At 48.4% G+C, this 144,179-nt stretch overlaps 1 protein-coding gene and 1 non-coding gene across 2 annotated transcripts; one reads left to right on the forward strand and one right to left on the reverse strand.

Annotated features, from left to right (window-relative positions):
* Positions 1 to 219: 219 nt before the first annotated feature.
* On the reverse strand, positions 220 to 100,834 carry Ark2c (arkadia (RNF111) C-terminal like ring finger ubiquitin ligase 2C). The gene is made up of 8 exons (XM_076837212.1): positions 100,774 to 100,834; positions 14,517 to 14,832; positions 12,808 to 12,918; positions 5,548 to 5,677; positions 4,036 to 4,140; positions 3,677 to 3,772; positions 828 to 934; positions 220 to 337 (listed from the first exon to the last, which is right to left on the reverse strand). The coding sequence occupies exons 1-8, from the start codon at positions 100,832 to 100,834 to the stop codon at positions 220 to 222; spliced, it is 1,044 nt and encodes a 347-aa protein (XP_076693327.1).
* Positions 100,835 to 110,696: 9,862 nt separating this feature from the next.
* Positions 110,697 to 110,769, forward strand: Trnav-cac (transfer RNA valine (anticodon CAC)). Its single transcript has one exon. It is a non-coding gene; the product is annotated as a tRNA-Val (tRNA).
* The last annotated feature ends 33,410 nt before the right edge of the window (positions 110,770 to 144,179 follow it).

A 144,179-nucleotide genomic window follows, 5' to 3' on the forward strand; every position in this document is an offset into this window, starting at 1 on the left:
CAAGGCGGATGGGGGCAGTGGCCACTCTGGATGGGTGGGTCCTCCCCCACCCCCTCCTCTCCCTCGGACTCGGATACCACCAACTCCTCTTTCCACGAAATGTGCTTGCAGGCTTCTCCTCTACGTCAAATGGCTCAGAAGGCAAAGTTTGGCTGCAAGGGCTATGGCCGTGGGGGGACCTGGTGAAGGAAATGGGGCGTCCACTGGCTAACTCCTCCCTCAGCTGTCAGCTCCCAGTTGTGTCTCAATGTCCACTCGGCAGATGGGGCATTTCTTGCTCATGGCGAGCCACTGGTCCACGCAGAGTTGGTGGAAGAGATGCATACAGGGTAGGCGTCTGGAAGAGAGGAGGAAAGCCAGGTGACCAGCGTGGGGGTGAGGGGAACGGCTGCAGCAGGAGGTGATGTGAGGGATGTTGAGGGGACCAGGAGACACGCCCAGGACCACTAGGTAATTGCCAAAGGGGGAGCCTTGCAGGAGCCCTGCCCGAGAGTGGGGCTGTGGCTAAGTTAGGAAGCCGTGACAGGAAGGGAGCCTCAGGCCCTCCTCCATGAAGCCCAAAGTAAAGCCATGATGTGGCCTCAGACCATCCCCAGGCCAAACGTGGCACCGTTCTCCTACACTTTCCCTCCATGAATCCTCACCCCCTGTCAACACATCTAGAACATTCCATGCCCCACCCTCCCAGTGCAATTCCGAAGCACACTAAAGCACACCTGGCACACTCACACGCACCTGCAAAGAAGCACCCTCACCCCAGATACAGTGTGGTGGCCGCTCACCAATGCCTGTGACAGAAGGGAGAGAGAATCAAAGGGGCTTCCTACCTCACGTCTTCTCCATCTTCCAGCATAGACAGACAAATTGTGCATTTCTCATCTGTGTCAGACTCTTCGCCCTCATCCTTCTTGCCCTTGCCATCCTGGGGTCTTCTCTATGACAAGCAAAGAGAGGAGCATCTGTTACCTGGGGCCGACTCACCTGATAGCCGTTGGCCTTTACCCACAGCCTCCTCCCCCTTGCAGCCTCCTCTTCCTGGGGGTCAGTCTCTTTTTAAGTTTCCTTCCCTATCTCCTCCCACGTGCTGCAATAGAGAGAGAGGGTGCGAGCCACGTGAGGAAGAGGCCAAGTGGACTTTACTGTCCCAGGCACTATCAAGGAGCCCAGGTTGGGAAAGGGATCAGGTTCCTAATGAATTGACCCTTTGCAAAGGTACAGCTCCTGCCTAGCAGCTTCCTGACTCTGTTCTGCTCTCACAGTCCACTTCTCACACCTTGTCCAGTGTGGACTCTTGCCTCCAGGCTTGCCCTCTACCTTCAGGTTTAGTGTGATTCATTCCTGCGCTCATTCATTCATTCACTCATCCAGTCATTCTTTACCAAGTCCCTTCAGGTCTGCTCTCATTACAGACGAGGATAAAATTCCCAACCCCAGGATTAACTCCTATAATTAGTACCACACTGTTACCAGCTATTTTGTGTTATTGATTTCTCTTCCCATCCAGAATGTTCCCTTAGAGAAGGCACTAGCTTTAAGACAAGGTTTGATATCATGCAGATATGCTATGCATACTTATTGACTTTAATATTTCTATTTTCAATTATTCACTAATTATTTGAAAATTGTTTTTCACTCTTTAGAAAGTTCCAAGTTCTCAGATGGCGTGGACAATGGCTTACCCTTTTTTTATATACCAACCTACATTTAACCAAGTTCAAGGCATTGCATTGCTCTTAATCAATATTTGGGGGAAGAGGGAATCTAGTGAATGGAATCAGCCCACCTTCCACGTTTTTATCTCTTTGCTCTAATGTGAAATAATCTGATAATAACCATAGAAAGAAAGCGATAAGCACACTTAAAGGTCATTTTGTAAAAAGAAAAATCTGGAGTCACAAGACAAAGACCATCCAGAGAATGACCTTGGGCCAAGCCTAAATGTCAGGTCCTCCTACTCCAGTCCATGGTCCTAAGCTCTGGAGCTCCTCATTTTAATTTAGTCTGGGGAATCCTGTGCCCTTGCTGGGATACATGAGAAACTCTATTCCTTCTGCTTTCAGCCTCTGTCTTCTATACGACCCCTGCAAACCAGGCTGGGCTTCTAAGGTAGGTTTCTTCTTGTCAGAATTATAGCCATTGTAGCATACATTTGTGTGGATCTTGAATATGAACAGAATCATGATGATCTGCTTATGGGTCCAGCTGTTTGCAGGACCCATGTCTTTTGGACATCTAGAGATTCCAAAAACCATGCTTTATTGTTGTTGTTGTTGTTGTTATTGTTATTGTTATTATTACTGCATGCTTATTTTCTGCTGTTCTCCATGGATTTTCATGATTCCCTTTTTATAGTTTAATAGATTATTAAATTAAGTATTAATTTTACCTTAAATATTACCCTGTTTTGCTGTGGTTAATCTTTACTTCTTTAGACTAGTGTTCCCATTCAAATCTTATTTCCTATTCTTAATCTTTTTTTTTTTTTTTTTTGGTCTTCTGATTTTTGTTTCCTCTTTATTACTTACATAACTTTTCACGGGGAGGGGGGAAAGAGTGAACCCAGGGTGTCTCACCACTGTTTTATTTTGAGACAGGATCTCCCTAAGTTGTTGAGGCTGGCCTCCTTGAGATCCTCTTGCTGCAGCCTCCTGAGTTGCTGGGATCGCAGGCATGTGTCACTGTGCCAGACTCTCTACCTAATTTTCACCTTTAACTTTTTTCAGCATTTATTTATTTCAGTGTTTATTTAATCCTTTTCACCCTTACCCTCTCCTTTTATTAACATTTCCTTTTAATTCTGATGTTCTTAATTTTAATTTTACACATTGTTTTTATGTTTTTTTCTAGTTCTCATTCCTTCCATATTTTTCTATTGTGATTGTTTATGTTTTCTATATTTTTTGTTCTTACATTATTGCTATTTTAAAATATACTGTTTTATATTATTTTACTCTGAATCTGCGTTTTTAAAAGTGTTTTTTGTTTGTTTGTTTTGGCATTTTATTTGGATCCTAAACTTTGTTATTTCTCACTTTTACTTATTCTTACTTTTTTAAATAATATTTTTATTCTTTTGATTCTCCTTTAATTGTCCTGAATAATTTTACTGTCTCCCATAATTTTACCTGAACCTCTGTTTCACTGATTTAATCCCTTTTCTCTTTTCATTCTCTGTTATTCTTTCACTATTTTCTTGTGCTCTGTTAAAATGATAGCAGGTGAGGTATGTCACCCTGGCAAAAATGAACACCCCGTGCCAGAAACACATACTGCTCCGGGCTCCCCAAATGCCACTCATTCTCCTCCACTTTCTCCAGTAATTCAAAGTCCTCTCTCCAGAGAAGGACCACTTTCCCCACAGAGATGAGACCCTTAGTCACTGAAATACTGTCACATTCCTTATTAATACACCTTCCAGTGTCTGACACATAGTAGGCACTCAATAAATATGGTTGAATTTGTTCATGAACAAACCCGATGCTACTGTGAGAAGATGCTCATGCCAACATCCAGCATCTTCAGCACTGACACTTAAACTCCAGAGCGCCTAACGAAAGCAAGGGCTTCTGGATTTTGAACTGCACCCCCACTGGACAACCAGGCCAGCAGTGAGTGGACGCACTGACAAACCCCTCCCAGCCCCTGGCCATGCAGGCTGGCCTGCTGGCAGCCCCACCTTCTTGTACTTGTGGGGGAAGGTGAACCTCTCAATGGTGTTCTGCACAGCTCCCCGGGTCACGTTTCCCAACCTGTCCTCCAGCTGCAGCAGCTCCTGTAAAGAGGAAAGCACAACAGGTGTACTCAGCACCTAGAAGCCCATACAGACCCACGCGGGATGAGGAAGGGGCACCGGAAGACATTAGTGGGAAGTGTTCACAGAGCCATCGAGAAGTACTTGTCTGGTGCTGAAGGCTGCAGTATCTCTCCTTGCTCTCTCCTGGGGCCTCCTCCACCCGTGACCTACCTACCAGCATGACAGGGAACGATGGATGGTAAGGGCATCAATGGTAGTTGGCACCAGACGCAGCGACTAACCTCATAGCTCTCCCGCACGGCAGAAGTGTGTCTGCTGGGATTTAGCCCCTGGAGAGCGAGGAAGTGAAGCTGGGGGTAAGGATAGTTGCGGATTTCATGGACAACCTGTAGGGGGACAAAATGGCTTAGACAGAGCAAAGGATTCCAGCTTCTCCATGAGCCCATCCCAATCCTGATGCCCAGCACAATCCTGAGATGCTGTGAGCTGGTGGCAGGGCTGTCCCTCCTGCTTTTGTGTGTCTCTCAGCTCATCAAGTTGGAAATCTGGGACCAGACGAGCTCAATCAATAAAATGACAACTCACCCTGACTGGCCACCCATTTCATGGCTCTCAATTCTCCAAGTCCTTCACAAGACACACCAATGTAATGATCTCCCTTGATCTAAAGTGTGGGTGCAATTGCAACCCCCACTTTACTGATGGGTTAAGTGAGGCACAGATAGATTAAGGAATTGGCTCAAATTATGCACCAAGTGTCAAAGCCAGGACTCAAACTCAGGTATTTGTGTGGCATAGTTTAATCCCCCACCACCCGCTCTGAGAACACCAGGTGGGTTAAAGGCTCAGGCCAGGCCCAGGAGCAGGGTGAGGCACAAAGAAGTCAGTCATCAGGGAAACGCATTGTTTTTTATGTTAAAATGAACACAAAAAAGTCTATGCTGAGCAAAATAACAATATTTTAAATAAAAACAGACTCTGGTCCTGTCATTGCTCAGCCTGACTTACTCTCCCTTCCTTAACCCAGGCTAGCAGTCAGTTTCCACCCAGGGAACTCTAGGCCTCATTTTGCCAATCTGTCAAATAGGGATATATCCACTGTGTGATTGACAGAATAGAAAATGAGTTATATAAATGCTCAGGAAAGTGCCTGATATGTAGGAAGTGCTCCATAAGTGTTCCCTTCTTTTATTCTCAAGAGTTGGTATTTCACATACAAGCCGTGGAATCCCAGAGTTGCCACAGACTTTAGAGACTATTCATCTTGGTTCAGCTAGATGGTTCAGTGACAGAGGCAAGGGTGGGAAGAAGCCACGTGGAGCTGTCTGGAAAAGGGGTTCCATCAATCTTGCTGCCTCGGTGGGGTGTCTTTACTTTCATTCCCCGCAATCTGCAACCCCAGACCCAACCTGACCCTCTGCAGCGTTTAGTACTCTGCAGTCACAAGAAGGCTGACCCTGAGGAGGAAGGCAGAGCTGGACCAGCAAGCCAGGCTGAGGGCTTCCTCCGGGATCTGTCTTGAGCCACAGGCCAGCCCTGGGAGACAGGGCAGGGCAGGTACCCACATTCCCATTTCACAGACAGGTAAAACCAAACCCATGGAGATAGGGCCACAAGAAATTAAATGAGGTCCTATGAGGGTCAGAATCCGCCCTTGCTTGTGGCCCCAGGTGTTCCCCTGCAGACCATCAGGGCACCAGGAAGCAGGGACATGGGGGAGCTGCGGGCCTCAGCCCAGCAGCAGCACCCAGCAGGCAGCCAGGGAGTTCATTTCCACAGGACCTTGCACTCACCATCTGCGTGGAGGAGGAGTTCCTGGGAAAGTGGTGCATTCGCGGAGTGGCTAGGTAATGCTGATAGTGCTGCGGGAGGGGCCGCACCTGGAACTGAGCAGGACTCAAGCCAGCGTCCACACTGAGATCCCTGCAGGGACACAGCCTCGGTCAGCACGGGGTGGGTGAGGCACCATCAGGTTCCATGAGGGTCATGGAACCAAGTAGCACTCAGCCACGGTGGCTCAGAGCTCCCCATCACCCAGCTCTCCTCCCCTCTTTGGAAGGAGAAACTAGGTCCAGGGGATCTGCCAGTTCTGAGGGGGCTGGAGCAGCCCAGGCCCTGTAAACCTTGAAATGTGGGCCCAATCCTCCTACCCCTAACTAAACTCTTCCCTGAGAAAAATATTAAAAGAATAATCCAAATGCAGAGAGTGTCAGGAATACACAGCAAAGAAAGGACAAGGTCCAGGGGAGGAGAGGACAGCGGCCAGCCGTATTTTTACCACTTTGAGAAAACAACGAAAGAGGAATCTCTACAGCTGGCTCTGCAGTCAGAAAAGCTATCCTAGCCCATTGCCTTCTGCTCCCTAAAAGTATAGGAAACTCATTTCACTTAAACATGGTTAATTACTTACACTCAAGAGGAACTAATGTCTAATTTGAATTATGTTTTATTTCAAGTCTATAGAGAAAATATGTAGACAAAAACATTTTTGTCATAACTGAAGACAAGAAAGCTATCAAAAGGCACCAGGGTCATGGCAAAGGGATTCATGAATCACCCAGAAGAAGCTCCCATGGGCCAGGATAATTTGCATATCAATAACTATAGCTGAGCCAGTAGCACATGCCTGTAAGGTGAGACTGACGCAGGAGGAGGATCGCAGGTTCAAAGCCAGCCTTAGCAAAAGTGAGTCAATAAGCAATTCAGTGAGACCCTGACTTGAAACAAAATACAAAACAGGGCAGGGGATTGTGACTCAGTGGTCAAGTGCCCTGAGTTCACTCCCTGGTACCCCAAAAGAAAAACAACAACAACAGCAACAAAAAAACTATAATTGTAAAAGATATGGAAGACCCCAAAACAGATCTGAATCCATAAGACTAAATGATGCTGAAGAAAACTGATTCTCTTTGAAGGATGCTAAGGAACCAACTTGTCACTTAGGAAACTAGTAAATAAAAGGAAGAACCAAACATTTATCTTGTTTTCCCCTTAATAAGTGTACTTCAGGGTAATCGAATAGTTGAGGAGGGAAAATTTCCCTTAATAAAAGTTTCCCACCAAATAAATGAATAAGGAATGATTGAATTATTTGCCACCATTTTCCACCCCTGAAGAAACAAAAGATCCAGGCAAAGATCTTCAATTACTGCTAACATCACAGAAGAAGAGACAACCAGACATTAGGTGCCTTCTGGTGGAAAGACACACTACCTCTCTGCAAAGTATCGCTAAGAAATAAGAGTCAAACATCTGCTGAAGCCTTAACCTAGGTTCCTATGTATAGGGGCTACACGAAACTAGGGGACATCTTAAGTGACATCTCTAGAGAGTACCAGCAAAATCCAGAGAAGGGGAAACTCTCCAATGAAAGCATTAAATATCTATCTATCTATCTAGACAGAGAAAGACAGTCATTAAAGAAATTTCGGTTTCCAGCCATATGTGAGGGTAACAGGAATCCGATGCACCCTCCTATTGTACACCACTAGAAAACCAGACAGGATATATGCAATCTGTTTTCAGACACTTGCAACAAACAGTGCAGAACAGTGATCCCTGGAAGAAGGAAAACATGGTGAGCCCTGTCACCTCCCTACCTTTTCACATGAAGGTGCCTCTAGACTGTGAGAAGGGAAGGGAATCCTAAGCAGAGCATGGTGGTCTCCATGAGTTGAGGATCAGAGATCCTATTTCAGGGAGGCTGAGCTCCCAGAAGTTGTGGTAGAGTGTTTTGGAGAGGAGGAGCTCCAGAAAGCTACAGAGAGTCTTAACTTGAGTCCTTGTTGAATACTAAGATAATGTACATGTGGCACAGACCCCCATCAGGTTGAACAAAGAGCGCACATGGAATAGGAAGAAATAGGGAATACTTTTTTCCCAGGAATTAGACAGGGTTGGGATGCATTCAAGTCCTAACACATCAGCACGGAGTCCTTTGAATCACTCAGGGCATCCAATGGAGACCCAGATGGCCTTTGAAGCTTGTGGATAAGCTTTTTTAGGGAAAGTCTTAAGAACTCTCTGATCTAGGCATACTGTAATAAGACTTACCAAGCCTCCAAATGATCAAAATGAACTGCAAGTATTGCTCACCAGAACAAAGTCCAACAGTCTCCAAATGAAGAAAACAAATCCAGTAACTCACCAATGTATAATTCATCATGTCCATCATTCAATAGAAAATTATTGGACATGCTGAAAATGAGTAACATGTCTCATAATCAGATGAAAAAATGAAGCCACAGAAACACCCCAAGACACAGAAATGACAAAGATGGTGACATAGCAAACAAAGATGCTCAAATAGCTATTCTAATCATATTTAAATTGTAAATGAAGACATACACAGGGAAGAGAAAAATGAAATATGGAAGGAAATGACCTAAATAGAACGTCCAAAGACAAAAAATGCAACATTTGAAATAGAAAATTCCCTGGGTTGCATTAACAGCAGGTTAGATACCTTAGAACAAAAGATTAGTGACTTAGAGACAGTGATAAAAATATTACCAAACAAAGCACACAGGCAAAAAAAAAAAAAAGACTGAAACATTAACACTCTCAGTGACAATACTCAGTGGTTGGTAAAATTCAAAGGGAGAAGATGGAAGGTAAAGGATTTTTAAAAATGTATTTTAGAGAAAAACTGACTGAAAAATTCCAAATCTGATGAATTCATAGATTCAAAGAGTTCAATAGACTTTGAGCAGAATAACACAAAGAAAATCACCTTAAGGCACATAATAATCAAATTCCTAGAAAACATTAGTGAAGATAAAAAATTTAAACCAGAGCCAGACCAAGTGGTGAGCCACTTGGGAGGCTTGAGCCAAGGAATGCAAAACCATCCTGGGCAACAGAATAAGGCTCTATCTCAAATATATAAATAAATAAACCAACCCAAGGAAAGAAGACCTATTAGACACAGAAGAAAGTGGATAAGAATTATCATAAACTTTTCATTATCATAAACTAGAAACAAAGAAAGCCAGAAGGCAATGAAGTAACATCTTTAATCTCCTGAAAGAAAACAAACAAACAAACAAACCTAGAAAACCCAGCAAAAAATCCTTCAAAATGAAGATGAAATAAGACATTTTCAGACAAACAGAATTTGAGAGAACGCACTACCAGTAGACCAGCAATAGAAATATTCAAGAAGGATCTCTGGACAGAAGAAAACAATACCAGATAGAAACGTAAATCTATACAAAGGAATAAAGAATGTCAGAGATGACAATTGTGTGGGGGATTGTTCTCCATTTAAAAACTTTTCTTTGAAGAGCAAAAATTGGCAATTTTTTTTGTAAAGGATTAGAGACAGTATTTTAGAGTTCAAGGAGTATACTTTCTCTGCCACAACTACTCCAAATGTGTATTGTAGTTCAAAAGCAACCACAAAATGCATGTAAACAAATAGGTGTAACTGTGTTCCAATAAAACTTTATTTACAAAACAAAACAAGGTATGGGCCAGACTGGACCTTCAAGTCATAGTTTGCTGAACTCCTGGTTTAAAGCAAAAATCCTAGCAATGTATTATAGGGGTTATGACATATGTATGGATAAAATCTACAAAAGGAATAACACGGATGGGAAAGGGATAATGAAAGTATACTGTTGTAAGAGTTTTATATTAGACACAAAACAGTATAACTCTATTTTATATAAAGTAAAAAACTAAATATGCATATTGTAAGCCAAGTATGTTCACAAAATATATAACAAAATAAAATGGTATGACTATGAGGCTAATATTTAACCCTAAAAATACTCAATCAATGAAAAAGAAGGCATGAAATAGGAAATAATAATTTTAAAATGGGCAAATAGAAAACAAAGAGTAAGATGGTGTATTTAATCCCAACCACATAGATAATTTTATTAAATGTAAACATTGCCCTTAACAAACAGAGATTGTTAACTGGAAAACAGTAGCCAACTATAAGCTGTCTATAAAGATTTGTCAAAAAAAAATAAATCATCCTAGATATTAGGAAATTCCTAGTCCTTAAAGAAAAATTCATAGCTTTATATGCTTATATTACAATAGAAGAAAGATCCAAATCATTACTTCAGATTCCACCTTAAGAAGCTACAAATAAGAAGAAAAGAACAATAGAACCATTAGAAAAGTCCTTCCTGGACAAGGGCTTGGTCAGCTGGGCACAGTTTCCCCAGCCCTTAAGCAGTCTAGATGGGAACTTGTCCTAGGAGGTATCAGCTCCCAAAGAAGCAGGGTTTCTCATTTTCTGCTGTTGCCACAGCCAAAAAGAAACAGTTAACTGACGTTTTTGACTTTTATTTAGTTGGTTGGCTGGTTGGTTGGTTTTTGGTTGGGAATGTCCTAGGAATATCCCATGTGCCTAAAGTCACAGAGTTAACCCAGAACCATGTTGTAGAGATTTTTGTGTGTATGTGGACTTTGTCTCCATGCATTTGTTTTTCATTTGTGCCTAAACAAACAGATCAATCTTATTTTTCTCCATCAATTTTCTTGAAACATGGCATGCCCTGGTTGCTATGCAGACCCTCAGGTTGTCTTCAGGAAGCTGGCCTTGAAAATGTCAGCACCATCTGTGGGTGACTTCAGGCTATAAGAGCTCTGGAGATTTGGCTAAGTCAGGGCTGCCTATGGGCAAGGGAGGCTCTCATGCTTCTCCCACCCTCTGTTCACAGGTCCCATGTCCCTGGAGACCTCTGCCTAGACAGGGCTAGGACCATGAGGAGCAGGCTTTGGTCTATGAGTTGCAAGATCAGAGTTGGGATTGAGAAGCCAGGACTGAGAGAAGGAGAGTGACTAGGATGGGGACACTGGGGATACGGGGCTGTGGTTCAAGGTCAGGGTCAGGTTATTGGACAAGGCAAAGAGATGGAGAATTTTTGAGATTCATCTCCGAAGAGCTGCTGCTCCCACCAGAGCTCAGGCCAAGATACCCAGCTGAAGAAGCTGCTCCAGGAAAGCAAAGATATTCCAAATAAGGGCAAAAGTCTGGGGCAGCCTTAAACCTGGGGCTAGACAAGGCCTGCTGCAGAATTTCCAAATGACCTAGGGCAGAATTCAATGTTTTTGATAGTTCTGTAAAGAAAAGGGGGAGGAGGCTGCTGCAGACATACTACCCCGTCCCCCAGAGGCTCCTTGCAGAGGGTGAGAGTGGCCCCTCCTACAATGCATTTCCTGTAATCCAATTACCAGGTTCCCATCTCCTGGCAGAAGAGGCCTCTCTGGGAAAGAGGGTTGGGATGCAGTTAGCATGATCACAATTACAAAACATCCCTGAGCACCGCTAGGCCAGCCCTTGCTGGAGCAGAGCTCATTATAAGGGAGGAGAAACTGCCCCTGCTGCACTGGAAACAGCTTTCTACCTGGGAAGTGAGAGCTGGATAGGCAGACGGGGCTCAGGGATAGACCCAGGTAGAACTCTGAGACAGCAGGGGCCAAGAAGGCAGAATGGTTGAAATGAGAAGGAAGAGAAAATTTGGCTCAAGAAAGTAAGCCAGGGGACAAGCTAACACCTGCACTGTTCTTCCTGACATTTGACCAGGACAATCCCTTCCTATCACCTGTCCAATCTCACATGCTTCATTGGATCCTGGGTGTGTGTATTCAAATTACTGAGCCGTATGCAATGGAGCTCCATTTGTGCTGAATGGAATCAAATTGAATTGACTTCACTGCTGAGGGACGGAATTTAATTCAAACCGCAATTAAATCTTCCTAATTTGAATCTGCTAATTAGAAAAAGGCTGGGTTAAGGTTGGCAGCAATATAATCTATCTTTTAAGGGATTGTTCAATTTAGCAGAGAGTGTACCTGAGAATAAGCAGAGGACTGGGGATGACGGAACGTGCTGAACCAACTCTTCACTGCACTCAGAAGTGCCCCTGGCATTCAACCAATCAGAACTGCCCTTTTGAATCATTCCTAGGTGTCATGGAAGGGACTCCCAAAGTCACCCTTAACTAAGCCAGTTGCCTGACCAGATGGCTAGAAAATGACACAATGGCACATCCATTTTAAAAATAGTCCATTCTTTCCATTAAGGGATTATTTTTATTTTTACTGTTTTTAAAATACATTTTTCACCTAACAGTTGCAAGAAAAACAAAGAATTCCTGAATACCCTCAACCCAGATTCCTCAAATGTTACCATCTTACTACTTTACTGTATTTTTATTTCTCTCTCTCTCTCTCTCTCTCTCATGTGTGTGTGTGTGTGTGTGTGTGTGTGTGTAATATATATACATATAATATATGTCCATATACATACAGAATTACGTATATATATACACATATATAACACATTAATATACATATACACCCACACACCTCTGTGGAGAGACAATTTTTTAAACTGAACTCTTTAGAAATACATTGCAGACATGATGCTCAAAATCCTCAGCAAACTGCACATCTTTTAAAAGTATTTGAAGGTTCTAATCAGACCCTAGTTAAGATGAGCCCTCTTTTGAGCTAGAAACAGAGAGCTGGGTGGGGCCCAGGATCTCAAACCAAACAACCCTACATCCCAGGACAACAAAGACCTCTGTACCAAGTGCAGGAAATGATGGGAAGACTTCACAGGCGCCCTCTGCCTTGAGACTCAACAAAACCAAAACTCTCAGCTTTCTCCCCACCTTTACCTCCAAGGTGGCCAGCTATCTCCATCCCTCAACACCACCCCCTCCAGGAAGCCTTCCCTGACTCCCTTACCTCCTTGGAATTGTTCTTCCTGTCTTTCTCCCAGGGATCACTGGTTCATAGCTCCACTGAACTTGGGAAATGTTTTGCATCCCTGTCTCCCTGTCCCCTGCAGGACCATGAACACTGGGTCCCAGGCTGGACACATGGTGGTGCCCAGTTACATCTGAGCTAATTGCTGGAACAAGGCCCAGGTGAAGCCATCTGGCCATGAGAGTGGCTGGGAACAGGCGCAAAGGCTGGGGACTAAGGACAAGGCTTCCTACATCATTCAAAGTGAAGGAAAACAAAAAATCCCTGGATCTGGCAAGACCCACCTTCTTCCCTCCCCTGGAACCCCAGAGACTCACCAGTCAGTGCCCTCAGCCAAATACCTGGGCTGAGGCGTCTGCAGTTGGTGGCCGAAGTCGAAGCTGGGGTGGAGGCGGTGGGGATGGACGGACACACGCTCCTGACTCCGCCTACACAGGAAAAGAAAGGGGTCCCAAGGTGTCCAGGGCTGCCTCAGCCAGCCCAGCTCCCAGGAGCCCTAAGTGACTCCTCCACCACTACAGGGCAGTGGGCAGTGGGCAGTGGGCAGTGGGTTAGGGTTAGGGTTAGGGTTAGGGAGCTTCCCAGAGGCTCAGGAGTTGGTGACTCTGACATTCCAGCTGTCTCCAGGCTGCCCAGTAAATTGACATCTCTCTCTAGGTTGTGTCTGCAATAGACCACCTGGCCCCCCCTCAACCTGTCTCCTCCTCAGCCCTTTCTGTTGCTCCTGCTCTGTCCCTAATGGACCATCTTCAAACATACAGAACCCTCTCCTGTTAGCCCTCTCCTCCTCTCCTCTGTTCCCACCCTGTTCTTCTTCTCTTCTTCCTTCTCCATACTCTTCCAGTGTTCACGGCCCAGGTCAAAGTCTGCCTCCACCAGGAAGGCTTTCCAGAACACCCCAGATCATGGTGACCTCTCCTTCCGGACCCCTTCAACACACACCTGTTGTCCCAGGCACCCCAAACCCTCCAGCCATGGAAGCTTAGGGCTTTAGCGATCATGCAGTCCTGTGGCTCTCAAAGTGCCCCAGCACCCTTGGGGGTCCCCGAACCCCTTCCAGTGGTTCGAGAGCTCAAACAATGTTCCTAACAAGACTATGATGTTATTTGCCTTTTCATCCTTATTTTCTCACAGGTGAACACTGGGGTTTCCCAGAAACGTTGTGCATGTGTTTCTGCAGGATTTAGTGCAGAAATAAACGCAAAGACACAACTGTTTTCTATTAAGCTGAACATTAAAGAGATTTTCAAATACATTTAAAAAAAAAGTCACTCTTCTCACTATATTTATATATAGTCATTTTTAATAAAAATACTTTATTGGTTTAACATAAGTTTGTTGTTAAATAATTTTTACATTTTAAATTATTTCCTAAATAATTTTTAAATTTCTAATATGGGAAGCATCAACATTCTAACCTACATAAACACAAGTTCTTTAAAGTCATTAATTTTTAAGAATGTAAAAACATTTTGGAGAACCAAAAATTTGAGAACCATTATGGTAATCCGATTCTTTTTCTTAGCAATTTGAGGGTCAGAGAGGTGAGGTGACTTGCCCAGGTCCCCACAGCTACTTCAGACCCGTTTGATTGGTGTTGACTAAATTTCCTCTCCAGCTGTTTCATGGTATATAACTGGACTTTTTGACTAGACCATCGCTTTTGAAGGCAGAGCTGGAACCAACATCCTTTGGTATTCTTTATAGTTCTTGGGTGTTAGAATCGGTTGATCAGGAGACTTAGGGGACCTCCCACGTGAGTCAAAGGTCCACTGTGAGCATCATGGACTGCTGGTTACCCAACCCCCAACCCTGTACCTGGATGATGTGACAGGGACACATACTAGGGTCACAGTAGTGCCCACTGCCTGAAATGAATGTCACCAACTGAGGCAAAAGCTATCTCCTGCACAGTCTCCCGGTGACTATGGGCCCAGTTTGGCGGGAAGAAGCCAGTGTCCTTGCCTTTGGCCCCACCCTCTCCCCACCCTTTTCACTGGCCCCGCCCCCTCTCCAGGTAGCCCACCTGGGGTGCGAGACGAGCCTGCGGTGCTGGGCTTCCAGGAGCTGCTGCTGCAGGAGGTATTGCTGGTGCAGGGCCTGAGGTAGGAAGGAGGGACCTGTGACGTCCTGGAACTGCAGGGTGGGCAGCGGGGTCAGCGACTGGTGGAGGGCGCCGCTGTGCTGGTGGGCCGGGGCCATGTGGGCGCTGAGGCCCGGCTGCGACTGCACGGGGTGGGCCAGCGGGAAGTCTGGGGCGAGCTGCTGCGGCTGCGGAGGGCCGAGATGGAAGTGGCGGCAGGAGGTAGCGTGAGGATGCTGAGACCTTTGAAAGGGGGCACCTGGGGAGGCAAAGACAGAGAAGTCAGAGGGTCAGAGAGGTGAGGTGACTTGCCCAACTCTAGGCGGTGGACGGACACATGCTCCTGACTCCACCTACATAGGAAAAGAAAGGGGTCCCAAGGATCAACCCTGGGACTCTCCAGTCGGGACCAGCCTGGAGCTGGTGAAACTCAAGACCCTTAGAACAAGCAATCCCATCGCCTTTATACAAAAATGGTCATCTTTAATGCCACCAAGTAAAGGCTCTGCATGTTGTGCTGGAGGGAGGGAAGAATGTGTATTTAAATAAATAGGTGAGCATCCTACTTATAAATAACACACTTGTTAAAGGGTTTTTAAGATCCCTAGCTGCGGTTTGGCTTTCTGGAATTAGACTTTTCCCATGCAATCTCATTGGCTGAAGCTTTTTAAAATAGATATCACATACAAAAAAAATGTAGGGCAGCCTAGCCAAGCTCTGAACTTCACCAAGGCCTTGGCTAGCCAAGACCCAACCAAAAGGAAGTCCTAATTTCCACAGAGGAAACCAGAAGCTGCTTTGCATGCAGTTTTAAAGAGGGAGGGGAACTCACAGAAAATAATTGCTTTATTTAAATAATTATCAATTTATTACAGCAATGTAATTTCCTTAAAGACAAACATACCCAGGTATAAGCTGGGCTCAAGTGACATTTAATTTATTAGACTCTGGTACTTTTCTAAAGAAAATTGCATTTGATGACAGGAAAGCCTTACCTCTCTACCTCCATGAGCAGAAGTCTAGATCTGGGTATTGGAGGAGACCTTTAAATGAGGTAAAGATGTAGACCTGGTACTGAAGGAAGGTCAGCAGATTCAGTACATCCCTGCTCTTTCCCAAACCCCGCCAAGATAAGAGCCAAAAAATAAAGGAGAAGATAAACATACAAGGACAGAGATGCCAGGAGGGGTGGCATCAAGCAAGCAAGAGATGTCAACAGGTTTTTAAAAGATGGAAATCAGATGGAGGAATTAGCAGAACTGAGAAATCAGAAACCAAGCACCTACCAAGCACCTACCAGGTAATCAACAAGAAGGGGACAAGGCTTGCCACATGAAGCTGGAGGGGTCAGGAATTGGAGGCAGTGACTACTTTGCAAGTCACGAAAGAGGGTCAAGCTAAGAAGAGGAAGACTAATGATAAGTCTATCTAAAGGGGCAGTTATGCATGGAGCTCATACCCTTTCCCATGCAGGGCAGTGACTACCCCTCCCAGAAAGTTCCCAGTACCACACCTTGCAAAACAGGATTAAGTGAAAATCTATCCATGAGAGTCTCAAAGTTTTTGAGACTCTCTACCTTCTTCTGCCCCTTGGTTCCAAAAACCCTGTCATGAGATGTGTGTACCCACACATCCTGGACTGGACACTGGAGAATGCTTCTGTAAAGAAAACCAGTGGTCCCAGAATGCTCGACAGATAGTTCCAGTTGGAGGCACCTCAATAAAATGGTTGGATTTAAGCTGGGATTGTGGCTCAGAGGTGGAGCGTTCACTTAGCATGCATGAGGCACTGGGTTCGATCCTCAGCACCACATAAAGGAAAATAAAGATATTGTGTCCACCTGTAACTAAAAAAATAAGTATTAAAAAAAAAAAAAAGACTGGGTTCCCAACTGGCCACTCTTTAATGAAGCCCATTAGTCAAAAAGTCCTTTGTCACACACAGGGCTTCTGGAGAGCTTTTAGGAAGCTCTTTGACATGATCAGACAGCCCAAGGTGACCAGTCTCAGGAAGATTACAAAGTATAAGGAGTGATCATACCAAATTTAAAAAGAAGAAAAAGAACTCAGAGGAGCAGGAAAAAAAATGCAAGAACTAGAAGGAAAATAAATTTCAAAACATTGTAATTAATATCCTCTGAGAAATAAGTTGTTGGATCCAGGAAGCTCTTTTAAAGGGAGCAATGAGAACACAAGAAAGAGAGCTCTTAGAAATTATAAATACACGAAGTGAAATGTGAAGTTTAACAGCAGGGATGGAGATGAAGTCGGGGACATTTCCCAGGAAGCAGAATGAGAAAAGTTTGGGCAGAAGACTCCCTGCACATTTCACTAGTAAGAGAGAAAGAACCTAAGAAACACTGAAGAGGAAATTATGAAAAGAATTACAAAAACTACTTCCCAGAACTGAAGGTCTGTGTTTCTAGATAGGAAAGACCCTCTGAGAGCCCAGCAAAAGAGATGAGGACCAGAATCTCAGACTGAGGCACCACATTGTGAAATGTTCAAACAGAACAAAGAGACAATCTCTAGCACCTTCCAGAGAGAAATCAGATAGATCCCATGCAAAAGATCAGAAATCAGAATAGCATGGGATTTTTCAAACAATATTAAAAGCTTAAAAACTACAGAGGAACTGCCTCCTGAGGGGGGGAAAAATGATCTTCAATCTAGAATTCTCTGTTCAGCCAAACCATTAATCAAAGTGGGAATAGAATAAAGCCATTAAAAAAAATAATAACCTTCTTATTATCCTTTCTCAAAGATGTACTGACTCAAGCCAAGAAATAAGAGCAATTAAATAGGGGGTTGCACCCCAAAGGTGGGGTAGTCCCAAGCTGTGCAGGGGCTCCTCATCAGGGTGAGTATCCCAAAATAGTATTCAGAGGGGAGGGGAATGAAAACAATAAGATTGCTAATAAATATGGCTACAATAAAATAATATTTGAAGGAATTTTACATATTGATTGAGAATTTGGAAAGAATGTGTAAAAATAACAAAGCAACGGGTAATGATTACTTCCAGGAAAAGAAAGTTGCATGTGAAAGTGCAATTATTCTGTACCACTTGGCTCAGCAGTAAACAATATTTATATATTAACAAATAAAACTGCTAGAACAGAAAAGGACACTTGTTCCATAATATGAAGAACATAGACAGTGTCAAACTGAAAAAAATCAACAAATTGCATCTAATCATTTATTTTGAAATTTATTTAGTAATTCATATATATCAGGAAGTAAATGCCTGAAGAAGGGTTGGAAGTGCTGAGCTGGAGGGAGTTTGACTGACAAACTCGGTCAGACAGTTTGACCAAGGGGAGGACAGAGGTCAACAATAGTTGTTTTACTAAATGTGTCTTATATCGCATAGTCAAGTTTGGAAATTATGTGTATGTCATTGATAGATGTAAAAAAAAAAAAAAGACCACCAGGTGTGTGGCACACACTGAATTCCCAGCAGCTCAGGAGGCTGAGGCAGGATGATTGTGAATTTAAAATCAGCCTCAGCATCTTAGTGAGGCCCTAAGCAACTTAGCAAGAGAACTTGTCTCTAAATAAAATATAAAAAAGGGCTGGGGGGTGTGGCTCACATCCTGGATTCAATCCCTGGGTTAAAAAACAAACAAATAAACAACAAACAAAAAAACCCTATTTATTTCCTAAAAGAAATGAAAAGAAGAACTTTCTGCTTGACTCCAAGTGAGCCACAAGTGTCTAGAACCTTAATTTCCATAAGTATTCCAGATAAAGCCAGGACCCTTCTGCCTTTCAAATTGTGACTTTGATGAGTCCGGGCACTGGGTCCCCTGCCCCTCACTTCACCACCCAGCCCTGCTAATAGATTTATAGCTTGAGCCATGATGGTCATAAAATTTTTGAGTAGTCACCTTTAAAAAATAAAAACAGAAAGGCAAAGTTAATTTTTGTTACATTAACTCAATATATCCAAAATGTTATTTTAACATGTATTTGATATAAAAAAAGTATTGAGATATTCTACGTTCTTTTTTTTTCCCAATAAGCCTTTGAAGTCTGGTGTTATTTGATCTTACAGCACATCTGTTGGGCCTAGCCACATTCCAATTGCCCAATAGCCACTAGTGGTTAGTGGCTTCCATATGAGACAGTGTGGCTCTAAAGGACAAAAGCCAATCCCATATGTGGAGCAAAGGACTTTAACCAAGTTTCTCCGCTGGCTTGCCCTCAGGTGGAGAGCCCCCAGTGCTCACTGGTGAGGTCCAGACCTGCCTAGCCTGTATTAAAGTTCCATCCTGCCGCAGACTCCACCAAGCCCTCCCAGCCCCCTGTGTTGGTCAACTCAGGATTCTAGGCACTTGGGCACATTCCCACTGAGGACCTTTGCTGGCATCTCACCAGTGCCTTCCCCAAATCTTTAAAGGTCTTGCACCACCTCTGCGCTCTTCCCCAAATACCTCCCTACCCACCAGCCCCCAGAGACACCCTCCTCCTCCCAGCTCTGTAGAAATCCCTGCCTCTCCCACCCATTGGGCACCTGGCAGTTGCAACCTTGAGCTGTCCCTCACAGTGACTGCCCCCACCAGCTGAGCTCAGAGCCCTCACTGTTTCTGGATCAATGCACCTGCTTGGTGCTGGTGCTCAGGAAATACCCGGGTGTATGCCTGATTATTGGAAGGAGTGAGGGGACAATAGTGTCTCAAAGGGACTGAGGTGCTGAAGCTGGATGAAGACAAATTTGAAATTGAATGGGAAAGACAGGGGCACGTAGGCCCCAGGCGAGTCTGGGTTTTAACTGTGCATGGCAAGGATGGATCAAGTGGGACCCTCAGCATCCCCACTCTGGGGCCCTGGAGGAGCTTCTCCTGCTGCGAGGAATGGCAGCGGCTTCCTGCTCTCCCACAACCCTCCTGCAGGGGGAGCCTCCTTTGCCCCAGGGAGCCTGCAGGTTGCTGTGGAGGCCCACAGAGCAGAGGATCGATGGCCCAGCTTGAGGAGGTTTCTGCCTCCTGCAGCCTGGGCCCTCCAGTTGACACACAGGAAAGTGAGAGCAGATGCCCCTCAAAGTGGGCTGCAAAGGAAAAGTGAATAAATGTTGCTGTGTTCCATAATATTTCAGGCAATCTCTGCCTGCCAAGGTCCTTTGACTTCCTTTCTGGGACTCTGCATCCCTTGCCTGTCATCTCCACCCCCACCTCATCTCCATCGCTCAGCCTCATCGTCCTGCTCAGAAGCAAATCGAAGCCAGGAAACCCCTCCCCCTCCCCATTCTGAGCCTCTGGACCCATGCTCAGCCCTATGTCACATAGACTGTGACAGTACTAGGTAACAGCTGCTCTGTTTGGTCTTGAAGACCCAGGGAATGAAACTCGGGAATACACAGGTCTGTGACAAACCAATGACCAGTGAGATCTAAACAGCAGCGACATCCCCACATGCCTCCCCCATTAGTAGACAACCTGCAGTTCTTCCCATTAGAGTCGCTCTTTCAGGTTAAAAAAAATAATCTCCAGATGTCCCTGATTACATGATGCATTTATCATATTTCCCCAAGGCCAAAATGCCACCAATTGAAAGATCCATCATGAGCTAAATAATGCCTTCAGGGAGTGGGGAGAAAGAAGGGTTTCCCAGAAACAAGAAAAGAAAAAATAATAAAATAAATAAAAGCCCAACATTAAATAAACACATCAATTGTAAGACACGAAATTAGTTTCAGAAGAAAAAAAAATGTGTCTTAGGATTCTGGAAATTGATGCCAATGATTAGTGCCTCCTGAGACATGGCTTGAGCTGTAGCTTCCGGCAGGGGGCTGGGCTTGAGCAAGGCAGGTGCAGACCTGAAAGGAGAGGGCCTGGGGCTGGCCCTGCACAGCTGTGACCAGGGAAGCCCACAGGTGTGCAGCTCACCTGATGCCCACTGGTCCACCTGGGACACGAAACAGGTGCTTCACAAATGCTGGGAACCAGTGGCTGCTTCATGCCTTGTAGGCAAGGAGTCTAAACAGGCTGACAGCTCTAGAAAGGGTGGCTCTGGGTTTTAACTGCGCATGGCAGGGATAGGTCAGGTGGGATGGGTTAGCATCGTGCACCCAATGGGGAAGGAAAGGAAAAGGAAAGGCAGGGGACACAGGGCTCAGGGCTGGGGGAAAAGGTGTAGAGAAAATAGTGAGGAGGTGCCGAGTCTAGAATGTTCTTTGACTGCCTGGGACACCCAAGAGATCTGAATGCAGGTGTTGCCTGATGGCCGTGTTGAGGAGGTACCGGCAGAGCCCTGGGAGCTAGGAGGCTTGACAAGGCAGAGGTGGCAGAGTAGGGGGCTATGGTCTGAAAACCCCAACTGCCATGTTGTCATGTTGTGGGGGGGACATTAGGAGATGATGAGCTCTCATGAAAGAGATTAGTGTTCTTACCAAAGAGCCCAGAGAGCCAGCTAACCCCTTCCACCCTGTGGGGAAAGAGCTGGAAGGTGCTATCAGTGAAGAAGGTGGGTCCCACCAGACTTTGGACGTGTGAGTGATAAACGTCTCCTGTTCAGTAGTTCTCTAATCTGTGCCTTTTGTTATAGCAGCCTGAAAAGACTAGGACCTGGCCTGCTTGTGAGTACACACACACACACACACACACACTCACACACACACACACCAGTATTCATCCTACTCTGTTCAAAAGTGACTCTTCATCCCCAAGACTCTATGACTGAAAGGTACCACTTTGATTCCCTCAGAAGACGGAGATGAAGACACGGCTGAAGGAGAGAACAGGTGGTATTAGAAGCACCACAAGGGCCCCTGATGCAGCCCTGCCTGCTGCCCACCCAGGCCACCTACCCAGGCCTCCTGGAGACAATGGCCTTCTGCCTGCAGGTGTCCAAAGCACAGAAAGAGTCCTATCAGGCTGGCCACCCGACCAGGACCAGACCCACCCCCTCCTCCGGACACAGAAGACCCTGGGAGGGGAGGATGGAAACCAGACCCTCCAGGGCCTCCAGGGAAGCCTCTGGCTTCCTCCCCAGGCTAGTTCTCAGGGTGTCCGGTTTCCTGATGTGCCTCAGCTCATTGACCCAGTGTCCCATCTCAGCAGTGGGGCAGAACAGGGCCTTGGCAGAGTCGAGGGAGGGGAAGGGGCTCTCGGGTTGTGTGGGAGCATAGGTCAGGGGTCTGGCCCCTGGGATGGCAGGGCTGAGCCTCATCTCTGGGACTCAGCGTTTAACCCTTTTTGAAAAAGCCATGCGCGCAGCCAAGGAAACCATTTTTGCAAATAGCTGTCTGCCCTCAAGAGGCCATGAGGAAGCTGTCGCCACAGAGAAGCTGTCCCAGCAGGAGAGGTGTCTGTGTCAAGGCTCCATCTGAGAGGCCAGGGCACCTCCCCTCGCAGTCACAAGAGACCTCTCCAGGCCTTAGTTTTTTCAGCTTGTGACCCGGGGTGATGCCTGGTTGGGTCCACCTGCTGGAGCCTGGCAGCCGGCAGGGCCTCATGCTCTCCTCCTGTTCATGGGAAGCCAAGCAGAAGCACAGGAAGACACCCACAGACTGACTGTTGTGGCCACCCCACCGTCCCACAGCTGGACTGAGATGACTGTGAGAAGTGGGCAAAAAGCGGAGAGAGGCAGGGATGCTGTCAGCATTGGTGTCCCAGATGTTTCTGAGCATTTCATTTCCCACCCGAGCTTCGCCCCTGCTCCCCCACTTCCCTGCGGGTTCTTCCCTCTCATCTGTCCCAGAACCCCAGACTCCTTGCCTGCCTCTGGGCTCTTGATGGTAATTCTCTGCCCCAGCACCGCCACCATTCCTCACAGACTGTCACATCCTGCTCATCCTCCACTCCCCAGGGTGGATGGCAAGGCCCCTCAGAACCCTCAAGCTCTTCCCAAATGACAAAGCTCCCCTCTCCCGTTGACTTGTGGCATTTAGCTTATGATACTTGGCATCTTGGCTGTGTGCAAATTTTATCTCCAGTAATACGCTGGGAAGTGAGTGGTTTCAGAGTAAATACCATGAGGCAAATGTCCTTGTTCTTAGAAGGAGCTTGGGGATAAGAGAGTGGCGGGAGGTGGGGGGGGGAGTAATTGTAAAAGGGAGGAGGAGGGAGGCCCATTATCTTAGAGAATTTGAGGATTGAATTACCAGCTGGGAGGAAATATGGTTCTTCATGACATCATCAGATACGCAAGGCAAATGTGACTCAGATCATGTGACCGTCATCCTACAGATGGAGACCTCGAGGCTTGGAACTGAGAGCTGTTTTGTCGCCGGGCTGTCCTGTAGTCCAGGCCTCCTGAGTCCCAGGACAATGTGACCCGGTGCCTTTCTTGTCACAGTCCCTCCTCTCTGTACATGATCCTCAAATATTCATACATGTCTACACAAGGTCATCCCAGAAAGGAATCCACATGCCCAAGTGACCTCAGAATGGGAATGGCGTAGTAGCCCTGGTGGTCCCGTGTCCCCTCCCCTTCTGCCTTCTCTCTAGGAAGCTCCCTAGGAATTAGCCTACTCCTGCCCGAGGGAGTAACCTGTAACTGGCAAAGCCCCAGCTGCTGGCTTCCATGGGGAACAGTCTGGAATCTCTCTGTGAAGGGGCTGAGCAGTGGCCATGGTGGTGAGGTTGCTTAGACACAGGCCAGTCCACCTTGGCCAAAATCCTCAGGTCCCCTCTGTGGCCTAAGATGAAGGACAAGACCAAGAACAGGCAGGGGTGGGGGTGATGGGGGGAGGCTTTAGCAAGACGAATCCTATAGCACCTCTAACTGACCCAAATCCTTTGCACAGGGTCTAACTGATCAAAAGGATGGTGGAAACTTCTGGGACACTTAAACCAATTCAGGTCACCTGGTGTTGAGAGGGACATTGATGAACCGAACTCTGATGATGAAGAGTGTTCTAAGGAGATTCAAGTGGTCTGGCAGGGGCAAGAGTTGGAGATTTGAGTGTAAGCAGGGGAGGGGCACTCAGCCAGGTCACAGCTGCGGTCAAAGGTGTAAGATTAATATTCTCTTTTCTATCAAATTTAAACCTGTAATGCAACACACAAACATGTTTACTGTAACTTAAACTTCACAATGTATAATGGAGCCATTTTAAGTTAGGAAAACATTTTTAAATTCCCTAGCAGGTATCCAATCACAACTATAGCCTTTTTCCCATGCCCTCTGTAATTCTGAATTACTAATCACATAGATTGCAACCATGAACTTCTCCTATCAGAGCAAGGGGCTCTGATAGGGTTAAAAACAGGTAAACTGCCCTCCCAGGGGTGCTTGCTTGCACGCTTCTTTTTGGGGGGCACACCCTTCTGCAGAAGTACAGTTTTGCCTTGCTGACCCACTTCAAAGCACATGTTTGATTTCTTGCTGCCACCTTGGTCATTCTAACAAAGGGACAAAGCTCTTTCTAATTGGCGGATTTGAGTCCATAAAAGGAAGACATTTTTCAGAAGGCGTCTGTCCTCCAGAGTTCCTCGTCCTTGAAAATGCCCACACAGAGGCCAACTAACTGTCCCACAGAGGAGCATGAACACAAGCAGGTTAAAGGCCCTTCTAGACCCTCCATGAGACAAAGCAAACTCCCTGAAACATCTGCTCTCATTCTCTTCCCTTCATACAGGGTGGACTGATCATAGTTGAAGTTGCCAACTAGTCAGCACCCATCTGTGATGTCTGGGAGAAGGGAGGGAGGAGCTGGTGGCCAGGAAAGCAAGCCTGGAGTCCTTGGGGACCTGGCACCTGAGCCAGGGTGCAGGAAGGAGATGCAAACCAGAGGCTGGTGTCCTAAGACAGGCTTCGAATTCTCCTCCACGGACCCACTGAGGAGTCTTCTCTTCCCTTCCAGTAAGCAGCTCAGAATTTTGTTTCTTAATCTCCAGAGCCCACACTGATTTCTGCAGCCTGGGAGACATTCAAACTGTGGCACTAGGGAATACATCCTTTGTGATTCATTCAGATGCAGAATGTTTGGGAATGTGCCACAGGGAAGAGGGGGAAGGGCAAATTGCAAGGAATCTGAATGGCAGACTAGGAATCTGGGGTACATTTCATAAACTAATATTTGGTTATAAATCAGTCAAATCAGCAATGAAAATGAAAGTGGGCAGCTGCCCAGAATCCAAATTCCTAGGTCATTCTTCCTGGTTTCCTTGCATCTTCCAGTTAACTCAGTTTAACCTCTTCTGTTCTGGTCTGATCAGCCCTAGAGGCCTATTCCCTGTCTCATCCCCTCAGGCTGCCAGATGTCTGCTTTTCTTACTATTCAAATGTGTTCCCTGTCCAATGGAGGACACCTGGGGCCTAGATAGGAAGTGATAGCCCAAAGGGGTCCTTAACACCCCACAGCAACTTGGAGATGCTTCCCCAGGGCCAGTCTTTGATCTCTGATGAAAAGCTCAGCTTTTTCCAAGGAACCCAATTCTGGTTTTGAAAACACTAAAGGGAGGATATTTTGCATCCTTCAGAAGCCTACTTATCCATGGCTTTGAGACAATTAAATAGCAAACTCCCAGTCAGAAGCAAGGCCTGGTATATGGGTCAGTGGCCCCAAGGTCCAGGAATAAGGGGAGGAAGCGTAGGAGGAGTAATTGTTCAGAGACAGAGTGCAACCAGAAGAGAAGCCCTGTGGGTAATGGAACAAGTCTTCAGGGCTGCCCATCTGAGAAGATGCCTTTCTCCATCTAAGCCAACAAGGCCTCTGCAAAACTTCTTACCGCAGATGTCACAGGGCATTTTGTGGACGGCATCTACAGTCAGAAGATGGTGCACTGTGTGAGGGCAGGACTTTGGATGCTGATACTGGATACTGGATGTTGATATGGATGTAGGACTTAATGAATGGATGGATGTCAATGAATGCCTGAACACACCACTGGAAGCAGCATCTTGCTAAAATGCTTGGTAGGATGCAAGCAGCTGCCTCCCCGTCCTGGAGGCCCTCATGGATTTGCACAGCGGGAGAGGAGCAAAGGCAGTTTCAAGCAGTCATGAAAAACTGCAGACAGAAATATCAAGAACTCTGTGCTGAGTACAGGGGGCCTGTTGCAAATCCAGTGTGGAGTGCATGAGCCGTCAGTGTGGATCACACAAAACTAACCCGAGACACAATTTCAGACCCAGAACAGCAGCCCTCCTGCTGCCACTCATGGCCAAGAGCAGAAGGCCTGCACTGGGCCACTGGGCAGCTTTGTAAACCATGTGCCCACCCTCTTGGATCAAGAATTCAGATATTCCTCTATCATTGCATTCTTGATAGAAACCCAAGTAAATTTTTAAAACCCTCAAACCTCAACAATTTTCAGGAAGTCCCGGGTGGCTCCTGGGCCCACCTCACAAGATCATTGCCTGGCGTCCAGAATGGTGGAGAAAGTTCAGATTGCAATTTCCACTGGGCCCTTCCCGTGGAGGCTGTGGGGCACACGTTACAGGCACACTGGCCCAGTGCTGGGGACACTATGGAGAGAACAGGAGGCCACCTCTTTCCTGGACTTCCACTGCTCCCAAGAGAATTCTGATGACATGCTCCCTGCACTCCTCTGCTCTGGCCCCGGGACCCTGCACTCATAAGTGCAGTGACGCAGAAGAGTGGAGGAGGGGAATTGGGACGGTGGATTTTCTCAGGAGCAGATACATTTTAAGGTGTTAGGAAGTTCTAATGGCAGGATTTCAGACTGTACCCTGCGCTGAGCAGCTTGGGAGCGCTTGACCTCTCCGTGCCCCTGAAGCCAGACCTCATCAGCAGCTGGGTCTCTGCTTGCTTTCAGAGGGAGCCGGATTCACAGCCAGGACAGCTCCTGGGCACCTGCCCCGTCCAGCCCGTGAGTGTGTGTGTGTGTGTGTGTGTGTGTACAGAGAAGGATGTGAGGGAGGATGTGGGTGGAGAGAGAGAAGGTTATAAAAGAGAACAGGTAGAAGACAGAAAAGAAAGAGGAGAGAGGGAGAGGATGCCTGGGAGAAGCAGGGCCCATCTCAGATCACCTCAAAAGACCCCATCAACCCCTTGGCTGCCCTGGTGTGGCCCGTGATTGTCCCTGTCCAGGCAGGCATGGTCCCGTGGTGCCCTTTCTCCCTCTGCTCATCACTTGGAATCCTATGTAGTTATTCCAGGCCAGCGTCCCCTCCACCAGGTCACGCCAACAGGACCAAGAGGCCTCTCAGGCCAAGACTGTGCCCACTCCTGTGGAGGAGAGTCCTAGGCAAGCCCTCAGGGGAGCGAATGGGTCACATGGCCCCCTGTCTCTGCATTTCTACTTTCTGATCTGCAAAATGAGCAAGTGGCATCTCATCCACCCAGGTGGCAGGGTGAACAGAATGAAGTGTCACCTGTGAAAGTGACTCCCAAAGTGAGACCCATCTCTCCTCCACTAGGCAGCCCAGTTTGGCTCCAGACAAGCCGCTCAGGGCCTTCCCGGACTGGAGACACTCCAGAATGCTGAGACCACCTGCTCCTCCTCAATCCTTGCTCTTCCTCTTCCAAGCCCCAGCACGATTTGGTGTGAAACAGCAGGCAGGGGAGAGGAGCCAGGCCACCCGGCATCAGGCCACCCAAGGGAACCTGCCAACAGAAGCACCTGGCTGGCACCCTACTTCTAGGACCAACCCTGAAACACTGGGGAGAGGAGTATGCAGTAACAGCATTCCCACCAGAGCCAACCGCCTGCAGGAGAGAGTCGCGCTCCTCCCCCTTCTTCACAGCACACATGTGCAGAAGAGGGTGACAGATCAAATCCCTGCTGTCGGAGAGGATGAGCTTGCAAGACTTTCTGTCTGTTCAGAGAGAACGGAAAACATGGAGAAGCCAAAGAAAGTGGCAAGGCGGGACGAGATAAACCACACCTAACCCCACCCCGGTTCTGCCCCAGCAGCCCGAGGAGCACAGCCAGACACCTGCTCTTTCTGGGTCTCAGACTCTCCTGCCACATCATTGCATTTAATTCAGAACCTGACGTATTCATTCACCAAAGATTGATGGTTTGCCTACTGTGTGCCAGCTATTGTCCCAGGGGCATGGAGGTAGCCTTGAATAAAAGAGTCAAAACCCCTGGCCCCTGTGGAGCTGTGGTCCAGTTCTGCACTGCACAGGGTGCAAAATGAGCAAGTGTGAAATGTATCGGGTCCAAACTGATGAGCATCAGACTTCAAAGACTTAGTACAAAATATGTTAAATCAAAAACTTAAAATTAATTGCATGTTGAAATTAAAATATTTGTAATAATATATATTGTAAAATAAATTTCACCTGTTTCTTTTTGCTTTTTAAAATGTAGGCTGCTAGAAAATTTTTAATTACATATGTCTTACATAGTACTTCTATTGGATTATGCTAACATAGACAATAAGTAGATATATAAGAACACATGTCATTTATTGATGATGGTGAGAGAAAATGGAAGTGGAGAAGGATGAGGTGGGGAGGTGATTCCATTTTAAATAATATGGCCAGGAGAACTTTCACTGAGATGGTGACTTTTGCATAAAAAGCTAAAGGAGGTAGCTTTTATGAACTGCAAATGCAAAAGCCCTGTGGTGAGAGCAAGCCTGGCATTTTGAGAAACCCTAATGGGTTTGTGTGATAGGAGGTTAGTGAGATGGATCTTGGTGAGGGGGGGACAGATCATGCAAGATCTTGCTGGTCATCATAGGTGTTGACTCTTACTCTGAGTAAGAAAAGGAGCAGAAAACTGATAGGTTTGACTCTCTTTTGTTCTTGTGTTTAGATAGGCTGCAGAGGACAAAGGAAAGAAAGTACAACCAGGAAAGGGAGGACGGTTTCTTAGGGCGATAAGGCAGAGGGAAGGGAAAGGAATGGTTACATGCAAAATATATTTCATTTCAAGGATCACGGTGACCAAATTTGTTCGTGGTTTGGATAGGGAACATGAGAGAGGACAAGACCTGGATCATTTATCCTGAGCAACTACAAGAAGGGTGTAGTTGATAGTTTGCAAAATTGAGCACCCCCAAAGCGCTCATCCACCGCAGCTCCTCCCACCAAGAGGCGGAGTCTAGGTCCCCACCTCTGGAATCTGGGCTTGGCCATGTGACTGACTTTGGCCAATTAAATGTAACAGAAGTGACATCATGCCGGTTCTGAGCCTAGGCCTCCAGAGACCTCACAGTTCCCATTCTCTTCCCCCAGTCCCCATTCTCTCTCCCAGTCCCCTGTCGCCATAAGCACAAGCCCGGGCTAACCTGCTGGAGGATGAGAGGCCGTGAGAAGCAGAGAGGGACTATCTCAGCTACCGGTGCAGCTGACCACAGAAATACAGTGAACCTAGATGAGACCAAAAGGGCATCCCAGCTAAACCTAACCCAACTGACTAACCACAGAACTGCGAGCTGGGGTAAATGGTGGTGGTTTCGGGGCCAGGTTTTGGAGTAGTAGTTGAATAAAAAAATCTAGCTGTTACAGATGACTCTGTTTGCTGTTCAGTGCGGTGGAGACTCAATTTTGAGTTATGCTCTGATTGATTTGCATGTGAGTGTAAATGCTTAGAGAAAGAACCTCTTTTCTCTCCCAGTGACACCCAGTGCACCCTCAGGATGTGGCTGGATAGAATCTGGGTGCTCAGTAACCGCTAGATGGACAGATAGTGGGTGGATGGATAGATTAAGTGGATGGTTTATTAATTGCCACCCAATTCACCAGCCAGGTCCCTGTGTCGCCCTCTCCTGACAAAGCCAGAGAGCTTTAACCGCCCCCTCCCCCCCTACCCACTGTCCCTTAAGAGTTCACAGGTACGTGAACCTTGATTTCCAAGATCTTTCACCAGCAGTAGCAACAGAGAATGGTAACCCACAGACCTGCTTATTTCCTTGAAAATGTGAAGCCGTGATTTTTAGCTTGGATTTTGACCTCCCACACCCAGCCTTTTCCCAGATGTGCTGGCAGACAGACAAATCAATTGTTTTGAGTTGTTCTTCCTCTCCACCCCCATGACATGTTAATGAGCAGTGAAGACGCCAGCCGCAGAGTCAGCAAGGCTGAGGACCGGCCCCAGCCCAGGCAGCCAGCTGGTGCAGCGCTGGCTGTCCTAACTCTGCCATCCTGAGCTGGCTTCCGTTTCCCCTGTTTCCGGCTTCCCTGCCCAGCTGTCCCCTGATCCTGGTGCGCTGGCTTCCTTGTGAGCTCTGCCTTGGTCCTTGTCATGGCCCCAGTAATGGCAGTGGATCACTTCACCTCTCATAGAGCTTTCCCCAAGGTCTGCCCTAAGACCAGTCTGTGCAGTGAATTGTGAAGAATATCCCCAAGTTAGAGATGGAGAAACTAAGGCCCTGAAGGTTAGAAAGACCTGCCCAGTATCACATGGTTCAGGTTGGGGATTTGAAGCCTGTGTTTCTGGTTCCTGGCCTTCCTGTTGGCAGTGCCTACAGGATGCCTGGTTTGCCAGTCCCTTCACTGTCAGCATCATCAAAACATGTTCTCAATAAAGGGACAAGTACATTGGGAAGGGGCCCCGAGCCAGTCACCAGTGAGGCCATGGTCTGGGGTCTCACGTGGTGCTTGTTTCAAGGGTGTCTGTCAATCTCCAGCCAAGGTTATTGGGCACCGGGAGAGATCTCCCCCAGGCCCTGGTGGCTGCTACCCACAAGGCGGATTTGGTTTCTATTCCCTCACCTGCCCCATCTTCTGGGCTTTGGCTCCAGATGTCACCTAAAGCTAATGAGATGCCCATGAGTTGAGAACAAAGGACTTGGGGTGTAGATGAAGCCTGGTCTCACACGTCCTCCTGCAGCCCTAGGTGTGGATCCACACTTCCCCTCCTATGAAGATGCCTCTCAAGCCTGTCATGGTCTCTCATTCAGCATTTCCCAGTGACAGTCCCCTATGGGGGCCTAGGGAGACTCTGAAGACCAGGATTCCACTTGCTATGTTTGCCCAGCTGGGGTCTGAGAGCTGGATGTGTGTGTGCGCATGTGTGTGAGCTGTGTGAGTGTGCTTTGTGTGCACATTTGTATGTGCATATTATGTAGTATATGTACATGCATGTGTGTTAATTAGTATAGTGCATGTGTGCAGGTGTGAATGTATACGTTTGCCTGTGTGTGTGTGTGTGTGTGTGTGTGTGTGTGAACATCAGGGGCAGCTGTGGTCTTGAGTATCCACCTGCCCCATGGCCTGCTGGGATTAGTCAGGCCTTCCTGTTGGCAGTGCCTATAGGATACTGGTTTGCCAGGCCAATTATTATTTTTTTTTTATTAAATAACTGTTGTCTGCCAACATAATAGAGCAGGAGGAAAGGATTTTTCCTGAAAGTCACCATGGAAGGTATCTGCTTGGAAAGTCAGGCAAGTGACATTTTCAGGTCCAGCCTTACATACTGTGTGACTTTAGGCAAATATATCTTAGCCTCTCTAACCTCAGCTTCCAGATGTGCAAAGTACACATAAGAATGTTGCCTCCCGGACTGACATGGATTGGATGAGATGTGGTGGGGAGACAGTAAAGTGCTTTGACTATCATAGAGACTCACACCAATGAGGCCTGGTGTCACGGATACTGCCACAAATAAACACAGGAACCAGAGAATGCTGCACTAGCTTGGATTAAGTTGTAGTTTAGGTCACAGTGTGTATACAGCAAAATTAATATGCAGATGATTCTAGAAGAACCCATGAGGCATGACCACAGAGCTTCCTCATGAGGAGAGAAGCTGGGCATCGGGGCTGCCTATCCTTTCTCTCATCTGTCCATCCATCATCCACCTGCCCTTCTGTCCATCCCTATCTATCATCATCTATTTATAAATCCTTTTGTGCTATCTGAATTTTGTATCACGTGTCTAGGATGTTTTTAAAATACACCAAGTATTTTTAAAGTAAAATGATTTTCAAAGAGAAAGCTCAGCAGAATGGGGAACGTGGTCTCCTCCACCACCCCCACCAGCCCTGGGTGCCCAGGGCTCCCACAGCCCTCTCCACGTCTCTCCTGATCTGCTGCTCTCCTCCCCCAGGTAAGAGAAAAGTGAACTGAGACTAAAGGAAAGCACGCCACACTGTCACATGTCCCAGGTCACAGGTCCAACAATATAGAGTGAGTGGCTCTGGGATCTGCAGTAAAGGTCTCAGGACAGCAGTGCCAGGTAGTGTCCGACCCCACTAGGAACTGATGGGAAACTGAAGGAAGGCCAACACTGCCCGTGAGTGTGGGCTTAGCATATATGATAGCATAGAGGAGGCTGGGGAGGGTCTTCCCAGGGCCCCAGAGAGGTCACCACATGGTTCAGATAGGGCTGGACTTATGTGACACTCTTTATAAAACTTGAGACTTAGTCCCCTTGCCATGGGTCAGGGCAGCCTGGCTTACTCTAATTCTCCTTGAGAGAAAGAAGGGGTCCTGGCACGGTCCCCATCTTGCAATGTTTTAATTCTGAAAACTGAGTTCAAGTTCTGTCACACAAAGTAACAAACTTGAACAGGGTCCAGTCCCCGCACTGAGCAGGAGCTTGGAACACCTGCCATTTCTGAGATGGGCTGAGTCATGTGAGGTCAAAGCACCCCTCATTCTCTACGTCCAAAAGCCTCAGACCTCTGGAGGGTCTTGCTCAGGGAGTGGGGGACCTGCCAGTGAGCTTGGCCAAGGGCTCCCTGTGGGACCTCTGTGTCCTCTGTAGCAGACTGCAGTGGCACCTGGCTGCAGGTGCACTGTCTGGATCATGGAGTGCTGTCACTCTATGCTGGCTCTGAATGGCACCTCCACATTCTTGACAGCTCCTGTGTGAGGTGGCTGGTCTTTCTCCAAGAGTGGGAAGAGGTGGGCGAGTCAGGACCACTCAGAATGGCACTTCCTGTCTGCCCTGCATCCCCTGGGAGGGAGCATCTCTGAGCTAGCTACTGGGATGGGAGCTTGGGGAGAGGAAGAACTAATGAGGAGATGCAGACAAACGGAGCAGCTCATCAGCAGCCTGACAGAACGTCAGCCTCTCTGGAGCCCTCTGTACCTCCCTGGGCAGCGTGCAAGATGGGTCTCAGCTCCCAGCAGGAAGTGTGACAGGAAGGTGGCTGCTCTCTGCTCTGTCTTCAGAGCTTGACAGGCAGCTGTGAGCTGCTACCAAGAGTCAAAGACAGCAGCAGGCAGGCAGAACCACATTTGCCTGCAGGCTTAGGGGTGAGCCTCTGGGGCTGCCAGGCGACCAAGAGACCAGGGCTGTGGGCTCGCCTCCAGCCAGTCGGGCAGCAAGCCCAAATCAGAATATGTCGCCTGACCCTGTGGCCCGGGGAGTCCACACTTCCCCAAACCAGGGCATGTGGTCTTGACAGGATTCATGGGCAGCTGCCCAATTTGAGATCTGATTTTGAAAGATGGAGATGGGAGAACTTCCTCTTGGGCGGCGGGGGCTGTGTTTGATTCCCAGGACTCAGAGATGAGCCGGCCTCTCCCGCTGAGCGGAGCTCTGCACTTGGAGAGAGAGGGCGTTTAAAAATAGCCCCGCTTGACTTGAATACCTCTGCTCCCTGCCTGCTGCAAGTCAGATCCAATTACTCTGCTGACAAGAGGCTTTTAGCCCGGGAGCCTGGATCATGGATGCCACACCAGGGAGCCCAGCCCCTAGTGCCCCAACCCCTCCTTCCCCTGCTAGGCTTCCAAGGGTCCAGAAGAAAGGGACCAAGGGTATGTAAAGATCTCCTGCCCATGGCCCAGCTCCGGGCTGTAATTCCGACAGGTCCAATGCCTTGATCCAATCTGATTTCCTTCATCTGTCCCCTTGTGTTGGCCTTAGGCAAACAGCCCCATGTAATGACCCAGGCCTGAGATGCCACCACAAGAGCCTCACTCCTTTACAATGTGAAGCCTTTCTCAAGGTCCCCGCTAAGGTCAAGTGCCCCTCCTTTGGATGGGTTCCTGATCATAGAAAGGGACACAAAGCCAGCACAATAGAATGTCATCTCCATGAGGTAGGATCTCAGCTGTCCAGCTCCCTGCTAGCACGTAGTAGGAGCTTACCAAATGTGTATTGAAAGGACACTACCCATGGTAAAGAGGATGTGGCAGGAAAATACAAAAGGCTTCATGCAACACCCCCCTCGACTGTAAGGGTTAAAGACAAGCTGACTAGGAAGCCACCATGGTGACTTGCCATGTCTCATCAACAGAGGCCAAGTACAAGGCCCCTAGGAAATCAGCCTCTTTCCTCTCTGCAGCCAACGCCTCTGGACAGTAGCTATCATTCAGCAAACTCACCCAACCAAAGCCACTTGCTGGTGACCCTGTGAAACCAGCAAATGGCTAGAGCTGAAGCTCCCTCCTCCCAGGACTCACCCCGCTTCTCCATGGATCGGTCTTCTCCTTTCTACCTGGGCTCTCTCCCTTCATTAAACCCTCAACATTATCAGATGCTCAGAGAACAGGAACTGTGAGAACTGTCATGGGGTGCCAGAGCCATCAGGCATGGATAACCCGCCCTGTTGTGACACTTACCACTTTCTGCTCTATGCTTTGTCACAAGAAGCCTTGTCTCAGCAGTGCCCTGGGGTGGAGGCAGGGTCTTGGTCACCTGTCATCCACGCACAGCCAGTGTTTGGCACATGCTAGTGCCCAGGAGACGTTAAATTCATGAAGGGGTGGGCTTCAAGTGCTACACCAGCAGGGCAGGGAGCCTGGGGTTACTTGTTGGCCACTTTCATGAGCCTGGGAAACTTGGGGACTGATGCACCAACCATGTCAATGACAAGAGCAGGAGGGACAAGGTGCTCCCCCATTTGCGGATCTCTTTACACTTTCTTGTAACAAATGTCCACTTGTTTACTGGTCATCGTAGTTTATGCTCCACTTTCTCTACATCCAGGAATGATCATTAGTGTCAGATTTGAGTGTTTGAGGGCATGGCCTCAGGTCACAACCAAGATCTAGGCCCTGCCAGTGCCTTCCTGGGTGAAATTACCACCAGGTCTCAGGAGCCTCACGTCAGGTCAAACCAGGTATCCTTTAGCTGAAGTCCCTAGAAGAACCCTGCATGGCCAGTCTGCTCCTCGGTCTCACTGTTGAGGAGTCCTGTCCTTTACCATAGCACACATAGGTGGATGGCCTCCTCCAGTGTCTCCTCCTCCTCCCCTGCCTGTGGGAAGCCATGTGTGTGTGCACAGAAGCTAGATGACAGTTGCAGGCACTAGTAAGACACCGATCACCTGGACCTGGATCTCCCTCTCCCTCCCTCCCTCCATCTCTCCCTGGGAGCAGCTGGAGAGCAGAATTGCAAGGTTAGAGGCACAACAGAAGCCTGGTACAAGCAGAGGAACAGGCAGCCAGGTCAGGCTAAGTTTTTGTACCCAGAAATAGGGGCCAAAGCAGGGCCCTAAAGTCATGTAACCTCAGAGGTAAGATGCACTAGAGCCGCTCGTCTCCACGATGCACCACCCACCGCTCCTCACCACAAAGAAGAGCAGTGGGGCCCGCAGCTTCACGGGAGGATCATAACTTGGTGTAAACTCTACAGAGGGTGATTTGGCAATGGCACAGAAATCACCCAAGCACCGCCCTTGCTGACCAGCGACTTCACCGTGTATCCTAAAAACAAATTCATACAACACCATGAAGATACGTGTAAAGAATGTGCACCAAGGCTGCAGAAGTGCAAAAAACAACTGGAAACAATCAAATGTTCGCTGACGTGAGAATGTGCATTCAGGGGCTACTCTGTAGTCACGAGAAGTAATGGCCATGACCTCCAGGATGCTTTGAAGTGAAGAAAGCAAGGGGCTTGGAGGGCCCTTCCAGAGCCTCTTACTCTGAATGCCCAGGTTATAAAGACTGCTTCAGACAGAATGAAGAAGAGCAGCAGAAAACCAACCCTCAGCTGCCCAGAGCAAGTTCAGCCCTAGGCCAGGGCTGCCTGATTCCTGGTACAGAGGTCCCTCTGTGGAACCAGTGTCCACCTTGCTCAGAAGTGGCCAGAGGTCCACAGCCTCTTAGCCTCCACCTCCCTAGGGCTGGCAACCCCAAGTCACCCTTTACCTACAGATGTGACAAACTTCAATGGAGCCTCTGATCCCCTGCCTTCCCTCTTTCTCAGAAGATCATGTCTATCAAACGAACTTACTCATTCTCGATCACGGTGTCTGCTCCCCAGGACAGCATGCTGTCCTGGTCAAGGGTGCCCACATCCATGTTCCCCTTTATCCTCCTTAACCTTTAAGCACAAAATATACCCACATACTATCCTTTCTTTTTTCTTTCTTTTCCCCCCATGCTGGTGATGGAACCCCGGCATCTATGAGCCACACCCACTCCTGACCAGTCTTTCTTTTGTGCATCAATGTTCTTTTCCCCAGTCTTAAGGCTTTAGTCACACAATAATGGCTGACGCGTATATTGCTCACTCTGTACGCCAGGCACCATCTTGTTCTTCATATATATTAATTCACTTAATCCTTAGAACTCTGTGGTATTGCTATTGTTATTGTCCCTGCTTAATCAACAAGGAGACCGAGACACAGAGAGGCCAAGGAACTTGGCAGGAACAGAGTCTCAGAAGAAAATGCCCTGTGCACAGCTAGGCAGTGAATAGGGAGCTAAGACTTGGAGCAAAACCCACAGTTTGCAGAAAAGCCTGTGAAGTGACTCATGACACAGATAAACAGCACTGGCAAACCTTCACGTTCATCTCAGACTATCAGACTATCACGCTCTTTTGACACCAGCTCATTCACAGCCATCTGTTCCAAGATGAGACCACAGACAAACTGAATGCAACAGTAATTCCACTCATGCTAGAATGTTCTAGAGAAATTTCTGTTTGGTCCAGCAATTCCTACCATCTACAAACTCTGATGAAGACATGTAGAACTCCAGCCCTCAGACTCTGTTTTGTTACCAGGGATTGAACCCAGGAGTGCCACATCCCCAGCCCTTTTTATATTTTATTTCGAGATGGGGTCTAGCTGAGTTGTTTGGGGCCTTGCTGAGGCTGGCTTTGAACTCACGATCCTCCTGCTTCAGCCTCCTGAGCCACTGGGATTACAGGCTTGAGTCACTGAGCCCAGCTAACCCCTTGAACATCCCCTTTGAGCTGCCCCACAGGTTCCCCCCATCTGTGGTCTCCCTCAGAGCAAAGCCTAATACCTCACTCTGACTACTCCCAACAACCTCGGTCCATGGCCCGTATCAGACAGTTCTGGAATGTGAATCTCAGAAGTCCGGCTCTGTGCTGAGCCTGTGACCTCTTTGGACTCTCTACTGCTTCCACACTGTCATCACGGGTATTGCACCAAGCTGGCACCAGGCAGATGAGTCTGAGGCCTGCTCTGGCTCTGGGTGGGCAGCGGGTGGGGCCAGGAGATGGCAAGCAAGCTCTGCCGCTAGGCAACGCCCTCACTGTCTTGGTGTTTCTGAAAGCAGACTTAGGACACTTCTTGCTTACACTCCCTGAATGGTAGCCTCAGTCACAGCTGACTAAGGTCACACCTGTAGCCAACCTGCCAAACTGAGTGACTTCCCAGCTCCACATGTCCTGGAGCTTTCCCACCTCCAAATGTCTCTCCAGCCTCTTTCCCTGGTGGGAAGTGCCCCCCTTCCCCTATCCATCTGGCCCAAACTGACTCAGCCTTCAAAGCTCAGCCACATGCCCCCTCCCCAGGAGGGCTTCCCTGACCACCCCACCAGATCTTTGCCACCAGAATTCCTGCAGACACTGTCAATCTCTGCACTTCTAGAAAGTCCAGGGCCCCAGGCAGCCTTGTGACACTAGTAATGATGTAGCATCTATGGTTTCACCCAACTCTTTGGACAGGTGGATCTTGTCACCCCAACTGGAATACAAGCTCCTTACAGCAGAGTTACCTGATATGCCCCAAGGCTTCCAGCCCTGTGCCAGCCCCAGCAAGTCCTTCCCTGCTCTCAGTTTTTAGAACCCAGCTATGAATAACAGCTGTGACTCATTTTTTTCCCCATGCAGGCCATTTACTGGACTCTCAGGTCTGAAAATGTCCTCTGCGTGATTAGCCTCCAACACCAAAAAACAAAACCAAAAACCACTCATCTACAGAGGACCTCATCTGTCCAAACCTGGAAGGAAGAGTGCTTCCAGGCGGACACGGTTCTGCTGGGCAACAGGATTATGAGCTGTATTTTTTCAAATTTCTTGTTCCAGGGTTTTATAATGGGGGCACAAATAAAGCCGTAGAATAACAATATTAAAAACAGCATGTCCCAGAGACAGAGAGGGCATCTGAGCAAAGAAGACGGGGTCAGTCCACTCTAGCCAGTGGCAACCATGCTGGGTGGGAGGTCAGAGACCCCTGAGGAGGAGGAAATGCAGTTTCTGCCAAAGATTGTGGGTCAAAAAGTGGACTGTCAGGCCAGAGCTGGTCCCTGACTCTGTGGGATGAAGACCGCAGTGACCTGGAGAGGGAGGCAGGAGCCAGGGCTGCTAATCCCAGGGTTTTCAATTGATCTCAAACACGAGAATTCGAGGCAAATGAAAGGAAACCCACCTCGGTGTGGCAGGGTGCAATTTATAGGACTCATTCCTCCTGCCCACCACCACCACCACCCCCCCCCCCGGCCAGAGGTGGCAGAGGCAAGGACAAAAGTCAAGTTCAAGAAGGTTTTAGATAACTCTTAAGTAAAAGCTCCATAAATAGTCATTCTTAAAGGGAAACTAGGTTGTTTGAGAACATGAAAAGTTCACCTATTGCCTACCCTATCTTTGTGTGTCTCCATCAGGGTTTGGATTCTGGGATGGAAGGGACAGAGCCTGGAGCTGCCTGTCTACTCCCAGTCACCAGTTCCTTGTGGGACAGCGGGGAACAGAAGAGCCCTACAGTCCAACACCTGGCTGCTACTGGTAGGTCTTGTGCCCAACGCTCAAAACTTGGGCCTACATCCAATCCCTCTTGGGATCCATCTTCCCAGCTGGGGCACCCTGATGGCTCCTGCCCCAGACAGAGAGATCTGGTGTTCCAGTCCCCAGCCTGCCACCCTCTGGCAGGGAGACCCTGGGCAAGTCAGGCCCTCTCTGAGCCTCAGTCTTGTCATCTGCACAATGAGCCAATGAGGGGCTCTCTGGGGACCGCTGTAGTTTGACATCTGTCCTCTCCAAGGCCATCAGTCTCATGGTTCCTAAAGGCCCAGAATAGAGACCAGAAAGCCTTCAAGCCCTTCAGAGTTTCCATGAGAGTTGGCCAGCCCCAGCCAGCACTCAGGGTGAGGGGTGAGCCCCTTCCCCCTGTAGACCACCTGGCTGAGCTGTGCCGTGACTTCCAGGCATCGTTCCCCTGAAAAGGACCACTCTTGGGGAGGCTGAGAACAGCTGGTTTATGCAGCAGGAGCTGAATAGGACTGGGCCTATGTGAACAGTAAGGATGCACGTGTGTGAGGCATGTGCGTGTGAGTGGGTGAGTGAGTGTATGAATGTGCACAAGTTTAGGAGAGCAAGGATGCAGGTGTGTGTGGATGTGTGCACATGAGGGTGCTTGGGAGTGAATGCAAGTGTGCACAAGGACAGCATGGTGTGAGCATCATGTGCACATGTATACAGGGGAGTGTTATGTGAGTGTGTAAAGGTGTGCACACATATATAGCTATGATGTGGGGGGGGGTGAGCATGAGGATGTGTAAACTTGTGCACATGTGTGTGGATATGTATGTAGGTGGGCATGGGGGAGCAGTTGGCATAAGTGTGGATGCCTGTGTCAGGGTACACAAGTGTGCACATGCTACACAGAAGCTGTCTAGATGGGAGGCAGGGAATGTAGGTTCTGCAGGAACCAGTGCTCTGGGCTCTGCTACCTAACTGTCATGGTAGGAGTCCTCAAAGCTCTCCCATCTCCAGACCCCTGCCTCAGTATCCCACATACACATCCTACTTGACTCACCCAGAGCAAATTCCTTTCCCCTCCCACCTTCTCGTCTGACCCCATGAGGTGTAGGAAGCTCACGTGGATCCAGTAACCATCCATCCGCCTCCTGCAACCATCACCATGGCGCCAACCACTCCACCCTCCTGCTGGTCTCGCTTTCAAACAGCTGACACGCTGCAGCCAGGCCCAGTCAGTTGGCCACAGCCACCTCCTGCAGGTCCTGCTATTTCCAAGAAGCCCTCAGAGCCAAAAGAGTCACTGAGGACCCCTGAGCTAAAACTTCTCTCCAGGAAACTCAACAAATCACTGGACCTCTCCATGTTCCGGAGGGCAACGCTCCGCTCCACCACACAGTGTACAACAGATGTGCTCAAAAATAATAAGGTGTCACTTTAGGAACCAGGCCCTATGTAAAAGAAATTATATAATGAGCCTTATCCAAAAATGGGGGCAGGGTTGCCATATCAAACTTGCTAAGAGTTAAGCTCGGCTCTTGGTACAGTGGAAAGACAGGCAGCTTTGGAGCCAAAATGTGAATCTGCATCCAATATTCAGCCACACCAGCTGGGTGACATTGAACATTTAACCTAATTTCTCCAACTTCTTCGGCCTCAGTCTCTCCAACTCTAAAATGGAACTCATGATCCCTACTCACTGTGTTCTGTGAGAATGATATGAAACAATGAATTCTGAATGCACTGCATGTCTGATACAAAATCAGTGTTTTACACCTGTTAGTGTGTTTCTGTCACCCTTCTCCCTGTCCTTGACCTACAGCCATCAAAATTACTTAGTAACTTGGACTGGGCTGGGGCTCAGGGGTTGCACACTTGTCTGGCATGGGTGAGACACTGGGTTTGATTCTCTGCACCACATATAAATAAATAAAAAATACAGGTCTATTAACAACTAAAAAAATTTTTGAAAAAATTACTTAGTAACTCATTAGATGAGTTTAACTTAAAGGAGTGAGAGAGCCCTCAGTTCACTGGCCATATCACATCTTCCCACAACATTAAATCACAATGCAACTGTGGGAAGAACTTGCAGATGTGACCCCAGAACCACTGAGGAGTTTGGAGGAATTGAGATCCATGGTGGAGGGGTTGCAGATCATAAATCATGTTTACATTTTCCTACAAGGAGAAAAGGTGAATTCTAGAACTTTCCATGAGAATATAAAACACCCTGACAAATTTGCAACAAAGTTTAAAATGGTTTATGATCACTTAAAAAGGGGAGGGGAAGAAGTGGGCACACATAATCAGGAGGGGCCTGTGGAGCTCCTTTGTGACAGGGTCAGCTGGACTGGTGGATGAAGACCACTAGAGTGTGACAGATCCAGTGGTCACCAGGCATCTGGTACATTGCAGAAGGAAATGTCCAATAGCTATTCATTGAAAAAGACGAATCAGAAAATTGAAGAAGACAGTTATGAAGTGCTTGTGGATAGCAATGAGATATGGAGTCTGGGCAATAGATACTACACTTAGGTCAGGTGGCCCCATGAATGTGGGTTGATGTCAACCTAGAGGGAGGGAGGGGAGGTGGAAACTAGAGCCATGGGACATGGCTTGACAAGGCTAACACAATCCTAACATCACAGATGAAACTCCTAGTGTGGAGGCCAGACGGGGGGCCATGTACACACCAGAAATACAGGAAGTTTTGGAACACTAGAGACACTGAGACCTGTCTTCAAACACCAGCAGGGCTGCCCCTTGGCAAAGGGAACATGTCTACACAGCTTGAGAGGGTGAGTTGAGGATTGCCCACTAGCCAGCAAAAACACTGGGAGTCTAGTTATATTGGAATTTTACATAAACAACAGTATTTTTAGTATAAGTATATCCCTTGCGATAGTTGGGATATACTTGTACCAAAAAAAATCATCTGTTGTTTATATGAATTAACAGGGTGTCTTGTGTTTTATCTGGCAGATGTGCCTTTCTGCCCTGTTTTGGGACCACAGAGGAGACACTCAGCTCCTCGGCTGTCAGGTGCCATGACTCCAGGAAGCTCCCTGGAGAGGCTTAGACCACTTGGGGCTGACTCAAGGGTTTGCATATATTCACTTAACAGTGTTTCTGGAGGCTTCAGTGTGTTCTAGGGGGCTCAGTGGAGGGACCCCAAGATGGAATGAGCCTCAGCTCTGTTCTTGTGTCCTCTGTCCTGGACATGACCCAGGCACAGCCAGGCCCTGAGGACAGAGTGACCATGGGCAAGTCACTGCCTCTCGGGAAGAGGATGAAGCGTTGACTGAGTCCTTTTGTGCCCTCATGTTTTTGGATCCATGATAAAACTTAACTACAAAGAATCCTTATTCTTAATTGATTGACATTGAGAGACCTGAAAAATTTCACAAGAAGAAAAAAATCTTGACAGCAGCAATAAGAGAAGTTAGGGTGGGGTGACACATTCATGATGCCCTTTGACATGGGCTAGAATCAAGTCTGCTGACCCATCGAGGTTGGGATGACCATTCCAAGGTCATCCTTGGACTCTGGTGGTCCTCTCCCCAAGAAGAGGGACAGAGGCCAGACACCCTTGACAGGGCCAATGTTTGTTTCATCACCTCCCCCTTCTCCTCCATTCCTGTCTGAGTGCCTGGGACACTCTGCTAATGGCCATCAGAGTGGGCGCTTTCCAGGAAGCTGCAGGCTTTGCCCAGTTCAAGGACACACATTCCCAGGACACCTGCAGTCACAGTCTCCTGGGGGCACATTTGATGGGGGAAGGAGCAGGGCATCTTGCACCCTGGCACCCCAGGACATGCACAGCCATGCACAGCCTGGCCCTTTTATCCGAGCTGCCCATGAGCAGGGCCCTGGTATCAAGAGTCCATTCCCTCATCCCAGTTCTACCTCTCCCTGTCACCCTGAGCTGTTCCTGAGAAGGCTTGTCTGTCCTCATGTAAACAATGGAAACCACTGGGACAACTCATAGGATAGCAGAGAGTTCAGAGGAACACCCTACAGTTGAAGATATCTTGTCCATCATAAAACATGCCATAGTGCCTCATGACTTCCTGGGGACTTTGCTAACTGCAGATTCCTGGATCTGGTGGCAAACTCACTGCTTAGCGATCTCTGGAGGCCATTCCCATGAGTTTGAGCTTTAACGGATATTCCTGGGGTTCTTTGGCACAGTGAACTTCAAGCCACTGTCCTACATATGTGTCCTAGATAGTGACTACATGTTGGTGACATGTCTCCTTGGCAATTAGAAGACAAAGGACAGAGGCAAGTGGGATGAAAGATTTTAACTACCAGAAGCCCCGAGCGACAGAGGGAAGAGCCTTGGTATTTAGGATGTTTGGCCTCTTCTGTCACCAGTGCCAGATCCCCGGATGTCAGCAGCGTTAAGGCCACCAGTCTCCACCCCGGAGGGTGAACAGTGGGCTTTCCACTCACCCTGTCCCACTAGTGTCAACCCAGCTCCAACCCCCTCTCCCTCAAACCCTCCCAGCCTCCTCGCCTCTGTGTGCCCCAGACCTCAAGTCCCAGCCACACCATCCCATGCTTCATGGGACATGGCCCAGCACTTCTGTGTAGTGGTGTCACTGTGTCAGGCTCATGTCTCCACCTGCAGGCACCTGAGAGAAGAGGGCTGGGTTTCTCCTGGTGGACCATCCACAGCTTCTGACAGGGTCAGAATATCTGCTCCTCCCACCTCCTTCCTTCTACCCGACCCTGCCACCTCACCATGACACCACACACCCACACACACACTCCCACCTCACCACACACACACACACACAAACCTCATCATGACAACACACACACACCTACACACCTACACACACTCCCACCTCACCATGACCACATGCACACACACACACACACACACACACACACACACACACACACACACTTTGTCTCTCTCCCTCTCTCTTCTCTAGCTCTGCTTTGTCACCCAGTGAGAAGCCACACACACTGGTCTGGTATGTCCTGCTCTGGAGGATTCCCACATTACCGCCCACTCCAATCCCCCACTCCTGACTCCAGGAAAGGCTGAAGGTGGGGTGAGAGACAGGAATGGCATCTAGTAGGCCCCTCCTTGCCTCCTCCTGGAAGCTGCAGGGCAGGAAGAGCAGACGTCTCCAGCATGGTCCTCCAGGCCTGGCCCAGGGGAGGCGAGCCTCATTGACTCCTGGCAGAAGACAGCTTCCTGTTTCTAAGAATCCAGGCTTTGAGAGTCTCGGGTGCCCAGCTGCCCTTACACAGACAGTATTGTGGTGAATCTCAGCCGGCTCATATTTCCCTTGCAGAGCCCTCAAGCTTTCAAAGAAAAAGGGCGCCAGCAGGCTGCTTCAGATACCCGCTGGATTTGGCTGGTCTGAGCCAGTTGGAAAATCAGCAGAAAATCCACCCAAGCTACATCATGCCAAGATCTTGGGAAGTTTTCAGAGACTTGGGCCTCTGCCACACCCCTCCTTGGATGGCTCAGGCTGTCCCTGTCTGGGTGTGGGGTGCAAAGCCAGCACTACCAAAACAGTCCGAACCCCTTCTTCATAGTCCCCTATTGACCACGCCAATAATTGGTTCTTGGCCCTGAAAGCCAGGCTGAAAACTGAACAAGTCCTTCACCCCTCTTGGATTAAACAGCATTGAGCTCAACAGTTGGTTGACAAAGACCACTGAAATCCAGTTACGTTGAAGTGGTTGATGTGAGCAAAGTGAGTTGGGTTCACATTTAGTCACTATTAGCTTAGGCCTTACTATGTGCCAGGAACCTGCTAGGTCTTAGGGCTTGGATGGGGGAAAGTATGGGAAGGACATAGTCTATACCTTCATGAAGCCTGTGTCCTGATTGGTAACAGGAGACTTGCATCCAGACAGCTGGAATTTCTCTTCAGTTGCCTGCACCTGCTAATATTCCCCTTTCTTCTCTCAATGATGGGCCCTGGGATTCTGGTGGCCAAGCCAGAAGGCCAAATTAGAACCATGAGAAAAACACAAAATGGCTTCAGTGATGCCCTCTCTGACTCCCCCTTCTTTTCAACGTGACCAGAATCCCCTCCAGGCAAGTTACAGAGTCTATTCTCCACCCTGCAATTCCGCTGGCTTTGGACTTGCTTTGGTTAGTAGAATAATGCAGAGGAGACTACTATAGTTCTGAGTCTAGACCTCAGAGCACCACATTCCTCTCTCTCTCTCAGATTCATGCCTCTGCCATGTGAGCAAGGCTGAGCTAACCTGAAGGACCACATGTGGCCCCATGGAACAAAGCCATGTCAACCCAGTTGTCCCAGCCCAGGCCACAGACACAGAAGAGAGGCTAGGGAAGAGCAGCCAGCCATGCAATGAATGAGCCCTGATGAGCTGACATGGGGCCTGAAGGATGGATTCTTCTCTGTAGAATGATGAGCAATTATAAGACTATGGTTCTTGGCCCCTGAGTGTCAGGTGGATTATTGGGAAGCATCATTGTGGAAACAGATACCAATACCTGCCCAAACCAGTCCACCTACTGCAGACACCTCTGCCACTCGACCGCTTCTTCCAATCTCCTTCTGGCCCCAGAAAGCAACTGAAGAAAGAGAATCCCTAACTTGGACCTCTCACACTGAACACTGCCAATTAGCTCCTGTCTCCCAAATTCACTTAAGCACATTCCAGGTGCAGACCTACTGAGATCCTCAGATCCTTGGAGTTTCAGAGAATGAACAAGATCTTATCCCCTGCAGCAGGAATCATGGTTAAAATCACATATGTGGAGGTGGTCAGATTCAGGTTTGAGTCCTGGCCCTGCCATTCACCAACTGAGTGACTTAAATCACTCAGAAAAGTGTCTGAAGTGGTTCAGCCCTGGCAAATGCATCTGTAAAGCAGGGATGATACTCAAGTTGGTTCCTCAAAAGGAATCAACGGTGAGGACCGGGTGTAACGATGTATGCTCAGTAATGATGTGTCCCCATTATGGGTTATCTTGTCCCCTGGGGACATTTGGCAGAATCCAGAGATGTTTTGGGTTTCTTGGGGCAGGAGTGCATCTGGTGTCTGGTGGGGAGAAGCCAAGATGCTGCTGAGCATACAATATAGGAGACAGCCCCCCAAAGAATTATCCAGTGCCAAAGTAAGAAGCCTAGCCTCTGGCTCTGCCTCTGGCACACAGCAAGCAGCAGAGGAGATGGTCAGACAGTCCCCTGGAAATGTAGGGCTCAGGAGCTCCTGCCCCTTCCAGAGAGGCTCAGGAGGAAACACTAGTAGCAAACCTTGTGCTGAAAATAGCTCACTCACCTTCCATCTTTCAATCCATCCACCCTATAGCTCTGTAAAATGGGAGTCCAGCGGGTCTGGACTGATTTAGGTGTAAGCTTGAGTTCCACAAATTCCTCCACAAGAGAAGTGAGGCTTTGCATGGAATTCATTGCAGGCTTGGAGCAAAGCCCCATGCACGAGAACATTCCCCATTTGTCAAATGCTCAGGTTCATGAAGTCACCCTGTATCCTCCACCAGGACAACTGTTCTCAAAGAACTAGCCATAATAAAATACACTGGAACCTTCCTTTGTTGATGCAGAAAGACTTTGGCTCTTGCAGAAACACCCTAGGGGCCGTGGTTATGATTCACAGCTGCCCTTGCACAGTGGTGGGGACAAGGAGGGAAGCTCTGCATTTCTCGTTGTTGGAATTTGGGGTGGTGTGTCTAAGGGTCTATTAGAGCTAAAAATTAACCCCACCAGGGTCATAGTTTATTATGCATATGCTTCAAACCATAGAAACTGTTTTCCATTTGATCAGTGGCTCAGAGTAACTCCCACTCTGTGATCATAGTGCTTAGCTGAGAGCAAAAGAAGAGGCCGACTGGCTGTGGGCAGTGGAGGGTGGAGAGATTCACCCACAGTAGCGGAAGTCCCCCAGGCTCACTTAAGTATCATGCAGCCGACCCTTTGGGAGGGAGAGAGAGAGGTCTCACAGGAGTAAACCCAGCACAGTTGAATTTCAGAGACAGCTGGCAGGCTAGAAAGAGGGCACTGTCCCAGCCTTGGGCAGGGGACATGACTGGTGGGACAGAGGCTGCACAATTACAGATTCCCAGGCCAGGGCCATGCTTGCCTTTGCCCAAGAAACATTACACTGTCATGATGGAATCAGAACATGCACTTTGTCACTTCAAGTCCATGGTTTCACCCATCTTAAAGTCTGCAAGGGACCACATTTGTCTTGCCATCACTAGTCATTTATTTCTAAGGGAGAAGGTTCTAGAGGAAGGAAATTATGAAAGCCTGGCTTGCAGCAGAATGTGCATCCTCCAGGGGCAGCAGGAAGCCAGCGGGAAGGTGGGCCCACCTACGGCAGGCTCTGCCTGCTTCCATGGTGCTGGGAGCTGCCCACTGGAATCTCCCCTGGAGCATCCTGGCCTCCATCAGGCAGTGGGTGCCCTTGTTCCTCCAAGCCTCACGGCAATGGGGATTCAGGAGAGTTAAAGGGCCCCATGGCTACTGCAGAGGCAGGCTTTGAACCCCCTCCAGTCAGACTACAGAGTCCAGCTGCAGCACGCAAGCTCTTGTGACCTGGCTATCTCCCTGCTGGCCCCAGCACAACAGCCCAAACCCCTGAGTATTAGGACATGGCTTCCCAGGATGGAAGGTTTGAGACACCTGGAAGGTACACCAAGGTTTGGAGTGAGCAATACAGGTGCAAGACCTCACGCTTTGATAAGTCATGTAGCCCTTCCTGGACAGGAGGGGAGGGGCCCTGGCCCAGGCAGGGCTTGAAACTGTGGAAAGAAAGAGAAGGAAGCCTCCTGACTGCTTTTAGGAAGCCCTGAGGCATAAGAGGAAACAAGAATCTCAGATCTGAAACCACTGCTGGGCAGGGGGCCTCGCCCAGAGAATTCCTGGCGGCTCAGGCGGGGTCTGGCCAACTGTCCCCTACCACCTCCGAATTCCTCTACCACCCTAAAATAAGGGTTGGGACTATTGCCCCACAGAGTTCTCCTTGAACACTGCCAGATGTGGTCAAGTGAAACCAGTGGCACAGCCTGTTGGCAAAGATCAGGGTTCATACACAATGCCTTGTCTGGGTGCTGCATTTAAATATAGACCCACAATTTAAGCAAATCTGACCATGACAAGCCTGAGTTTGTGAGGCTGATACACCAGCACTTGAGTCCCCAAGCTTTGCCGGGTTCATCCTGCCACTAAGTGGCTGGGGAAAATGAGCAAGTGCCTGGATCCCTCTGGGTCTCTGCACCAAGGGAGCGAGGAGGCTACCTGGGGCCTCTGGTTTCCCTCTGAGCTCCTGCATGCTGTTTTTGGGTTCCTGGAGGCTGGAGGCACAGGGACGCAGGTTGGAAGTCCCACCCTAATGCCCTGGTGTGAGTCATTTTGAACTGACAAGTTCAACTCCACAAAGGCATATTGTCCTCCTGGGTGCAGAAGCAGCAGTGACCACCTCTCCCACAGGCCCAATCTAAAGCCAGGTCGCTGGGAATGCCCAGTGGGGGACAGGGTCATGCTGAGCCCCAGGGATAGTCCAGGGTACATCAGCCTAGAGCTCCCCCTGTGGGTCTTCCCCAGTAGACAAACCCATCACCCCACCTATGTGCTCCCTGACCAGCTTCCCTTGAGCCCATATCCACTGCCCCATGGGACAGGGCCATGGGTCACAGGGAGCCTTCAAGGACTCTCAGAGTGGGTCTCAAGAGCTGTCCACTTCCACCCAGTATGGGCAGCAGGAGACCAAAAGAGAGCTCTGGGGGGGTCTCAGTTTGAGAAGCTTGTGGGGTGAACACATAGGACCCCAGGAGAAGCCCCAAACTGAAACCCATCAAATGCTCCATTGGCCTTTCAGGTAGCAAGGGGTCTGGAGTGATCCAAACACCTTTGGGGAAGAGGTGGGTTCACATAAATGTAGGGAAGGGGACAGGGTGACAGGGGAGTGGCGTGGGGAAAAACACATAGGCAGGAGTGAATGCTGAGTGTGCGTGTGTGTGTGGCGGGTGGGAGTAGGGAAACCTGCTGTGGGAAGGGGACACTGACACGTCCCAAGCTCATTTGTCACAGCACAGGAAAGCAGCTGGGTGACCACTAGTTCTGTGATGTGCAAACTTAATGTCCACAAACCAAGCAGAACAGCTCAGGAGAAGGGGGGAGAGCCTGCTGCTCATACTAGCCCTGCCCCCACCCCAGGGCTTGCCCTAGGAGGCCCCCAGGAGCCCAGGTTCCAGGCATGATGGGTGAGGATGGTGGGTGGAGAAACATCAAGCACACCGACAAGGTCATTTCCTTGAATCGGGAGCATGCAGTGAGCCAAGTACCAGTGCATGGCTCCTGCACCAGGCTTCCGATTCTCAGGACAACAGGAAAGAGCAGGGATGCCATCCATTGGGTAGATGGAGAGCAGGGAGAGAAAAGAGGCTGAGGGTCTTGCTCCAGGTTACACACTGTGAAGGAGGCGCTGGCCTAAAACCCCGATCTCCTGCCCTACACCCAGTGAGATGTTCTTGTGAAATAGAAGCCATGAAGTACTCTGTGAACTGTAAACCGTAAAGAATGAATAACAAAATGAGCAACTTCTAAATTGGGTGTGATGGTACACACATGTAATCCCCCTCAGGAGGCTGAGGCAGGAGGATTGTGAGTTCAAAGCCAGCCTCAGCAATTGAGCGAGACCCTAAGCGACTTACCAAGACCCTGTCTCAAAATTAAAAATAAAATAAAAAGAGCTGGGAATGTGGCTCAGTAGTTAAGTGCCCCTGCACTCAATCCCTGGTACCAGAAAGAAAAAAAGGAAGGAAGGAAGGAAGGAAGGAAGGAAGGAAGGAAGGAAGGGAGGGAGGGAGGGAGAAATGGCCACCTCCGCTGATGGAGAAATGACTGGTACCATTTTGTCCACAACCCTGGGAAGTGGGAACTCTCAGCCACAGCTACCAAGAGCCAAGTCAGAGCTGGCCAATTTCGGAACATTATGAAATGTAAGGAATTTCTCTATCACTTACTGCTTTCAAGAATCTCAGTGACCACTGTTTTATAGATGGCAGAGATGCCAGTAAACCAATATCCCCCTTTAGAGAATAATCCCTTCCATTTACTGAGTGCTTCCTAAAATGACTTATATGCCTTGTCCCATATGATCTTCACAGCCCTCTGTGGCATTAATATTTCCATTTTACAGATCAGGGAAATTAAGTATCAAGATCAAGGAACATGAGCCCGGCAATTCTGAGCCACCCTCTGCCCACAGTGCCTTCCTGTCTCCTTTGACTTACTGACCACTCATCATAAGTGCTCATGAAAGGGGCTGATAGACTAAATGTCCTGCAGAAAAAAGGAAAGAAGAAACTGGCCCGTGTGCATCACTCAGTGAAGTGTGACCCTTCTCCAGTCATTGCCATTTGCTGTCAGGCCAGGTATGGCCGATGGAGTCTGTGCAATTCCCTGCAAGACCCTCACCCTGGTGTAATCTCCCTCCCTGCACCAACGCCACTCCTGAGGGGCAAGAAGAAGAAAGAATCACAGGATTCTGGGAGAGTGGGGAAGATTGTGGGGGTTTGTCACTGCTGGGAAAGATGGAGGCTATTTAGACAGTGAAGGGAAGGAAGGGCCGGACATTCTGGATGAAGGTCAGAGCAGGAGTCAGCCCAGGTCCACTGGTTGGCTCCACTGGTCTGGCTCACCCCACCAGGAGGGGTCTCAAGGAGTCATGAACAGGCGCAGCTAGGTATACAGAAAGGACAAGCCAGGGAGAAGTGGGGACAGAGTGATGGCTGATTAGAAATGGCCACTTCACTTTTTGAGAGGACAGCTCTGACATTAATAAAATCTAAGGAGGTCCCCAAAGTCCCCTACCCCCCCTCACCTGGGGGCCTTTGGCTGGGTTGCTCCCTGTACCCCTTCAGAATTTCTCTGTGCCCACAGATGCACACAAAACAGAAGAGTCGAATTAGATGATTGATGTGCTTTGGTTTTCTTTTTTCTTATGACATATTATGTGTCTGTCCCATGGGAATTTATCTAGCGCATTTAGAACTTTGAATGATGTTTCATTTATCAACATTGTTGAGAAAGAGTAGCGTAAGTGAATTTTCCCTGTAACAGAAACTTACTCATTTAATCTCCATCATTTAACATGAAAACCTTTCCTAATGTTCACAAGCTTGTTCTCCTGGCTCTTTAAACAGTGTCTAAATACAATAGACCCTTCCTTGTTTCTTTGGAGTCCTAATTACCTAATGGTGACTTATGATACAGGATGACAATGTACCTGCTCCCCCTATTACAAGTTCTGGGGTCCATAGCTTGTCCTTCCCCTTCCAATTGGCTGTTCCCAATCTGTTGTAGACCTTGAGCCAAGAGAGAACTCTGCCTCTGGTAGAAGCCTTTGTAAACTGAGTCAATAAACTATTAAAGAAATCCAATATGCTGTCCCTAAGTTAGGTAGATGTGTTTCATGACAACTATTTCAATGTTTTGTGTCTTTTGTTAAATCTTCTTCTTTTAACCTTTATATTAGCTCCTTTTTTGCATGTTTGTGTGTTTATTTATTTTTTGTTCTGTTTTGTTTTTATTTTGTTTCTGTTTTCATGGTTCTGAGGACTGAACCAGGGCCTCCCGCATGCTAAGCAGGTGCCCAATCACTGAGTGGCACCCCAGTGGGGTGCTACCCTTTCTTTTACACCCACCTCTGCACACAAACACATCTCTGAGTTCTCTAGGTTTACTTCTAATTCAAGGAAATGGAACTTTCTTTGGTTAATCCTAAAACCACCCTCCAAAAGAGTTACTTATTCTTGTGGACTAGGATATAGTAAGCAGGTCCATGGTGCCCCCGGCCCCACCCGCACACTCTCCATCTGAGAAGACTAAACCACCAGAGTGAAAAGAAGCCATGAAGATGCACTACACTCCAGATCCCATCTGAGGGAAGCTTCACCCTCGGAGCATTCTGAGCCCTTGACCATGGGCAAGGGCAGACCCTGGAAACAGTGAGAGCACTGCAGCCTGGTATGGTCAGCCTACAGGCTCCATCTGTCCTAGAATAAATTATTCTACAGACGGAGCAGTGTCCATGCCTCCAAAGGAATCCCAGGACCAAATGCATATAGGAAGCTCCAAGTTTAAAAGTCAAATTCTCTCTTGCTGGCCTTTTCCAAGCCTTTCATACACCATGAGTAGTGAATCTTCAAGATGGAGGTGTCATTATGCACAGGAGTTCTCAAAGTTGCTTAGCCAGAACACCCAAGCCCACTCTGAAAATGCCACATTTCTCCTCACTTCCCTCCTCTAATCCTAAAGAACCATGTGACCTTGAGCAAGGCCCTTTCCCATCTTTCGGCTTCATGTTCTTCATGTGTCCAGTGATCACCAACGGCAATGATAGATTGGGAATGGTAAAGAGCTTTGCAGGTAACCCACGTGCCAACTTGAATCTTGGAAAGTCACAGCCTATAGACGCCGCCTGCAGGTTGAGGGAAAGCTACCGTGGCTGATTAGACCTGTCTGCCCCGGTCTGATAGCCTGCATGCCCACACTGACTGTCCCTGTAACTGGACAACCTCTGTGATCACATTCTGCTTCAAGAGTCTGCTTTGGGCACAACCAGGCCCCTGACATGACCCTGGGCTCTCAGAACTCCATAGTCACAGCCTCTCCACTCTCACCATAGGCCTCCAGAGCTAAAGCTGTTCCTGTCCATTGGCCTTACACAGCCTGCATGCTTGGCTCTTCCAACCGTCTCAAGTTGTGCTGAGAAACTCAGGGATTTCCACATTTTGCACAACCTCAAGAGGAATTTGGTATCAATGTTTGGACAAAATTCCCTCCTACAAGTCCTGGAATACCACAGGTCCTATACACATTCTTTATCCCCAAAGCTAAGTGCCATTTTTATATTGGATTCACCCCTGAAGGCCTCCACCGTCCAAAGAAAACTGCTTTCCTCACCTCAGCACCATATGGGTATCACGGGGAGGGGGTGTTTTAATGAGGCCCCTATCCTCCACATTCACTTACTGGGTGGGACTTCAGAGGTAGGACCTAGCCATCTGTCTTTTTTCACACTTGCCTCAGTTGGACACTGAAGTTGAGAACCACAGGACCTCAAGCAACTTGTCTCCTGAGCTGGCCAGACCAGGACTGTGTACTGACAAGGTACAGCAAGATCTCACTGGGTGAAACCACCAGGAATCAGTTTTTCTGACCTGGCTCACTCACAAGGCACCTCACTCCTCATCCTGTCTGCTGCCTCTTGGGGTTGTTGTGAGGAAAGAATTAAACAGATATCTTTGCAAAGTACCTGGTCCAGCACCAGCACCCAGCAGTACCCCAAATCATCAGTGTCCTTCCCTCCCTCTGCTAATATGTAGCTGCTCCTCTGTCCCAATCTTGTTCACCCTGCCAAAGGTTCTAGAAATCAGAAGGTGGAGTATCCTCAAGAATTACCCAAATCCTCTGGGTATGGTGGTTCACACCTGGGGTGGTGCATGCCTGTAATCACAGCATCTTGGGAGGCTGAGACAGGAAGATTACAAGCTCAAGACCAGCCTCAGCCATTTAGCAAGGCCATAGCAACTTAGCAAGACCCTGTCTCATAATAAAAAAAATAATAATAATAAAGTGGTTAAGAGTCCCTGGGTTCAATCCCTGGTTAAAAAAAAAAAAAATTAACCAAATCCATTTTGCTGTGAGCAGAAGGAAGAAGGAAATGGTGGGATGTGATAACAAAATGTTCTTCTTAGAGCTTCATATCCAGGCTCCCACTGCATACCCTGCTCTTCCTACTAGAGATGATACAATTCCCAAAAGGAGAATCTTCCCCAGATCGACAGCTCTTGGGACAGGGTAAAAGTCCTTTTTTGTTCATTATTGCTATGTACATGGTTGGCATGAAATGGGCACATAATAATTATCTACTGTGTTGATGAATGATGGATGGATGGGTGGATGAATGGGTGGGTGGGTGGGTGGGTGTGTTTATAGGTGGATGGGTGGATAGACAAGATGGATGTGTGGATGAATGGATGGATGGGGGGATGGACAGATGAATGGGTAGATAGATGGATGTGAGGTCAAAACATAAGGCAACATAGGACAAGTCCTGGATTCTGGTTCTGGCCTCAGGTCTTACTGGTTCTAAAAGAAAATTGCTATTAACACATCTGAGCCTCTGCTTCTCATAAAACAATGATGGTTATACCTAGCCCAGCTCCATCACTGAGGAAATTTGTGTCTCAGCTGGAATTACTACCTACAATGGTACTTAATAAACTGTCAGATCATGCAAGTGTCAGAGGTGATGGTGAGGGTGATAGTGATGGCAAGAAAGAGCAGCCAGAGTGTCAGAGAGTTCACAGATCCTTCCATGGTAACAGGGAGGCCTTTTGTTCAGCCCACCTTGCCAGTGTAAGCAAGTAGGCAGCGGGAGGAAGACAAGCTGGGCACAGCGGGTACCCAGCTGCTTTCCTCTCTTACTCACAAGAACATTCCCCCGAAATGATGGACCAAGACATTTGCTCATGAAGCTGTGGGTGGACCCCAATGCCTCCTTTTTGGCAAATCAACCAAGAAAGAGGCCCAGATGGCCTGGAAACAACTCCCCCCTGCAGACAAGGGGTTCAGAGAGTCAGAGTGTCAGAACTGCAAACACCATGAGGTCATCTGGCCCCCATCCTCTCATTTTGTGGAGACAATATTACAGTCTTCTTGGCACTAATTAATAAATGCCACTCCTCCCACCCACGACACCTCACCAGGCTCCACTGGGACACTTATCACTTACAGAGGGGGGGAAAAATCACTTTTCCAAGAGGAAGGCAAACACTGATTTATTAATTAATTACCTCAGGGGGTCCTGCAAACTGCAGACAGGGAGCAAGAGGCTGGAGAGGCGTGGAGAAGCTCTGAGAGGAGGTGGGGGGTGCTCAGCTCACACTCCAAGGGTGAAAGCTGACACTTCCAGATGGGTGCTGCAGGTGTGTTTTGAGATTTTCTCTGTGTGCTTGAAAGGAAGGGTTGTTACTGCTGCCACCCATCAGCAGAAAAGAACAGAATTGTAGGATTGGAGGAGTGGGCTCTGGCTCTAGAAACTCTTCCATGTCCCCCAGAGCAGCAGAACCAACAAGGAAAAGCTCCCAGCCTCAAATTCAACATCCTTGGGCATAACCTTCCTCTTCAGAACACCAACACACACACACACACACACACACACACACACACACACACACACTAACACACACATGTTGGGAACAGCACTGGAATTATGGTTTTGAACTATTCTGTGACAGAGGTGATGCCGCTTTGGAGAACTCTTGGAGTGAAGGTGCTGATTGAGATAGCCCAGTTGCTATGGTGACACCCTGTTCAATAGGAGGTTCTGTGCCAGCCAAAGAGCTATTCAATTCTTAACCTTGAGTTTCAGGTGCCAGTTGCACCAGAGTAGAAAGTTATGGGCACAAGCTGACAATCATAATCAGTCTGCTCATACTCATGACCTTGGCTCCTCTTGCTTTGAAGAATCTTTCCCACAATAACCCTTTCTATGATAAAACTTATAGAATAAATATGCTGAGCTGACTTGTGGTCATTGCACTCTATCAGAGTGTGGTGCCCATTGGGTCCCAGCTTTTTCTCTTGTTTTGTGTCTGTTTGTTTTTTCTAATCCCCTCATTCAGTTTCCCAAATTAACTGTCTTGCAGGCCATCACACACACACACACACACACACACACACACACACACACATCCATACACACATCCATCTAACATCTAGAGCCCCCATACAAGACAATCTATTCTCAATCATTTATACCCACTTGTGAAAATGAGCCCCCACTTCCTTCTGCTTAAGAGAATTTACAAATGACTCTCATTTCTGTGCAATTGGATTTGGGACTCAGAAATCAGCCCTGTAATTGGTGGGGCAGAATAGGCTCCTCTGGCCCCTGACATCACACTGCCCTGGTACCATATTCTCTAGCCTGAGGAACAAGGATGGCTCCAGCATGGTGAGCAGGATCTCTGAGGATGTATGCCAATGCTCCCACTGGGAACTTTTGCCAACTGAGAGGCTGAAGGGAGCCCCGGAGACCACTCTGAACATCTCTGAGGAGGAAGAAATGGGGCCACCATCTGTAGAGGTGCTGCCCACTCAGTGCACTGAGGTGTCCAGCAAGGAGTGGGTCAGACTGAAGCAGTTCTGTGTGTGCCCTGGCTCTGTGTTGCATCTGCCAAGGGAAGGGAGGCATTCTCTAGTTCATGCATAATGGGCCAGCCATGGTCCAGATGGAAGAGGCGGAGGATGGAGATAAGCCTCCTTTCTATGAGGAGGCTCTGCTGCTTCCACAAGACATCTGAGTGGGCTTGCTTATATGACAGGGGTTATGTGTGGGCCTGAGGATCAGGAGAGCAGCAGAGGGGTGTCCATGTGTCCATGGGAAATTTTCAAGTAAAAAACAAGGAATTCGGGAGAGGATACAAAATAGGAACCAGTCAGCTCTGGGCAGAGCCCTGAAGGAGAGAGTGCCTGGGATAATAAGAAAGAGGAATCATACACACACACACACACACACACACACACACACACACACTCACTCACTCACTCACACCAGTCTGAAGGTCCTCAGTAAGACTGTTCAACTACAGGAACGTCACCCACAGCTCCACAGCTTCATGAGGTCGTGGACGTGGACGTGGGTCCAACTGAAGTGTTCAGCTTATTTTGACAACCAGAGTAGAATTTTAAATGGCTGGAGGAAGGGCAGGAATGGAAGTGGGGCCAGGACAGCCGCTTTGGATGTAAAAGTCCTGCTATATCGACTAGATCTTGACCATCTCTGTCACAAGCTCTCTCTGGCTAGAATTTCTATTTCAATCCTTGACTGCTTCCCCCACTGTTAAAAAAAAATACATATCCAAAAATTTGAATTAAAGTAAAAAGAGGACGGCTGTGTGTCCCTCAGCCATGCCAGCACGTGGTCACACAGAGCTGCCTGAGGGACATCTGCCTTCCAGGATGAAATCACTCTGACTTACCACTGAGCAGAGCCCGGTTAAGTGCTAGCATTAGAGAACTGGTCCTGTGATGGTGATTTGTGTCGAATGGACAGTATGACACCAAAGTTTATGATTTTATTGTCCTCCTGGATATTAACCTATCTTATATCTAATTTAACAATCTTATTCCAGCATTCTTTTTCCCATTAACGTGTATATTTATACATACAAATATATGTATACACATGTACACACGGACATACACATAGATGTATATACATATATACCTATTTTTTTCTCATTCTATTTTCAACTGGGAGTATTAATCTCTTGGTTCCCTTATTTGCAAATTAAGTAAATTTGCATATATTTGTAAGATAATTATGCCAGTAACAGTTTGAAACTTCTACTTTGACATTCATTTAGATGAACCTTCTGTCTTCAGTCCCTGATGCTCACTGTCTCTCCCAGATGGCTGGGGTCTGACAGTGTCTCCCTCTTGGGTAATCACTTCTGGTCCATGTCCACCATACTAGCCAGTGAATATCTGGCCTGGTCAGGCCCTCAGCCTGATTGTGGTCTAGCTGGTGATAGGAAGGGAGGTAAGAGTGGCATCCTGTGATCCAGCCACACTGTCATAAACATCAATTCCCTAAAGCCCCATTGAAAAAGGAGTAGAAAACTCTCTGGGAAACTCCCCAGCACCGCAGGGACCTCCCCCACACCCCTGGCAGGCAGGAGAGGGCAAGAGGTTCCAGAACTGGAGGTGAGAGGGGATATCTCAAGCTCTGCCCAGATTCTGCCTCCTCTCCATCCAGAGGGAAGGCTCCTACCAGCTCAGGCTCCAGGACCTCTCTCTCTTTCCCTACTCACGGAGGAACCTCCTGCTCATTCTCATGGGACTGTAGTGGACATCAGAGGATGGACAATTGACGAAGGATATTTGGAAAGGCAGGAAACTTAAGATGCTCAAGTGCCAGCAGAGCCTGCAGGACCCACAGGGAGGGCAGACTTTCTCTTCAGTAGTAAGCAAAATAAACAGTGGGAAACAAGAGACCGGCATTTGATAAATGTGTCCATTTTTAAAAATATTAAATGTGTACAAGGGGAGGACTGAAGAAGAAAAGGAGGAGGAGAGCAAGAGGGGAAGCAGACAGACTCATCTCTGAAAGCCACAGGTTTGCAGCTGCAGCCCAGCAAGGGCCCAGCAGGAATCCAAGGCCAGAGGCGCCTGCAGCCCTGAGGCCCTGATGGCACCAGGCCAGGGTGGCAGAACCCCGCTTCCTCCCCAGGGGCTAACCTGAGTGAACCCTGCCTCCCGGGCCTGTCATTCTCAGGAGGAGGGAAGACGGCATTACAGGAGACATCCCAGCTGCCAGGGACCAAACCGCCCGGATGCCAGGATTTGCCATGTTGAAACCTTTATAACCTTTCTATTTAAGTCCTGAGGCCCCCAAACCAGCCCCTGAGAGATGTCCAAAGGAATGCAGCCTGAGAGCCTGAGCCCGCCACACAGCTGCCCCAGGTGCTGCTGCAGGGCCTGAGGGATGCTCACCGGGACCAAGGGAAGGAGGTGGTGATGGCGCATGAGCAGGACCCTGGGCCAGAGAGCCAGGAAAGAGGCCATCTCTCCTAAAGACCTGAAGCACCGTTCTGAGGGTCTTAAAGGATGGACTCACCCCTCTCCAGAAATAGGAAGAGCATGAGAGAGGCAGCATTGATGCAGCTGACACCCCCATGAGACCTGGGATAGGGGAGCCTGTGGCCCACTGGGACAAGCTAGGCTTTGTGACAGGAGAGACAGCACAGGAAGGGGGAAGAGGGCAGTGAAGCACAGTGACCTTGGCATGGGTCAGTGTTTCCTGGGGCTGGAAAGGCTTCTCTTCCCTTCCCTCATTCCCTGGAGCAGTGACAGTGACAACATTGTCCCCGTTTTACAGATGGGGACACTGAGACACAGCCGAGCACCACATCTAAGGCTTCACCACACTCCCACACACGGCCCAGGAGGTAAGGTGTGTGCCTCTGTCCAAGAGCCCAAAGATGTTCTCTATCACAGGTTTGTGTCAGAGAGAGACAGCAACCTGGGCCGGGCTGGGTCTGCTTCCTGTGCAGTCTTCCTCGGTCCCTGAACTCTGTCTGCAATATGGGCAGGTTCTGGAGTTTCTGAGACCAGGGGAGGAGGGCTGGAGAAAGTATGATGGGCACCAGAGAGGAGGCACCAGGCCTCTCTCTGGCCTCATCTGGTGGCTACTCAGAAACACCCAGCCCGGGACACACGGGCTGCATTCAGGGCTCCAGAACCACAGATACTGGGAACTCTGGGGACTCAGAAGCCACAGGCTCCCAGCTCCTCCTCACACGAGAGCCTCCAGCACCCCAGCAATGAGAACAGTGTCTCCTGAGACGGCAGGTTCACAAGGATGGAGCATCAGGTCCCGAGGAGCCAGAATCCTGGTCCTGAGCCAGAGTCCCCTTAGGTGAAGCGCTGGACAGTACCTGGCGCGGCTCAAGTGCTATGGGAGCCTCTGCCATTGCTAGTACTGCCATGGTCTATGCGTTGTCAACAGCATGGTCATCCCTCACGTCCTTCTCTAGGAGAGCTTGCTGGACCTCCCTCAGGCCAGTGGATGCCCCCTGCACACCCCCACCTCAGTTAACAGAGAAAGGGGGACAGCCACGGTGTACATCTTCCAGGGCCTATTTAAGGGCCTCAGCTGGGAGGGGGCTCCACACCGCCTGGCCACAGCACAGGAGACAGGCAGAGCCTAAAGGCTGTGGAGAGACCTTCTAGCTCCAGTCTCCCATTCTACAAAGGAGGAAGCCTAGGGGGTGGCGAGGTAGGTAGAGGTCAAGCCCACCCCTCTTGCCCATGGTGAGCAGGTTTGGCAAAGCCCTGGTGTGCAGCTGACTTAACCCAACAGCCAGCACTCAAAGAGAGACTTTGAGGCCAGTGGTGGGGAGAGGTTTCAGGGCAGGGAGCTCTCGGTCGGCTCCTCATCTCTTCTCTCACGTTCCACTTCCATCTGAGATGAGCACAGCCAGCAGGGATGGTGGCAGGAGGCTTCCAGTGAGCTGAGGTCGCCAGGGCAGGAAAGCCACTCAGACTGACAGTGCAGGTGGAAGTTTAGGGATAAATATACCAGGTACAGCCTTCAGGCACTTCTGAAAGGGACTCTGAAGCACACCCTTGGTGTCAAACTCCTCCCCTGGCTGTGGTCCTTCAGATTTGGAAAGCTCATTAGCTCTCCGTGGTGGCAGGTTCGACTGTGGCCACCTCGGAGAGGTCACTCCTTCCCCAGGGAGGGAGGCCCCTGGGCAGGGAGAAGAATTCTGCAGGTGGCTTAAAGGAGGAGCTTTGCCATACAGTCTTGGTGGAAAGACAGAAGATTGGGAGAAAGAGATGTGGACAGTGCTGTTGGTCAAGCCCAGAGGCTAGCCTAAGCACTGTGAGATCTCAGGTAGGTCATTTAACCTCTCTGGGCTTATCTCTTCATTTATAAAAATGGATGAAGGAGAGGGCAATGGATATGAAGATAAATGGAGATTTCTAGAATCTGGAAGAATGACGTACAAGCCCCAGAGTTTGATTTGTTCTTTTAAATTTCAGATTGAGAATAAGAGAGAGAAGTGACATCTACAAGTTTAAAAACCTCTGAACTAGATGCTACCAAAGAAAGAGTAAAGAGGGACTTGCCAGGACAATATCATTTCTAGTAACTCACCTCACCTGGTAAAATCAGAGTGGGGTCACTCCCAGCAGGGACAATGAGGACTCCAAACCTTCCATTTTCCCTAATGCCCCCTCACACCCACCATGGGTACCAGATACCTGCTGCTGCCCCTTGGTGCTCCCTCCCCTCTCTCTACAGTTCTAATGAAGCAAGATGGCCTCATGCAGCACCCCGGGATCCCTCCCTTTGACATGGGTGGGTTTGGGCTCTATTCGTCTGCTCTGCATGGGGACTGTGGGCGAGATATCCAGGGGGAAGGCTCCTGGGAACTCCACCCGACCTCCTTGAGCCCCTTCAATTTGGATGAGGAGTTGCAAAAAAAGGTGCAAAAGCCCCCCTACTCCCCACCCACTCCTCCCTCAGTGTTCAGAGGGTTGAATGTTCTAGAAGATGTGCTCCAGGCTGAAAGCCAAGCTAACCCCTGGCACTGAGTCTCTCTGCAACCAGCCACCGGGCCACAGTTTTCTCGTGTGTAACATGGGAAGAGAGAAACGCTGTGTGGTGGGGTAGAGACTGGAGCCAGGCCACCCAAGGAACATTGAGTCCTTACCTCGTTTTGAACACCAAGCCCTCAAGTTTGCTCCTCCAGTACAAGCTGAAAAATGGCTACGGAGCCTTAATGGAATCTGCAGAGCAGTTTGCTCAAATGCAAACCCAGGACCATCTTCCACAGGCCTCATCTCTCATGTCTACCAACACCCACCACCATCTCCCCAAGCACCTCGTGGACATGCCCCTCCTCCATTCCTGCACCTAATCCCTTGTGCAGATCAGCTGCGTGCAAAGCAGTTCTCCTGCCTCAGAACTTGGTCTGGGATCCTTGCTCATGCTGAGTCCCCCCAGCGCCCTGTTCTACATGTTGCCCTAGACATGGTAGCCTGCACACCCCCTGCTAAATATACTACATGTTCAACTGTGTATTAGCTCATGCCATTCCTTTGCTCATTAAACTCCCACTCATCCCACAATACCCAAACAGCAACTTTCTATCCCCCACATCTCTGTTTTTGACTTAGCCAGACCATGCTCCGACCTCCCAGATGTTTGGCTTATAGTCTTCAAACATACCTGACGCCCTCTTCCAGCTCCCTGCCCCAACTCCAGCCTTCCACCTAACAAACATCACTCTCCTCACCTCTCCCATAGTTTCTTCCCAGAAAACCTCTTCCAGAGGCTCCCAGGTCTGGGTGAAGTACCCTCCACACATAACCATTTTGGAACCATGTTGCCATTGCCCTCGTGGAAGAACATGCATTTATTGTGTGTCTTGCACAATGCCTGGCACTAACTGGGTTCCAAGAAATAGTTGTTCAAGGAAGGGAAGGAAAGGAGAAAGGGGGGACATTAACTGTAAGTCTCAGGCTTCCAGTCTCAGTTTCATGAAACATCAAAGACTATTTACTGAAGAGGTAAATTTAAATGTGGTACATTTTATACCTTAAGATCATGCATATAAATATGTTCACCATTTAAAACAACCCGTGGTCGAGTTATGTGCTGATTTGGAGTTCTGAGACAAGCACCCTGTCTAAACTTCTCTTGGCGCATGCGCCATACACCGCCTCCCAGCAGCCTGAATGCTCCCCAGAGGCGGGGCCTGGGTGTGGCCTCTCTGAATCTCTCATAGTCTCTGGACACAGTTGAGTTTTAACCAGCACTTACTGAATTAACTTCAAATAAACTGCACTGAGGTCCCCAAAGATGTTCCTTCCCAAGTCACAGGGACAGAATTTTGCAACATCCTACAAAAGCTGGTCCAGGCCACAGGTGGGGTCTGGGGTCCAAAACATCAGGGTGACTTCAAAAGAGACAAACATGTCCCCAAGGGGGTGTACCTTCTGTTTCCTTTATGCCAAGCTCCTGCTCTTCACCCATCAGCAGCAAATTTCCACACTGGGCAGGCCAGGGCCAGGCTGCAACTTCGACTGTGCCCACTGTGCCCTGACTGTGCTGTCCTGGGTGTGCTCCTTAACCACCTTGAACCTCATCTCCTGTGTAGACAGTGGGTGTAATGACTCTCATCTCACAGAGAGTCTCACCACAGTCAACCCAGTTCAGTTCCCTTTGGGTCGTATGTTGGTGTAGAGAGGTCTGAAAGTGCAGGGAAGGACAGGCGACTTTTGCTGCCAGGGCTGTTTAAAAGCCAGGGGCCAACAACAGGTATGTAGCCCCCAGCCACAGGTGAGGGGAGATCCAGGTAGCCCATGCATGCTGGCTGGCTCCAGGCCATACCCTGTTCTGAGCATGGCATACTCTTCATCACTAATCTGGAAACACTCTGTGAAACATGTTGTCCTAAATTACAGATAAGGAAATGGAAGTGTGGTCCCTCAAAGGCAGAGACTAAGCTGGTGTTGCTCTTTGCCCAGCCCTTAGTGTGGCCCTGGAACTGCTGGCAAAACGCTGTTGCCTGATAGAAGCAGAGTATTAAGTTGCAGGATGAATTGAGGGGATGCCCCAAAGATCCTCTGCCCCATGTGCTCCTTCCATCCATAATATCAGCATCTTAGCCACCATGGGTTCTGGAATTCTAGGTGTGCTCGGGATACAAGTAAAACTGTTGGGAAGCAAGAGTGGTGTGACAAATGCAGAACTTCCAGGATGTGTAAGACCAAGAAACCACTCACAGAATCGTGTGGTTAATACCAGACACTGAGCAAATAGGACTCAGGACAAGTCATTTCTGACAGCAGGGAAAGGAGGTGTCCAGAGTGGACATGTAGGTGAGGCCAGCGGGGGCAGAACAGAACAGAGTCGGGGCAGCCTGGAGGGAGTCAGAGGCTCTGTGGGCAGGCAGAACTAGGGGAAGGAGGGCTGGGAGTGGGGGGTACCAGGTCCTTTCTCCAGGCCCCAGAAGAGAGTCAAGTGCAGATAAAGTCAGCCGAGAGGAGGTTTATAGGAAAAGCCCCAAATCCCACAGGCAAAGATGGTACATCTGGTCTCTAGGCCTCCCCTGGGTTAGACTTCCCATGGACCTTAAGAGGACACGCAGGCTGGAGCTGAGGGCAGCAGGGAAGGCTGTAATGAGGGAGGCTGGCCTATGGGGAAGGCTGGCCCCTCAGTGCCAGCAGATGGGCTCAAGGGCCTCTCTCCCATGACCTGGCCTCCTTCCCTGCAGGATTGGGTGTCTTCTAGGGACAGAAGCCCAGGAGCTTCTAGGAGGGTTCTCCAGGGACACCAAGGCTGAGGTTGGGGATCCCCAGCCCCTCCGTTCAAAACAGCGCCTCTTCTTTTGAAGGCCCTACATTCACTGAGCCTCCGTATAAGACTTTGGGGAGGGGCAAAGCTGGAAAAGGGTTTCTTGCTTCTTCTTCTTCTTCTTTTTTTTTTTTTTTTAAAGCTTAATAACTAAAGAATTAAAACTAAAGAGAAGGCATCAAGCCACCTGCTGGAGAAGGCAGTTTGGACACCTGCTTACTGCCCAGATGAACCCTGAAGATGTATGCTGATTGGAATAATCCAGACACAGTCCTATAGTTCCTCCTTACGTTTGGAACCCGGAGCAGTCAAATTCACAAGGGCAGGAAGTAGAATGAAGGCTGCCAGGGCCAGAGTGCTGGGGGGGGGAGTTGGGATTCAAAGGGGACAGGGATTCAGTTTGGGAAGATGAAGAGCTCTCTGGATGAATAATTGCTTCATTGTGGATGTGCTTAACGCCACTGACTGTGACACTTCCAAATGGTTAAATTGGTAAAGTGTGCTTTATATTATTTTACCACAATAAAAATTAATTAATTAAAACTATTTCAATAGATTGAGTCATGTGGCAGGTCCCCAGATCTCTCCATGACCTCTGCCAGCTGCCCGTCCCAATGTTCTTGTTTGTGAGAGGGACTCCATAGCAGGACCCTTGGTGGGAGGGGAGGCAGGCGATGGGTTGACAAGAATGCCCGGCCGCCTGCGCTCCCCCGGAGGGAAGAAAAGAACACCGGGAGTAGCTGGGAACACAGGGCCTGAGCTTACCATGGGAACCGCACGCGGGCGCCACGCAGCCCCTTTGTGAGAGCCACTGCCCATCTGCTTCTGGAAAACAGGCAGCTGCCAGGAGGGCTCAGGGCGCTGGGCGGGGCCTGAGGGCTCAGAGCCTCAGCTCTGCTCCCTGGGGCACCAAGCCACGCTGAGCACAGCCTCCCGACGTGTGTGATGCAGCAGCTCCATACCCGTGTCAGGATCCTGCGTGTGCTGTCCCTGTGGCCACGGAGGGATGCTCAGCCCTTGTCCTCGGAATGAGCAGGAGTGAGCCCTTCTCAGTGCCCAGGAGCCATGCTGTGTCTCATCACTGGGTCACTTTTTGCAAGGTTACCCATAGTGCAAGACACATCATGCCCCCTAGGATTCTCCCAACTCGACCAGTGCTCCTGACCCGGACTCTGGGGCATGTGGGGAGGCCTGGACAGTGACCACTATTCACTAGGCTAGCCCAGCCCTTCAGTCCCCTCTGAGCCTCCCTTTCCTCATGTGCCTGGAGAGCCAGCCACCTTTCCAGGGACTAAGGGGATAAATGACGGGATGGGCACTGTAGCTGCCCCTTACCTCTGGCTGAGAATTCGCCATGCTGCACCAAGTGCTATGGTGTCCAGCTCAAGGCCCTGGAGGCTCCTGGAGGCCCAGTGGGGAGACCACATTCTTGGGGGAGGGGACACATGGATGGGGTGGGAGGCTTTCCTTCTCACTCTGGTGTGTGGAAGGACAAGGATGAGAACCCTCTGTGCACTGTCTGGGAGGAGAGTCCAGCCCACCCTTTGCACACCCTCCCATGCCCTCATGGGCACTTCCAGTTCTGAGCAGGGGGGTCCCCTCCATCACCATACCAGGGCTAGTGGCACCACTAGGAGGCTGTGGGGAGAGAAGGAGAAGTGGAGGGATGTAGCAGTGAGAAAGCTCCTTTTTCCTGTGCCCCCAGTGGTTTCCTGGACACCACAGGCCCTTATGTAATAGCACTGCAGTGTGGTCAGAAGAAGGGAAACATGCAGATTTGGGCCTTTCAAAATGTCCAGGGTTTAGCAGAAGAAATAAAACTGCCTGGCCCACAGCTACACAAGATCTCTGTTCCTGTAGCCCCAGCAGGAGAAGGCGCAGCTCCCTCCTCCTGTTTTCTGTCCCCAAGTCCCAACCAGAGAACACTAAGCCCCAGGCCAGCCTTTTCCAAGGCACACCTGGGCTTGGAATCGAGATGCCTGCCCGTTGCCATGTAACATGGGCTTGGTTCTCCACGGGGTGGACCCCTCTTCCAGGCCTGCAGTCAGCTAGAATGGTGAGTGAGCCTAAGAAGGTAGCCCCAGACATGGATGATGGAGACCACAGGAGTGCCCTCTATGTCACAGAGCACTATTCCACGGTGACCCCATAGGGACTTCTGAGGGTGTCATTTGTTCTCCAGCTGAGCAATGATGGAACCCAGTCAGGAAAAAGGGGAATGTCTTGCCGAAGTGAGCAGGTGGCCTTGGTGACACAATTCACGTTTCCAATGGACTCACTACAGAAAACCATGCCTCCACCCTGACCAGCACCCCCTGAAAGACCCTACAATGAGGACCTCGGGTGGGTACTGACCTCAATTGGGTATTGCTGAGACATGCCACTCTCCTGTTTTTGAGGACCTGCCAGCCAACCCCCAGCCACCAGCACTGCTCTGCCCTGTAAGAATGATGCTTCATCTTCAGGACACCTCCTGACATGGCCCATCCGGGATGCTATACTCAGCTTTCAGAACTAACACATGGCCAAGGGCAATTCATCATGAGTCAGTATTTGATAAGCAGCTGTTGGGTGGGTGGATTTGAGTAGACAATGAACAAATGGTGTCCTGCCTATCTTGGAGGGCCCATCTGGACATCAAGGACTGCTGTGGTGTAGAAGGCCCCATACTCAGGCACACTCCACCTGCCCCTTCTCGCTGCTTGACTCTAGCCCTGACATTGGCTTCTTCTGTCTTCGGTTTCCTCATCTGTATCACTGGGAAAGAATCAGAAAAACACCAGCGCTTCCAAGAGAGGACCAGGATTTCATTCCCCACAGTTCACCATTCATACTAACCACTGCTGGGTACCAGATGCCTGATAGGGGCTCTATGCCACGACATAATCTCATCTTCATTACGACCCTTTTTGTTCAAATCCCTCTTTTGGTTGGAAATTTTTCTAAAATGCCTGATCTCCTTTAACTTCTCTCTTCACCAGAGAACATGGCTGAGTCTTGCTTGTATGACTGAGGATCCAGCAAGGGCCTGGGTCACTCATCCCTTGGATGGAATTTCACTGTCAGACTCCTCCCTGGCCCGGCCTCTGTTGCCCCTTCCCCTCATTGGACTCCATGTCCCTCCTTGCAGTGGACCATCTTCTGGGCCAGGAAAATGCTAGGCTCATTGCTGTTGCCCCTGGCCTCCTCCTCACGCACTCAGAATGTGCCTCTTTCCTGTACCCAGTGCTCACTTGTCCCCCAAAGCCTACACTGACCTTTTGCTCCCTGAGCTCCAAGAGCCACTGGGATCTTGGCCTCTGGGATGGATCCCACTGCTCTCTGGGATGTCTTTCTACCACATGTGAATTTCTGTCGCATCGTAACTGTCCCTTGGGTCTTGTCACCTAGAGGATGGTTCAAGAGAATGAGGACAGAGGTGAAATCTTATCCTACTCCTGCATCCTGCACCTGCCATGGGTCAGGTTCTGGGGAGGCCCTCACCCACACCTAGACTGTCTAAGATCAGATATGGAGAAGAGTGACAGGTAGGGATGACCATAGCTGGGGGCCACACAAACCTTGGATCTTGAGTCTAAACATGAGTTTCTTTTCCCTACAATTAACGACAGAAAAGGCATTTCTATGCATCAAGGGACATGACTGAGAAGTAGAGTCTCCCCAGAACTTTCTCCTTCATCCACCAAAGCTCATGGAACTAGGGCAGCGTGAAAAATTGAAGACATTAGCCCTGATTTCCTTGATTTGGATTTTATCTCAGCACCCTATTAACTGCCTTATTAGCCCCTCAAGGCCGCAGTTTTCTTATCTGTAGAATGGGAAGAATGGTATCTCTCCACCCTTTCCCATAGGGATGTTATGAGGATAGCATATGAAGCCTTAGCACAAGACAAGTTTGGTGCACTGTGGGCTCATTAAATGCTAATTGTTATTTTGTATTGTTTTATTCCCTCTGTCAGAGCCAGAGAGAAGGTGGGGACCTAGGCTGGTAGACAATGTTGGAAAGAGACACTCTGGAGATAGAGGGCAGCAAGGCCTTTTTTAGTTCCTTGTCCTGGAAGCTTCTGTAGCCCCAAAGGTTCTGCCAGGATCATCTCCAAATGCAAGGGCTGTGTGCGTGTGTGTGTGCGTGTGCGTGTGTGTGTGCGTGGACACACACACGTGTATAGGGCCAGCAGTTTTCCCAGGAGTGGTTTCTTGGTGTTAATCTGTAGCAGATGGACCCATGGGGGCCTGGGCCACACCCCAAGACCAAGATCTCTGGAGGAAAAACAAACAAAGGCCGCCTGCCTCTATGAGATGCACAAGCAAAATGTCACTTTGTCCACTGGAAACCAAAGCATCATCGGAAGAAAAGCTGAACAGTGCAAAGTAAGGTCGACTGGAAAACTGCCCCCACCTCCAACAAGAAGCTGTCTCCAGGCCAAAGTTGTCTGGCCCAATGGTGTGTTAGAAAGTGGGGGAGGGAACCCCTGCCTTGCACACTGGAACATCATCTCACCAGCCAGCGGAGGCTTCAGGCATCTGTCACCTCCCCTGACACTCACAACAAGCCTCCAACATTCCCCGGAAGCTGCTCTATCTCACCCCTTCTTCCACACATTGCTCTCTCCCGCTCCTGCTGGCTCCCACTCACATGTGTGTGCATACGCGTACACACACACACACACACACACACACACACACACACACAACCAAGCTCCTACAATCCCCTCTTTTCAGCTTTGGCCTCCTGCCCCTCCAGCAAGTCCCAGCTCAGGTGGCCCCTGACTCAGTCTATAACCATACGCCATTTTGCTTCCCCTTCAGTTGGATATCTCATATCATCTATAAACAACTCCAATTGCTCTTAGATATAATGACAGTTTTTGTTGTTGTTGTTGTTTTCTTGTTTTCCACAGATCCCCAGCACAGGGGGGGAAAGCTTGGACTTTTAAGTCACAGCAACCTGGATTCAAATCCTGGATGGCCACTCATTGTGTGAACTTGGGCAGATAGCTGACTTCCTCTGGACTGTGGGTTCTTAATCTCAGTATATGAAAATTAAACCACAGGATTAAATGATATCAAACAACCCAAATCAACACCGCAGTGCCTGGCACATCATAAAAATGATGTGTTGTACACGGCTCTAAACTCCACGAGCATTAGCTCATGCTAAATCCTCCTGACTCTGCAAGACAGATGTTAGCTTCAGCACCCCACTTTCTTTTTCTTTGGTGGTGCTGGGATTGAACCCAGGGCCTTGGGCATGCTAAGCAAGCACTGTACCCCTGAGCTACATCCCCAGCCCCATCATCTCACTTTTAATGCGAGGACTTTGAGGTTTAAAGAGGTTAAACGATTTGCCTGAGGTTACAGCTAGTGAAGGGCAGAGCTGGGTTGGAGCCAGGCATTCTTGCTCCTGTCTACAATGCTGACCATCACGCTAGGCTGTCTGCACTCCGGCTTCCTACTTAGGGACCACCTATGACCTCCTGTGCATCAGAGATTAACTCCATTGAGCCATTCAAAAGAGAACAGAATTGAATTGTCTCGGGACAAGTTTCAACTGGCTTCTCTTAAATGGCCAATGGAACCAGAGACAAAGCCAGATCAAACCTTGACCAAGATGACCTGAGTACCCCTCACTCACAGAGAAGCTGGGGCCACTCATTGGCTTTTCCCTGTTCCCGTATCCCATGACCAGAACTTGGCCTGGAAATTTTGGTTTTCCACTCAAGGGCCTTAGTGGGGGTTTAGAGTGGTAGTGTGGACAGAGGGTGGGGACAGGAACGGAGGCTGATGGGAGAAGAGCTGAATGCTTTATCAGACACGTTTTATTCTCTGTGTAGGCTCCCACACTCGAAGCCAGTCTCAGCCAGCAGATGTAGGTAGGCAGGCCCAACCTACACCTCAAGCCATGAACAATAAACTTAGCCTGGGAAGGACTTCTTTGCTCACACACAAGGGCTTATGAGGTCTAAGGAGGCAGACAAGGTCTAGAGCAGTGGTTCCCACCGTTAGCACGCATCAGAGTCGCCCATGTAGACTCTCAGGTGCAATCCCAGAGATTCGAATTCAGTAGCTGTGGGGAGAGCCCAGAAGTCTAAGTGTTTAGCAAGCTCCCCAAGGAAGAACGCTGCCTACAGAATCATGCTTGGGCACACAATGGCCACAGGGAGTAGTCTCAACCTAAGCCAGGTCTCAGGATCACATAGAGAGAGGTTTAAAGTACAAATGCGTGCCCCGACTGTTCACCACTATGGACCTACTATTTCCCATCACCCACCCTGAACTTCAATGCAGTCCTCCAATTTGAGCTCAAACCTCAGAGTCTCCTGAAAATCCATAAATTGCTGAATACTAAGGCAGATGGAAACCCCAGGGGTCCTCTGGTCTACTGGACGGGAGGGGATGACAGCCAGCAATGGGAGAGAGAACAGAGTGAACCCATTGAATGAGAAGCTAATTTCCACAAGGCCCTTGGAAAACCCCCTAGACTCCGACTGTGGAGAGCCCCCCATCCCCCAGCAACCCCACTCGGCACAGGGTCTTCCTGTTGTGTTTGGTATTATAAGGTGCATGGTGTTGTTTTACTTGGTGATTTATTTCCTTTTTCTTGGAAATTAAGTATATGATGAATTTCCTCTTGGTGTGAATCCCAGAATCCCGACGTGAGGACTGGGCCTCAAGCCAGTGTTAGAAAACCCATTCTTTCCAGCAGGACATGGAAGGCCTTTGGCTGGACATGGATCTTCACTCTTTGAGGCAGTTGGGTTTGTCTCCCTTGTGCACGGTGCTGGACAGTCTGTTATTATGGTGGACAGTCTGTCCCTGTGTCCTAAGTAAATGAGCAGATGAGTGACTGAGTAAACAAACTCACCTAATCCCAGGACCAGTAAAGGTAGGGGAACCTCTCAAGGAAGGTCTCGATGCCTGAGCCATCCCCAGAGGAGACACCTTTCTCCCAGATTAGGAAATTTCCAGGTATTCTATTCTTCCTGTCAGCCATGACTCCCACATCTAATAACCATGAGCTGGAAAGTTCTAGATTCCCCTGGCCCACACCCCTGGGGCCCTCTTGTTTACTAAGGCAAGAAGGAACCCAGGAAGCAACTCTCCTGACCCCTTGGCAAGTTGTCTGGGGCTCATCATGAAATGAACTTTGGCATGTGAAGGGTGCATAGGGGAGGAATAAGAAGTCCTCAGCTGGGCTGGGCCGGGCCGGGCTTGGGACTGAGGGAAAGGGAGCATTATCCATTTTCCCCAGCTTGTCTCTCCCCAAACTTTCAGAGAGGTAATGCCTGTATCACAGAGTCTGTTTTAATTAGGCCCCAAATTGTTCTGATCCCTGACTGTTCATTCACAAAATGAGACCTCTCCTGCACTAGGGATCGTGGCTTCCTTCAGGGGACCCCCGGGTTCATACCTTTCCTGCAGTCATTCCTGTCCTTGACCACACCCTGCACTCCAGGGAAATCGAGGCACAAAGTTGGAGCTCCCAAGATTAAATGAGGAGGTAGAGACCCAAGAGTAAAGCTTACAAGATGTCCCTTGTTACCAAATGAAAAAGTACCCCGGTCAGTCTTGAATGTGTGGCCTTCGTATATGTCAAGAGCTAGCATTCTTGTGAAGAAATGTGTCTATCTGTTTTGTTAGCATAGAAAAGCCCTCCTTCCAGAGAATTCTAGAGATAGACACTGGTGACCTCCGAAACAGAGCCCCTGGACCCTTGGCCCTGCATGACTGTGAATCAGGGGTGTGTGTCAGCAGCACTGAGAGGAGATGTGGGTCTTCCCTGAAGAGCCCACGTGGGAGCTCAAGGTCTGAGGGGGCCACCTGCCCCTCCTCCTGCCATCCACACCCCCTTTTCTCCAACAGGTCTGGTTCAGAAAAGCAACTCTGCTCTCCTCAACAGGAAGGTGGGAGACCACTCAGAGAGGGTGTGGAGTGAGAAGCAGGGAAAGATGGCGAAGCAGGAAGATGAGGAGCACCAGAGACTCAGATCTCAACCCAGCCCCCTTCTTCAGTCACAGAGGGAGAAACAGGCCCTTAGAGCCTGGGTGGGGTCACCTGGGACCCAAGGGTCCAGCCATCCTACAGTCAGTGCTCTTGGAGGGACTTGGAAGAATGTATTGGATTGATTTCCCTAGTGGTTCTGTCCCCTTGGGGACCATGTGGTCCTCAGAAAGGGCCACCCCCAACCAGCTTGTAATCACAGATTATCAGAAGGGTCCTAAGGGCAGAACTGGCCCAAGCAAGTCACCAGAGGATATTTCACCAGAGGATATTTCATGATGCCACCAGCCTCTCGTTTGGCCACCTCTGAAGAAAATAAAATCTAATTATAAACCAATCCTAAAATCTAGGCACCAAGCAGTAGGTGGAGGAGCTTTTTATATTAAAGTGGTGGTGGTGGGGGGTCGCCTGAAGTCACATACATAGGTAATTACTTCACCTGTGTGTGAGGTAGGCATCATGAAGGGTGCTCTGGGGAACCCCACAAAATGAGCCCCTCTCCAATTACATTAGAGTATGCAGTCTGTCTTTGGTACTCTTCATTGAACTTTTGCTAGATCACATCCAAATATGTTTTGTTCCATGCTGTAAACTCTTGTGGACTTTTGACCCAAGAAAACTTCTGATTGGGGACTAAGGGCACAGGTGGGGGTGAGCAGTGCCAGAACATCCCAGAGGACCTTAAGTCCTCGGGAAAGAGGTCCAGGAAGCCATTATTTTGTATAATTAATGTGCACTAAAAATTATAATAATTTTAAAAAGAGGTTCAGGGAACAGAGCCTGGACCTCGAGCTCTCTGGAGGTGAGTCAGAAGGTCACACTCTCAAGAGGGCCCCCACTATTTCATGTGACCTCTTCAATTCCACTCAGAAAGTTCAAGGAGAGCCGAGTCAAGGAGGACTATTCCCTGGTCTCAAGGTTACAGTCAGCTTGGGAGAAAGGCCAGCTCACTAGGAGAGGGAGAGTCTTAGCTCCATGTTGCCCCTACAGCGTGACCACCTGCTTTCCCAGTGTCCCGACTCCTGGGCCCAGGACAGGGCTGTGCACAGAGTAGATGTAAACTAGCACATGGGAGGAAGGTGTGCAGGAGCGAATTAGGACCCAGAGCCAACCAGCTGAATCCTAGCTCATGGGTGGCTCAAACAGAGGAGAGCAGAGGCCCTGGAAAACCTGGGCTTGGGTCCCTCTCCTCAGGGAACCCAGGCTTGGTAACCTGCACAGAACAGTTCGGGCACTGCCATGTCAATACATTCAGTATTTTTAATTTCTGGAACAGGGCCATCTGTTCTGCAGGTGGGAGACTTGGCCTGGGCTTTCTCTGCAACCACAAGAGGGAGAAAACTGAGTGCTCATGTTCAGGGCCACAGTCAAAACCCAGAGAAAGAGGGGTGTTCTTGGCTGACTGTGCAACAAAGCCACATTTGCTCCAACTCTGCTGATTCAGACAGTGACGTGATTGCCATCCACCCAGTCTGCAAGTATTGACTGAGCATTTACTATGCACCAGCCCTGGGGAGATGGCAGTGAGTAAAGGAAAACCCCATGAGCTTCCATTCTGGTGGCAGGAGAGGCTCACCTGTTTGACTACACTTTTTCTGCAAGTGTGGAAAGATCTCTGTGGACTCCATACAGGAGACCTGGGTGGATGGGCTTGCCCTTGTCTTGTGATTCTTCCCCTTTGGGACTCAGTTGCCACATCTGCAGAATGGAAGGGCTGAGTGAACACATGTCTAAGGCTCCTCTTGGCTGTGCTTCTATAGAGAAATGGTCAGGTGCATTGGCACAAGCCTGTTACTCCAGAGACTTGTGAGGCTGAAGAAGGAGGATTGCAAGTTTGAAGCCAGCCTGGGCAACTTAGTGAGACCTTGGTCTCAAAATAAAGTAAAGAGGGATGGGGCCGGGCACAGTGATGCACACCTGTAATCCCAGTGGTTCAGGAGGCTGAGACAGGAGGATTGAGTTCAAAGCCAGCCTCAGCAAAAGTGAGACACTAAGCAACTCAGTGAGACCCTGTCTCTAAATAAAATACAGAATAGAGCTGGGAATATAGCTCAGTGGTCAAGTGCCCCTGAGTTCAATCCCTGGTACCCACAAAAAAAAAAAATGGTGGGGGAGGATGAAGATGGAGCTCAGTGGTAAAGCAACCCCAGATTCAATCCCCAATCCTGTAAAATGAAAAGAACCAGAGGGGACTATGGAAAGAAAAACCTTGGGGAGCATTTTGAACTCATTCACTTAGGTGCATTTGAACTTGGTGTGGATATAGCAGGCCACTCCTGTTTCTTCCTGAAGTGACCTTCAAAGCTTCACTGGCCAAGGCTAGATACCCTACACCTGTAAATCACAACGCTTTGAGGATTTCTTTAGTCCAAACAAGTGGAGATTGGCTGGGCCACCATCCATTTGGGTGGCTTCTAAGCTGTCCTCAGGGTTTCCAAGAACAGAAAACCTTGGAGTCACAAGGAGGGTGTCCAGGACTAAATTCCAGGCTTTGCTAATGAACAGGTCAAGTCCTCGGGCCTGCCACTCCCAGCAAGGTCCTCATGGGAAATGTCTGCTCTCCCCTCCGGGGCACCCTGGGGACCCACCTAGCAAACTCCTGCCCAAGAAATTCAGGTAGGAACTCTATTTCTGACAAAATCCTAAAGGAAAAGCTGGCCTCCCCGATGAATTCATCCCCAGGGCCTGCTGTGCCCCACTCAGAGATGACTGGATGTGGAGAGGGAAGCTACTGCCCCCTGACCCAACCCCTAATCCCAGAGCCTAGGCCTCCCAGTGACACCCCCTGGAGTAGGGCTGGGGGCAGGGACCAGGAATCCTTAGCAGGCCAACCACAGCTGAGCTCCGGCTCCATTTTCTTTGCCATCTAGAAATGCCTTTGAAATCCTTCAGGGACGTAAATGAGCTCTTATCTTCAATGCTGCTCTATTTCTTAATTTCTTTAAGTGGGGAAACGGGGCATGAAGTAGATAATAGGATCATGGAAATTTGAGCTAAATGAGATCTTGGAGAGCATATCACCCAACCCCCTCCTCCACTAGTGCAGAAGTCTCAGGTCTGGAGAGGGTCAGAGATTCTGTCGTCCAGGAGCAAGGGTGACCACAGCCTACAACATCTGCATCTGCATATGGACATATACAATGATTTATGTGTTATTATAAATGTATGTAATTAATGTTTTCTTCATTTCTAGAAGATCAAGGCTGCAGGGTTGAGGTTGAGGTTTCACTGTGGAGAGCAAGGTTGAGAGTCCATCTTTTCTTTTGCTTGTACCATCTGTAGCTAGGGTTCACACCCCATTGGAGCACCCAGGTTCTCGAAGGAGGTCAAGAAACCAGACTAGACCATAAGCGGTGGGCACGGAGATATATAAAACCCTTTCCACTGGGCATCAGGAAAAGGCACGCATGGCCCGGCTGCTTCCAGCTACTGTGAGACCTTGGGCAAGTGGCTCTCCTCTTCCCAGCACACATCCCAACCTGCCTCTTTTATTGCTCAAGGAGAGGTTGCTAGAGGCTTAAATGTTTTCTAGTTACAGAGACCTCCCTTAAAATGCTATTCCATAGAAGCCCCCTTGGAAAGCAAAAGCAAAGTGTCCTGCTGTGGGGCAGAAGCCCTGTCCCTCCTTCTCTACAGTTCCACAGTCCCCAGACAGCACAAGGCTGGATAGCCATAGGCTTCCCCTCCAGCAAGATGCTCCCTAAGGGGAATTCCACACCCCACCCCAGGAGTATCAGAGGACAGGCGGGCCTGTGGGGAGGCAGGGGGAGAAGGCAGCCCTGGGATGGAGGATCTCCCATTAGCAACACTAATGCTGGGGTCTCATCCTGGAGATGCCTCATGCTTTGGCCCCAAAAGAGAAAAGGAGGAATCGGTTGGAAAGCAGGGGTTGCTCTGAAAATGTCTTCAAGTAAAGGACACAAGCAACCTGGGTCTTTTTTGTAAATGAGGACTTTGGACTCCCAGTTGTTTTTCCGCAGGAACCCTAGATTCCCAGGCTAGCCCACAGGAGCAGGAAATCTGCTTGTTCACATGGGCATGACCTCCCAGCCCCCAGTGAAGACCATCCTCTATGTTGCTCCAGGGCCAGGCACTAGCACAGCACCCCTCCTGTTCTCATCCTCAGTGGGAGGGAAGGTCACCGACAGCCTTAATACCCTCAATGGAGAATGTGGGTCATGGAGGAGAGGAGAATAGTCCCTGAGTGAACCACACTGGTGGCGGGAGGATGGCTTCATCTGGGTGAGCTGGAGGCCCTCAACGGAGCCAGTAACGGACTCACAGTGCCTTTCAGGATATTGTGGACCTACAGCCCCCTCACCACTAAGAAGTAAGTGACTATGGTAGAGACCTTGAGTTGCCCCCCAATATACCTCTTTGCTGCTTTCCATAATAATAAAACCCCTCATTCTTAGTTGGCACATGGATATCTGGAATAAAGATACCTCCCAGCTTTCCTTGCAGCTCAGTGTGACCATGTGACTAAACTCTGTGTATTTAAGTGACATGGTGCATGCCATGTGTAGGAAGTGACTTTATGTCAAAAAGCATCCCCATCCCTTCCTCCCTTGAATCTGCTAGAATGAAGATACAAGAACTGGAACTTTAGCAGTCACTTTAGGTCATGAGTGACTTTGGAAATGGAAGACATGAATGGCAGAGTAATAGTAAGTGGCAGAGCCCTGGTCCCTGAGTTGATGCCACACCACATCAGCCCTGGATGGCAACCCCCAGACTTCTTCCTGAACAGGTGAGAGAAATAAACTGTAGATTTTAAACTAAATTGAATACTAACCAATATGATGGGTGTCCGTCCTGGCTGTCTGGCCCCAGTTCTCACACCCGCTTTGCTCCAGACACCAGACTGCTCTCTCCTTCCAGCCACAGGTGACACAGGCCAGGAGCTTCAGCTGCCAAGATGCTGCTCCTTCTGCCGAGAACTCTTTCCCCACCCTTAGCCCGGCCAATGCCTCTATGTTGGCCAAATGCCCTCTTCTGTGCCACCTCCTCAGGAAGGCTTGACCTGACCCTAAATCAGCTGAAATCCCATCTGCCTCTTGGTGCTGTCTGCACACTTCCCTTGTAGTATTCATCATTTGGGAAACGCCTTAGATAAAATCCATCTTTCCCAGAAGACTGACCATAACCCCTGTGGGCAGGGAGGAATCCCTGGGCCTGGCAGCATGCTCAAATTGCTGGGCAGGAGCTCAGATTATGGCACCCAGTTGAACTGCGCAGTTCTAGCTTCTCACAGCTGTTTGCTCGGCCTCTCGTGTTAGCCCTGGGAAGCAGTTGAAGACCTTGCTGCATTTGACAGACAAGCCAGCTGAGACTTGGGAAGAGAAAATGACATGCCTGGGCTCAGGGACAGGACTCAAGTCCAGTGCTGACCCACAGTGGTAGAGATGAAAGATGGGGGACTTGGGCTGTGCAGGGGCAAAATTGGAAGGGTAGGGGCTAGGGTTGTGGCTCAGTGGTAGAGCGCTTGCCTAGAATGTGTGAGGCACTGGGTTCAATTCTCAGCACCACATATAAATAAAAAAATAAAGGTCCATTAACAATATATAATATATTGTTATTATTGTCCATTAACAATATATAATATATATATATATATATATATATATATATATATATATATATATATATATATATATATTTAAGATTGGAGGGGTGGGCAGGGTGCAAAAAATGGATTTGCATCTCTCTAGGGTCTTAAGTCAAAAAGTGGATTTCTCATGAGTCTGCTCTGAGCAGGACCTTCTTCAGGTTCCAGGAAAGGAGTGCTAAACAAGGTACCGCCTACCGTTTCTCCCTGGGCATATGAGAAGGAAAGGGATGACCGTGTGGTGACAAGGAGAAGAAGGGACTGTCCTGGGTGTTTGCAGCATGTCATCAAGAGGCTCTGGGTGTCATCTCATGTCATCATGAGTCCAGGTGACAGTCACTCCTCTTCTTCTACAGAATCATACAAGAAGGCCAGAGCCGACAGGAGCTGGGAAAGTCACAGAAGGAGGCTGAGAGCCCCCAGAGTAGGGCATGCTGCAGGCCTCATAGTGGCCGTGGACTCCGTTCCACTGGACTCCGTTCTAGAAGACAGCTCTGAGGAGATCTGCGCCTGCTCCTGCCATGTGTGTACTTCTGTGTGTACTTCTGAGTTCCTGCCTCTACCTGCACTCGCGCTCACACTCTGCTCACCCTCCTGCCTATATTCACAAACCTCCCCAAAGCATGGAGGCCTCTCTTTCCTGAAGTCTACAAGTCCCCAGGCTCCTTCCCTGATCCTTGCTACCCTCTCAGCTGCCCTGTTCCCTGAGGCTATGTGACTCATTATTGTCCTGAGTTGTACAGATAAGTTGAAGTTCTAACTTCAGGGCTTTGTGACTGTGATCTTATTTAGAAATTGGATGTTGCCCAGACATGGTGGCACACACCTGTAATCCCTGCTACCCAGGAGGCTAAAGCAGGAGGATCACAAGTTCAAGGCCAGCTTGGGTAACTTAGCAAGACCTGTCTCAAAATAAAATGAAAAGGGCTGGGGATATAGCTCAGTAGGAGAGCACCCTGGATTCAATCCCCAGTACTGCAAGAAAAAAAAAAAAAGGAAAAAATAGAAATAGGGTTTTTACAGATGTCATCAAGTTAAGATGAGTTCATACAAACAGGTATCATTATAAAGCCCTGTGGAAACACTGAAAGGCACTGAAAAAAAAAAAAAATAACCACTTGATGACACTGGCAAAGGCTGAGGTGATATGTCCACAGCCAGGGAGCCCCAAGGACTATCAGCAATCACCAGAAGACATAGGAGACAAGGAAGAGTCTGTCCTGGCTTCTTCAAAGGGAGCTGGTCCTACCAACACCTTGATTTCACACTCCTGACCCCAAGAACTGGGAGAGATTACATTTCTGTCATTCTTAAGCTGTACAGTTGGTGGGACTTTGTTGCAGCTGTCACAGAAAATCAACACAATCCTTATCCTGGATGAAGTCCTGCCTCCTAAGCTGGACAGTAGTTCCCAAGCACTAGGAAGGGTCTTGCTCCCTTCTCTAGCCCAGGCACTGAGCTCAGTGCCTCTCAATGAGGAGTAGAGAAAGGCTGTGGCTTAAATCCAGGGCTCCCAGAGCTGAGGATCCTTCACAACCACCTGGGATTCTGGAAAGGAGGTCAGGAACACCTCATTCCATCCCCTCACCACCCTAGCACAGCCCACCAAAATTATGTCATCCTTGCTAAACTGTGTTCACAGTTGGACATTTATCTGTGGGTTGTTTGCTTATGCTGTCTCCTCCTTGAGACTACAATCTCCAGGGGGGCAGGGGCCACCATTCACCACAGTGTATACCTTGTCCAATGCAGTGCTGGGTAGGTATAAATGAGGGGTAGTGACGTGTATCTGGGGAAGGGGCCTGATGACCAATGGGAAATAACAGGAGCAAGAGATACACTTACTAAGCAGAGATGGGTCTTCCATTTTGCTTTTTCCTATGTGCATTTCTATCTTCTTAAATGTCAAAGCAACTAGCTCATATTTTAAATTCACAAATACAATAAAATGGCAGGTTCCTACCAATCCCTGCAATGCACACCTATAATCCCAGCTACTCAGGAGGCTAAGGCAGGAGGATTGCAAGTTCAAGGCCAGCCTGGGCAGCTTAAACTCTGTCTCAAAATTTTAAAAGGGCTGGGAATGTATCAGTGGTCAAGTGTCCCTGGGCTCAATCCCAGTACCATCGAGTGATCAATTGAACAATCAACCAATGATTCCTTGGGTGGGACCTGTCAATGTGGATTTCTGCAAGCTGCCAGGTAACCCTAATACAGGCAAGAGAGCTGGACAAAGCTAGCTTTCCCCTGCCTGAACCCAATACTGCAGCTCAGGACCCAGAAGGCTGCCTCCCCCAGAATCTCTGGCTCAAGAAGATGACTTTGTAACCTCAGGAGTCTTGGTTCTCCCTAAATGTAAAATCTCTTCACCTGCACCACGACTGGATGAGACCCAAGGTAGGAAGTTGGTGGGATGACAGGGACATGACACCATGATAAGATCAGATGATAAAGCTGTGGAAGACCTGTAATCATGGAGCCTTGGGATGGGGTATGGAGGTCTAGGTCCCCTCTGCACATTTAAAGTGAGCACAGTCTTCCCTGGTTATCCTCAGGGGATTGGTTCCAGGATCCCCCAGAGATTCCAAATCTGAGGACCCTCCAGTCCCTTATAGAAAATGGTGCAGTTATTCACCTGTAACCTATACATAGCCTCCCATCTACTTTAAATCATCTATAGATGACTTAAAATACCTGCTATGCTTGGATATAAGGTGTTCCCCCAAAGCTCCTGTGTTTGTGCAGAAATGTTCCGAGGTAAAATGATAGGATTTTGAGAGCTGTAACCTGATCAGTCCACCCCAGTTTGAAAGGACTGACTGGGTGCTAACTGCAGGCAGGTAGGGCCTGGCTGGAGGAGGTGGGTCACTGGGCATGTGCCCTGGAAGGGTTCATCTTGCCTGCAGGGTCTTCCCTTTCTCTGCTTCCTGGCGGCCATGATGGAGCAGCTTCCCACCTTGAAGCTCAGCCTCACGAGAGCCATGGAGTCGGCCCACCATGGACTGAAACCATGAACCAAAATAAACTTTCCCTCCTCTAAGCTGTTCTTGTCAGGTATTTTAGTCACAATGACACAAAGATGACTAACACAATTCCTAACAATGTAAATGCTGTGTAAATAGTTATTATACTGCATTGTTTAGGGAATAATGATAAGAATGGAGTCTGTACATGTTCAATACAGATGCAATTTCCCCCCACCCCGAAACGTCTCCTCTGAGATTGGTTGAATCCCTGGATGAGGAACCCATGGATACAGAGGGCTGAGTGTACTGTACTCTGAAGTCAGTTGGCAGGAGTTATCCACACTTCACCACGCTCACGACAAGGGAGGCAAGCCTCACCTCCCAGTGTCTGCTGGGCTCCCTCTCTCACTGCCTGAGACCTCAGGGCTCTGGGAATCACCATGCTAAGCACAAGGCATTTCCTGAGTATCAGACATACAACAAGCACCTCCCTCATATCTTGCCCCACCAGCATCCCCTGGCCCATTCCCCTGTGCCATTTTGCACCATACCATGTATCATCTCGGACTTGCTATCTACTGACCTGATTACTTGTTTGCTGTCCACCTTCCCCGGTATAAGCTCATAAAGCTCATAAAGTCAAGGCATCATTCACTATAGTGTCCCCAGCACCTAGAACAGGCCTGGAATTGGACGGACTGGCCACTCGATCAACAGTTGCAGAATGAGTAAATGAATGAGTAGACAATAAAGCAATTTCCTTTCCAGTTTCTGCATAGTTCCTTGCACAGACGAGAGCATTAATAAATGTTAAAGTGATAAATAAAAGAGAGAATAAGGGGGACAGGATTTGGACCAGGGGCCTGCACCAAGCCTAGTTCACCCTGCCTGAGGGCCAAGGGCCAAGGGAAACTTGCCAAGGATCAAACTGGTGCCTGGCCCTACAGCCCCATCAGCTGGCCATGCCTCCACCTCACTCAAAGCCCTTCTGCTTCATCGTTATCATCAACATGAATATCATCAACTCTGGTGGCCATGTACCCAGCATGATGGGACCACATTGAAGAGTTGGGTGCAGGGGTCCTACAAGCATAGCATGATCATGTGAGGTTTGGGACCATCTGTGCAAAGCTGAGTTTAGAAAAAGTCTTGAGGAAGCAGCTGAGCATATGAGAGGTGGAAAGATAGAACCAGAGAACCAGAGACACAGAGTCCTGCCAGGAGCCCAGGCGGGCACTGAACGCAGTAGGCGGCAGAGGCCCTGAGAGAAGGGACATTTCAGGGTACTTAGAGACCATGGCTGCTGGAGGAGCACAAGAAGAAATGAAAGGTGTCTTTGCTGAAGATCACTGGCATGCCCAGGAGATTCTCAGTCCTTAGAGGAACATAGGAAGGGAGTTGGAGTTGGGGGAGAAGAAAGCTTAAGGAAGTTAATGTTTTCCTAGAATTTTAATTCTGGGGGATTAATGTGTCCCTTCCAAGCCTTTTAAAACAACAAGTAACTCCTGTGAGCCTCATCAGGGGCTAGAGAGTGAAGCAGAAAGAGGAGCGTCATCCTTGAGTCAATGAGGAGTCCAAGGTCCTGAGAAAGAAGAATGGGGCTGGTCCTCACAGGAGGGACCCAGGACACCAGCCTCCCAGTGCCATGACTTCTGACCCTCTCCCAAGTGTTCATCCCCCTGAATCCTTGGGTCATATTTTAAATGACAAAAACAAGACCATAAAGAATGTCTAAGGTGAGAAAGAAACTTCAATCTCATAAATCACAAACTTGGCACTGATGTTTGCATTTAAGGATCTCATAGATTTATCTGTGGTCCCAAAAGCTTTGTGTGTAGAGCCCATAAAAAAAAAAAAAGGGAATGCCAAGTGGTGTCAACACTACAAGGCCATCAATTGCATGGTGATCACTTTATGAACCACTAAAAGATTTTTAGTGAGGCAATTAAACTAGGACACACTGTTGTTTATAAGGCACATTCCAATTTCCAAGATGTGGAATGTGGGTAAGTGTATATCTTGGAGTCGTACCGGTGCTGCAGCTGAGAGGAGTGGGATATCTTTTGAAAAGTATCAGTTGGGACCCTGCAGATACTCCAGCCAATTCCCAAGTCTCCAGTAAAGGTTTGTGCAGTTGGGTCTCTGGGAGAGAAGAGTACCACATCTTGTCAATGGCACTGTTGGGTATAGGCACTTATAGACCCGGTCAAGGGTCCTCCCATCCTGTGTTCTGTGCATGAGGAGCCTCTTCTGTGCAGCCTGAATGTCTGAATGGTCCCTCACAGTTTATAGATCTAAGTGAGTTAATCTCCCCTCTAACCCCCAGAGTCGTCTGACTTTGCCTACACTGCCTTCAGCATGCACCATGTGTTTCCTACACCTCCCCCCACCCAATCACTCTGCTCCAACTCCCCTGTGCTTCCATATGCAGAGATGGGGTGCAGTTAAGGGATTTTTAGATAACATCTCTGATCAAAGGCAGCGGGGCATGCTAGCATCCATTGAGTGCTAGTGACTAACCAGGTATCTATGCTAACAGTGAAAAGAACCCCATTTCTTTTTCACAACAGCTCTCTCAGGGAGCTGCAGACTCTGACTCCCACCCTGCAGCCTGACCCACAGCCTGACCCAGTCCAAGGTCTTGTGGAGTTTCACTGGATCTGCCCAACAACCCAAGGGGGGAGGCACATTCCCCATTTCTTAGATGAGAAAACTGAGGCACAAAGAGGTTGAACAGCTTGCCCAAGGATGTGCAGCCTTCATTTAGGGCCTACTGCCCACACACACAAGTGCATCCTCTCATTTTCACTTATGTTTTCTACGTATGCTTCATGGACAAGGAGGAAGCCCAAGCCAGTCACAAGGACGAGGAGGGTTTGTAATGAAGCAAGTGAGCACATCTGATCCACATAAGTCAGCGGTGGCTTCTCACTTCCTGCCATGGAGCTCTGCTTTATCTATTTAGGTGAAGCAACAGAGGAGGTGGGGGTCCCGTCTATGCTGCCACTAAATAACAAAGTGGTCACAGGACAATCCTTAACCAGGATCAATGTAAGGCCTGACGTGTGGTCCTAAGAATAAACTCAGGCAGAGATGACTAGTTGGCATCCAACATTGGTTGGATGGTAATAGAAACCCCAAATTTAGCTGGGCATATGGCCTTCCAGAATAAACTACACTGCCCAGGCTCCTTTGCAGCTAAGCATAGTCATGTGACCTGGTTCCAGTCAATGGATGGGCAGCATGGTGTTGTACCCTTCCTGTCCTTTCTGGTCTTGCTCCATCCTGATGCTTAGAAAGTATGCAGAGTTGCTCCACACACCCTAAGAAAGGTAGAACAATAAGAGAGGAGGCACCTGAGCCCCTGACACCAAGGTGGCTTGGGTGCCACACCTGCCCAAGACACACTGACTCTGGGCTCTTCTGAGCAGATATCCCTCTAATCCCCCTTATTTGGGGCCTCTGTCACCAGAGGCAGATTTTGCTCCCACCCAATAAACCTCCTCCACCAGATTGATGTATCACTAAGCAGATGTGACCAGATCCAATTCTGGTCCATATGAATTAAGCTCAACAACAGGGTGATGTGGGTCTAGAACATCCTATGCAAATGAGATTACATGAATGTAAGAGTAGCTTCTAGGCAAGGAAAGGGGTCTGATGGGGCCCAAACTAATTTCCTTCCCACCGGTTCTTCCAGGGGAGCTTCCTAGAGGGGAACCAAAGATCCCGAGGAGAGGGGACCAAGGACAGTTAGCCCAGAGGGTTCTCAGATGTCTCTAGCAAGCCCTGCAAAGGCTTTGAGAGATAAACTAGGGATGTAGCTCAATGACAAAGTGCTTGTCCAACATGCTCAAGACCCCGGTTAGACCCCAGCAAAAAAAAAAAAAAAAAAAAAGGAAGAAAGAAATAAAAGTGATGATGGGAAGAGAAGGCCAAAACCTGGGAGGCAGAGGATCTAGAGCTGCCTTCCTGCGACACAGGCGTAGATAAAGTAGGAAAGTAGCACAGGGGGCAAAGTCACCATCCATGGGCTGCAAATATTTTCCCCACTGAGCTGCAGCTGACAGGGCTGGCCAGGCCACAAAGAGAAAAAAATTCCATTATGGTCTAACAGCTATTCACTCTAGATGCCTCGGGGAAATAACTACTCCTGCTCCATGCACTGCTGTGTCCATATGCATCAATTCATAGCCCGTCCCTGTCCCCAGCAAGGGACAATTGCCTCAGATCACAGTAGAGGCATGAGCTTGGGTTTAAAAGCCAGCCTCAGTTTCCAGGCTCTGTCACTGAGAGTCACCTCTTGCAACACCTCAGTTATCTTCCTATTGGGTTTTTTAAAAGGCAACCCAAAGATCAACACCAGAGGACAAAGTGATAATGTCTCCAAAGTCCCCCAGCATGGCATCCATGAACAATGTTTCTCCGCTACTGGACAGGAAGGGACTGGCAGCGAATGGAGTGGTGACAACAGAGGGTGGCTCTGTAGGTGCAAACCTCATGACTTTGCTTAAGGACCTAACCTCCTTATCTGTTCCTCTCGCCCCTTCTACTCAGACTTCCAGGGAAGGGAAGGCTTGGCTTGGAGCAGGGGGACTTGAAAGGGACCTTCTCTGCCTGTCTCGCAGCCCACCCCTCCCCTAACCCTGCTCAGGCCAAGCCTCATGGCGGCAGGAGTGTCGTGGGCAGGACACCCCTGAGAAAACTCCAGACTTGGGGAATCCCAAGCCCCATCCCTGGAGATGGTGACCCTGTAGGACTGAGGGAATCTGTATTTTAAGAAGCTTCTAGATGATTCTCACTTAGTATGAACTCAAGAGGATGAAGCTCCCTGGCCAGGTGACCTCCCGGGGTCTCTCCTGGCATAGATGACTCTGCAGGGCACCCAGACCCACACGTGAGCACCAGTCCTGTCTGCCTGGGTCGCTGCCAGCTCTCAGCGCTGGCCTCTACCAGGATTTATGGCTGAGACTCACGCAGGCACTCCGAGGCAGAGGGACCCAGAGCGCCATTCACAAATTAAACCCAGCCTTCTCTCCTCCCAGGTAATGGGCCCATCTGATGATAGAAGAGCTTATAAACAGCTATCGTCAAATTAATCTCGATGTGGGAGAAATAACAGCGGCCGTAAATAAGACTAGCGCGCCTGGCCCGCCAGCTGGTTAGACACTTTATAAAACTGAGCAGCCACATTAATATCACATGGACTCCTTCAGACCCCGGCCACCTGTGTGACAGAAGTGAGCACTAGTTGAGGGGTCTCCCGGCTATGAGGACTACTGCCAGGGGCCAGGGCCACCATTGGGGCAGCAGGAGGAAATGTCAGTAGAGTAGGGCTGCTGGATACTTCCTGGACCTGCCACTTCCTCCTCTGCCTAAACTGTCCCCAAATCTGCTGCTGAGGACCTTGGGGTTGGGGGGACCACTAGGCACAATCACTTCTTTTGTTGCCATCATGCAGCCTCCACATCTTGGTGATCCCTTCTCACTCCCCACAGACTCTGCACTCACCCTTTGCCCCAGCTCAAGACCCACCCCTCGGGAGCCTCACAGATCGCGTGGCCTCTCAAAAGGCAGATGTCTGCTTTACCCACCATAGTGGAGATCACAGCCACTCGGTCACACCCCTCTGTTATGCCCCACACAGGCCACTGTCCCTCCTGATGCACAAGCACCCATGGAGATTGCAGAGCCCTGAGGGCAGCGGCCAGTTGGTGTGTGGACCCTACAGCTGCTGGCCTGGGCACACAGGCACACTCTGATCTCATGGTACCATCCTGGTTGATGGCCTCCACCTCCTTGCTGGTATGTTTATTGTGAAAATTCAGTAATGGCAGGGTGGTGACCACAGGGGCTCAGGGGAAACATCAGAGAAAAGTAGAAAAGGAACCTAATGCAGGAACCGTGGGATTGACGTGTGGACGTGTGTGTGCAAGTTACAATAGTGTGTGTGGCGCCTCAGGAACAGGACTGGTGCCCTGACAAGAGACTCTCTCTTCTTCTGCCTTGTGGTCTTACAGCAAAAAGACTACCCTCCAGGAAGTGGGTCCTCACCAGGCACAACTCCTGGTGCCTTGATGCTGGACTTTCCAGCCTCTAGAACGGTGAAAAATCAATTTCTGTAGTTTATAAATCATCCAGCCTCTGGCATTTTATTGTAGCAATCCAAATGGACTAAGACTATAAGAAGGATGACACCCTTGGAAGGAAGACTAGAGTTGGGGGACCTTGAGACAGGCAGTCACTAAGCAACGGGTCACCCTTTGTGGCCTTTCTCTCAGTTCCCTCCCCCCTCAGTGTAAGAAAGCAACTTTAGGCTAGTCTTGAGTTAGGTGACCCAGTTCCCAGACCAGCGTCTCCCAAACTGTGCTCTAAGCACCAAGTTCAAAGGATGTTTCTAGAAGTCATGCATGCGCACATACCCAGAGTCCTCTGGTCAGATCATTTTGGGAAACGCTACCGAAGCAAAGCCCAGGGCTCTCCTTCCTGCAGGTCAGAACAGGGCTTCCAATGTGCTGATAGGTGACGGCACTCACCAAGCCAGGAGTGTAGGGCGTAGGGTGTAGCGTTTCCAAATCTTTGAAACCTGTGACTCTTTTGCAGAATCAATTTTAGCAGAAGGGCCTCTGTGTTGGGTTGGACAGTGCTGTTCCAAGGCCCTGCTTCAAGGTCAGCTCCACCCTGTGTCTTCCAGGAGGTCTCCCAGACACCACAGCTCTGCCCCTCCACTCCACCCTGGCGACCCCCACTCTCCACGGCAGAGCATGATGACCCTCTTACTGTGGAGGGCGCTGCCCCCTCGTGTTTCATGGGACTGAGAGGACTCCTGCCGGGTTTTTTAGCACTTGAAGGCTGGCACCCAGGTCTCGCCTAAGCCCTGAGCTCAAGCTCAAGCTCAAGCCGGGGCTCTGAGTAGGCTGTGGGCCCTTCAGTCCTGACAGCAGCCACTCACTACCGGCAGTGCTGACAAAGCCCCAGCCAGCTCAGCGGGGGACATGACCCTGTGGCTTCTCTGCAGCATTCTCTTTCTGGCTTTTCACCCCTGTGGTGGCACCTTCACCCGCCTCTTCTGCTCAGCCCTGCACATCCTTTAAGACCCACTCAGGCATCAGGAACTCCGGACATCGGGCCTGGCCTCCCACAGGATGTCAGACGCCAGGCTGAGAGCACCCAACACAGACAGCAGGATCGTACTTTGAGACCGCTCATGCATCTGCTTTCCAGCAGACTCGGTTTCTTTAGGACAGGTAAGGTGACTGGGGGAGTGCCTGGCACAGAGTGAGCGCTATGTGAGCATCTGCTGCTATTCTTGTGTTGTTATCTTCCTGTCCCCAGGGCCAATGCAGACACCTGTGCTCAATTCACATCTGTTGGATGAGCTGAGCAGACCCATGATCAAATCTGAGCCACCTTATAACCATGCTGGGCGGTTACTATGATTGTTTCCATTTTACAGACGAGAACACTGAGGCTCAGAGTTCTTCCTTCCCACCCGCATTGTTTCCCTTACCAGTCAAGGTACCTACTAGGAACAGGCAGGGGGAGTCTGCAGATGGTTACTCCAGCAGGCATAGCACATAGCAAGAGCGGCCCTGCTTTGTGCCAGGCCAGGGATCATGGTGGGTGTGTTACGTTCCAGTGTCACTTAATCCTTGCTCAGCCTGGCAGGTGAGCATGAGCACCCGTTCTCAGGGAACAGAATCAATGCCCTAGGAGGGCTGCTTGCTTCAGGAGGCCACAAAACCCCCACTCCTTGGGCAGCCTCCCCCCTCCATAAGGCTGTCTTCCAGGGGACGGCGCAGTGACCCATGGGAGGGCTCAGGCAGAGGGGCAGGAGAGGAGGTAGAGAATGACAGCAGAAATGGCCAAGCCAGGGAGACAGCAGGGAGGAAGGGGGCTGGAATGGGTGGGATGAGAATGAAATGAGAAGGCCCAATGCTTCAGAAAAGAAAAAGAAAACTCAGACGAGGGTGACAGCCACGGACTCTGACATTCACCTCTTGGGTGGGATCTGGATCTTTGCCAGAAAGGGGCAGGGCTGTTCTGAGCTGCAGCAAAGCTGCTGCTCTTCCTCCTCAGGGACAGCTCCGTCCTGCTTCCTCCAGGGGCTCCCTCCCCAAGACGTCTGCCGGCTTCACTGACCTCTCCCCATCTCATGGGCCAAGATGCTGCCGACTGGCTGGACCACACTTTCTAACCAGCACCACCAGTGTGGCCTGGTCTATGGTCTATGCATTCCCCACTGACTTTGGGGGTACTCAGGAGTCTCCCCATCTAGGCTTGGCCTGGTGCTGCCAGTACCTATTGCCCACAGCCCAAAGTGGATTCTCAGTAACTGCTTAGGCAATTAAAGCAGTTCATAAAACATGCCCAGTCCCTTCCTGTCTGCCTGGTCCCCTTTGCACTCTCCTAAATCCCCTTAGACTGTTCCTGGCCTGAAGAGGCAGGTCTATGTGTTTGCAGAGGGGGAGTGGGGTATATAAGTGGCAATGACCATCTCTTGCTAAGTACTTTCCAGGATTCTGTGTGCCTCATATTTTATATCCATCAGCACTTACTTTTGTGCTCACCTCCCTGTGACACTGGTGTTCATATCAATTATATCTATCTCTCCAGAAGGTTTAGAGAGGTCCAAAGTCACCGAGCTTGTAAGTGGTAAAGCCAGATTGCCCGATGGCAAAATCTCCGCATCCATTGCTACCACTTAATACCCTGTCCCTGACCGTCCTGGTCCTTCCTCCAGGAGACTCAACAAGTACAGCCCTGTCCTGCTTGGGAATAGGAAAAACTAAGGGAGCCCTTATTTGTTTGGAGTAATTAAAGAAGGTTTTGGAAATAGAAAGTGGTTATGGTTGCACAACAATGTGTGTGAGTGTATTGAAGGTCACTGAATTGTACACTCTTAAATGGTTTAACATGCTTAAAATGGGGCTGGGGATGCAGCTCAGTGCTTGCCTAGCATGCGCAAGGCCCTGGGTTCCATCCCCAGCACCACCAAAAAAAAAAAAAAAAAAACCACAAGTTAAAATGCAAATTTTATGTTATATGTATATTTTCACAATAAAAGAAATAATCTTTAGTGTACCAGGAGCAGCCCTGGCTGGGTGACCCCTTAGGAGCCTCCCTCGCCAACTGTTCATAGATTCGTCTCCATGTTCCAATCTCCCGTCTCCTCTGCTCACCTTACACCCACATTGTCTTCAAGCCTCACCTGGGCATGTATGCCACAAAGCAGCCTCAGCTAGAGCTGCTGGGGCTCATGTGGTTTCCAAATGGCCTTGAGTGGCACCTGAGGAGCACCCTGGCCCTCTGAGTCAAAAGACCCAGTTCCAGTGGTGGGGGACTCTTGCTCCAGCCACTGGACAGCTTGGGTCTCCAGTGCTGGGGAGAGGAGACCTTGGGCCGATCCCTGTGTATCCCTCACACTGAACATGTCACCAAAATTCTACATCTTCACTCAACAGTTCATGTAAAATTTGCACCTGAAGGCATAACTTCCTAATTTAGTTTAATATAAAAATCACCTTTTCGCTGGGCACAGTGGTACACACCTGTAATCTCAGACACTTGGGAGGTTGAGGCAGGAAGAGCACAAGATCAAGGTCAGTCTCAGCAACCTAGTGAGACTTGGACTCCAAATAAAAACCAAAATGGACTGAGGGGGTAGCTAAGTGGTAAAGTGCCCTTGGGCTCCATTCCAGAGCCAAAAAAAAAAAAAAAAAAAAGTCATTTTTTCCCCAATTGAGAGGTAAAACCGAGAAGCTGCACCAAGTTTATCCTGCGGCCCATTTTTGCCCTCAGTCAAGGTTCTGCTATATGCTGAACACAGACCTGGTCCCCCCTGCAGTATGGATACTATAAGATGGCAGACTCCTACTCCCAAGCAGGACCTTGCAGGTGCCAGCACAGACTTGGGAACCATGTGGGATGGATGAGTGCCCCTGCTGAGGGGTAGGGAGTGACCACAGGACAAGGCTCCAGCCACCTCTCCCACCTTCTGGCCCTGCTCCTTCTCCACTCCATCTCTCTCCTGGGGAAACCTGGACTTGTCAGGGACCCTCAGGGTGAACTGCCATCCCAGGCCAGTGGCTGCGCTCCACTTTCACATTCTGGATCTCATTCCCACCTCACCAGCCCAGGCAGACCAAGCTTGCCCAGGTGAACTGGGCTCTCCCACAGCCCCGCCTCCTCGCTCCAAGGCCTGGGTCCTGCAGGTGTAGGCGGGCCCAGTCTTGCCCTCAGCACCTCTTGCTGTCCATCTCCTGGGGCTCTGTGGCAGGTACCTGCTCTGTGTACCCAGCACCCTATTCTGGTGCTGGGTACACCCCATCACCTTGGCCAAAGGAAGTCTGGCCTGGCTTCCTTCCTGATGCCCCTCCTTCCACCTTTACCCACCAAAGGTGAGGCCAGCACCATGGCCTACTCACCCCGGTGTCCAAGATGTGGGCTCTGATGAACCCAGGGCTCTTCCCAGCTACTCTGTGGTCTCCCTCCCTCATCAGGAGCTGGGGACACCTGGCACTGTGGTAACTGGTGACTGTTGGTGTGGGGTACCTTGAGGAGGTAGACAGCTCCATGGGACCAGCCACCCCTCACCTTCCCCACAATCCCTCACCTTCCCTACTATCAGAATCTCATCTCTAGTCAGCAGGTCCATGCCTCCTGGGTGGAGGGACAAGCCCAGTGACCCTTCCCACCTGCCCTCCCACCTGCAAGCCCTGCCATGGTGCAAAGATATCCTTTGGTTTCGGGTAGTTCAGTGTCTGCAGCCCAAGGTGGGAGTGGGTGCATTAGCCCATCAGCTCCCATAGGACTTGGTAGCAGAAGTAGTTGCCCTGAGGTCAGGGAGAGGGGTAGGCCCCTAGCTCTCCAGAAGGAGGTGGCTTGGGAGTCCTGACAGCTGGGGGAGGAGCGCCAGAGCTAAGCTGACTAGAGGGACAAGGAGCAAGCCACCCCTTCCCCACCCCGTCAGCCCCAAGGGGAGCAGCTGCTGTTGGAGCTTCCTGCCTTCCTTGAGACAGGTGCTGGCTCAGTTCTGGCTTCCTTCTGCCTCCAGAGCTCAGCACCCAATCCCACAGCAGGTGGGCGCTGACTCAGCCCCACCACTTCCGCTTCTAGGCCTGGGAGGCCCACATGCAAAGCTGGGGATGCGCCTTGGCGCTGTTGCAGCCAAACCATGATGTGGGTAATGTCACCATCCCTTGTTGGCTGGGGGACTTCCTGGAGGGCACCCCTGCCCCAAGGCAGCGCACCTCAGGGCAAGTTTGAAGGAAGGCAACTTCCTGGTCTAGGCCAACAAGAGGCACAGCAGAAGCAATTCCAACCCTAACTCAGGCTGGGGAGCCCTGGGGTGTACCCAGCACCCCATTCTGGTGCAGTCACAGCCCTGGATGGGCCACCAGTGAAGCAGAGGCCATGACTGCTCCCTTCCCACTATGGTGCTGTATGACCAGGCCAGGGGAAGGGCACGTGCCACTGAGTGCTGAGGAGTGTGTGGCTGCTGTCCCAATGGGAGGGAGAAAAAGCAAGGAAAGCATAAGTTATTGTCATCGGGAGGAAGTCACAGTTTCTCCGAGCAGGAAGGGGCAATTAGGTCAATTATCTCCCTTGGCAGATAGAAAGTGAAGGGGCCGAGCAGTCAGACTTGGCCAACATCACACGGGTGATTATTGACAGAGCAGGACTCCAAGCCAGGACTATTTCCATTGTGCACGATGCTAGTCACCATCATTACTCTTCCCTTTGGCTGGTTTCTCCGTCGGTTGCATATGCATTACTTCATGTGACAGGACCCGTAAGGCACCAACCGTGGACTCAGCCTATTGACAGGTAACTGAGAACTAATGGGAGGAAAGGACTTGCTCAAGATCACCATGGCAGCCAGGCACGGTGGCGCAGGCCTGTAATACCAGTGGCTCAGGAGGCTGAGGTAGGAGGACTTCAAGTTCAAAGCCAGCCTCAGCAATTTAATGAGGCCCTCAGCAACCCAGGGAGACCCTGTCTCTAAATAAAATATTAAAAAAAAAAAAAAAAAAAAAAAGCTGAGGATATGGCTCAGTGGTTAAGCACCCCTGGGTTTAATCCCTGGTACCAAAAAGAAGAGTGAGAGATCACAGTGGGTGTTTGTGGCAGAACAATGGCCAGAATCCAGACCACAGAAAGAGTTTATCCCAATCTTAATCCTTTCCCAGGCCCTTCTATCTTGCACACCCATGGAACTTATTGGTGAGCAGAGGAGCTTGGGGCCTGTTGGGCCAGTCCACTAGCCCTCCTTCCCACATGGCTTAGTACAGTTGAAGGCATGCAGGGGTGGACTAGCACAGACAGTCCCTGTGACCTGTGGCAATCTGAGTACATCAGAAGTCACCAGCCCTGACAATTAAGCCACCATTCAAGTGGAATACTATGCAATGACTAAAAGTGATGTTTGTGCTGTAATATTAAATTAAAAAAGAGAGACTGCCAAGTTGTATATTCACCATGATTATAGATCTACAAAACACACACAAATGTATGAGCAAAAAGGTGGAAAGAATTTCACTCATGTGATCACAGGGGCTGGGCTCCTAAGAGACATTTCCCCTTTGGTTTCCTTTCTCAACTTTCCAAAATGGAATTATACTACCTCCATGATGTAAGAGATCTAATTTGAGAAAGCATCAAAAGTATCTACAAAAAGATGCAAAATATGCTCAAGACACAGCTGAGGCAAAACTGGGAAGCAGATACCTATTATTTCAATGGAAATCAGAGCACAGACTGCACCACCCTCAGGGGCCCCCAGTGAGCTGGCCAGGCTTCCTCTGAGGTGGCACCTGAGGCTAAAGAACTCACCACCCCAGGTCCCAGCCCCTTGCATCTCTCCTACCCAAGATGTTCTCTGGTCTTCCAGGCACCCACATACGCCAGCCCCTGTCTATCTCTAAGCTCGGTGCAGGGCACTTAAACTCCCTTGTAGCTTGACAGGCCATGAGCTGGGAAGAGGCCTCTCCTGGTGTCACAGGCATGGCTCCCTGGGGCTTGTCTAGTCTTGATGGGTCCTGGCAGCCTGAAAGCTGTGGAGGGCAAAGCCGGAAGCCGAGGCTGAGCTCTCAGTCACATGACTCAGCCCGTTACTAGCTGAGGGGAGGGGCCTCCCCCCACTCTTGGCCTCAGTTTTCCCCTCTCCACCAGAATTACCTTCTCACTAGCTAAGTCCAGGAGGAAGTGAGATAATGGAAGAGGAAGAGCCTTGAATCCTTTGACTGGGGGAAATCCCTCTCTGCAGACAAGGACCAATCCTGAGGCCAGAGCCCTGCCTCTCCTTCACCCTCGACCTTGTCCCATTTACCACACCCCTGCCTTGGTCTCCCACTCTGCCATCCAGGGTGGGCCCCCTCCTGCTCCTCCTTCTCCATGGGTGGGGGGAGTGATCTTTTTGCAAATCCATGGAGGCAAGAATCCTGGCACTTGCCTGTCCTGCGGTCTTGCTTCTTGGAAAGAAGGAAATTCAGTAAAACTTGTTCAAAATGAGATACCACGGCAGAGTGGTACAGCTGCTGAGGGGCTAACTTTGTAGGAGAGGCTGCTCCTAGGGTTAAAGAGCCCTGTAAATCACTCAGTACAGGGATGTCGGGCTTGGAGATAATGTTTTGAGGGACTGTCGTGCAAATATGAAGAATTTTTACTGTTGCAGTTCATTTCCTACCCCGGTTGGAGCTCTGCGTTTAAAAGTACTAGAAATCTCTACTCCCAGACTCTACGCCCTTCGCTCTGCCAAATTCTACATTTATCCACACGCTGGACTCATTTGTCCCCAAAGCTGGCTGCTCCTCCCATCTTCCTGGTTTGTCCTCATGGCCGGCCATATATTCTCCCAGGCACGCCAAAGACATTCTGCCCCTCAGCTGCCCCCGGCATGGACTCAGTCCTTCTTGCTCCTTCCTTGAGGTAAGATCTTTTATGCTGGGCCTCTTCCCATTCCCCAGGCCTAGGGTTTGGGTCCCCATCATCCCTAGAAGCCTGCCATGTCCTCCTCCCTGGCCTTAGCCCCTTAGTCTTACCCTTCTGTCATCAACAGAATAAGCTATCTAAACACTCTGACCCCAGAGAGCTCCCAGTGGCCACAGGAGCAAGCCCTACTTTCAAAGGCTTTCAAATCTCTTGCAGCCTTTTCCCCACATTCTGCAGACCTCCTGCTGTGTGGCTCCTAGGGAGAGCCATTCAGAGAAGGACAATGACCCTGCTGCCCCTGTCATCCACAAACCCACCCACACTCCCCCTCCCTCCTTATGTGCATGTTTCTATGTTTCATTCTTAACAAAGCAGCAGAGCCACTGCCCAGTGGCCCAAAACTCACTTGTTCCCCACTCCCACCTAGTGCTCTCCCCTCTTTCTCCACCCCTATGTGCTAACCATTTGACTGTCCTACCCCACCCTGAGGTCGTCTCTCACTTTATTTGGTCCTCAAGCCAGTACAGTTGGAGAGGGGAAGAGGCAGCCAACTGCTAGTCCTTGCTCCTGCTTGTGACCCGTGATTTGAACGCACCCTATCAGGAGGGTTCCATAATGGTCATTGTTCAGATGATGCTCAGAGCTATGGTCTACGTTCACCCCTCTAGTCAGGATAGGCCTCAAAACCCTGGGCTGCTCCCCGCTGCCTCGCTGGCCAGGATGTCTTGCCATTCACTTGGATGCTTCAGCTGAGACATCTTAGACAGCATCTGGTTTCCTACACAGTCTTCTCTCCGCCTCAGCACAAACCCCTGAAGGTTCCCCTTTCTTCTGCATCCCCCTTAGCACAGTGCTTAGCCCCAAGCAGGTATTTAATGAACATTCATTAACTAATGAACAAACCAGTGAGTGAATGAATGAATGACTGGGCACATGAGGTTCAGGCATTGCGAGGGGTGCAGCTGTAGGGTCCACTTTGTTTTTCACTCTTAAATTATCCTGAAAAATCTGGGCTGGGGCTGTAGCTCAGTGGCAGAGCACTTGCCTAGCATGTGTGAGGCACTGGGTTTGATCCTAAGCACCACGTAAAAAAAATAAATTGAATAAAGGCATGCTGTCCATCTACAACTATAAAAAAGAGTTTTAAAAAATTATACTGAAAATCTGAGTCCCTTTCAAGGTAAGCCTGCCCCTCCCCCAAATCTCTTGGAAATATATTGGCTCAGCTGTGGCTAAACCACACCAGATACTAATAAATACTAACTTGCATTCATACTATATTAAGCCAAGAATTTTAAAAAGCTCTTTAGATTAATAGAGAAACTAAGGCAAGAGTGTTCCTCCAATCTGTGCACCCATGGTGGGTAGAATTGACAGAACCAAAGTCATGCCCAATCAGTGAAGGGCATGTTGTCTCATGGCCTTCCCCCCAGGAAAGAGCCCCACCATGAACTGAATCCAGCACAGAGCTGTAGCTACGCTTGCCTAGGAAACCACCAAGTTTTCTAATGTGACACTGCAGGATGCTTATTTAAAGATGAGGAGGACACAGGCAAAGGGTGGGGCAGGAAATGAGAAAACTGCAAGAGAGAGATGGCTTAGGCTCTGTCGTCTGCATATGAGGGTTCCAGCTCTCTCGGTGACCTTTTTCCCTAACCTCAAATGTTTAAAAGTGTTTGCTGGTTTGTGAGAAATTGTTATCTAAGGAAACTCACTAATTAAGTAGGCTTTATCTGATGCTAGTCAAGAGAGAAGTCCTCAAGTTCAGAAAGAAGAACTGTAAACAAAAGCTGTGCTCCATCTTATTACAGAGTAGGAGGCAGAGAGTCCACCTAACAGGTGGCTTTTCCAAGATCCTAGAGTCAAAAGCTATTAAAGCAGATATGTGTCAGAAGGTTGAGAGAATATACCTAATGTACAACAGCTTTGCAGTTCTTGAATCATCCAGTCCTTAATATGATAAGTGTTTAGTTCTGACAACCTGGGTGAAATATAGTGTGTACTTGATAAATTGTTAAAACATAATTACCCACTAACCCCAACTATATTATTACTAGGCTACTAAACTATCCTCAAACAGCACTGTCAAATACAACACTAATTTAGAGAAAAAAAATCTAAAGAGTTGGCTAATGATGTCATCTTTAGGACAAAAATGAGATTGGTCACCTGATTTAGGAGAGTTTTTTTGTTGCAGAGGTTGAATTGGGGGTGGTTTATTTTGATTTCTCCAACAAGGAACAAAATCAAAAGTCTTGTGTAAACAAAACAAAAAAAAATTTTTTTTAAAGAAGAGGGAGAAAAAAATCCACAACAGACTGTAGACCTACGTATCCCCTCTTGAACACACTACAGCACCTGCCTCTGCCCGGAACATCCATGTGTGTCCATGTGTCACGGTAAATCAGCTCAGCTTTCCCACTGGGCTGAGAAGAGCAGGAGAACAAAGGGCCAGAGCCGAGAGGGCACCATGATTCAGAGGGGAGTTGTTGCCTGAATACACGAGGTGAGGAAGCCCAGTGGTCAGGCAGGGTGGTCAGGCAGGGTAGTCAGGCAGGGTGTGCCTGCTGGCAGGGGAAAGACAGGGGGCAGGCCAGGGAGAGAGCCCAGAGGAATGAGGACCAGGCACATCCGCCAACACAGAGACAGCTTCAAAATGATGACCTTTTGAAGGAACCATGAATTTCTTTAATCAACTGATTTCCTTGCGTGTCTATGATGCTTCATTTAGCAAGGCTTGTTCTGGGCTGAAATGGAATAGGTGTAAATTGACAAATGCTTGGAATCAGGTTCCACTCTGGAGGAAAAAAATACCTCTCCACTGGCTCCTCCAATGCAATTAAAGGGAAAAGACATATTTTAAGGGTTCTTCTTTGAATTCAATTTGAAGGTAGGTCCTGACTTCCCTCCTGACCTCCCCCACCCCCACTCCAACACACACACTTAGACAATGGCGGAGATCTGGCTTGCTTTCTCCTAAGAGAGGCCCTAGGGTCACAGACCAGCTGTCAGGCAAGCGGGCTATAATCAGCTTTAACCAGCTCGCAGCCTGCAGAGGGCATAGACCTGCTTATTCCTAGGGAACCAGATCGGGCTGCCTGTCCGGGATGGGGAGGGGTAGTCTCGCTTTCTGTTTGAAATATCTTCCTTATCCAGGATCTCAATGCCCAACTTACACTGTAGGTCCTGAGAATTTAAATATGCACATTGAAGAGGGTCCTTTAAAATTCCAAATCATGACTTCCACTACATGTCACATGTCACCCCCAGCATGATTTATAAGGACAGTAAATCAATGAGACAGGAAACAGAAAAGTTAAAACACAACTCAAAATGGGTTTTTCAGGCGAATCTGAAATGCTACAAGATTGCTAGTTAAGAACAGTATCCCTTTTCTCAACCTTGGTGTCATCTCCCCTTCCCTCACCAGCGACAGACACTCAGTGCCTGTGTAACTTGGAAACTAACATGAAATGTGGAGGCTATTGAATATACAGGTGGCCAAAGATAGGGGCCCTCTCTAGCAGTTGAGCTGTTTCAGGGTGACAGAGCAACTGACCTCTCCCATCACCCCAGACTTCTATTGTTAAAAGATATGGACTAGATGAGACTAAAGTCACCATATCTGTACCACGAGAAAAAAAAAAAAAAAAAGGAAAGTAAAAAGAAAAGGCATTCACTCAAATCTTACAATGGGAGGTGGGGGTGGTGGGTGAGGGGTGGGAATAGAAAAGCAAGGGGGAAATCTAAACAGCGGGATACGACAATAAATGGGAAAACAGCAAGAGAAAAAGCACACTAGGTTAATATAGGAAAACTAGTTCTTTATTGAGAGATTGTATATTAGTATTAGTGGATTCTGTGTGTAACAATGTCGTCATGCACACGATACAAAAAAAAAGGCTGGGCCCACCATGCTTCGGAAGGGCAACAGAACAAAAGCAGCGTACAATGAGCAGATGGCCCGGGCTGCACGACCACAGTACCACAGTACGGTTCAGCGGGGTAACATCTCTAACCGAGCGCTGTACAGTGTCAACTGGGGGATGTAAAAAAATACAGATCATGCTTTAGTTTTAGTACAAGAAAAGGTGAAAAAGATACACAACCAAAAGGATATTTGATACAGAAAAAATTACCCACAAAATAAGAACAGGAAGTAATTCAGCACAGCAGAACACGCTACCCCTGTTTAATGGAAAACCATTTTGCTGAGATTTTTTTTTCTTTCTTTTTTTTTTTCCTCTTTCTTTTCAGATTGCCAAATGGCAGTCTGGGGAGGCTACTTGGGACTTTATTTTGGAAGGGCCCTCGAAGTAGGGGCCTTATTCTTTCATGATTGCTGCTGTTTTGTTTCAGTTTTTGAGCAGGTCTGGCTGGCCAAGCAGCAGAAGGGAGCCGGCTGTTAAAGGGGCAGTTCTGAGGGCCAGGGCAGATGTCCAAAGATGCTCTTGACATTATACAATTAAATAATTAAGACCCTATGGCCACGGCTCCCCCTTAAGCCAGAGACCTTGGTACACCAAATTTTCAGAGGCTTGAAAGCAGCAACTGCCATTTCATCAAAGATTTTTCTTTTTAACAGACAGATATTAAATAATTTTGCCTCCAACTAAATGCAATCCTCAGTTATGTCTGGGTGCTGCCTGGAAGCCAGCCAATGGCCACCCGGACAACTGGAAAATGGGTGCTGCAGCCTCTATGCCAAGGCAAAAGGAATCCACTTAACAGGGATTTACAGTGCAATGTATTCGGCTAAACAGGATGAAGATACAAAAATGGTTATTTCTCTGCATCTATTCTGAAATGGCCTACATCCTACACTACTACAATGGATACTAAAAGGAACAGATTTAAGCTGGCAGACTATCTAATAGTTTTACAAGAAGATTGTGGTTTAGGACCTTGTTGAGTTAAGCATTAGTATCCTCTATCGGAAGGTCATGATTTCTTAGCACATTGTGCTAAATTTTACTCACAGCCCAACTCACCCCTCAGCCCTTAAATTTCCTGTGGGCATTTGCCATGAAAGTAAACTTTGACTGACGGGCAGAATTTGATTTGTTGGGATTTTTTTTTTTTTTTGGGGGGGGGAGTGGTATTAAAAATAAAATTTAAAGGCAGCTGAACAATTTGAATTTCAAAACATGAAACCGCATCCTGCAATGGTATTTAGAGATTGGTGGTATTAATGAGGATGATAATGATTTAATCAGGATAATTATACTTTCAGGCTCAACATCCTTCTTAATCATTTTTGAATTTCTGCCTAGTGTAATGTTCCACACCCGTTTTAAGAGGAAATGCCAAGTAATAAGAGATAATTGTGCTTTGGGGGTGGGGGCTGGCATTTCCAAGAGTCTCATGCAGACCCCCCCTTCTTCCTCACAAACCCCTTCACCCCCCACCTAGACTGGCCTGAGATAGGGGATACTGCAGCTTAAATAGCAATGCCTTCCTCAGATGGAGACAGGAAATGGTTAAGAGGGTGTCACAATACAGCTAAATGCGAGGCAGAAGGGTCACAGCGCGCACAGCAGCGAGTTGACCATTCACTGAGCTACACAATGAAGAAAAAAAAAAGATTTGATAAATGCAGAATGTCATCATTCTATCATCACACAAAAAAACTGCGGTTCAAACAGGCCTAAGGGGGCCAACCTTGCCTTTTGGGTTCTGGGGACAGGCGCGGGGCTGGGGACAGCTGGGCTGGAAGAAGGAGGGCCGGGCTTTCCTTGCCTGGCCCAATCCGGCCCCTGGGGCGCACTGAAGCGCTGGCCCTGCGACCCCGCCCCCCACTCTGGCTCCGTGAAGGAGCCAGGTCGGCAGAGGGAAGACATCATTCTGTGTGTGAGGGAGGGGGTGGGAGAGGAGGGCCTTAGCCAGCAGGGATTTAAGCAGACGTGGAGTGGGAGAGAAGAAACATTTCCAAGAAGAGAAATGTGAGTCCAGAGGCAGAATACAAAAAGAAAAAAAAAAATGAAATGCATCTTGGATTTGCTTTGGGAGGTGGGAATATTTGATTAAAAGAAAATGGAAGAAATGTGGGGTGGGGGAAGAAGAGGGAAATCAAGCTATTGCTGTAGCAGAATGTAAGGAAAAGGGGATGTGGGAAAAGGGGACCGTGCAAACACACCCCGTATATCACAGTTAAAAACAAAGCCCGCGCTGGCCTGCTGCTTGGTCAACCGCTGCCTGGGGCAAAGGCCTGGCATGGGGGCAGCTTCCCACCTCACCCTCACACACAGCGCAACACCCAAGGGCCAGACACCCCACTCCGGCAGGACCCAGGGGTGCACGGCAGCGCACGTCTGATCACTGAGGCGCGCACACACACATGCATGCACACATACACACGCACACACACACAAGCATTTTGAACCCGTAAATGCAACTGTCATACAAAGACAACTGGGAAGTGGGGAGAGGGGGATATGAGCAGGGCCACAGCACAAGGGTAATAACATAAAATGGGTTAAAGGAGAGAAAAGGATGGGACGGGAAATCGTGCAAGTGCCCACCAGAGGGTGGGGGCTGGGGCATGGGATGGGGCAGATACCCAGATCCCAGCTCACAAGCCATCGGTATTAATAACCAAAAAATGAAAAAATACAAAACACACACAACAGAAAAAACACATAGACTTCAAAAAAAAGCAAATTACAGAAAACCAAGCATGCTTTCTCTTCTCTCTCTCTCTCTCTCTCTCTCTCCTCACACACACACACACAGTCTTATATCTCTCCTTTCGATCATACAGGGCTAGGTATTAGGGGAAGGGGCTGTGATTTGGGGGAACCACGTCCGCCGCAAAGAATAAAAAATGGGGCTAGGGAGGGAGGGACCCAAATTCGCCAAAACCTAACTTCACTACAAAAGCTCCCAGGAGGGCGGCCACCCCGACACTCGGGGGTCTCCCCAAAAGGGTGTGGGGAGCGGCCACCGCTCGCCCTGCGTCCTCGCGGGTGTGCCCTGAGCCCCCGGCCGCCCGCGGCGCCCGCCCCCGCCCCGGTGCCTGCGGCGATCCAAGCTCGGAAGCAGACCCCGAAAGGAAAAAGCGATACCTCTGTTTCGCACAGAGCCAAACACTGGAAGCACGAGATAGCCGACGTGGACCAGGACCATCCTGGCTCCTCGCGCGGCGGCGGCGGCGGCGGCTGCGCGCGGGCCCTTTGTGGCGCGGCTCCGGGGCGCGGGCGCGGGCGGCGGCGGGGCTGCGGGAGCCGCCGGGGCGGGAGGCGGAGCGCGGGGCGCGGGCGGCGGTGGGGCGGCGGCTGGCGGGGAGACAGATGGCCCATGGAAAGGCTCCCTTCCCGGCCCCTCTCGACATTCAAAGGCGCTGGGGCCGCAGCTGCCGCCACACAAAGGCGCGCGCAGCCAATGGGAGCGGAGCGCAGCGCGGCGCGGCCTCGCCGGAACCGCGGGGGACAGCGGGGACCGCGGGCGCGCGGGTGGCGGGGGGGGGGGGGGGGGGTGAGGGAGGGGTAAGGGCTAGGAGGGAGCGAGCGGCCAATCGCCGCGGCCTGCTGCGGGGCGCACGGGGGAGGGGTCACCCCCACGGGACGCGTGGAGCCCTGTGCGGGTCCCTGGACTCCAGCGGGTCGGAGCGCGCGCGCAGCGCCCCTATACACGCATATACACACGGGCGGCGTGCACACGGAACGTGCACATATGGAAAAGGACGTGCTCTCAGACATGTGGAGGTGCGTTCGTTAGTGCAGAGAGTCAGACACGAGCGTACAAAGTGCACACGACCCAGAGGTCCCTGCACATCGCGCACAGGTCACTCAGGGACGTGCGCATGGAGGCTGGCGCACGTGCAGTGCCTGACTGCGGACACAAATGAAGCTGGAAAGCAAGCAGGCAGCTGCAAACAGGACTCAGGCACTGCTGCACAGACACACACACACACACACACACACACAGCGAAAAAACGCCTTGTTAAGGCAGGACACGTGCCAAGAACGCATTCCCAAAGACACACAGAGGGGACACACAATGCAGACACAGGTAAGACTGTACACTCAAGCTGACACCCCACAATCTTGCTCTTGCAGAACAGAAAGCTCCCAATAATTTGCTGAATTGAAAACTACACATTCACGGAGATGTGTGCTCACAGTTCATACACTGACACACTGTCCACAACTCAGGGCTACCCAGCGCAGACTCTGACACAGGCATACCCAACCATATGCACAGACACACCCACTTCCACAGTCTGCAGGCAGATATGTGAATGGGGCTCCTGCAGATTCACTTGTGGTAGCAAAGCTAGCATGTCACGGTGTGGCTGTGGCTGGCCATCTGGGTACTCACAAAACAAGTGAAGACCCCTCATCCTGAAGCCCTCTTCTCAAGTGGACTGTTAAGGGCATTTTCATGCACACTTAGTCAACCTGCCATGAAAACCCCCAACTCAACCATAGACCAGACTCAATGTCCACACCAAAGCCAGGGAATACTTGGGGGCCCAACCATAGACATTTCCTATTCTGGGGCTTCTCTTCAAAACCCAATGATTCCTTTATTTAAAGAGTTTGCTAAAAACAGATGATATACATAGTATGTGAAGCTGGAAAGAATCTAACCCCACCCAGCCTTCCCACTCTTAGAGACAAGGAGAAAGGGCCATTCCTGCAATCCATGCTGAGCATGAGTCAGGGTACAGGGAGGAGATCCAGATCAGCTTGGGATCCCAATCCTGGTAGCCAAGAGGGAGCCTTCAATAATGTCATCAGGCAGTCACCACAGCCTGCTGTGTGCGGAGATGGGCCACAGAAACAGGGCATGGGGAAGGCTGCCAGTGTGTGGGAGTTGGGGGAGCAGTTGGAGTTGACTCCAAGAAAATGTCTTGTAAGACTTCTGAGACTTGAATGAAGAATCAGAGATGTGTGGTGAAGCAAAGGGAAGACAAGTTTGGCCTAGACTGTTTCCGTAGTTACAGAGGGAGTGGCAGGGCAGAATCATTTCTCTCCTACACAAGCTCAGGGATCCATCGAGCCCCAGCCCCTGTTATGCTCGAATTCGGGACCCCCCAAAGACCACCAGAGACCCAAGATCGATGTAAGCAGCAAAGAGGTGTTTATTGCGAGCTAGATTGGTCTTCCATGCACATACACAGCAACTGGTGATGCTGAGAGGCCCCGAACCCAGGGTTTGTAGCATTTTTATACATTCTTTGGAGAGGGCAGGGACTTCACATACATCTTAGCCTCTTTTAGCAAATCATCACACACCGCAGGAAAATCAAGTAACAACTCTAAAACATGATTAGCACATTCACTGGCGGGAACAAGTTGGGTAGGGGTGATTGGTCAGTACAAAAGGGGTATTCATTTGAACTGATTGGTTTAAGCCAAGAGGGGTGTACGTGCTGAACTACATGGTTTCCCAACTTGTTATCAACCACCATAAACTACTGGGAGGGTCATCTGGCATCCCAGGTATTTCCCTGTCTCATGATGATTGATGGCTGCTAGGGGCCTGATATGGATCCCCACCTAGCCTGACTAAGTCAGGGACACCTGGCGCAGATCTCTCTGTTATTTGCAGATAAACAACTTAGCAGGGTGGGAATGTGATTAGGAGTGCTCTGTGGGTTTTTCCAAGGACAAAGGTGATGTCCCTTCCTTGGACAGGCTTTGCTCTGAGATAGAGGCTAGTTTTTCACCCCCAGCCCCACCCTGAACCCCTCTGGCTGCCTCCAGAATTCAAGGATGGAGCCAAAGGGAATCCACCCAATGGTCACTTGAGACAATCATTTCTACCCATGACTGCCACCAGCTTTTTCTTCTTTTCATTATCTGTTAAGTAGACACAATGCCACCACTAATACAAATGTGAAAAAAAAAATGGAATGACTTTAACATCTAACTACTAGAATTTTTTCCTATTCTATTTCAAGCTTTGTTAATATACATACTCATATCAGAGTTGTCATCATAATCTACATATTTTATCCTGTTTTTAAAATATTAAATAGGGAACATTTTCCTGATCTTCTACAAATCTTTGTAATTGTCATTTTAAATGTTTGCATAATACTCCAACAAGAGTTTGCTAAAAACAGATGATATACATAGTATGTGAAATTATGAATGTATTGTGAAATTACTTGATCATACCTTATTCTAGGACACTTAATTTGTTCCTGTTTTCCACTATTACAGTAAACTTCTTCATGAATATGGCTTCTTGCTTTTGTGGAACTATAAACTTAGAATATTTCTTTTTTGTGTGTAGTGCTGGGGATTGAACCAAGGGCCTTATGCATGCAAGGCAAGCACTCTACCAACAGAGCTATAGAATACACTTCTAGGATCAGCATTCCTAAATTAATATAGAAAGCATTAGAGCTCTTGCCACATATTGCTATTTATCTCCCCCTCTACTGAGAATTGAACCCAGAGGTGCTTAACCACTGAGCCACGTCCCCAGACCTTTTTTGTATTTTATTTAGAGAAAAGGTCTCACTGAGTTGCTTAGGATCTCGCTAAGTTGCTGAGGCTTTGACCTTGTGATCCTCTTGCCTCAGCCTCCTTAGCCACTGGGATTGCAGGCATGCAACAAAAGCCCAGCCCCACATATTTTTAAAAAGATGAAAGTCATTGTCAATGGTATGTCAGTTCCTTTATTCCTCTGAAATCTTGCTAGCTTTGGGAGGACATTCTTTATTTTATTTTGGCTTTTTGTTAGAGCAGCTCACAAAGCCTCATGACCTTAATAGAAGAATAGTTAGAGTACAAACTCTGAAATCAGAAATCAGATTGCCTGGGTCCACATCCTGGCTCCAACACTTTTTAGTTTGGACAAGTTATTTAACTTCTCTAGATCTTGGTTTCAGTATTTGTTAAATGTGCATAGTGAGAAACCTTCCTCCTAGGATTAACATGAGAATTAAGTAATACTGGTGGAGTACTCCCACTAGTGTCTGGCTGTTCCACTTTTAATTCTTTGCCCTTTCCTTGTCCATCTCTCCTGGCCCATCACCTCTCTCCACCCAGCTAATACTTAAGGTTGCCTATTTAATACATTTAGTGTAAATTATACCATTACAGAACACCAGACAGGTAAAAGCAATCACATCAAAGGATAGACCAGCAATGTAAACCGAGAGAAATCACAAGTCCATCTAACAATTATACCCTTTACGTATCTTATATATCCGTTCACAAGCTTGAGCCTCCTGCTAAGATTATTGTGGATCAGGAGGAAGAGTTTCATTTTTAATGAAATATTGAGCAAACACCTCCATTCCTCAGCCTCAACACATCATCTGTCTAATAAGCCTAATAAGAATGTCTACCAGATCTACTACCTTGTAGATTTATTGTGAGGATCAAAATGAGGAGATACTATGGTGTCTGTAAATGTTAAAGAGAATGCTAAAAGTATAAATACAGCTGTAACTCCAAGAATGAAACTTGATTATTATCTTACCCATCACTTATTTTATGGATAAGGAAACTGAGGCTCAGACACGGGGTTGTGAACAAGGTCACAATATTTATGGCCAAGTTAGAAACAGATTTCTAGTTTTGCTCCTGCTTTCTATTTTCCACCATCATGTCAGGATGGCTGTTTTTCCAGCCACTCCCATTAACTAAAGTCCATAGATGTACAATGAAACAGATTTCTGAGAAGAGAAAGATTTGCAAAAATATTCCATTCATAGGGGCTTTGCATGTTCTTTCCATCCCTTGCCAAAATCAATGTCTAGTACGTGTTTAGGGGCTTGGTATGTGAGACTCAGAATCATACAATGCTGCAGTCAGGCTGGGCACAAAATAACCAAGCCGCCACCAGGCACTTGTAAGTACAAACAGGAACTCCCATGAATGTCACCCACGTGGCCCTTCCAGGAACACCACACACCAACCGGAACTCCCTCCACCAGAACCTCACCAACCAAAGCGAACTCTCCAGGAATCCCAGCGGGAGCTCAACCGGACTCAAGGGGAACTCAATTGGATGATGCTGGATTGAAACAGGCTGTCTATTCAGTTGTATATGGACCCCTGCTGCCCTGCAATAGGGCAGCGCCCCACTCCTGTTGTCCTGCAATAGGGCAGTGCCCCACTCCTGCTGCCCTGCAATAAGGCAGCGCCCCACTCCTGCTGCCCTGCAATAGGGCAGCGCCCCACTCCTGCTGCCCTGCAATAGGGCAGCGCCCCACTCCTGCTGTCCTGCAATAGGGCGGCTCAATGGGGGTGATGCCCTATTGCAGGACAGCAGGGGTCCATATACAACTGAATAGACAGCCTGTTTCAATCCAGCATCATCCAGTCACAGCAATTATACACAGCTTAACTTAATTATCATCATCTTAATGGCTCACTGGCATCACCTCTCAACCACTCCTTCTGGTAATATGCCAGGTGCCATTCCGACTCAGCTGTGGCTCTCAACAATACAATATGAAAGGTAAGGTCCATCTATACTTCCTGACCCAAAACAGAAAAACACAACCCTCTAATGTAGACAGAGCATTGTCACAGTAATCCCTGCCCCACACTTTGATTGCTCACTCTCTGAGGCTCCACTACAGCCACCTACAGCAATTGCATGTTTCTGGGGCCCAGAAGCATCTGATTACAGAACAACTCCTGTAGAGCCCAATATCGTATCCAGGCTACAACCACCATGTCCTTTAATCAACAAATGAAAAGGAATCTACCACATCAGTCACATAGACATCAAATATTTCCAAGACTGATGACAGAATTCCTGCTCTTCTCCACACTGTGTTGGAGACAGCTTTCAGAATCAGTGCAAAGCAGATGTGCTTCAGTGAACCCACCATGACTAGTGTCACTACAGCCCTGTGATAAATATGGCTGAGATTCTAGATGCAGCCTGCTTCAGAGAGGAACATGGCCTCTAGCACTGACAGCCCTCTGGGGATCAGGTCACAAACACAAGAAAATAAAGAGTGATCCAGAGGGACGGTCCATAACCCAGGATGATAGCGAGGCAGGCAGAAGTCAAAGTGGCTATGGGTAATCAAGAAATTCTTTGGCTGTTGGGAGTGTAGCTTAGTGGTAGAGTACTTAGCATGCATGAGGCCCTGGACTCCACCCCCAGTACCAAAGCAAAAAGAAAAAGAAAGAGAAGAAATCCTTCAGATGGACAGAGTGAGATGAGAGACCCTAAAGAATGGAGTCATTTGTAATGGACTGAGAAAACGAGGGAGCCCTGGGTCAAGGAAGCAAAACATAAACAAGGCCTGGGAGTACATGTAGAAGAAAGAGGAGGAAAGAAAGGGGAAAGGAAGGAAGAAGAGGAGGAGAGAAAAAAAGAGAAAGGGGAAGGGAAGCAGTAGAGGCCTGAGCTGAGTGAGCTCAATGACCTGAGGCTGGCCCTAGCATGGTGGTGCACGCCTGTAGTCCCAACAGCTTGGGAGGCTGAGGCAGTTCAAAACCAGCCTCAGCAATTTAGCGAGACCCTGTCTCAAAATAAAAATTTAAAAGGGGCTAGAGATGGGGCTCAGTGGTTCAGGGCCCCTGGATTCAATCCCTGCTACCAAAAGGGTGGGGGGAGACCTGAGGCTGAATAGGGAACATGACATGGATGGGAGCAGGGAGGACAGGACCGCTTACTCATGGGTCCCATGCACAGTCGCAGAACCCTGTGTGCACAGGAAGTACAAGGGACAAACTGGGGGAAGCACTTCAGCCTTCACTCAGGTGTGGGCCAACAGGATACGAAGCAGATACCCAGGCTCCAGGATCTTCCTCTCCAGCATCGCAGGGAAATTGTCTGAGCAGCTGGCTGCCCAGGTGAAATGCTGAAGATTCTGGATGCCCTGACAGTGAGCGGAGCTAAATGATGAAGTCCTGGGAAGGGGTGGAAGCAGGAATGTTGTGGGATGGCTTTCTTAGAAGATGAAGCTCAGGGGATTAAAGAGAAAAAAAGTAAAGAGAAAGAAGCACTGATCATATTTTCCACATATATTCTCAATTATTTTGCGATAACAAAATATTTCATAGGAGACATTTCTCTTTAGAGAAGTATTGGTTAGCGGGGTGTGGTAGCCCACACATGTAATCCCAGCAACTTGGGAAGTTGAAGCAGGATGAACACATGTTCAAAGTCAGCCTGGAAAACTTAGTGAGACCCTATCTAAAATAAAATTTAAAAGGCTGGGGATGGGGCTGGAGTTGGGGCTCAGTGGTAGAGCACTTGCCTAGTATGTGTGAGGTACTGGGTTCGATTCTCTATCAATAACTAATAAAAATGTTTACAAAAAAAAAAAGGCTGGGGATGTAGCTCAGTGGTAGAGCACTTGCCTAGCAGGCATGAATTGCTGGCTTTCATCCCCAGCACCCACCCCCCCCACACACACAGTATTGATTAATAAATTAAATAGAAATGATAAAATGAGAATATCATCCTAACAAAGTAATAGTTCTAGGTAAAGACCCTTAACACTGCTACTATGATGAAAAGAGAAGCAATGGGACATAATGTGTCCCCTGATAGAATACACCCCACCTTGAAGTAGTCATTCTAGGAAATGGTACCTGAAACTGCCAAGCCTACAGATCTAATTACCAATCTATAGGCAGCACAAGACACAGAGAGATTTATTAAAAAGGGCCTTTGGGATACAATCTGAAACTCTCTGAGACAAACCAACCATTTTCTTAAAAATAAGTAATCAGGTGAAAGAAGGAGATGGAGGGGGAACCTATAGAGATATAAAGGTTTAATCAATCAAATGCAATGTTTAGATTTTTGTGAAATGTGATTTGAACAAATAAGCTATAAAAATCATTGGGGAAAGGCAAACATTGACTCCATCTTACTGATACCAAGGAATTGTTTTATTTTAGATGGGATAATGGTATTGTGATGATGTCTACACAAACAACTTTCATATTTACAGACGCTTTCCAGATGACATTAAATGATGTCTAGAAGGTTCTCAGGAGAAGGGACAGGTGAGTGCGAGTATAGGTTAAACTATACCCATGTAGATTGGCAGTGATTGGTAATTGTGGAAATTGGATGATGAATACATGAAGGTTCATTGTATCATTCTTTCTACTTTTGTTTATATTTGAAAGTTTTCAAAAACCACAGTAAAAAACAAAAACAAAAAAGACAACTAGCACATATCCTTGAGTTCTGAAGGTTCATAAAAAGATCCTCTCTCTGGGTAGGCAAGTTAGAAAACAGGTTCTTCATTACATTTGACACAGCTAGGCCAGAAGCTCAGGCCACATTCCAGTTTCCTCTGGCCCCTTGGATTGCCACCTCTTGGCCACATGACATCTCATCCTCTGGAACACAAACGACTCCAGCTCAGGACCCCAGTCCAGGACCACCATGGACAGTTCACTCACTCCAGACCCTTGGTGTGCGAGAAAAATAACCTCTCTTGTTTATACTACTGAGACTTTGATCTTGATGTTCACAGTCAAACCTAATACTGAGTGACAGTAGATGTGATTCCTATCTAAAGAAAGGACTGAAAATACTGTATGGGGCTCAGACAAGGAAAGAGAATGTCTAGTCAGGTGGATGGATCATTGGCTACTGCTGCAAAGGTATTATGTCATAAATAAAAATAACGGCCCAGTTGTACATACCAGCAAGCATTTATCCTCACAGGTCTGTGGGCTAGACAGGGCCACTTCTGCTCTGGTGAGGCTGAGAGGCCCCGAGCCCAGGGTTTGCAGCTGTTTTATACATTCTTTGGAGAAGGCAGGGACTTTACATACATCATAGCCTCTTTTAGCAAATCATCACACACCACGGGAAAATCAAATAACAACTCTAAAACATGATTAGCACATTCACTGGTGGGAACAAGTTGGGTAGGGGTGATTGGTCAGTACAAAAGGGGTATTCATTTGAACTGATTGGTTTAAGCTAAGAGTGGTGTACGTGCTGAACTACATGGTTTCCCAACTTGTTATCAACCACCATAAACTACTGGGAGGGTCATCTGGCATCCCAGGTATTTCCCTGTCTCATGCTGATTGGTGGCTGCTAGGGGGCTGCTATGGATCCCCACCTAGCCTGACTGAGTCAGGGACACCTGGAGCAGCAGATCTCTCCTGTTATTTGTAGATAAACAACTTAGCAGGGTGGAAATGTGCCTAGGAGTGCTCTGTGGGTCTTTCCAAGGACAAAGGTGATGTCCCTTCCTTGGACAGGCTTTGCTCTGAGGTAGAGGCTGGTTTTTCACTTGCTTCTAAGTAAAATATGAAAAAGGACTAGGGACGTGGCTCAGTAGTTAAGTGTCCTTGAGTTCAATTTCCAGTACAAAAAAAAAAAAAATCTAAACTCTGAGAGCCTCAAGTTCCTCCCCCATGAGTGACAAGCAGAGCCACTGTGCCCACTGAAGGGAGAGATGCTGAGCCTCTGTAAGAGGACTTGAGGATGCAGGAAAGAGCCACATCCACGTGAAGCACCGAGTACATTCCCACCACAGGTCTCAGGACTGAATGTGACCTCTTCTCTCAACAACTCAGGTCCCTGTCTCTAAAAGGATGACTTACTTTATTTATTCTTTGTGAACTTTTCATTTTGTTTTGTTTTGGTACTGGGGATTGAACCCAGGGGCACTTTTACCATTGAGCTACATTTCCAACCAATCCTTTTTATTTTTTATTTTGAGACACAGGGGTCTAGGTAAGTTGTTGAGGCTATCCTTGAACTTGTGATCCTCCTGCCTCAGCTTCCCTGGAATTATAGGTGTATGACAGTACACCTGGCTTAAAAAGATGACTTCTGATCTAGAGTTCACTGTGGGCCAATCACACTCCAGCCGCCAAGTCAGAAAGTAGGCTGAGCCAGAATAGGGCCAAAATGCTAGCCTGAGAACCTAATTTTTTTTTTTTTTTTAAGAACCTCTATTCCTGTTGGATTTGAAATCTCATTTGTTCTCCTGCAGCAGATTCCAGGGCAGCAGAGCCAGAAGAAGGGAAAGTGTGTCCTTTGGATCACTCCTGCTCAAGAACTCACATGGAGGGCTGGAGATGTAGCTCAGTTGGTAGAGTGCTTGCCTCACATGCACAAGGCCCTGGGTTCAATCCTCAGCACCACCACAAACAAACAAACAAAAAACCACCACAACTCACATCACTTCTCAATGCCAAAGACATGCTTGGGCAGCCCCTGAGACCAGCAATGTACGGCACTGGGCACTCAGTGGACAGTGTAGCAGACAGAGTGCAGCTATCTCAGCACAGATGGTCTGGATCTCAGAGCTATGTTTTTCAAAGAGGAAACCCACATAAAATTCCCTCAGAAGGAGGTGTTACTTGTATACAGTTCCTGAGCCCTGCCCTGCAGTGTCCTGAGACAGAATTTCAGGGGCTGGGGCCTGGGTGTTTAACTTTTAAACTTGGCCTCCACCTGATTCTTATGCTCCTGTGTGAGAACCAGCCCACTGAGGTCCCTGATGCACCAGGAACTTCCCTGTGCCCTCTATATACATGCACTTTCACCCCTCTTCACCCCCGCCATATGAGAAGGAAGTGCCCAGAGGGAACTAAAGGACTAAGATAAGGCCATAATGTCTCCATTATCTGGAGGAAAAACCTTAATCAATCCATCCTGTTGCACCTAATTTGTTCAATATGCCTTTAACATTCACGAGTACACCCGGGCCTCATCCTCTTGCTCTCCCCTTCCTGGGGCCCTCTCCGAGTGCACTGGTAGCGCCTGTCTTCTGAACTTAAAGCTGACCCGTTTCCACAAACCTTTACAAAGTCTTACGTCACAGCCAAAATGTGTCACCTCAGCCCAGTGCCCGCACAGGGAGAAATCAGTGGTCATGTGGAGATTTTACATCTGGTTGCAGGTGGGAGAAAGTCAAAACTACAAAATAGCAACGGCTTCAGAGAGACAGAAATTTAATTCTTTCTTATTTTAAAGAAGTCGTCAGGCTGTCTGGGGTCAGTGTGGCTTCATGAGATCATTCAGTATCCCAGCATCTTTCAAACTTGCCTCATCTTTAGCATATACTTTTCACATTAGTGCTCGGCATGACTGCTCCAGGCACAGCCCTTACATCCAACTTGCACTTGGTACAGATGATAAAGAGAAGAAAGATACACCTTCTGGTCTTGGGGAACTGTTCCTGGGAGTCACAGATGAAGTTCTGCTTATATCCCATCGGTCAGAACTTAGTCACATAGCCACACCTGACTGCAGAGCAATCTGGGAAATGTGGTCTTCCTTCCAGGTAGCCACAGGGTCGGTAAAACGTCAGTGGTTGTGTTGTCCAAGGAGGAAGTGAAAAACCAGCCTCTATCTCAGAGCAAAGCCTGTCCAAGGAAGGGTCATCACCTTTGTCCTTTGAAAAACCCACAGAGCACTCCTAGGCACATTCCCACCCTGCTAAGTTGTTTATCTACAAATAACAGGAGAGATCTGCTGCTCCAGGTGTCCCTGACTCAGTCAGACTAGGTGGGGATCCATAGAGCCCCCTAGCAGCCACCAGTCAGCATGAGACAGGGAAATACCTGGGATGCCAGATGACCCTCCCAGTAGTTTATGGTGGTTGATAACAAGTTGGGAAACCATGTAGTTCAGCACATACACCCCTCTTGGCTTAAACCAATCAGTTCAAATGAATACCCCTTTTGTACTGACCAATCACCCCTACCCAACTTGTTCCCACCAGTGAATGTGCTAATCATGTTTTAGAGTTGTTATTTGATTTTCCCGTGGTGTGTGATGATTTGCTAAATAGATGCTATGATGTATGTGAAGTCCCTGCCTTCTCCAAAGAATGTATAAAACAGCTGCAAACCCTGGGCTGGGGCCTCTCAGTGTCACCAGTTGCTGTGTGTGTGCAGAGGACCGAGCTAGCTCGCAATAAACACCTCTTTGCTGTTTACATCGATCTTGGTCTCTGGTGGACTTTTGGGGGTCCCGAATTTGAGCATAACACAGGGTTTCACTGAGTTGCTTAGGACCTCGCTCAGTTGCTGAGGCTGGCTTAGAACTCATGATCCTCCTGTCTTAGCTTCCCCAACTGCTGGGATTACAGGCGTGCACCACCATGCTTGGTTGAATTTAGGATTCTTTATCCAAGTCTAGGAGGCCAGATTCACCCTGGGCACACACCCAGGCACCTCCTTCTGCAGTCCTTCCACCCCATGGCACTTGCTCATGGTTTACATGCGGAGCTCTCTGCCCCAACCTGCAGAAGCAAAGCAAGGTTGCCTGCAGCACACCTCGGCAACGTAATGGCCTCACCTTACAGTGGAACCCAGAGGAGTGTCACAGCATCCCCCCAAATTTTCCAAAAATCAGGCACAGAAAATGCCAGGGGCTGGCCCTCACCCCTTTGGGTTCAAGCATTGTTCCTGGCTTAAAATGTGGCCTGTCAACCCTCTAGTAGCCAAGTCTCCCTGCTGGGAACTCAGCTCAGCCTAGCAACATATTCACCAAGGCGGGTGAATTGACCTACAGAGCCTTTTGTCCCCCCTCTGCCTTTCCTGAGTCCCTTGTCACTCAGTGAAACCTGAGACCATGCTTCTCTAGGGAGTCACAAGGCCTGGGGTCAGACGCCTGGACTCTAAAGATAGAGTTTCAGGGTTTGGGCCAAGCAAGGGGATAGATCTGAGCAGGCTGCAGAGGCCCAGGAAAGGCCACTGCTGACCTCTAAGGCTGGTCTTGGGGACCCATCTTAGAAGGCAGCGAATGCCCTAGAGTAGAGGAATGGCCCTGCAGGGTGGGGGAGGTGCAAGGGGACAGAGGCCAGGCAGACCCCCAGGGATGCAGCCCTGCAAGGCAGATGTGGTCCAGGCTCCACCCCGCAATATGTTCAGGTCGCATCATTAGGGATGAATTGATGGCTGATTACCGATAATAACTGCTCCAAAGCAAAGCCAGATGGGGAGTGTTTGCATTTAATGGAGAAGGAAATGAGCTGCCATCCACTGAGAGAGTGGCTTCGTGGGGGGCCTTGGATCAGGGACTCTCAGAGCCAGAAGAGGCTGTTTACAAAATCAGTCCACCTCCTGACTCAGGAAGAGTGTCCCCACAGTTGTCTCACCCACAAGTGGTCACTCAGCCCTTGCAAGAAGGCTTCCGGTGGCCAGAGGCTCTCTACTCCCTATGGATGTCTTTCTGGTCCCATCTACTCAGTCTCTGCTGCTTGGACACTCTCTGGCCCTCAGACTCCCAAATCCAGAGGACTGCCTGTGGGGACAGCAGTCCCAGGTGAAGGGAAGGTCTAAGTGTCCTGTCAAGGGTTGGGGAGACTTTAATCCCAGGTGCTTCCAACAAGGCCATGAGAGTGGGCGTAGGTCCCTGAACAGACAAGGGGTCAAATGAGCATGAGACACCTGGGAATTCTCTGAGGTGCGAGTACAGAGGACACCAGCCATTCCCAGACAGTGGGCCAGAGCTCACACGCGGGCAGCCCCAGAATATATGGGGCAGCAGAGAGCTTTCTCCTTCCCACAGTAGCCCCACTCCACACCAACTTGGCCAGGCTGAGCTCCCATCTCATTACCTTCCTGTCCCTGCAGGGCTCTGAATCTGCCTGGTTCTGCCCAGTTCTTTCCTTCTGGGGCTATCCTTCCACACAGACATCACAGGGCTCTGGACCTGTGCCCCCACCCCAACACTCTAGTCTCAGCTTCCCCTCCCCAACCCCTTCAGGGTGAGGTTAGGGCAGGTGGGTTGCTAATTTGCTTGTGTCCTTAGGTCCTTTCAGTGGTCAATACCTATAGGCCAAATGTGTCTCTGTTTTCTTCATTTCCCTCCTGTACCTAGCCAGAAGTAAGACAGATTCTCAACATTTGAGCCTTACTTTTTTGTTTTGTTCTGTTTTATTGATAATGGCAAAACACACATAATGTGATATTTACTCTTTTAACCATTTCTTTTCTTTCTTTCTATGTTTGTGGTACTGAAGACTGAACCCAGGGGCACTCTACCATACAGCTACATCCCCAGCCATTTTATTTATTTATTTTTTAAATTTTGAGACTCAGTCTCATTCAGCTGCCCAGGCTGGCCTTGAATGCGAGATCCTCCTGCCTCAGCCTTCCAAGCAGCTGGGATTATAGGCGTGCACCACCGCTGCTGGCTCTTTTAACCATTTTAAATGTACATTACATTCACAATAAGCCCTTGACAGTGTTGCATAAGCAGCACCACTCTTTCCAGAACTTTTCACACCCTAAGTAGTAACTTTCTACCATTAATAATCCTTCTCTCCCCTCTGCCAGCTTCTACTAACCTCTAATCTACTTTCTGTCTCTATAAATTTGCCTGTTTGGGGCACCTCATAAAGCACAATTGTTAGCTATTTGTCTGTCTGTGCCTGGCTCATTTCACTTATCATGATTTCCTGTAGGTGTGGAGGTGTTGTGTTACAGCAGGTATCAGAACATCCCTTTTTCGGCTGAATATTACTCCATTGCAATGTGGACCCCACATTTTGTTTATCCATCCATGTATCCATGAACTCTTGGGTTGTTTCTACCTTTTAGCTATTGTCAATAACACTGCTTCACAGGTGTGCCAACATTTGTGAGTCTCTGTATCCGGTTCTTTGGGAGATACATGCCTAGGAGAGGAATCGCTGGATCAATCATATGGTCATTCCACATTTAACTAGAGAAACCCACAAGCTATTTTCCTGAGCCTTGCTTTCAAATGCCACTAAAATATCACGTTCACACCCAGCTCTCTCCCTACCCGTACATCCAAACTTCATGCCTTCCTTTGTGCTCTGGGAGCCCTGGGCATATGATAGGCATAGCCCGTCCCTGTGTGCTGGCAGCTCTTTGTGAGTGCCTTGAAGGCAGGGACAGGGCCCACTCCACTCTCACATCCCCAGAAACCACCCGGAGCTTGCTCACAGTGTGCCCCATAGTGAAGACTGGGTGAGTTTGTTTGACTTTGACCAGATGATCAGTCATTCTCTCATTTACTGCTCAGCTTTCTGATTCACTGCTAATCAAACACAGCACCTCTCCCTGTTCTGCCAGATCATATTCTTTTCCTCCTGGCTGGAAAAGTAGTATTTCTCATGACCTGTCTACCTGGGAAGCAATGCAATGTAGAGTCAGAGCTCTAAGGCATACTAGCTGTATTACCATGGAAACGCTCTTGAAGCTCTCTGGACCTCAGTTTCTCCATCTGCACAATGGGGTCAACATGACTTCCTCCCACAGGAGGCTGGTGTACACAGTGCCCACCCTGCCAATGATACAGGTAACTACAGTAATAGCATCAGAGACCTGTGGAGTCACTTTCTGTGGCTGCCTCCCTCATCTTCCTGGTTTGGTTTTGGATTTCAAATCCAGTACCTAAATCAGTAGCTCATGCATGGGAGGCACTTGATAAATATTGAATGAATGGATTGCTAGTGTTTCTTCAACTCCAGGGGGGCATAGCTTTTTTCCAGGCACCAGAAGAATCTGAGCCCATAAACATGGTCTGTGTCATCAGTCAGGCCGCTTTCAACTGTAATGAACAGAAAACCATGTATTATTGACTTGTCACATCCCACTGTGGGAATAGGTATGATATCAGAATGAGTTCAGAGACTCAGCAATGTAATCCAGACCCCACGCTCTTCCATCTTTTGACTTCACTTGCCACAAAGCATGGGCTTCAATTTTCTGGTTTATTGCCTCATGGTTGCAAGGTGGCTGCTCAGCTTGGGCATCAGATCCTCACCTGACAGTCTCTAAATCAGAAAGGAGGAGAAGCTTCTTCTTTGTGTCTCTCACTGTGTCCGAAAGGAAAATCTTCTCCAGAAGTTGCACCACCTACTATACCACCCCAAGCCCAACTGGATGCCATCCTGATCCTGGGTCAATCTTGACATAGGGGAATGTAGTTGCTACAATGAGCATCAACCAACCGTGAGCCACCCCAGGGTAGGGCCAGGTGCCAGTGCCAGCCACACAAACGGATATTCTGCTAAGCAGGAAGAAAGTCCATGGCCACTCAATAAGAGACAGAAACTACAGTCCCCCACAGAAAGAACTGCCAACGAGGGAGGACTTCGTCTTCAAAGAGCAACTAACCTGACAAACAGGAATCAGCCCTGTTCTGGAAAAGAGGGGACCTGGGCCCTGAAAGCAATCAGGCTTCAGAGACGAGCATTTGAATCCAGAAGGGAAAGAACAATGTCCGTGTCTTTCTTGAGTGCGATCCCTCCTTCCTGCCATCTACAGCACCTGGTCACATGGGTACAAAGGCAACTGTACTACTTACTTGTTTTCTCACTTGGTATGGCCTTCATCATGCCTGGTGGGCTCCATTCCCAACCACCCCAAGTGCTACCCATTGGCCTGCACCCCCTGGCTCTCAGCCCCCTGTGAAGGGAACACAGGTCTTTGAGACTCTGAGAAACCTGGGCAAGTTGGGGCTCTGTCCCCAGAGAATGTGTCTTCCAGCTGCAGCAATTTGAGAAGCAGTCCTGGGAGCCTGGCCTAACTGCCGAGGTCACAGAGGGATGAAGTCAGCAGGACCCAGGCCTCTGACACCATGTGATCACTCGGTACAAGAATTAGAGCAGAGAAGGAAGGCCAAGACGGCACTCAACCACACACCCGTCTCCTCCCCTTCAGAATTCTTCACAACTAATAAAAGATATTTTTAAAGACGTGAACCTACAAGAACAGGAAGACAGAGAGGAGATTGCAAAAGAAATTTGAGGGCTAAAAAGCAAATGAAAAATTGGTAACAGGAAGTGGGCAGGTCCGGGGGAGGTGAATCCTAAGGCTGTGGAAGAAGCGATCTGATTCTACTACAGACTTCTCAGAGGACTCAGGAGCTAACCTTGAAGGAACCCTGGGAATGGGGAGTAAGGAGGCTGATGAAAATTAGAAGATTGGAGAACAGCCAAAGCCTTCAGGTGCCCACCCCTCACTTCACAGAGCTGGGCTTCTGCCCCTTCCCCAGCAAGATAGTGGTCGCGAGGTCTCTTCTCTGCAAAAGATAGGGCAGAGAGTAGAGGACAAGGAATCCAGTTGCCCCCATCTCCCACCAAGTTCTCCTTCCCAGGACAGCCTTCCAAACACTGGCACAGAACCTGCAGACAAGGAATCAGAAGAGAGCTCCCCAGACTTTCACCCCCAAGGAGAAGCCAGGAGACCTAGGGGTTCCTCAACAAAGGGCCTCCAAGATCACCCAACAGTGAAGAATGAAGTCAACATGCCCCGCCCATCTACCCATTTTTGACAGTGTGTGGTTCCTTCCTGCCCTCCACCACAGATTATCAGACTTTCTAGAAAAGCCTCGCCTAAGGAGAGTATATTCAAACACCTCGGGGGCAACAGACGCCATGCAGGAAGAATTTTAGAGATCATTAATATCCCTAGAGAAATATGAGATGTTGTGTACCAAAAACAGAATGGCTATTTTAAAAAGAACATTTAGAGAACAACAACAGAAAAAAGTTCTTGGAAATCAAAAACATGAGAGCAGAAATAGGGAACGCAAAGCAATAGAAGGAACCAAGGAGCGAACCCAGGTGCATTTAACCACAGAGCCACATCCCCAGCCCTTTTTTATATTTTTTTAGAGACAGGGTCTGGCTAAGTTGCTTAGAGCCTCGCTGAATTGTTGGGGCTGGCTTTGAACTCACAATCCTCCTGCCTCAGCCTCCTGAGCCGCTGGGATTACAGGCATATGCACCACACCTGGCTCTCAAAATCATTTGAAAATATTTCTCAATTCAAAAGAATTTAAGTTATAGAACTGTTGGAAAAACAGGTCCTCTGAGCCAGGCGTGGTACCATGCGACTGTAATCCCAGCGACTGAGGAAGCTGAGGCAGGAGGATCAATGCCTCAGCAATTTAGTGAGATTCTAAGCAACTCAGTGAGACCCTGTCTCTAAATAAAATTCATAAAAGGGCTGGGGATGTGGCTCAGTGGTTAAGAGCCCCTGGGTTCAATCCCTGGTATAAAAACAAATGAATAAAAAACCAGGTCCCCTGGGTCTTCCCCTCTGGCTTGCAACAGGGTTCAAGGAGAATCCCACAGCAGGTCACTTAAGTAAGGGATGGTCTTCACTGGAGAAAGAGAAAGCAAAGCCAAGGTCTGTAAGAGACATGCAGCCAAGGCTCCCTCTACGGCTGGGCACAGGCTGGTCCTCAGCCCTCCAAAAGATTCTGTATGGATCTTGGTTTAGGATCCCCCAGATGCAGACACTGATTCAAATAAGCAAGTGTAAGTATTTATTTGAGAGGGGATTCAGGAAGACAATGGTAGGAGAGAGGGGAAGAGAGAGAAGGGAGAGAAGCTGATCAAGTCACCAGGTGTGGCAGATTGTCTAGTGGTCACTCTTTGTCCCATCAGAACACCTGATCCTTGATAAAGTGACTCCACACTCTTTCCATCCAGGGTGTTTTTCTTACTCTTGCCCTTACATCTGGCCAGGCTTGGGACTTGTTTTGACCAACAGATTACGGCAGAAGTGGTGTCGAGTGAGTTCTAGAACCTGGGCCCAACTGCTGCTACGGGGTTCTTCTCAGAAACTTCTATTTAATCAACTAGAATGAGTGCCTGTTGCTTGCCTCCCAGGATCTTAACCAGTAAATGGGCTTCTCTATCCTGATCCTCCCTGGCCACCAGTTAACCTGGCCCTTGTCTATCTCACAGTTCAAATCCTGGAAGTAATCAAGTGGCTCTATATCCTCCATCACCCTGAGGGACACAGATCTTCCATCCTAGGAGCTGCCTGCAATCTGGGCCTGCTCTGACCAGCCAAGGTTCAGTTACTTCCTGGAGCAGGACCACGGGGTGTGTGCAGCCACCATGACTAGTCTGCCCAATGGGAGGGAGGGGGTAATTGAGGCCTGGATCCCTACCCCTGCCCCACCTTATCCTGGGCTTGTCCATTGTTCTCAATGCAGAACCTCCAGAACATGGAACCCTCTGCCCACAGTGGTGGGTGGGGGCAGGTAAGGAGTTCCTAGTACCCAGAAGTACTTCCCCATCCTCCAGCTTCCCAGAGGTGTCCCCACCCCCAGGATGCCACTGAGAAGTGAGACATGCCTGTATTTAAATTGGAATCTGAAATGCATTTTTCCACATAAACCACCCTTTAAATGGTGACCAAATAGAGTTAACATTGCACTGCTAATGATGAACTTCAGGAACGTTATGAGTTAAATAGAAATCTGTGGACTGGCCTGAAAAACCAACCACCATTTATAACTTGGTTTCTATGGGGAAATGCATTCTGAGTTCCAAAAACTGGCTCACATAGAGATTTCTGGAACACAGCCTGCTCACAACGTTGAGAACTGTAGGTGGCTTCTCAGTATACCCAATTAAGGTGGTCACTGTAGGGAGTTCATGGGGGGCTCTCACTCCAGGCTCAGAGAGCTCTGAAGAAAGCTGTAGGATACTCTGGGAAACATTGTGGAGGCTCCCCCACCCCTGCCTTCTAAAAGCTGGAAGTGACCTAGAACTGTGGGGGCCACTCAAGGACATCCAGTTTCACATGCTACCCAGGGTAACATGCCTGACAGTCTCCGCTGACAAGCTTTCACGTTCAAGGCGCTCACTGCTTCACAAACAGATTTTATAGGACCCACTGTCACTAGTCCACTCTGCACTCTGCTTCCTCCCACCCCCCACACCAATTCCATCACTGCAACCTCTGCCCACCCTCCATCCTTGCTGAAGGATCCGCCTCATGAAGCCCTCCCCAAACCCCTGTGTTCGTAAAAGCAATACCAGCTGCCCTGGCAAATAAGCCACAAGTTTTGAAATATGAACAATGGGTGTTCCTTGTTCCTTGACAAGCAGGCAGCACTTCCCACCGGGTGAGTTAAGGTGCTCGGCTCCTGCCAATCTGCCAGCCTCCCCTGGGAAGGTGGTGAGGAGAGCAGGGAGACTGCGCATCTGCTCCTCAACGGCAGTGCTTCCTACCTTGGAAGGGACCCATCATTCTATTTGGTGGGATTGTCAAGAATTAATCACGTGGTCTTTTGTCAGCTTTTTCACTGCTGTGACTAAAGGATCAGACCAGAACAATTTTATGGGAGGAAAAGTTTATTTAAGGGCTCACAGTTTTAGAGGTCTTAGTCCATAGAAGGCCAGCTCCATTCCTCAGGGCTCGAGGTGAGGCAGAACATGGCGGGAATGTGGCAGAGGGAAGAGGCTCATTTGATGATCACAAAGCAGAGACAGACTCCACTCTCCAGATACAAATATATACCCAAAGCCACATTCCAATTCTCCCCTCCTCCAGCCACACCCTATCACTCGGTGGCCACCCAGTTAATCCCATCAGAGGATTAATTCACTGATTCGGTTAAGACTCTTTTTTTTTTTTTTTGCATTACCATTCTTAATACACCATTATACCATAATTTATCATATCTCTGATTATATATAAGGTATGTTGTGGGTTAAGACTCTTATAACCCAATCATTTCTCCTCTGAACCTTTTTGTACTATCTCACAGGTAAACTTTTGGGGAACATCTTACATCCAAACCATAACACCTGGAGAAGAGTAATGATCACTTCTACTTACTGGGCATTCACTATGTGCCCAGTGTTGTTCTGAGAACTTGGATATTTCTTTATCTTGGGCTGGGCATAGAACCCAGGACCATACGCAGGCTAGGCAAGCGCCACACCACTGAACTGCACCCTAGCCCTTGTTCTGACACCTTGACGCTATTAACTCCATTGACCCCCTGTTATGGTTTAGATATGAGGAGACTCCCCCCACCCCCACCCCCACCCCGTGTTAACACAGGAATATTCAGAGGTGAAATGATTGGATTATGAGGGCTGTGACCTAATTTGCCCATCCTGTTTTGAATGGACCAACTGGGTGGTAACTGTAGGCAGGGGGACAGGACTGGAGGAGCTGTGTCACCAGGCCATGCCCTGGAGGGGGCACCTTCCCTGTAGCCCCTTCCCCACTCTCTGTCTCTGAGCAGGGCAGTGCCCTTCCACTGTGTCTTCCCGCTTTATGCTTTGCCTCATCCTGGGCCCAGAGCAATGGAGTTAGCCCATCATGGATTGATTATTGAGCTGAAATAAATTTTTTCTCCTCAAGTTGTTCTTTCCTTCCTGCCCCCTGCAGTGCTGGGGTTTGAACCCAGGGCTTCACATATACTGGGCAAGTGCTTTGCCGCTGAGCTACATCCTCAGTTGTTCTTGTTGGGTGTTTTGATCACAGCAACAAAAACCCGACTAACATACCCTCTTTCACCCTATGACTGAATTCTGTCATTGTGCTCTATAAAACAGATGGGGATGTTGAGGACTGAGGGTAAGTAACTTACCCCAGGTCACAGAACCGGGACATGAAGAAACTGGGCTGCAATCCCAAACCATCTGGCTGCAAAGCCGGAAGTTTAACCCCTGGACCACATTCCTGCCTTGCATGGAATCTTTAGGAGACTCTCAGTCTTCATTATAAAATCCTAACCAGGTGCACACATATCTGTAATCCTAGTGGCTCAGAGGCTGAGTGAGGCAGGAGGATCACCAGCCTCAGCAACTTAGTGAGGCCCTAAGCAACTCAGCAAGACCCTATCTCTAAATAAAATAAAAAAGGTTCTGGGGATGTGGTTTAGTGGTTAAGTGGCTCTGGGTTCAATCTTTGGTACAAAAAAAAAAAAAAAAAAAAGATATCCTAGCCCCTCCCCCATTCAAGTGCCGAAGGAAACAGAGAGAACATGACAACTCAGGCTCCTTGGGGCTTAGGGAGGAAGACAGTAACTCTCCCTGAGTAAAGGGAGCCTGAACCCTAACTTGGACAATATTCTGACATGGCCTTGGTGTTCCCTTCCAGGGCAAGAGAACAGCATTCATTTCCCACTGCAGGTCTGGGGTCCCAGGGCTCCCCCACTTCCACCCCTGGGCTGGCTCCATGAGCCACCTGTCACCAAAGCATCATACAGCAACTGTGCATGGGAGGTGGGCAATTCAACCCCAGTGTTTAGGGGCCCCTGGGCAGGGGAGAGGAGGCTGACCAGGACTGAGACCCCAGTAGGCTTTTCTTTAGAGATGTGTGACAACTTCCCAAGCCAAGCTCGCCATTGGAGGGAAAGGAGGCGCTCCCTCCCCTTCCTCCACCTCTCCAGCCACACCCTGAAGCATGGACCAGCCCTGCTCCAGACCTGAGGGTCCTCCACCTGCAGTCTCCCTTTTTCCCACCCATAGCCCACAATCCTGGCTGAGAACCCAGGGCAGGGGAAGGAGACCAGAGGAATGTGAGCCCCAATGTCCCCAGAATGGGAAATAACCCAAGCCACAGCCTGGGGATCAGGATTGGAGAGAATTCCTAGAAAGTGCCTCCAGAAAGACTCCTCCCCACAATGTGGTGTTGGAGAAGGTTCCGACCAGGCTCCAGATTCACTCTGTCAATGACTGGGAAATAGTCCAGGCAGCAAACAGCATCACTTGGGGCCTCAGTTTCTTCCTCTTTGATATGGGGATACCATCCTCAGTAGATTACAGATGGATTCAATGGGTTAGAGGTAAAGTAGTGAATGGTAAGGATTAGAACAGGGGTCATGCTTCAGCTCTGATTCCCAGAGTCAGTTATAGAGTAGATAGTGTTTTTGAATGAATTATTGTTGTGTGTGCACCTTACAAATGGCTTCCAAATTGAAGGCCACTGGAAAAGCAGGATAAAGAAAATGCCAGACAGAAACCTGAAATATTAACTCTATAGCCCAATATCTTCCCATGGATCAGAAAAACATTCCTGAGGAGTGGAGCTCCATCCACCAACACCTCCTTCCTTTTTATTGAACACCTACTGTGTACAAGGCTTCTTACTGGGAAAGCTCCCAGAGGGGAAGACAAGAGGGTATAAGATGTGCCTTTGCCTTTGAGGAGCTCACAAACTGGGGAAAGGGAACAGATGTGGGCAAATCAGTGCCAGACTTGAAGGCAATTAGCAGGGGCAGGGTGGGGGGTAGGTGTGGGCACATGCTGGGGCAGGGACAGGCAGATCCAGTAACAGGAGGGATTGGGGGCAAGACGTGGGAGTTTCTTTGTCTCCTTCCTAGAGAACTCTGAGCATGGGGTCACTGCTGTAATGAGATTCCTATTTAAAAAAAGAAAAAAATCAGGCTAGCCACAGGAGAAAAGTGAGGCCCTGAGGTCTTAAGAGGCTATAAAGATTCAGGTGCTGTAGCGCACACCTGTAATCCCAGCTTCTCAGGAGGCTGAGGCAGGAGGATCACAAGTTCCAGACCAGCTTTAGCAACTCACAGACTCTGTTTCAAAATTTAAAAAGTCTAGGAATGTAGCTCAGAGATAGAGCACCCGGGGTTTCAATCTCCAATACCAAAAAAAAAAAAAAAAAAAAGTTTATGAAGATACATCAAAGTATTAGAGATATGGACCTTACTTTTTTTATGAGTCAGTGGCCATGTTGCTGCCCCCACGTGGCCCCCAGGAGCCATCTGGTCTCTGACTCAGTAAAGCAGCAGCTCCCAGCTGTCACTTCATTGCCATCCTATCTTGATTCTGGCTTCTGGTATCTTCAGTGCCTCCTGCGCTTGGCTTACCAGCCCATTCATTTCCAGAAGCCCTGTAGGAGTCCTAATCCTCCAGGCCAGACAACACCACCAGGCTGAAAGGGCCTTGCATACACATGTCTAGTATGAAGTTAGGCCTGGGGTAGAGAGAGGGACAGGGAGGGGACCTGTGTAGGAGCACACCCGTAGGCCCACCCTCCCTCCTTTAGGAACTCTTGTCTGGTCATCCATCAGAGAGCCCTGAAGGAGGTCAACAATTCAGTCTGCACTGGGAAGTGGGGCAGGAATAGAGCCCAGACAGGGTGAGGATAAGTCCGGGTATGAGGGGGAGCTTGAGTTTTGTGGGTCTCTCTCCCTCTCCCCAAGTTCAGTCTCCTTCCTGAAGGACTCTAGGTTCGCCCTGCGTCTGCCTTTGGCATCGCAAAGCAGGCCCCGTGATGAAGGAACTGGCCCAGCCCAGCCCACCTCCAATTCAGGAGCCTGCAGGGGCTTCTGGAGCCAGGGTCATTTTAGCAGGAAGGAGGTCCCATCTCCAACCTCCTGCCTATGAAGCCTGGGTACGGTTTACCTGTCCGCATGATCCACCGCCTGCCCCAGGCCCCCTTATTCTCAGTTCCAAGGGTACTCATGACACCCCTGTGCAGTTGCTAGCTTTTGAGCCTTCCCATCGGTCCCTCTGTCCCTGCCCTGCTTGGGTCCCTTCACACTGGGCTTTTGCTTAGTGTTCCTAGCATGTCACCTAACCTCTTGGGTCCTGCATATCCTCTTCCAAAGAAGGGGAGAGGAATGCCTGCTGCTCAGATGGCTTTAGGAGGCACAGTGCCCAGCAAATGCCAAGACCAATGCCAGGTACTCCCAAGGCCTTGCTGTCCCTTACCCATCCCAGGGGATTGATGCAGACCTGAGCATCTGAGCTCCTGTCGCCATGGGAGCTCCTGTTGCAATGGGACTTGTTTGTTGTCCAGTGTCTTCTCTCCAGGTAAAGTCTGGCAGAGACTGTCCTTATAGAAATGACCTGGGCACTTGAGGGGCTTGGCAGCAGGACACCAAGGCCTTTCACAGAGCTTTGGAATGAGCAGGGTTTCCCAGGAAGTTCCCTGACTCCATGCCTTTAACCCACTCCCGCCTGTGCGGGATGGGTTTTATTTTCCCATATGATTTTCTCTAGAATTTATTTTTGGCCTTTAGTTCTTGCCTATTATGGATCCTGAAGTTTACTTATTGTGCTCTGGGTGTCCCCAAGTCCTACTGCAGGGAGTTAGTCCAAGGTCAGGGATTTCATCACTTCTCCCTATACCCTCAGGCTGCCAGGGAATGTGGGCCTTGGCCTCCAGGCGCTTCGCCCAGTGCCTCCCATAGGAAAAGGATCCAAGAACCTCTGTGCTTGAATTCTGCAGCCATGAAAGTGGATGTCGTAGAAAAACACTTTAAGCACAGGGAAATGTTCACAATATATTGAGTAAAAATGGCAGGTAACAAAGCAGGAGGTTTATATGATCCAAGTTTTATTTTATATATAAAATATCTTGCTACCATAATGCCCACAGGGCAAAGTAATTATGGTAAAGTTTCAATTTTCTTTTTTGTGCATTTTGGCTTTTTAAAACACATTTACAGGTATTTGTTGTCAGACTGAAAAATGTTTTCCAAGTACCTAAAACCTTCATTTTCCCATGTTCACTTCCCTACCCTTTGCAACTCCAAGAGCCCCCTTCAGTCCACGTAATAAAATCAGTGAGAGGATTTTCTGTGCTGGAAGCTCCTGGGGGGGTGATTTTTAACTCTTTGGGAGCTACACAACTCTCAGAGAATCTGACCAAGATTGTAGGCCTCTCTCTAGAAAAGTGCACAGATGCGAAATGTATGTCTTTTAGACGCCAGTGAAATGTGTCCATGAGTTTCAGATTAAAAGCGTCAGGTCCAAGTGAATCCCTTGATTCTATGGATGAGGAAGTAGGGTCAGGAGAGAGAAGGCAACTTATCAACATTGCAGTGAGCTAGTGGCATTTGGGTTCCTTTAAGGCTCTGGTAGTCTGGTTCCCCCGACACTTCCTCTCTCCCTGCCCCACATCCTGCGCAGACAAGTTGGTCATGCAGCACCTTATCTTCTCCTGGCTTTCCCCCACCATTGCCCTTACCCTCAGCCAAATGCTCCTTTTCCTCCTCTCTACCTTCCAAATCCTCTTCATCATTACCAAGATCAGCCTCAGTTACATATAGCTGAAACCCTGCTCTCCCATCAAGAGTGACTCAAACACCCAAAGGTAGATTCTACCTGGACAAAGGAAGACCAGAGGTGAACAAGGCAGACTGGGATAGTAACTCCATAAAGGAGCCACGCTCCTCCTGGACTCCAAGGACCCAGGCTCCTTCTGCCTTTTTCTCTGCCATCCTTAGTATGCACAGTCCGTACCCAAGTCAGCCTCTCAGACCAAGATGTCAACCGAGAGGCAGAATTAAGGAAGCTGGGAAGACCAATAAAGGCACACCTCCCAGGTGAGTTCCTTCTTTTGGGAGCCTTCCCAGTCCCCACTGACCCTTCTGTGTCTCACTAATAGAAGCTAGGCCCTAAGGGACAGCTAACTGCAAGGGAGGCTAGAAATGTAATTCTGAACACAAATGAGCACTCTGCTCAGGTTCTGTTACTAGGAAGATGAGAGGAATGGAGATAGACCAGGCAACCATCAGTCTCTGCCCTGTCATCTCTGTAGCCCTTTCAGATCCCAATTCATTTATGAAGCCTTCCTTACCGGCCCTCTCCCAACTGCCGGTGGGGTCCTCTTCCTATACAATCTTCTAGTCTGTGTCTAGTCTTTTATTTATTTTTTTTTTTTAAATTTTCTACCTCTAGCTATTATTTAAACATTTTATTGCAATTGAAATGATTTTTCTCCCCAAACATAGCAAAGCTTATAGACAGCAGCAAAAGTGATTTGAGGAAATTTTATAACCCTAAATGCTTTTATTAAGAAAAAAGAAAGTTAGAGGTTGGGGCTGGGGCTGGGGCTGGGGCTCAGTGGTAAAGAGCATGCATCCCATGTGTGAGGCACTGGGTTTGATCCTCAGCACCACATAACAATAAATAAAGATATTGTGCATCTATAACTAAGAAAATATTAAAAAGAAAAAAGAAATTTAGTCATCTAAACTTCCATCTTAGTAAAAGAAAATCAAATTAACCCCCCCACACACACACACACACAAAAAAAAACAGAAGAAGAAACATGATAAAGAATAAATCAATTAAATCTTAAAAAGCAGAAAAACAAGGATAAAATTAATGGAAATAAAAGATGGTTTTTGGAGGTGGGAGGGTTGATAAACCTCAAGTCAGACACACTAAGAAAAAAATACAGAAGACACAAATTACCAAGATCAGAAATAAAAGAGGGGATAGCACTACAGACTCCACAGCCATTAAAAGGAATTGAAGTACAATGGCCAATTTCTAACACAAACCACCAAATTTACTAAAAAAGAAAGAGATAACCTGAATAAACCTGTGCCCATTTAAAAAACTTATTCATAGTACCTTCCAACAAAGATAACTAGAGCTTCTTATTCTGTGAAATATTTAAGAAAGAAATAATACCATTTCTACACAATGTCTTCCAAAAATGGGAGAGAGGAGCATTTTCCAATTCATTATATAAGACTGACATTATCCTAATGACAAAGTCAGACAAAGACATTACAAGAAAAGGGGATTTAAACTCAATATCCATCCCTCATGAACGTAGATGTAGCAATCCTTGAGAAAATATTAGCAAAATGAATCCAGAAATATATAGAACAGATAATACACCAGGATCAAATGAAGCTTATTCCAAGAAGTCAAGACTGGATTGACATTTGAAAATCAATATAATTCATCATATTGACAGAATAATAAAGAAAAACTGTGTGACCATTTTATTAGATACCAAAAAAAGAAGCATTTGACACAATTTAACAGCCCTTCAAGATTAAAAAAAAATACACAACCCAACAAACTAGGAATGGAAGAAATTTCCTCAACTTGATAAATGGCATCTGTAAAAACCCTACAAATAACAACATACTAAATGATGAGAGGTTTAATGCTTTCTCCCTAAGATCAGGTATAAGTCAATGGTCCTCCCTCACCACTCCTATTCATCATTGTACAGGAACTTCTACCCAATGCAATAAGGCATGGTAAAGAAATAAAAAATATATAGACTACAAAGAGAAATAAAACTTTCTCTAGTCATGGATAACATGATTACCTCTGTAAAAAAGCCCAAAACATCTACAAAAGGCTCCAGGAACCAAAAAGTAACTTTAGCAAGGTTGCAGGATATAAGATAAACATACAAAAAGAAGTTGCATTTCTATATCCCAGCTACAAACAATTAGAATTCACTTTTTAAAGTATTACTTACAAGATCACCAAAAATGAAGTACTTAAGTATAAATCTAACATCAGAGGTATAAGATCTGTTTGCTTAAGAGTATAAGGTAGTACTGAAAGAAATAAAAGATAAATGGATAGACACAGAATGTTCATGAAAAGGAAGGCTTGATATTGTGAAAATGTCAGTTACCCTCAAATTAATCTATAGATTCAATGCAATCTCAATTTTAGTACTCCAGAAAGATTTGTTGTTGTTGTTGTTTTGGGCTTTTTTTTGGAACAGGGGATTGAACTCAGGAGCACTCAACCACTGGGCCACATCCCCAGCCCTATTTTGCATTTTATTTAGAGACAGGTTCTCACTGAGTTGCTTAGGGTCTCAATAAATTGCTGAGGCTTTGAAGTTGTAATCCTCCTGCCTCAGCCTCCTAAGCCACTGGGATTACAGGTGTGCACCACCACACCAGGCCAGAAAGATTTTTTTTTTTTTGTAAATACAAACTAGCTGATGATTTATATAATGTATATAAAAAGGCAGAGGAATTAGAACAGCCAAAACAGCTTTGAAAAAGAACAAAATTGGATTTTAAGACTTACTATTAAGCTGCATTAATCAATACAGTGTGGTATTGGCAAAAGAATAGATACTAACATTAACAAAACAGCATAGGAAATCCAGAAATAGACCCTCACTAATACATTTAATTGATTGTTGACAAGGATGCAAAGGTAAAGCACTGGAGAAAGAATAGTCTCTTCAACAAATTTCTAAAACAATTAGACAAACTGGTGGGAATGAAATGTGGTACAGACCCTCTGGGAAACTTTGGCAGTTTCTTATAGTATTAAGTATGTAGTTATCATTTGACACAGCAATTCCATTCCTAGATATTATCCCAGAGAAATGGAAACATAATTCTGTACAAAAATGTTTGTAGCAACTGTATTTATAATCTCTCCAAACTAAAACAACTTAGATATCCTTCAATCAATCAATGGGTTGATTATGTCCTACAATGGAATACTGTGAAGTAATAAAGAGGAAACAACAGTTGATTCATGCAGGAATATCAAGTGCGTTTTTGCAAAATAAAGGAAGCCATATCCAAAAGGCTACATATTAAATAATTCCACTTCTATTACATTCTAAAACTGTAAAACCATAGGGACAAAGAACACATCATTGGTGCCACGGATTTACGGGAAGCACTGACTACTAAAGAGCAACACATGGAATTTGGGGGGTGGGGGGGGGCGGTGACAGAACGGTATCAATTCTGGACTTTGGGTGTGCCTAACTGTAAGCATTTTCCACAACCCTGAAACTGTCACCACAAAGAGTCTACTGGATTCATTCTATGTACACTTTAAAACTTTTTAACATTTTCCTACTGTGAATTTCCTGAAAATTAAAAATATAAGAGTAGACCAGCTCCAGAACTTTGACCTTGGGGAAAAATAGGAAGCCAGTTAAAAGAGCAAGGCTAGGAATGTGTGGAAGAAGAGGAAGGTCCCCACTTCCCAGACACCTCTGACTACCTCTAACTGTGGCAGCAGGCCCTGCCTAGGTGAAATGTGGAAACGAAAGGAAGGTAGCTTGGGATTCCTCCCCTCCTGCCTCTTGCTTCCTTCCAGGAGTATGCCCTGCCCCTCCCCCCATCAGGGACATCATTCAGGTGCACTCAGGAGCTCCAATCTCAGGAATTTACATATTGAAAGATATCACAGATATCACAGATCCCATGAGCATTGAGGGAGGAATTTCAGACTTCAATTAAAAAAAAAAAAAAAAAAGCAACAAGATGATGGGGAAGGAGAGGAAGCATCACTGGGAGTCTCCAGGGACTGGGCTAATCCTTGAAATTCCACCTGAAACTTGAGACACCCCTGTGCATCCCCAGGGGAAAGGCAGCATGATGCAGCCTAGGCATGAATTCCTTTATTAGATTCTTTAAAATGATGAAACATGAGGTTTCAGGCCTCTGACCTCACCTTCCTGTGCTCCCCAGACCTTTGGCTCCTGCTCTGCCCTGCTGACCCAGCTTCCCAGGGAGGCCCCCATCCTGGGCCAGGGCCTGGCCATATGCTCCCTCAGCTGGATTGAATTAGGCTGTTCGCTTCACCACACAAGAGCCATCCCCAGACACTCAGCTGTTAGACAGCTGCCCTTTCCTCACAGCTGGAGCAAGAGCAGGACCTGGGGGCCTAGTGCTCAAGGACAGACCCTAGCAGGCCTGGAGACCTACCTCCACCCTGCACTATGCTGCAACCCATGAAGGGGGCCAGGAAGTAGGTCATCAGGCAACTTCTGTCACAGCTGAACAACATGGTTCCAGAGAGAGTGCCTGGATGGAGCTCCTGGGAAGGTGTCCTTAAAGTCTTTCTTGCCCATGGTATTCATTTCCCAAATGGCTTTAGCAAATGCCCACAAGCTAGGCGATTAACAACAGAAATGGGTCCTTTCACAGTTCTGGAGGCCAGAAGTCCAAAATCAAGACGACCACTGTTTTCGTCAGATTTTTTTGCTGCTGTGACTAAAAGGGCCCAATCAGAACAACTGTAGAGGAGGAAAATTTTATTTGAAGGCTCACAGTTTCAGAGGTCTCAGTCCACAGACAGCTGGCTCCATTTCCCAGGGCTTCAGGTGAGGCAGAACAACACAACGGAAGAATGTGGCAGCAGCTCACCTGATGATCAGGCAGCAGAGAGAGACTCCACTCTCCAGATACAACATATATACGCCATAGCCGTGCTCCAATGCCCACCTCCTCCAGCCACACCCTACCACTTCAATTACCACTCAGTTCATCCCTATCAAGGGATTAATTCACTGATAGGGTTAAGACTCTTATAACCCAATCATTTCTCCTCTGAGCCTTCTTGCACTGTTTTGTGCGTGAGCTTTTGGGGGACATCTCATATCTAAACCATAACAACCACAAAGTTGTACACCTTCCAAAGGACCTAGGAAAGGGGTCCTTTGCCCCTTCCAGTTTCGGGTGGCTCTAGGCATTCCTTGACTTGTAGCAGCAACACTGAAAACCCTGCCCCAGTGGTCTCACAGCTTCCTGTGCCCCCGTGGCTCTAGCTTCTGTCTCTACAAGGACACTTGTCATCAGATTCAGGGCACACCTGGGTAATCCAGGATGATATCATCCTAATCACATCAGCAAAGACCCTTTTCCAGAAGATCACATTCACAGGCATTTTGTTTTTGGTTTTTTGTTGCCACAGTTGGGTGTTTTTTGCGTGTATGTGGTGTTAGGAACTGAACCCTGGGCCTCACACTTGCTAGGCAAGCGCTTCACCACGGAGTCACATCCCCAGCTCAAGGATTGTAATTTTTTTAAAATATTTTTTTCAGTTGTTGATAGATCTTTATTTTATTTATTTATATGGATGCTGAGACTTAAACTCAGTTCCTCACACATGCCAGGCCAGTGCGCTACCCCTGAGCCACAGTCCCAGACCCTCAAGGATTGCATTTTGAAGGGTCCCTCATTCACCCCAATACACCAATCATGTCCCTTGGGCTCTACATGGTCTATGCCTTTATTTCTAGTAGCTCCTCCAAGAGAAGGTCACCTTTCCTCCCCTTATGCTGGAGAGAGGCCTGATTTACACCTGTTACCTCAATGTGATTGATTGTGTCCCTTTTCACTCTCAGAAGTGTTGAAAATTAATTCCACAGTTACATTATGCAAGGGCCAAATACTTCCCATGGCCCCTCAACATCCAGTGTCTCATTCCACCCTCTTGTCAGACTGGTAGTGAGTCTGGTCCAGTTTCATTTTGCAGCGGTGGACATTGAGACTATCAGGTCAAACCCTTGCTCAAGGTCATGCAGTTGGTGGTCATGCAAGGTTCCTGAGTTCAAGTCCTGCCTTGGAGCACAGATGGTGACAATGTGCAGAACACCTAAAAGAAAAAGAGCCTCCTCTGTCGTTATGAGCATCTTTCAAACCAGTGGAGCTTGTGAGGACACACCTGTGTGGATCAGTAGCTGGGGCCACTGACACAGCGTTAACAAGGGAGACAGCATGCCCTGGGACCATGTGCCTCCCAGCCCGAGTGGGTAGAGAGGGGTTAGAAGGGAGTTGGTCTAGGTTTTGATGATTTTACAGGGGGGCAGGGTTCAGGGAAGCAGGGATTTTCTCTCTTCTGGGAGATCTGCAAGGATCGGAGCCATCCTATGACTGGGAAACTTCATGGTCCTGATTCAGAAGAGGCAGGAAAGTGAGGTGAGGCAGTCACCCCAGTTAACTGGGAAGGCAGGTACGTGTGTGTTTTTGTGGTTTTGCTAGGATTGTTTCTACCTGTGCTTATGAAGAGAGCTCTTGTTTCTGTCTTGGTCCACCATGGCCTTTCATGGTGTTGGTGCTCTTTGTCATTGTTCCTGTTCAAGCAGGAGGGTCATCAGCTCTGATCTCCCAGGCTGGCTTCCTTTTTGCAAACTGCAGTAAATATCTCCTTAGTTTTGGTCCAGGTTGGGTCCCTAAGGGGTGGGGAAGAAATGAACCAATGGAGGTGCTGCCAGACCTGAAGATGGGTTCCTGGGCTGGGCAGCTGCTCGGTGCCACGCCCAGAGTTAATTTCCAGGCACCCCCTCGTGGTGCCACCTGCACACACACAGAGAATGGAGAGCAAGGCACACGTGCAGTTTGCAAGACTGGTGTATGAGTCCACTTTGGGGCAGTGGGGCAGCCCCCTTTCATCTCAAATTGCCCAGTGATCCTGGATCTTTGCTGGTGGTCTCCCTCACCCACTTCCAGACATCTCCTGGCACCTGCCTGGTGAAGACTCTATTTGCCCTTGAATTGGAGCAACTGCACGCCCAAATGTCCTATTCCTGCCATGGTGGAGGGGAAACTAAGGTAATTCAGTGACCAGGTAGTCTTAAGGTGGGAACAAAACTAGGAAGCAGCGGGGAGATGGGGGTGGAGGGGTGTCTTACTGGAGGACCAGAGTAGTGGCTTTCATGCTGAGCTCTGGGACAGACTGAGACCCTGCAGAGCAGCCAGAGCCCCATCCTGACAAAGTAAGGGCACCTCCCCTTTGCTGTTCTGCCAACAGGGGCTCGCAGCAGCAAGGTCTTATGGACCTCTCTGGGCTGAACTCTGGCCCCCTCCCACTCCCAGGTACCCAGCCTCCAGCCCCTCTGTCAGTCTCTTCGATTCTGCTGAGGAGTGGGCTGAGATCTCAGCGCTTCTCTGATGGCAGGAAGAGACAAAATGACCAGGACACCATCTCTGGCAGAGGAGCTGAGGGAGGCCAAGAGTTCTAGTGAGAACTGGCTCCTCCAGGCTCAACAGTGACCCTCTCACTTTTCCAATCATGTCCTGTCCCTCCCCTCAATACACACACAGGTGAGGTTGAGCCCAACTTGCTTGGGAGCAGGGGGATCCTGCCACTTCCCACCCTCCCATCAGGAAAGATCTGCCAGCTGTCCTCTCCCAGCAAGTTACTACCTCTGAAAGACACTGAGAAGCTTCCTTCTGTTTGACTCACGGCTGTCACCTCATCAGCCTATCTCATACAACAGTGGGACAGGCAGGAAATTGAGGCACAGAGAAGGTCCCATAACACAGCCAGGGAGACATGATTTGGAGCCTTTGGTTCTTCAAGCATTCAGCATTTGGGAAAGGCAGTGGGTAAGAGCCAAATATTCTACAGTCGGGCAGAGGTAGCTTCAAACTATCCCCACAAAATAACCAGCAGTATGACCTCAGATAAATAATATAACCTTGCTAAGCCTCAGTGTCCTCATCAGTAAAACGGGTACAGTGAAGTTCTTGTTTGGGAGTGTGGGGAGAATTGATGAGGAAACAGATGAAAAGACTCAGCCAGGCCCAAGGCATGGAAAGTGCCCAGAACATGAGACTTTTTCTTTTCTTCTTCTTCTCCCTCTTCTCCTTCTTCTCCCTCTTCTCCCCCTTTTCCCCCTCCTTCTCCTTCTCCTTCTCCTTCTCCTTCTTCGTGCAAGGGATGGAATCCAGGGCCTTGCACATGCTAGACAAGCATTCTACCACTGACCTACACCCTCAGCCTTATATGAGAGCTATTGTTATTCTTTTTTTTTTTTTTTTACTTTGTATTTTGTAATAATTTCAAATTCAGAAATGTCACAGGAATCCTTTGGTATGTATTTCCTAAGAACAAGAATGCTCCTTTACATAACCACAGTGTAGTTAGCAAATCTGGTAGTGTTGAAACATTATAACCACTATTTTCATTTGTCACATTGATACAATTCTTCTTTTTTTTTTTTTTGTATTCCAATTTTGTCAATTGTTCCAATAATCCTCTTTATGCTGCTATAAAAAGAAAGCCAAAGAAGAAGAAATCAAGACTTACTTCTTGTTCTTTCTGTCTGTAAACAAAAATTACTCAGGTTGCTTTCTTCCTCCCTTTCATTGTGGTTATTTTATTCATTTGAAATATGGTTGGATTCATGCATTTCCACTTAAACTCAATTTTCAAGTTCCCACATCTTTGTTGGGTTTAATATATAGGACATTAGCATAATTCCCAATGTGAAGGTTGCATGAAATAGTATTGTCACAAACCTTTTCTTCTGTCTTTGTACCCCTCCCCATGACTGTAGCTGACCTATTTCATTAGTTTCTAGTTTATTCTTTTTGTGCTTCCTTTTGGAAGGGCGGGGGTAGGGGGAGCAAAAGTCAGACACAGGCCTGTTTTCCTCTTTCCCTTGTTTCTTACATGAAAGATAATATACTGTACGCTGTCTTTACATTTTGTTTTTTCACTTAATAAAAAATCCTGCAAATCCCTTTCTGCGTGTCCAATGAGAGCTACCTCATTCATCCTTAGGGCTGCATGGACCTGGCTATGCAGATGTCCCCCCGGTATATTCAACCAATCTCAGACACTTTGACACTTAGGTAGATCCTATGTTTGGCAATTACAAATAATGCTGCCACAAATCGCATGTGCTTATTTATTTGTATGTTGTTGTGGTGTGCCTTCAGGGTCAATTCCTAGAAATGGGCTCACTGGGTTGAAAGGCAAACATGTTTGTAGTTTTCTTCGATGTGGACAGATTCTCCTCTGTGGAGCGTGTGGCTCTGCGCTCCACCGGCAGTATGGGAGAGCAGTCCCCACAGCCTCGCCACCACAGTGGGTCGTCCAGTTGTTGCCACCTGAGAGTGAAAAATGGTTTCTCAGCATCGTTAACTAGGCTTCATCTAAGTAAAGTTCAATGTCTTTTCCTTTCAGGGCTATTTTCATATCATTTTTGTCTCTCTGTAGGAAATGTCTGTTCATATCTTTTGCACATTTTTGTATAGAGTTTGAAATCTTTGGCAGCATTTAAGTAGTCTTTATACTTTGGGGATATATCATTTTATTATCACTATATTGGTACCTCCTCTGTGTTGGGTGCTAGAGTGGGTGCCTTGGATCCTATGCCTTATGTAGGACACACAAGTGACTACCCAAGTGACAAGTGACAGAAGTGACAACACAATAGCCAAAGGCAGCAGTATGAAGCTCACTCATAGCCCCTTTGAATGGCACTGAGGGGGTCCTGTGGCCCCGGATCACCCCTGCAGATTGGTTCCTGAGGCTCCTTTTTCTCCCTCCCTCCCTTCCTTCCAGAAGGGACTTCTTTTTTTGGCTCCTAAGCGGGTTTTTTGTTTGTTTGTTTGTTTTGGTTTGGTTTTGGTACTGAGATTGAACCCCTGGGGCACTCAACCAGTGAGTCACATCCCCAGCGCCCCCTCCCCTTTTGGTTTGTGTATTTTATTTAAGAAACAGGGTCTCACTGAATTGCTTAGGGTCTCACTAAATTGCTGAGCCTTTGAACTCATGATCCTCCTGCCTCAGCCTCCTGAACTGCTGGGATTACAGTCATGTGCCACCGCCCAGCTTCTCTGGTGTTTTGAAGAGGACATTGTATCTGCCCTTTGTCCTTTGCGCTGCATTTCTTGTAATGGAATTTATACAAGATAGAAAAAAAAGTCTGCTTTTAAAAAATTATTCACCAATACCATTTCCTATTTTTGAAAATCAATTTTTTCAAAATATTAATATAGGCTTTATACGTATACTAAATATTAGCACAGGCTTTATGGTCTTAATATATATGTTACAGGGGCTAGGTTTGTGGCTCAGTGGTAGAGCACTTCCTAGCATGTGTGAGGCAATGGGTTTATTCTTAGCACCACATAGAAGTAAATAAATTTTAAAAATAATAAATATATGTTATGTATATACATTAAATAAATCCAAATTTTATTCCTAGGAAAAAAAAACCCTGCAGAGGTGGTGTGTAAAGACCTTCCTTCCTCCCTCCACCCCTCTGCAGCCTCTCCTCTCTCCTCCCTGAGCCTCTCTCTCCCTCTGGAATCACTCTCTCACAGGTTTCATACTTTTTTATACTTGCACATTCTCGTTCAGGGTGCATATCCTCTAATTCATGTAAATGGGTTGTGTCATGGATCTCCCTGTGACTTTTTTCTCTGACTCTGTTTTAAGCTCCTCCATTTGGCTGTGCGTACATCAAATCTGTTGCTTTTGACTGCAGTGTGGAGAGGAAGGAACCGGCTTTGGCATCGCATGCCTCCTAGGATAGAACAGGGAAGCTGGAGTCCAGGACGCAGGATGTTTGAGTATGCCCGGGTCGACCTGTCTGAAAGGCCCTGCAATCACAGAATGGAGGCTTTGGCTCCCATGTGCCCATGCACGGGCTGACCCTGCAGCCTGGCTGCATGGACTTCAGAGGTGTTGGCCTTCCCTGGTGCAGGGAGATTGGGCACTTCCAAGATGCATTTTGGGGGACTGGGAGAAATGAAGGGAACAGAAGGGGTAGATGGTGAGAGATCATCACCTCAGTTCAGCTGGGCTTGGGAAATTTTCTAAAGTTCACCCTCATCCTCCATCCCTTCCCTCTGGGCCAGGGACACAGGGCTGTTGGGTTAGATACTCACTTTTCCCCTCTGCCAAGCTCCCAAGATAATAGAACAGGAAACCTCCAGAGAAAGGCTGTAGAGTAGGGAGGGCTTAGAGTAGGGAGGGGCTGGGGCTGGGCACACACCAAACACTGTGGGGGCCTTGTAGGCCCAGAGCTAAGGACATGGCCCAGAGGTCCCTTCTTATCCCCATTGTACCCCTGCCAGGGTCCAGCAGTAACTGGGGAACAGAGTTCTGAATTCAAGTGCTGGCCAGGTTCCAGAACTGGGAGGGAGTTGGCTTGTAGGGCATGGGACAGGGACAGGAGGGACCACAGGCTCACATGGCTGAGGAGACCCCAAAATAGAGACCTCTCTCCTTTGCTGTGTGGCCCTGCTTCCTCCGTCTTAGTAGCCTGTACAGTGCCTGGGGCTGCTGCCTGTGTGGCGCGCAGCCTACCAGGGCCCTGACTCCCGGGCCTGAGCACCCAGGATCTGTGCCAGTGGAAGACCACATCTAGGTGCGGCCCTGTCTTGACCAAATGCATTCAGTCCTCAGCACCTTCATGAAAATGAGTTTATTAAGCCCCTTTGCCCCTGAATGGAGGGTGCTTTGATTGTGTGAGTTCCTGTGCACTTTGGGGACCAGGGCAGCCTGCAAATTGGAAAAGGGGAGGCTGGTGAGCCTGTGAGAACAGCTTCCCTGCATGGCGCCAGTCCTCCGACCCCTCCCCAGCTGCCTTCTCTGGTTCCAGGCTTCCCACCTGTTCATGCTGAAAAGAAAAGACTGTCTGCACTGGGGACAGCCCCCAGAAGACAGAGGGCCCCGGGTGATACCAGAGACTCTCAGGTTCCCCTAACCAGACTCCCCAGCTCTGGACAAAGCAGGGTGGTCCCAGCTCCAGGCTGAAAGAAGATCTGGCTGGGCTGGATTTCAAGATGAGCCTCTGGCCGTTGACATGCCACCTCTTCCAAGCAAAGGAGGGAGAGGATCCGCCTCTGGCATGGGCCTCTCGCAGAGACCACTGCTTCCCCTTCACTCATGTCTGATGTCAGCGTAGGAAATCACAGCTGTGGCAACATTCTTGAGTGGTATGGGTCAGATTCGGTGCTTGGTACATTATCTCATTTGGTAAAGGCTTTGATTATTTCCACGTTATAGATAAGCAGGATTGAGTGACTTGTCCTGGGTCAAATAGCTTGTGGAAAGGGTGGGCTAATGACACCGCAGGCAGTCTGGTCCCCAGCCCCAGCTCCAGGCTCCTCTGGGAGCAGGTGGCTCCATTCATCTCTGAGCAGATCTGCACCCCCACAGGCTCCCCAGCACTCCCAGGAGCCTCAGTCATGGTTCTGGCCCTGATTGTAGGTGGGCATCAGATTTGCTCAGGAAATATCCCAAAACACGCGTATCTTCTTCCCACCCCTCTTGTAGGTTAGACTAAGTAGCTCTTCCATGGTAAAAACTTCCCAGATGACTGTGTCTATCTCCCCAACTCCAAGGACTGCCATCCATGGAATCTATGCCCATCAACCCCGGGAAAAATAGCTTTAGTCCGTCTTCATGTTCAGAAGGAGCCTGGTAGCTCAGGTGGGGACAGTCCCCAAGCTGCTGCTGCTCTCCCGCCCCCAACACAGAGAATCAGGAGTTTTGCCCATTTCCAAGCCAGGCAGAAGGGGTAGATGTGAGGACACCATCAAATGTGCCAAGTGCCTAGAAGTGTGGGGGCAGCAAACACAGAGAATCTAGGGATTTAACTTCTGGCCCCCACTGCAGAACCCTGTGCTATGGGACCTCACCAAGATGGGCTTTTCGCTAGGAAACTGCCCCAGTGAAAAAGTGGATTTTTTTCCTAATTGTTTGCTGTGGATCAAATGATGTCATAGATGCCCTGTGCTTCCTTTCTGCTGGTGTGAGGATGCTGGCAGGATTAACTCATCTCTAATTCTGCCTGGAAGAGGGTCTGATGGAGGGTTGGGGATCCATCTCTGAGTAGGAAGAAAGACACAGAGACCCAAGGAGAGTGGCCAAGCCACAGATCTGCAGGCAGGGTACAGGGGTTTGAAACTTATGTAGTATGTGTCTATAAAATATATATATCTCAAATGCAAAATTAATACAAAGATGAAAATTTATGTGGAATGAAAAATCATAGCAAATTACAAATGTTTAAAAACGGATAAATACTATGAATATAACAAAATTTAGAAAGATAACACTTAAATTTTAGTAACTAAGAGTCGATCCATCCTGGTTATACTTTACCTCCAAGTTTTTGAGCTTCAGATGCTTTGATTACCTCTTCTAATGACAATTTTATAATTTTTTCCATAGAGAAAATAAAAAGATGTTTCACTATTTCATCTAACACAGTTGAACCAAATTTGGTTTTTATTATGATTAGTTAAAAAAGTTTATGAATTATGATTGGCATTGTCATATAAATGTTTAGGAATGTGGTTAACTTTAGAAAAACCTCTATAATTGTCTTTTGTATATAATCCATAAGATATCAGGACATTTCAGGTTCTCTTGTTTAAGCCAGTCAGAAATCTAAACACACAACCAAAAAACCTGAGGAATTCTACTTCTTGTGATTTATACTTTCAAAATAACAAATATGACCAGGCATGATGGCGCATGCTTGTAATCCCCGTGAACAGGAGGCTGAGACAGGAGGATCTCAAATTCTAGACTAGCCTTAGTCACTTATCGAGACCATCAGCAATTTAGTGAGACCCTGTCTCAAAATAATAAATTATTTTTAAAAAGGGCAGGGAGCTGTAGCTCAGTGGTAAAGCACCTCTGGGTTAGATCCCCTGTACCAAGTGGGGGGGGGGAGCATGGTGTACATTATAGGTTTGAACTTCCACTTTGATGAGGGATTGATAAGATGCAAAGCTTTTGATTTCATGCATTCAACCCTCAAAAGAATGTTCCCAAAATTAGCTTCTAGCTCCATCTAGAAACTCTTCTTCTCCATTACTGCTGCATATTCTGTAATCAGCCTCCTGGGATGCACTCATAGTACAACACAATCTCTCTGGTCTATAGCCTCCTCATCCCAGTGTTGGTGGAGTCAGCACCATGAGTCACAGGAACATCCCCTGAAGTCATTTCTACACTGGGACAACTGAGCAATAAGCTAACTGTACATGGTAGTGACAGTAAGCCATATAAATAATCTCCACTTAACCCTAAGTAAATATATCTCCAACTCAACTTCCTCTTAGCTAGATCCCCAAATACACAGAGCCACTTCAACACCATCTGTCATTAGGGGAGTTACAACAGGGCTCCATCAGAGGAAACAGACAATGAACTTAACCAATTACATTTAAGATTATTTTACTTTTGCAAATTTTACAAAAGCACCTTGGCCATGTGCACCTTTTGCTGAGGCCTCTCCCAGCACTGCTTTTTAAGTGGGGGCTTTCACATTAAATCCACTTTTGACTCACCTTTGATTCAGTAAACATTCTCTCCATAGCAAAGTCAAGCACACACCACCATCTGGGCAGCATGAGGGAAGACTGAAAAATTAATATCCAAGCTCCCTCTTTAGACTTGGTGGGGGGTTGCATGTGCATGCAGGGCATTCTGGGCACTCCAACTAGGGCCTTGTGCATGCTAAGCCTATGCTTTACCACTGAGCTACACCCCTAGCCCCTGAACATTTCATACTTAGAGGAGGGGACAAGTGTGTTCAGTGAGGTACTACAGAAGAGTGAAAAGTTCAAAGAATTTGGCTTCAGGAATCCTGGGTTCCAGTCCACATCTGTCATGTCAGCCAACCACTACCACCGCAAGGTCCCAGGTTCCTAAGCTGTAAATGGGCACGGATGATACCTCTTTTGACACAGCAGATATAGAAGCTCACTGTGCGCTACAGATTTCTGAGCAGGTAGAATTGGAAAAGGAACATGGTTCATAGAGACAGGTGGTCCAGAAGAAGAACCTCCCACTATTGGAGGTAAAGGGCACCTGGCAGAAGGCATCGTCACAGGTGGGGGTCTTCCAGCTGCCTCAGAGCACCTGGGAGCTAAGAAGCAGGTTAAAAACGCCCCAGTGAAGAGGGATCCTGGACAGCATTGGAGGCTCAGTTCAAAGCCAATCTTGTATTCACAATAGCATCCCTATTACCAGCCTAATGTTTGTTGAGTGCCTGTGTGCACCCCACTCTATTCCAAGTGCTGAAAAGCACAACTGTGAAGCAAGCAAAGACCCTCTTTGAATATCACTGAAATTTCCATTCTCATCATTCCTGTTCTAAGACTCAGAACCGCTTATCTGGATTTCCAGGTCCCGCTAACTGACCTAACCTTTTCAGCACCTTCTAGTGTCCTGTACTCAAGTCCCACAAGACTTGATGACATCAGTGTCTAGTGTAGAGCTATGGCTTAGAAATTATTATCCAACTGAAGGAATGAACAAGCAAACCAATGTCACTCCCTTAATCCCATGAACCTCCCAATCGCAGTAGTGATTGTCCTCATTGAGTGTTTGTGTCCTCCTGAAATTCCTGTGCTGAAGCCTTAACATCCAAAGTGATGACAGGTGAGGACTTTGACAGGTAATTAGGTTTAGATGAGGTCATGAAGGTGAGATCCTTCTGGTGGGATATATCTCCTCATAGGGAAAGGAAGAGAAACCAGAGTTCTTGCTCTCTGCCACGTTGGGACACAATGAGAAGGAGGGTCCTCTGCAGGGCAGGAGGAGAGCCCTTATCACAAACTAGATGCTGCGAGATCTTGACATTGCACTTCCCAGCCTCTAGAACTGTAAAAAAATAATTTGTTGTTTAAGCTACCCAACCTGTGGTATTCTGTTGGGGCAGCCTGAGCCAACTGAATTTCACTTACTATATTCTGTCACTGTGTCCCCATAAATATGCTATTTTTTAGATTATCACTCCTGAGTTTGGTTCAGCAAATAGGGTCATTATCATTGTCATTGTGATGGCCATCAAATCTAAACAGCTCTGCTTGTCCAAGTCAACCCCACCCTATGGATCCATCTAGAAAATATCCCCTTCTGCCCCACCGTAATCTATTGTCTCAGTAAAGGGAGCATCCTCCCACCTGTAGGAGACACATGACATGTTGGATTTGAAAGTAAGTCAATTATTAAAAACATTGTAAAAATCAAAAGTCCAACAATGTAAAGCATCCCATAGACCAAGTTTTAATATTCATTTTCTTGCCATCTCTTGGTTTTTTGACGTGCTGGAGATTGAACTTAGGGCCTCAATCATGCTAGGAAAGTGCTCTGCCACTGAGCCACACCCCCATCCCACTTGCCATCTCTTCTTTTTTCTTTTTTGATACTGGTGATTGAACCTAGGGGCACTTAACCACTGAGCCACATCCTCAGCCTTTTTAATTTTTTATTTTGAGACACGGTCTCACCAAGTTCCTTAGGGCCTTGTAAAGTTACTGAAACTGATCTTGAATTTGCAGTCCTCCTGCCTCAGCCTCTGGAGTTTTTGAAATTATAGGCATGGCACCACCACGCCCAGCTTGTCATCTTGTTTCAATGAATATGTACTTAACTGTATGCCTCTAAAACATTGAGAGCACACTGTTCTGTGACACACTCATCTCTCTTAGCAGTAACCAAATAGTTCCTGTTCCCTTCTTCACCTGCAGAGGCACAGGGCTTAGAGTTGAAAGGAGCCAGAGCAGGGCGGGGAATCTCCAGTGCCATTCAGAGAAAGTGACAAAGAACCAACTTCGGCTCAAATTCTCCCAACAAAAGAGCATTTCCTCTCTCTCAAGGCCCACAGAATTGCTTCCTAAAAGGCCCTCCAGTTTTCTGTGAGCTAAAATTGGCCCCTCTGAGCCTCGGTGTTCTAGTTCCACCCTCTTAAACAGCACAGGATGGATTCTGCCTACCAACTCTAAAAGACTGACAGCAGGGCTCCTTCTGTAGGTTCAATAATCCTGAACCCCCGCCAAGAAATGTCCCCCAAGATCCACTGTCACTGCCATTCTTCTCAGTTATGCCATTAAACTGTGCCACTCAGGTAGAGTTACAAGTGATGAAAAACCAGCCTCTACCTCAGAGCAAAGCCTGTCCAAGGAAGGGACATCACCTTTGTCCTTGGAAAGACCCACAGAGCACTCCTAGGCACATTCCCACCCTGTTAAATTGTTTATCTACAAATGAGATCCGCTGCACCTGGTGTCCCTTCCTCAGTCAGGCTAGGTAGGGACCCATAGCAACCCCCTAGCAGCCACCAATGAGCATGAGAAAGGGAAATACCTGGGATGCCAGATGACCCTCCCAGTAGTTTAATGGTGTTGGGAAACCATGTAATTCACCATGTAATTCACCCCTCTTGGCTTAAACCAATCAGATCAAATGAATCCCTCTCTTTGTAGTAACCAATCACCCCTAACCAACTTGTTCCGGCCAGTGAATGTGCTAATCATGTTTCAGAGTTGTTATTTGATTTTCCCGTGGTGTGTGATGATTTGCTAAGAGATGCTATGATGTATGTGGGGGTCCCTGCCTTCTCCAAAGAATGTATAAAACTGCTGCAAACCCTGGGCTCAGGGCCTCTCAGCGTCACTAGTTGCTGTGTGCGCGCAGAGGACCGAGCTAGCTCGCAATAAACACCTCTTTGTTGTTTACATTGATCTTGGTCTCTGGTGGTCTTCTGGGGGTCCCAAATTCGAGCATAACAGTGACTTTTAGTTACTTTGTTATGATTTTCTATATTTT

The sequence above is a fragment of the Callospermophilus lateralis genome, chromosome 17 (genome assembly GCF_048772815.1).
Source record: "Callospermophilus lateralis isolate mCalLat2 chromosome 17, mCalLat2.hap1, whole genome shotgun sequence".
NCBI classification, from domain to species: Eukaryota; Metazoa; Chordata; class Mammalia; order Rodentia; family Sciuridae; genus Callospermophilus; species Callospermophilus lateralis.

Excerpts from the sequence above, each read along its gene's own strand:
- Ark2c (XM_076837212.1), bottom strand. The coding sequence starts at position 100,834 with ATGGTCCTGGTCCACGTCGGCTATCTCGTGCTTCCAGTGTTTGGCTCT. Across the intron at positions 5,678-12,807 it reads TTGGCTGAGGGCACTGACTG|GGATCTCAGTGTGGACGCTG; the intron begins GTGAGTCTCTGG and ends GTGTCCCTGCAG. Across the intron at positions 4,141-5,547 it reads ACTCCTCCTCCACGCAGATG|GTTGTCCATGAAATCCGCAA; the intron begins GTGAGTGCAAGG and ends GTCCCCCTACAG.